The sequence below is a fragment of the Homalodisca vitripennis genome, chromosome 1 (genome assembly GCF_021130785.1).
Source record: "Homalodisca vitripennis isolate AUS2020 chromosome 1, UT_GWSS_2.1, whole genome shotgun sequence".
In the NCBI taxonomy this organism is placed as follows: Eukaryota; Metazoa; Arthropoda; class Insecta; order Hemiptera; family Cicadellidae; genus Homalodisca; species Homalodisca vitripennis.
Genome location: NC_060207.1, coordinates 141,185,384 through 141,312,660, shown reverse-complemented (window position 1 = coordinate 141,312,660; position 127,277 = coordinate 141,185,384). Strand labels below are relative to the sequence as shown.

Here is a 127,277-nt window from a genome sequence, read left to right as displayed (position 1 = left end):
GCCTTAAGGCCCTAAATTCGCCCTTTTGTATATGTGATACAAATAAAGTCATTTGAATTGAAGTGAATATCGAATCTTTTTGATGGTAAGGTCTTCTTATACAACATGTATACCGCCACATCCTGTAGATACATTCCTCTACAGTAACCGGTAGTGAAGTTACTTATAAAATATATTTTAAAACATCACCTAAAGTTTAATAAATATATTACATATAAATGAACAAATTAATTAATAATAACTGCAACAATATTTTTATTAGTTGTGCTTATTAACTTTACAATAATCATATATTTAAAAATGATTATTATAATAATAACTATTCATGTATTTTGGATTGACTTGACTTGGATCCTTTTTTACTCAGCGTATGAATATGGTCATGGTGTAGAATTAGCATCACCTTACTTGAAGTTAAAATAACTTCACGAGCGAGAGAGTATGCTTTATCCAGGCGCACCGCAGCATATATTTTCCGTACATTTATATATCTATTATTATACTGTATATGTATTTTATACCTAGTAAATATAATAAATAATAAAGTAATTAAATTGTTCTTAAATAAAACACTACACACATTATTGACTCTATACTAAGCACTAGGGGTATTTTTTTTTAATATATAAAAACACTTTTCTAACTTTATTTTAGTTTTACAACATTGTTTTTCGATTTTTGGGCATTGTGCATCCGGTTGTGTGTGATAAAATATATTATGATTGGAGATACAAACACATACATATTCTACTATTTCATTTTCTACTATTCGTTCTATGATGAATTCTCTGCAGGCTGAAATTATAGCCGTGGCTTTTCTTATCTTGTATGTGTATATTCGTATTAATCTTGAATGCGTCTAAATGCAATTTAAGTTGCTGTTAAGAATTTTTGTAGCTGTGGAGAACTAAGTGGATGTTTTCAAATATATCCAGTGCATATATACCATACTCTGTGTTTTGAAAACACACGAGGGTGGTGTTTGAATGTAGCTTTTAACTATGTTTGACACACTACAAATGTTTTCAACAAAAACCTTATTTTACCGAATTTACAAGTCGATTTGGTACTTGAACTGACGAAAACTATAGTAATCAATTACTATTTAATCAAACGTTGTAATAACATTCATATTGAACAAGTATGCACATTTTCCATTATATTTGAAAATAATTTTAATATTTCTCATTCATTTTAGCTAGCGCTTTTTTAAAGAACGGTGCTTGGTGGATTCTTTTTAACAAATACTCCTTGATCATCAAAAATGACTTTGGCATTCCTCCTTTACTTTACGAATGCTGGATAACAATACGCTCTTTCTTGCCACGGAGAAAGAAATATTATATCTCTTTGTCCGTATCTCACCGAATATTCTAGACTCATGACTGTTTTTAACATACATTTTCATTACTTGTCTTACTCATGGGATTATAACCCCATGTTTATATATATATATATATATATATATATATATATATATATATATATATATATAATTTCAATAAACATTAACGAATTATTATGTATATATATATATATATATATATATATATATATATATATATATATATATATATATATATACATAAAACATAACTACATAGGAAACATAAGTTTTTATGTGTTTAGTACATATATGTTTGTTTATTTATTGAACAACATCCATTTGTTTTGTATTCATAGTTTAAAATCTTGACGATACAAAATACAATATTATTTGCTGTACGGAATTATTCATTATCGTATAAATCAAATATTCCAATTCATTTATTTGCTAAATAATAATCGTTTTAATATTATTACTTCTTCAAGATGATGCTTCTGTGATGAAATAATATTGTTTAATTCGTGATTTAAAAATTCCAATACTCCACATTATAGGTTACTTTACCGCATCAATCTAATAATTTTTACTAGAGAGTTCTTCAACGTGTTAAGAACATAATAAGGACTAAATGTTTAGGATTTCAACTGTCTTTGTAGCTTGAATGAGTTTAACAAGAGCGTTGTAGACAAGCTTGAAACCTTTCAAGTCGCAATATCCATAAAAGCCAATGTTAGGAGTGCACTTGGTGACCCTAGGGAGGTTTAGCAATAACGGTCTCGTGGTAGAAGTTATTTTTATTTATGAAGTTCTATTTTGTGACAGTGTTTACGTTTCTTGACAGTCAAGTTGGTGTCCTGCAACTGGTCAGTCGTGTTCACTAATCTAGAACCCAACTATTGTTCCTTTAGATTATTTTACCAATTATTCGAATAGTTATTCGAATATCTGCACATGAGATGAGCTATTGCATCTTTAGTATAAACCGACATCGCACGAACATATAGGTCCACTCAGTAAGAGAATATACTTACTTACTATGGTACAACCATGTACGAGTAGTATACTCGTATCTTGGTGGATAATTTTATTGACAAAGGAACTAAATATCACTTTAACACATTTCGAGCTAACACTGCCGTCTCCTAGTAATCCAATGAAGAATATGTGTAAAATATATATTACAGTGAAAAATATAAAGTTTTAGTGACTTATTACAGAATTTAAATTATTTTTTCTGTTTCGAATTGCACAAGGGAACCAAATCTACTATGAAAATGCAATTTTTGTGCTTATTAGATATCGGCGGATTTATGTGCTTGATCGGCTGATTAACATAAAATTAATCAAAAGCCAACAACCTATTTATAATTTAGTTAAAACTGTACAAGAAAAATACAATCTGAACACAATACTTGTTTTTTACAAGAACAATTTACACTTGCACAACAAATTAACAACAATTTAAACATTATTTTATAATGTAGTTTATAAAGACATATTATGTAATATACTTTTACGTAACGAGAGCAATCACAATTTGATTACATGTTTACAACTCATATTTCATTAGGTACATCATAACATGATGCAATTTTTCTAAAGTTAATCGTAATAAGTATAAAAAATTAATTTTCTTTGGGAAAATTCTATTGATTCAATTTCAAAGGCTATACAGACACCATTGACGGACGAAAATAGACAAGGCCTAATTTATAATTTACCTTCTCGTTGAATATTTCAATATCTTTAATTTTTCAGAGTTGTTCTATCAATTATTATTTTTACCTACAAACTGTTTTGGGCGCCTGTCCTTAAAGAGACAAATTAGATGACGTGATTATTACAGATAAAGTTAGATGCATTGAAAAGTTTCGTGACTCCTTCAAGTAACTGTGGAAACACAAAATGCACAACTCACAACAACACATTAGGGAACTTGTATTGAAACTAATTGAAGGCGTAAAAAGTACAAGGGTTAAAAAATCTAACTTTTCTGCGAAATACAGGGTTTACGAAAAATTTTTAATCAGTAAATTACAATTTTTAAATTACTCTTGAATAGAACAAGAAGTTATCTTCAATGCTTTATTGCGTTAATAGGGCCTACCTCTTATGTACAGCTCGTGCAGTAGTTGTTTTGCCCGTTAAGGGCACTCAAACATTGTTAGGCGGTAAACAGAAAGGTCCACAATCGCATAAGGTTATAATCAAAACTAGTTGATATTTTTAAAATAACGATGTTTTAAAATGTTAATTGTAAACAATCGACTTTTTATCTATAGTCAATGCCCATCCCTAGCACGAATTATATACGAGAAGAACATTGACTATAAAATATCAGTTGCAACTGCCACTGCGACTTTGAAATATCGGTAACCAAATAACAGCCACTGAGCGACTTGTCGCTCATCCTTAAATACGAAGCCAATACACATGCTAATCAGAGAATTTTTGTACTAAAATGGGAATTTATACTTGCACTGCAGCTTTGTATGTTGATCCGATTTGCTCCTCACTGTAGTACTGTAGTGAACTGCGGTCACTCAACCATGTTGAAAAACTTTTGACTGTCCTTAATTAGAATTGCAAGTTTTTTAACACTGTTAATATTTTGTGTGAATATATAAATTAATACCAACCAAAGTAATACTTAAAATTATGTTTTACATGGGCCTAAACTTTAGATGAGCCCATTCCACAAGCGTAGTTTGTTATAAAATCTTATCAAGCAATAATATTCAACTGCATCTCTTAAAATGTCGTTTTGAAAGCAAACATTCAATTTCAGTAAAGAAATACTCACAGTACTTTTGGGAGACTAAAAGTAGGAAAGTTGCAATTAACCAATTTCGTAGTACACCACAAAATGAAATAGCTCTGAAAGCTTAGTATAACATTAGCAACTTGTTTGCCAAGTCTGGAAAAACCATTGGTGAAAGCCCAAGATCACCCAACTGTTTAAAAAAAAATAGTTTCTTGCTTATTTGGTGAAAAAGAATAACAAATTACTTAAATTATTCCACTATGTAAAACGACACTGTAGTAATATCAGTGACACGGCAAGTTATACAAAAGAACATCTCGATCAAGCAGCTCGAGAGAATCCGTGCTTTAGAACAGGGGTGCCCAACCTTTTTTACCCAAGGGCCACATTGTAAAGCCTTTATGGCCAGGCGGGCCAACATCCCAGGGGATTTGGAACCCCAAACAAAACGTATTGCCCGGGGTTTGTTCCAGAAATCTTGTGCAAAATATGAGTTTTAAGGTTATTTGGCCCTTGTTTCCTGATTATTGTAATTTCTTATTATTTATTAGTTGTTAGGTAAAGGTTTATAATATATTATGTTTTTAGGTTCTTTTTGTAGAAATAAATATAAAACCCAGACTTTTGGATGTTTGCTCTAATTCTGAGGGAACAATAAAAAAGTCACCAATAAATTGAATACATTGATTTTAATTAATCCTACTAGCATACTAGGACATATAAATTACGTGGCGAGTGGGGACCTTGAGTTGGGTAGGGGTTACGTCGCCGCACCGCGCGCTGTGCCGTGCTTTACGCGCGCTCTATTCGCCAGCCGGCAGCCACCACCGTAGTCAGTGAAATCTGTCTGCAACTCATGCTCCACCAAATTAATACGGCTCGTTCTACGTGAAATCGGCTGGACTGCTTGGTTCTCAAAATTAGTATTTATTTAATATTTCAAATGCTTGTAAACAAATTTGGTTGTTTTGGCAACAAGGCGGGCCACATAAAACTGACTCGCGGGCCGGATTCGGCCCGCGGGCCGTAGGTTGGGCAGCCCTGCTTTAGAACATAACGGCGAAATGGCAAATGTCGCAAATGTCGCTTTCAAGAAGTAACCGAAAGAAACTATCCGAAGTTTATTCAAATGATATTGACAGGTCATTGTCGTTAGACGAGCTAAAACTATTTCGTGAAGTCATGAATATCCTAAAAGAAATCATTGTAAAAAGAAGGCCCACCGTAGGTGAAGGAAAGGACGTAAACGTGAATAACAATTTGTACAGGCAATTTGAATAAGCTTATAGTGACAAGCAACGGACTCAAAGAAACCCTTTTCAATGTAGAAACTATCATGAAAATCTTTCTTACAATTCCAATATCTAATACTTTGGATGAGAGATACTTTACTGCTTTAAAAAGGATAAAAATTATCTTCGCACGACTCTTTCAGAAGCTAACCTGAATAACTTTGCAATTCTATACATTGAAAGTAACTCTTTGAAACATAACTGACAAACTTATGCACCATTTTGTTGCTCAAAAGAAGAAAAAATTATTTAGTATTACAAAATGTAAAAACATTAAGAAAAAGCTACATTTGCATAAAATTTAATTATTTCTCTATCATTACTGTTATTATTTTAAATAGATCCTTAAAAGTTGTTATGAAATTGCTTTCTCTATGTCAATTAAGATTTAATTGACAGAAAGTCCCATTGTAAAGCTATAGTGCCAACTATTAATAAACGTATTTTAGACTATACAAGTTTTATTTATTGAAATACATTCATATCAGTAAATGATAAGATATTAGTATTTAACTGCAGACAAAGTGCCCCTAAAAGCTAAGGAGCGTTGGGATAAGTATATAAATCCTCAACTGATACTGTGTGGTCAAATACATGTTACATATATATATATATATATAAGTAAATAAAATTAACTTATATATCAAAGTAAGCATGCAAAATCTAAATTCCTATAGAATTCAAAGATAAACTATTATTTAAATACTAAAACAAGTTTTCAGATGTAGTAACAAAATGTTATCGTCTTGACTAAATAGCACAACAAGTTTTAACAGTGATTAATTAACTCGTGTTTCCTTAACAGAAAATAATAAACGCAATCACTACTACAAAATTGTAGAAAAGCATCGATTTCTTTTTCTGTGCTTACTTTCAAACGAAATGCAGCCAAACATAATGCTGCACAGATAAGGTGATATGCATTATCTTCAATGCCGTTCTCGGCTCCTGCTGTTGAAGGCGAAGCCTTATTTGCACGATAATACTCGATGTGGTTTCCATCTTATCCTATATTATTCCAGCGCCTTTTGTCATTATAACTCTATATCCACCAAAAAATCAGTCGCCCTATTTTACGTTTGTTGATATTTACCTTGGATATTGTCAACCGTTAAACAGGTTCAAACAAATTTGAATAAAGTACTTAAATATAAAAATGAATACACACATGAACACATTTAAATAAAATTATTAGTGTAAATTCAGAACCTTATTATAAACAGCTTAAGTTTAATGATCTTGGGGTATATTTGACGTTACTTTGGATTTATTGTCGCGGCGTAGTAAATAACATTTCCATAGGCATCAACTGAGCTGAAGTATTTCCTTTTCATCAAAATCAACCGTCAGATTTGTATTGCGCATTCAATTACTTCTAATGTCCTAATTTCAAGATCACTCAAATATATACTGTGAAAACTATTTTACACTACAATAAATAATATGCCAAAACCCCATTTATAATCATTTGAAAAAGCTACTTCGTAAATGGTTTCACGTGATTCTGATAAATTATTTATTTTCATAAAAAAGGTAAAATTATAAAAACTGATAACACTTACATTTTAAGACATTTTGAGGAATCTAGAACTCCAACTGAAGAACAACCGCATTTCTTGTCAGCTTTGATTAATATTTTTGAGAGACATTTATTTTAAATGTACTATAACGTAAATTTTTAAATTGTAAAGTAATTTACGAGACCATGTTTTTGTGATTATAAACTGTTTCGATAAATTTTAATTCCGTCGCTATTTTGTTTTAGGCGAGGTTGTTTTAAATTGAAGTTTGAGTCCAAGTCACGAATAGACTTTATTGTTTCTTCTCTTTTCGACTTCCATTATTTTGGGCTCTTACGTATAAAATCAATGTTGAGCATTGTATACTGACTTCGTAGTTTTCAGTCCACAAGTGAATCCTGGTTAAGTTTCGTATCCAATATTCTAAAGAACATTAGAACATTTGTGTTCATCCCTATTCTATAGGTTATAGGTAAACAATAAATAATGCATAAAAAAAGGTTGACAAAATCATTGTAAACGTCCACAATAGAGAGAAATACAGGGATCTATAAGGGGGGGGGGGTCACTGAGTGTTCTTGTACTTCTGATTAAGACGTAATTTGGTTTTTAAAAGGGATGTTGCCAATGTTTAATTAGGGATAGGAACCACTCCCCGACATTGTTACATCTGTTTCAGGATGTTCTTGTCAGATTGATAGAGAATTTCCTGAACGTATAAAAAATTCCAGTAATAAAGCTATGTTTAACTCAAAGCCTTTCTGTGTCTAAAACGTTTTATTTGGTTGATGCGTTTATGATGTACCGCTGAGGAATCTAAAAATACCAGGATTTGGAGTGAGTGTGACTTTTGCTGGAACTAATGTATAATATGTATGTTTGACTGTGTTTAAGTTTAAATTTGTTTATTTTAAACATTATAAAGCAATTCAAAAAATGTTTAAATGAGATCAAAATGAATAACTGCTATGTTTATGTAGCTGAGGTAATTAATTAACCTTATTTCCGATTACAGGTGAGAACATACATTGGTCAGAAAATTTGCCGTCACCTCTGCCTCACGTATGTAACCTGCGAGCCTGTCGTTATTATTTAATCGTGCGTAATTATCAATCTGCTAGGCCGAAAACCACTTGTGAATAATAAATTTAAAATAGGATCAATGATGATTGTTAGTTTTTGCTCTTCTAGATTTGTTCATAAGTTGTACTCGTTGTGCAATGTAACTTTCACCTGTTACATCCTTAATCCTCCAAGTTAAGCAGCCTTTCATTTGATTAAAAATTACGAATGTGTCTAAAGTTAAGGCTTAAGGCTTGGGGTCTGTTGCAGTTCAGTAATGGTGCAGTATTCGTATTTCACGAAGAGTACGGATATTTGATTATTCTTAATTTATTCGCTTAATTTATAGCGGTTAAAATTCTTGGAATTGTTCAGTAAATGCTAGTTACACTCAGTTTATGAAACTGAAGGTAAATAATTATTATTAAATTATCGGGATGATTGCGTTCTGTTAGTCCATGGTGGCTTTATAGTGATAATCACTTGACAAGGAAATGTGTCATTACTAAGTAACAGTATGGTGCATATAAAACATTTGTTAAGTTCTGAAATGGCTAAAATGTATTCAACTAGTTATAAGTTTCCTCAGAAATACGTGGTTGGTTGTTTTCTACGATTAGTAGAAATTCTAAAATTCCTTACACCACAAAGCAAATTTTTTTAGAAAAGGAACATTGTTTTATAAAGTAGTCTAAATTTGGTTTGCTTAAATTTCTTTGGTTTAGTCAAGGCCTATAAATCGAGTTGAGAGAGAGAGAGAGAGCGAGAGAGAGAGAGAGAGAGAGAGAGAGAGAGAGAGAGAGAGAGAGAGAGAGAGAGAGAGAGAGAGAATGTAAGTATGAGAATGGTAAGTATGACAGCAGTTGGTCTTGGAGGAGTATATTTGTGTTAAATTTTTGCCCCAATCCCATATGAAAACTGTTGACATTTAGGACGAACGTCGTTCGTCGTTCTTCACAATAAGTCGTTTAGGACAGTGGTGGCGACACAGCGGTCGTCGTTTTATGCTAGGGCGTCCGTGAATTGTTAGATCAATTAACTTTGAGTTTTCGACGCAACTAAAGAAATAGTTAAAGTATTTAGCGAACGGTAAGACACCACGTTATGTGTTATCTATAAATTCTATGACATACTAGCGAATATTTCATGTTTGGCTTCACGTATCCAGAGTCTAAAGATGACTGCAAATGTAAGTTTTAATTAAAATCCAAATAATTTGATTTATAATGAAACCTCTAAATTTATGAGTTGCTACGGAAAAGAGTGGGAAATGTCACAAATTACTGAAGAGACTACCAGCTGCTGTGCCTGTATACTCGTAATATATACGATTCGTACCGACAGCTGTGATATTTTCGCTTTGCAATTTAGTTGGGAGCGCAGACATTAGAAAAAGAATCAATGATGCTTTATAATAATAATATTATTATATTTATAATAATAATTATAATATTATAATAATAATAAATACAATAACGTTTTATCAGAGAAAAGCAGTTATATAAGAACTTTACAAATTACATTTTAATTACTTTGCATAACTGCCCCCAAATCTGATCTGCAATGTGCTTTATGGAAAACGAGACGTGTAGAAACCGACTCGACTTCATAGCAGATTTCGTGTCAAAGTAGCAAGCTATGAAATAAACTTATCAGAATGGTAACTACAAGATAAAGTAAATCTGTCCCATTAGTATAAACTAAAACTTGCCAGTAACAATTATTGTAAGAATTATAAGACAATTTTTAAACACAATTACACTTTACTAAATTGAAGACGTAATAATTTTTGTACTCCTTTTTATTTTTGCAACTAATTTCCCCCCACATTTTATAGCTGGGCAATTAGTTTGGAATGCTAATATACGTAACGTGATAAATAGAATAATTTAAATATCAATCCTAATAGTAAATATCTTAATAAAACTTTTTAACAGTAATGATTGATTTCAGTTTCTTTAATGTAGGCTAATTTTAAACAATTGCTACAATTTAACCAATGGCTTATTTTTTGATCAATCAAGCAAAATAAGTTAACTATTAGATTATTTCTTAATGACACAGTTATATTTCCTGTGTTTGTTGTTTTGTTTGTACTAACCATATTTACTTGTAAAGCAAAGAAACTGTGAACAAAACATAAATTGCACATTGTGTAATAATTGCATTATTGACAAACGATTATATAAAATTGATCGTACTTATAATATACAGCCAAATTATGATATAAAAAGTTTATTTCATAATGTAAAGTATTGTACTGAGAATTCATATGCAACCAAAATTAACATACTTGATTGTTTTTTTTTTTTTTTTTTTTTTTTTTTTTTTTTTTTTTTTTTTTTTCAAATCTATGTCTAATGTCGTTACAAAGAGAGGTCAACTAAATATGACTCCAGGTTTTAGATGCCCTTCAAAATTATAGTTACGAAACACTGGTTTAGGCCAAATACAATCTGAATTTACATTCTTTGATGATACTACTTAGAGCTAGATGACGGAATTTGCTATTGTCCATGGTAGTACTAGACTTGGCCGTTTAATAGCGCTGTCCAGTGACACTTTCGTTTTATCTATTCTGTAGTTTTTAGTGTAGAACTAAAATGCGAACTATAACACTGCGCTGAATTTCGTCAATGATGTCATGATAAGGATGAAATAAAGTTTTGCAAAATAAACGCAGATATTCTGATATTTTAAATAATGTTTCATATTTATTTGAGAATAACAAAGACTGGAAAGTATGTAAGCTCACTTTCAGATCTGGAAGTAAAGTAAATCTTTTGCTTTTCATTTTCAACTGTCTTATACAATTGATAAAGTGATAAGTTTCATTAACTTCCTTCCATCCAAAATTCAAGACTAAATAACACTTCGGTCAGTTAATCAATGATAATGGACAGGGCGATAAAGGTTATAATACACAAGGTTAAAGTCACGCCAACCTTTGGGTTCATCCCACGGCACACAACATCCAGGCTCAGAGAGCGATTCCTAATAGATCGATTTGAACCATATTCGATTTTAATATAAAGGTATAAATTTCAACCCTCATTCTAAAGGTATTGTTAATAGAGACGTAGGCCTATATACACAAAAGCAGAAATCTCCTTTAGTCATCAACTAGTGGGAGAGACTGGACTAAAAAGTAAGAAAATTAAACCTCGTGGTTGATAATTTTAAATATATTACGAAGAGTAAAGGACATAATTTTAAACGGTGTATTTAGTAAATTTATAGCAAACAATTGTATAATTACACTTAACTGTTTACTATGTATAGCAGTAAATTCCTCACTATCACACTTTTATCCAGTTCTGAGCTGTGTCTCAGTTTAACTACTCGTACAAGACTTCGTTAGTTGAAAATCAATAATATAGCCTATTTGTATTAGACAGACGAGAAAGTGAATTTAAAAAGCTGTTAAACTACCATACATAAGATCCATATTCCGTTCATCCCATTTTTAATCAGTCATCGCAATCAGCGATGACTGATTAAAACACATTGAAAAGGGTCCTTTACCGTTTAGCAAATGCATTGCAGGTTAAGCTAATATGTTCAATCTTTGTATGAAACCGACCATCTTCATTGATGATAAGTTACTGGGATTGATCTAATGAATAATCAGTCCAATCCTGTATGGTAATTTGGCTACTCTGGGTAGTTCTCTCTTCAACATGGAAGTATAAGACTAATGTAAATTAAGGGACTTTTTAACTAACATAACTCCCTATGAACAGATGTTTACCATTTTCAAAAGCGGTGTAGATATAGTATATGCAGTTTCACACCAAATTTCAACTCTCTAGTTCAGGTCGTTTGACACTTTAACCTGTGTACAGACAGACATAAATAAGATTTCATTTATCACAAACATGCGAGAGAGGCTTCACTAAACGCTCAGCTAATAACCTGATGTCTGGTGAGATTATATTTTTACATACACTTAATGAACAAAGCAATAACTCGCAACGTCCTAGTGTTACCATATAGACACAGTTATGTGTGCACAGTACTTACACAGAACATGGTCACAGTCAGTATTAATCTGGGCTGCGACAGGTCAAACTAGCTAGTGTACCAAATTATTTAACCGTAACAGCCTAGTGTGTAGTCATATAGACATAGTTATGTGTGCAGTACTTATACACATAGTCACAGTCAGTATTAATCTGGGCTGCGACAGGTCAGACTAGCTAGTGTACCAATTATTTAACCGTAATAGCCTAGTGTGTAGTCATATAGACACAGTTATGTGTGCAGTACTTATACACATAGTCACAGTCAGTATTAATCTGGGCTGCGACAGGTCAAAATAGCTAGTGTACCAATTATTTAACCGTAACAGCCTAGTGTAGTCATATAGACACAGTTATGTGTGCAGTACTTATACACATAGTCACAGTCAGTATTAATCTGGGCTGCGACAGGTCAAACTAGCTAGTGTACCAATTATTTAACCGTAATAGCCTAGTGTAGTCATATAGACACAGTTATGTGTGCAGTACTTATACCTCATAGTCACAGTCGGTATTAATCGGGGCTGCCACAGGTCAAACTAGCTAGTGTACCAATTATTTAACCATAACAGCCTAGTTGTGTAGTCATATCAACTTCCGCACCGGGTACCACGTAAGGAAGCTACCGCCACTGGATATATGTTCTATATAACACATGATTCATAAACGTGATTTATAATGAGAATGATTATTGCAAATAGGTATTTCCGTAATGCAAATTTTTCACTTCTTTTAGAAACATACATCAGTACGTAACTTATTATGAAAAATACAGAAAGGTATTCAAGCACGTAAATATAAACCGACGTGAAATATCATTGCACGTACTATTATTAAAAATAGATTACTTATTGAATCACTATTCATATACGCAGGGCCTGAATGGTAAAGTTACATTAGATTATGGGAGAGCTCGAGTGAGACTAGAGACCAGTTGGCGAGGCGATGATACAACGCGTGTTATGTAAATAAGTCTATAAATGTACACGAATGAACGGTAAGGTCAGCTTGAGGCAGTCCTCTGGAAGGACTCGTGGATGACCTCGGTGACCTTGAGGACACGTGCCGGGTACCTGCCCCACGCGGCCCTAGAGTGGCGCAACAGAGACCAAAGACAACGGTACCACTCGTTGCAACCTTGATTATACGACAGGAGCATTTTATCATGATGCATCAACATAACCTGCTTTGAATTCCAAATGATGATGCTTTCCTATACTATTATTGAGGAAGAAACATTCCTTCCAGTTCAGTGGCTTAGTGGAAGGTTCGGAGACGGAAAGCCAGATGTCCACCCCAACCTTCTTACAAGGATTTAAGGATTTACATTTGCTAATTAGTTTACTACAAAATCAAATTGTTCATTAATGCATTCCATTTTTTACTCAAATTTAACACAAATATTTCTAAATAACTAGCATTTATCGATGGCTTTACAATTACAATTACAATTTCCTGGCGAATAATAGGGACGACATAGACATATACTTGTAATGACAAAACACTACAGACTCTTATCTGGAGACTTACTTAAATGCGACTGAAAAATATTCCAGCCTCCTGATCCAGTTTGGAGAGCACTGTTTTGGAGCCCTGAGTTCAGAGACTGAAACAATTTTTTTTTTTTATCCGCTACATACTACATCAAATTTCTCTACATTTCATGTATTTAGTTGAAGTAATCATATTTTCGACACCAAATGTCAGCTTGCCATTTGCTCTGATAAACAATATAGGCAATGTATATTTAACAGTGAGATTAAATTCAATACGTAATAAAAAAAATCACGGAACACGTTTCAAGTCTCTACAACAAACTTTACATCTACTTTTATGTGTAATATTTTACGTTTTGACAAAGAAATACAATTTAAAAAGGAGGAATTTATCTTATATTTCACGGGTTACGCCTACTAATAATAAGTACTATTACTTTAAAATCCTAAAAGTAAATGTATGTCTACTTTGCGGGCCACCCAGGTCACTGCATTAATTGTTTGTATCTTTAGTAATCGTTTTTAGAATATATAAAAATCTGTAAACATGATACAGTACAGTATATGGTGTCACTTGAAAATGCCTGTTCGCTATAACATCCTATTTCCCTGCTTTAGTTTAGAAATTTTGACAATGTTTATATAGGTACCTAATCAGTATCTTATGCGTTATCAGTGATAAACGAACGCGATGTCTCCTCTACCATACAGATTTTTGTATAGAGTTTTTCTGTGGTTCCATTTGCTATGGTCATGAACTCACTGCGCTAATTTGTTTCTTAAATTTGTAGTTACGGAGCGAATGGTACGTGTAATCATATTAGAGCACGATTCCTGCATTTTGTTCCTTCAGATTTCCCGTCCCATAATGGCAAACGAAACCAATTTCAAGTCCTTACATGTATAAATTCTCATTTTTGTACATTAAATACAGTCCAGAATAAACCAATTGGTTTGAAGTCGTCACTGCTGCCATCTATAATAAAAATTATATATATATATATATATATATATATATATATATATATATATATATATATATATATATATATATATATTGGGTAAACTGGAAGAAATTTTAATAAAAGGTTTAAAGAACACATACAAGCTTTGAAAATAAATAACATGTCTACAATAAAATCAAATTTTGCTGAACCCTAATTAGAGACTGACCTTAACTACACAAATATTGAAAAGAACATGGAAATTTTAGATATCGAAAGGGAAGGAGAGAAATTAAACACTAAAGAAGAATTACATATCTATCTAAATTATAATAAAGATCCTCATAACATTTTAAATAGTAATCTGAAAAATAAGACAAATCCAATTTTTCAAAAAATTAAAATATTAAATACAGATTACTAATAAAAAAATTACAACTGTGTCCGTTACATTTAACATACGTATGTTTAAAAGGTCCACATGTGTACTATATATAATTGTTTATTATTTATTTAGAGGTTAATGTACATTGATGATGGCTAAAAACCGAAACACGAGTATGTAATAAAAATATTTTTAAAAGGATTTTAGTTACTTTCATTACATTAATAAAAATTATATAATATTACTTGGCATTACTATATGTATTACGCAGCGACAGTATTTGTGGGTTGTATTTCTTAATAAACCCGCTACCTGTTACTCGTGCAGATGCTCGTTATGTACTCTTGAGATCCATATGGCACAAACTCCGCTACAACACTGTCAACATGGCTAATGAGATTACACTAACAAGCAGTGTTAAGAAGGTGCAATATTTCACTCATGCTTCCAATCATAGGCGCACCCAGAATCAAAGGTAGTGGCGGCAAGCCAAGCAATGGGACTGTTTTTACATTCGAAGACCGATCTTCATCAAAACGAAAATTGGTGCAAATCAATTATGTCTGTTTCCCAAAGAGGGCTGAGTGAACATTGTAGACAGATGATTGATAACCCTACAAATTTTAAGGAGATGATATGATGCTCATGGGTCCAAAGTTGACTGGCTAAACATAGACTCACTATTTAGAGGTTTAAATCGCCGTACAAACCAAAAGAGTGTCAAGGAAAGTCTATAAAGTAATGAACGAGGGCTCTAGTAGATGCTGAAACCGCATTTCCACTTTCTTAAGGTTCATGCTGTCAAGTCTAACTTCATATGACGTAGGGCTCTTGGTGGCAAGAACCTCGTCACAGGTTCCACAAAAAGAGCAATACATTGGCAAACACGTTCGGACAGGAAGCTATAATATCCACCAACGTCCTACCATCATAGTTACATAAAACCTTTCTCGCTCTTCTGTGAAGATTAGAAAATGTCTTTCAAACGTAAATAAAAAAGTCAACGTTGCTAATTTAGAGGATAAAGCAACCATCTACACGCCACACCATTGAATGCTGAAATAGAGGATGACACTGTAAAAAGTAGTTTATATCATGGAATAAATTTATAGATAACATCCCTTACGATGTTCAAGCAATTTTGGTAGTTCCATTACATATGAATGTAAAATGTTTCAGCATCTGAAATTTCAATCTTTTTTAAGCTAAACAACGTCTTACCATTTTTATTTCACATTTTTATCTCATTCAAAACAATCACAGAAAACAAATCAACCATAAAGCCAAAGAAATACTCTTAAATTAGTCAACGGTTTTCTACGCCAGATTAAGATATTATAAAAGGGGTTTATTAAGAATTGATTAATGAACCCTACTAAGTAATGAATCGATATTCCAAAAAACAGCAATTGTTAACACCTTATTTGCCCGTTAAGGTTTGTAAAGTTCTGATTTATTGTTTCACTGAACGATGGCAAATGTCCGGAAAATCCTGTTTCCTTCACAATCCTTCCAGCGTCAAAAATAACCTTCAAACAAGGTATGTAAAGTTATGTTAAAAATAGAAAATTAATTTCAAAAATACAGTTTTATTATTTAAACGCCTAAATCGAAGTGAAAGTGAGTTTAGCTCCAGTTCACCTTCCTCTTAGTACAGCGCTGCAGCGTCTGAAATCTGCCACAGACTTGACTCCTGGAATCTTGAGTCATGTTCTTCTGAAACGATCCAAAAAAACGTCAGCGAAATAGAATCTTAAAATTAACTCTTTATATCGTTTCGACATGTGAGACACCTAGATTGCAACATATAGTGTAATGTAGGTGAAGAGGTATTCTCATTATCTCATCAGGTGCACAATCGAGTGCAACACGTCTTTTATACACGATCCCGAAGCACGGTGGAGCAACCAATTTTTCTACACAAAACATGGTCATGGTGGAAATAGTAGGTTCAATGTGAATGGTGAGTTTAGCACTAGTTCATATTACTTTAGATCGGTTCTTGTTTTCTGCCTCTCAAAAAGAAGCAATGTCGGCGAGGAGGCCACTATGTTCTTATCTACGATTGTTATTACGCGATATACTCGTAAGTAGATTTATATTAGGTTAGGTACCATAAAATATGGTACTAATAGTACCAAAGTTGATGATAAGCTTTACTGTCGTTCGCGTGATCTGACCTTGAAGTTGGGTACTATATCAAGGGATTTTTCTTTTTTCGCCAGAAGAGCGGGATACTTTTTCAAACTCAGATCACGTCCTAGATCGTCCAATTATTCGACGTTACTTAACGTTACTCGCACTCCTAGCGAAGAAAGAAAAACATCCCTCAAGACAGTACCTAAATTTAAGCCCAGATCACACATGAGCTTTTGTTAACTTTTTTATATTTATAATACTTACGTACGTATTTAGTAACTTGTATAGCTTAATAACAAATAGTAGATAGAAGCAGAGTGGTCTTTTAGCCGACATCGATTCCTTTCGAGAGGCAGAAAGTAAGAACCGATCGTCATAATGACACGTAATTTTCACAGTCAGTCAAATAAAGTCTGTTATTTTTAATTATTTTTAATTGTTTAGTTTTTTTGGTCCACGGTAAGGACTTGTGAATTAACCATTGATGGAATAAATTTATTTAATTGTAAACTGTTTCCTATTACTTCTCCAAGACTGTATACACATGATGTAATTCTGATGGTTCAAAAGGAAGCCTGTGTTACTAGTGGGTACATTTCAGAACATCCAGGTTCAAAACGTAAAGTTTCTATTTTATTTCAGTTTGTTAGATTTTTCATTCCAGATTATACAGTTTCATAACGTCCATTATAATCTGAACCAGCCTTCTATCCAGCTCTACACAATTATTGCAATAAACGAAAGTCTTTGAAAATAGTTTATAGTAATCACTACAAAATAAAAGTTCAAAACTGTTACATTAGGTTATAACTGTTATCTTTTATATATAAAATAAATAAATTTAAAATATATATTCAGGTTTTGGTTACAATGGCAATATTTTGATTAAAATACTTATACATCAAATGCAATATTGGAGCTATGAAAAACCACTTAATCTACACAAAAGATTCTTATTGCATATTTCTCTTCCGCCATATTTTAAGTATAAAGTTCAGACCTCAGCAGAAGAATTGAGATGATAGACACTCCACTTATCCTTACCATCAACATTTTCTCTTTCTCTCTCATCAAAGGTCCAGTATTTGTGTAAAGCAGCATGCTCTCTCTCCACACTCGACCCTAGACATTGAATATTCTAGAGTCTTTTGTTGATTCACAATATATACACCCTGATGAGTGCTGAAGATTAAATCACTGATAACTATATTTTTATGCATGTTTTCTAATTTAATTTTAAATCTAACTCATTTTTAAATTAAACCCATCCTTGGATCTCCTAATTGAAAAAGGAATAAATCAGATTTCTTCTCCTAAAAATGAAATAGGAAGGAAACAGGAAGGTAACATGCATGTAAAGCTATTACATCATTCTATTTACAAGAAAATAAATTTACTTTATTTTTCAAATAGAATATTTATTTAAATGTTGTACAGGAACAGTACTTAAAAATAAATATAAATTAAGAGTTAAGTGAATTAAGATCATAAAATGGCTTGAGCAATCCAATCAAGGTAGTCATTGACTCTTGTGTAGATGCCAGGTTTATCCTTCTCACCACAACGGATACCCCAAGATACAACACCAACGATTGCCCATCGTTCATCTCTCCGCTGAATCACCAGAGGACCTCCCGAATCTCCCTGCACAGAAGAGTAAGTGACTTGAGCAATAATACCAAAATAGTTATAGACTCTTGCGTAGATGTCAGAGTTAGCCTTTTCTCCACTACAGATAACACAACACTGTTTGCCAATGTTTATATCTCTGCTGCACCACCAGTGTTAGCAGGTCTCTTGAATCTTCCTGCACACAACAGTACATCAATTTAGCAATGTAACCAAGATTATGAAACCAGGCCTAGTCTAATTTAGAGATAGAGTTGAGCATATTAGAGAGGTTATAGTAAAAGATGAGATTACTTGTGGCATTTTTGAAAATTATGTAACCGCAGAGTGTTGGATTTGTAGTTAATTCAGTTCTGTTGAACATATGCATGTAAGGCATATAGCTCTCTAGTTTAAAAATGTAATGAGGAATTCAAAAGGATAACCATGTGCATATCAGGGTGTAAATAAAGTCCTTATACACCTGGATATATTCTAAACTGATTTAGAGATTGATGTATAATGTTCACCATACGTATTAAAATACTTTTTTGGACTTTTTGAAGTATAAAGACAGGAGTTTTCTTTGATATATTATAACTAGCAGTTACCTGCAGGTTCGCATGCAATTTCACAAGTTTTGCACCTGTATGAGCATTTCTGGTTCGAGTTGATTATATTTTCAGTACCAATGTTGAGTTTGAAAACCCGTTGGACACAATAGAAGTAACAGCTTATGATTTTACCACAACATTTGGACTGTTAGAATCTCAGGAGTAAGCTGAAATTTAACAACAGGTGAATTTACGTACTGTTTTTTATATCAAACTAATGGATCTGTGTTGCTCCGCACCGTTACTCAATATTGCAATTAGTAAGGAGGGGGAGGCGTATTAGTAATTGTTTACATTATCAAAGAAAATAGTATATGAGGAGTAACATACTTAGTCAAGAAATCAGTTCTCATATTTTTAATGTTGCATGAAAAATTACATATCATAAAAAAATTGTAATTAGTTGACATGTCATTCCAATTCACAAAAAAGACTATTTAATTTCACAATACTTCCTTCCAAAACACATTGGATGTGAGCCAAGGTAAACTTGAGGTTTAATTACTACCTTAACATTTTGGAACCATTTCCCGTGTGATAGAGCCACATACAACTGACCATGACGGAACACTGACGGAACACTGGTACAGGTAAGTATACTCCGACTCGGTCGATTCTTTGTCTCTGCGCCTTGTTAATTGTCGTGCAGAATGCCACTTTGATAGGGAGTTGTCTTCGCTTTAGTGAAAATGGAACAGTAGTGTCAGAAGGTGATAAGTCAATGCGAGATGATACTACCCATTGTTCAATCTCTCTACCAGTAATAATTTTCAAATCCAAACAGTTTTCAAACATTTTTTGACAATTAGTTTTGTGCCATTTAGTAATCCTTTCATTGAATTAAGGTTCCTCAACAGCATTACAACAGCACCTTCCTTCACTGTCAACTCATGGGATGATAAGCCAGTCATTTCAAGGCTGTTTAAGAATTCAGTAGGAAATTGTAGCAGTTTACTATCATCTTCAGTTGTTAAACTATTTACACTAATGTAAGTTCTGGATGAACCTGGAAGGAGATCTAAAACCCTTTTATTGATCTCATCGCAGTGCTCATTCTTAGGTGCCGGTATGAAGCATCAAGAGAGAATAATGAATTTTGATTGACAATATCTCAGTCTGAAATTAAGGACAAAAGTAACTCCACTAAACGGTCATCATTGGCAGGTTATTGCCATTACCAATTTCGAGCAAGTAGTTTGCAAATTTACATTCATCGGCGTTAGCCCTCATATGTTTGTTGAGTTTCAAAATTTTCAAAAGAGACCATAGAGTTGAACATTTAATTGAATTCTATAATGTAGCAGCTCTAGATGCTTGAGGTACAACTGGCAATACTTGACAGAAATCTTCTCCTAAGATGATGATTTTTCCCACCAAATGTTACATCGCTATACATTATATCTTACAATAGTCGATTAATACACATTAAGGAATGTTTGTTGGCCATAGGTGCCTCATATCAGATGATTAAATTTGTAGAACGAATTATGGTGGCTTCTTTACTACTAACTTCTAAACTGGATACAGAATGTTCATGTAAATTTTGTGGTATTTGAATCAGCTGTGAACTGTATGGCCATGTAGAAGTAACATAACTGCAATTCCAATCCATGCTACATATATAACTTGCATGCCTAAATTGATACAGTTCTGGATTAAACATCTATACAAAAATGTTTTTTCCAGTCACACCTGGCTCGTCTATAAAATATGCTCTATTGACACATGTAGAATTTTCTGTGTTGTGGATTAAGTTGAGAACTTCATCTATAACAAATCATTGTTCGTAATTTGCTAAAGCCATAATTTGCAGTAGTTCATAAACTAGATTATCCTCTGTAGTTTCCTCCATAGTTTGAGGTAAATTTTCATTAGTAAGTAAATCAAAGATGACAGTCATTAGTCATTCTTTATCTGCACATTACGTATTATATGGGTAGAGGGTACACAATACAGGTGCATCGTCAAAGACATAAAAAATAAACCATCCTAACTAAATCTAAAATACATGTTGTATATCAAACTGCACTTATAACATCCTATAATATCATACATATTTTCAGCGTTTCTGAAATGTTTTCCAAATCTAACTGATAGGCTACCTCGGCCATGTAAGAGATAAGGAAATCTTAAAACATTGCCTCTCTAAAGAGTTCCATAAATTGAAGGCATTGTATGATATCTGAAATATACATATGTAGGCATATAACTGTCTAAGCTGATATAGCATTTGAAAGGAAGGAGCCTCTTCTTCTAAAGCGCATTGCCATTCTACATCATTCAATATCAATCCTCGGGCATTGGCAACTGCTTTAAAAGTAGGATGTGTCATTTTTAAAGGTCCACAAATCTTTTAGCCCCTACTACATGAAATAATAGACGTAGATGGTACCGCTCTGAATCAGAAGGTGAGACAATGTATGTTCTACCTATTGTTTTGTGTATAAAGTTTACGTTTATACCATTTTTACGCCATACATAGTGGACTGGTGGTTCAGGATAAATGTAAGGATATCTTGTAATAGGATTGCTGTTCAACTTAAACCATACCATTAACTGCATATTACGTAACTCTGCTTGGATTAATGCTTCCTCAGGAGCATCATTTTTTAAATAAACAAGCTTCACTTGGTCCAACATATCGAGCGTATAAGAATACATTAATTTCATCATGATTAAGCATATCATTTTCAGCAGCTACTTCTATATTATAGCAATCATGACCTTTATAGACACACTTGTGGATATACTTGACAGAGTGAACCCTCAAACAGATCTCCAAATTGTCATGAGCGGGGAAATATAGCAAGAGGAATGGATTATGGTACAATGAACTGATTAGTAACATCAACAAACTCTCCATTAGTGCATTTATTTATGGTCGTGCTATTATCTCTTTGCCTTTAAAGTTAAAAGCAATTTAAATTTTCTTTTCTTTCCTCAGTGAAGATTTTACAAAATATTTCTTAAATTTTCCTTCTTGCATGCAAACACGGAAATGATTGTGAAAATGATTGCGATGAGCAATGTACCATATGAATTTTTAGTAATTCATAGAGTTCTTTATTTAAAGGGTTGGGAATTTCAGCAGATACAACTTTGTCAATGTCCTCTGGATTGCTAAACTTAAAATGATCTTCCAATGTTAAAAGCAGGTGATTTTGGGGCAAGCCACGCTTTGGAATTCCACAGTATATAAAAACACATTAATTTTCTAAAGATCTCATACCGTTAACTTTAAAAATTAGTGATATCAATTCTTCCACTTTAGCATGAAAAACTCATACTACGATGTATGGCCTATTATTTGGTGTCTCCCAAGAATGAATACTTTTAGTTACTTCAGACCATGTAGGATTGCAAGTAAATGTTATGAAGATGTCTGGCTTTCCAAACTTTCTCACTATGTCATATCATCTACCTCACATCTTGGACTCCCAATAGAATATACAACCAAGTTGGATTGTAGAACTACAATCCAACTTACTCTCAACCTTTCATGATCAGCCTTCACAGGTAAAGCATCTGTTAAGCCTATGTATCTAATTCAATACCACAGTAATAGTTGACAAAAAGTTTTGTTTTCCAGCATTTATTACTGGATTAAAGTCACCTGCAGAACTATTTTCTTGGACTGCAATTCTATATAAAACGTATTCTTGCATAGTAACAGTCATTCGTATTTTAGTTTGACGCACACCTTGAATTGGCATATCTATGTGCCAACCAGTTTCACCACATGGCCAAATCAAAGCAAAGCACATAGGATCACATTGCATACTATCAAAATCTATCTTATGTAAAGCACTTGCTCTTTTAAAAAGAGTTATATGTCTATAAGAAGGAGGTGCTCCATCAGCTGTTTCAAACACTGCAGCAATTTCAGAACTAATAGGATCATTATAACACCGCTGATCTGCAGATGGTTAATGGTAGAATCGCATAAAAAAAATTATTGTTAAACAATTTTTTTAAGTGTAAGTTTTTCCTCTTCAAGTTTCTGATGCTTGGTTTTGTATGAACTGATATAAGGATTGAATTTACTAAGCAGATCACTCAAGTTGGTAAGTGTCTGTTTGGCCAAACCTTTGTTAGCATCATGTGACATTCTCATTTTATTGGCTTTGGCAGAATCAAGAATATATAACTGACCATATGAAGTACTTTGAGAATCATCAGGATATAATGGAGAAGTTCGGTGATAAAACATGCCTTGGATTCTAAAGGAATAAGGACCACAGTTAGGTGGTAAATCAACTTTTGCACCATATGAAGCAAATGTCATTGTATTATTATATTGGTTAATATTGTTTTTAACAATTTTTAGATTTTTCATTATTACCAGAGAACAATTCTTTCATTTCTTCAAGTGTAGTAGGAAGTTAAAGGAAGTTTTATTTTACCATCATAGCAACAGAGAGTGAACTTTCCAGCTGTATACTTCTCAGGTTTGAAATACAATACTGAGCAATACTGACAAACTCCCTCAAGACCACCTACAGAGTAAAGACATCTGGAGTAGTATTAGAAACTGCACACCTAGAAGTAAATTTAAAACTCTTACTACTACTAAATACTCTGCTCTCTTTTTGGGTTTTGGCCTTTACCTCACGGCGGCCAGACAGAGTGGCCTTGCCTTTAGTAATCTTAACGTCTGGATCAAAAACTACAGAACTTATAACAAGTGTTTCCCTTTTAGGTATTCTAAACTATCCTTCAGGACACTAAAATGCCCATTATCTCAGTTTCCACAGAATAGCAAAGTTATGAAGAGTCACTCCAGAACCATAATTAGCAATTATGTCACCATATTCCTGATAAACTCTGAACAAATAATTTGGAAATCGCTCACTCACACTCTGAAGTTCAACATGACCTGCATACTGGTCATTGGCACACATTATATGTTTATAACCAGCATCGTTTTTAATACTTTACCCATACATTTTACCAAAAAAAAACATTTTAAATGCACGCCACTTCTTAGCAATGTGGTCAATAGCAGTCAAACGGACCTCATGGTGTCTATCTTCAGTTCCAAATAAAAAATTAGATGTTCCTCAAAATATACAATTATTATCACCTATAGTGGGAATCACTTCATAATTGTTAATGGTAGAAGAACCACACGTCATTAAATTAGGATTAGTTGGTGGAGGTATCAGTCATCTTTTTTTAGAGGAAGAAGGATTAGATGTCACCAAATCGGCATCATCACGGACTTGTCTTTTTCTAGTGGTTAAATGACCACTGTCATTAAATTAGTTTCCTTCACTCTGCAATTTCCGTTTTTTACTATTCCTGCGAGCTTCTTTTGTTTGCCTTCCAAGACCCATAATTCAAAGTAAAAATACTCACAAAACTTATAAAGGAACTAAAGAAATGTAAAAAGTGGTGAGACTAACAGCTATATTAAGCTTAAATGAACTGATTAAAATAATCTGAATGTAAACAAACCTATAGCTGACACTGAATGTAAACACACATCTCTTAAGATGACTAATGTACAGCTGACAATGGCTTCACAACATAAAAAACCCTTCAAGAAAACTAAAATTTAGATTGAATGTCGATACCTAAGGTGTATGTCTCCTCAATTTCAACCAATTTGAGTGATCAGTAGCTCAAAATAAAGTGTACATTTCACTAAGTGTTCTTAAATAAAAACAAAGTATTTAGGCTCAATAACACCAGAAAAATTTAAAAAGAAATGGTAACGGTATGTTCAAGGTCTCCATAAGAAATGTATATGAGGAAAACATTGTTGAGTAAAACATGAAAAATACCAAATCTAAGTGACTTTTAATACTTGATTGCTGATTTATAAACATATCTTTCATTTAAAACCAATCTGGAGGAAATCGGTTTGATAAAACTGCTGTACTGGCTGCCATTAAGTTTTCATAAATTCTTTTAATATATAGATAAATTAAATGTAGAAGTTTTTTAAAACACGGTAGCCATTTAAAAAGTGTTATAATGCTGTGTAGATTTTAACATTCCTTCTGTGGATTTCTCTTTATTCTATAAAGAACCAGAGAAAAAGCACAAACCTTTGTGGTAAAAAATGAATGCATCTGTTTAAATGTTATCTATTACAGACGGAGCAACTCACCTGGCAGGAATCCTTGCCTCCCTCATATGCTCCAGCGCAGAGGTTTGTGTCAAAGATAGTCTGGGCAAAGTTGGGCGAGCAGCGCTTCTGCTCCCAGATGGGAATGGGCACCTCCATCAACACATTGGGGCTGCGCCCTCCAAACTCCAGCTTTCCCCATCCTATCAGAGCATTTATATTCGTAAATTTCAGTAAAACAATCATGTGCTTTCCATCAAAGGCAATTTTAACAAAGTTTTCAATTATATAGAGCTGTCATTAGTATTATTACTTAAACATGGTAAACAACTCTCACGATTTCTCATCGTTTATACTTAAAATCTGTTGTATAGTGCATTAAGTCAAAGTAAGATCAATAAGAGATCAATTTCATTCTAACGTATTACTATACATTCAATGGTTTTTATAATCAGTTAAAGATTTATACTGTATAAAAATTGTTTCTCATATGATTTTTTCGTATAAGTTAGGTTGCAGCAAACAACACACCAGTAACAACTGCTGTAGAGTTGGCAAATCTAGGTCCAGGGGGTGGTAGGCAGCAGGGCTGGATAAAGGAATTATAGATGGTTGTAGTGTTCAGCACCATGATTGTGATGTCGTTCTCAAATGTTGTAACATCGAAGTCTTCGTGGATGATCAACTGAACTACAGAGAACGCTCGGGACTTGCTCTCATCAGGACGCCTCAGATCATAGTCTCCCAAGAGTACAATCACCTCATTTGGATCAGCCCTGATGACAAGGAGATACAAAAATTGTTAGCTTTTCTATATAATTTAGTTTAAGAAAAACCACACTAACTGAATTAATTATTATGTGTTTTTAGGTAAAAATATTAATTATGTAATAATAAAAAATAACAAACTACAAATAATTTGAGTATTCCTAAATGTTATTAAATCCAGTTACTGACAACCACCAAATCAAGCAACTCTGTAGTAAGAGATCAACAAAATTCTAGACACTTTTCTATTGTCTATTATTAATAACATTAATGGATTTTTTTAAATTTGTCTTTTAATTAAAATGTCGTACGATAACACCCCATTACTCAAATCATCCGTTCTCTCAAATTACTCAATTTGTTCCTAAGATTAAGTGTGACTTTATCAGCCTTATTACTAATAACCAAAACAAAACATAAACTAAAAATAAATCAATTAGACAGACATCAAAACACAATGACAGCAGTAACAAATAAGACAGTCGGCCCGGTCAGCTGGTCACAGTCAAAACAGTTGCTCACACAAGACGTTTCTTCTAACCATACAAAGAGGAAAAATATTTGACTTATTGAGTAATAATATACCTCAATCAATAGCCTGATTATTCTGCCAGCGACTGATATTCCGTTTTAAACCAAAACATCTAAAATACGTAAATAATAACCAATTTCTGAACCTTCTGCATACTGCCCAATATAGGGCAGTTGCCAGTTAGAGGGTTAAGGTTGGTTTTATGACAGTGTTTATAAGTAGTTGGTATAAATAGTACTTACAAGCCTTAGATGACAATCTGGAGTAAAAGTTAGATATTTGTCTTTGCTGTCTGCATAACTACTGATCAAGCACTATTCTAATATTTAAATGTAAACAAATGTTTCAGCCTCTTTAACAAACTGAAAGTTTCAATAGTTGTTTAGTGTCAGTTAAATTTGGATAATGAAACATAACACTAACTTATTTCCTAATTATAAAACATTTCAGGCAATTCTTCGGATATTTTTCATCATAAAAATCTTTTTCGTATTTCCACAACTATTTTACAAAAAGAATAAGCCCCATATCGGTCCATCATTCTTGAGATTAGCACTTAGCAACACATTTAGTGATCCATTTTTATTTATAAGATGTAACAGGTTGCTTTCTTTATGTAATGTTGGTGAGGTCAATGGAGAAATGGTAAATCAACTTTCTGCCACCCTCTTACAGAGACTAAATAATACAAGATGTAACTCCTGGCCCACTGGTTCTTTGTTTGCTAATACTATAGTTACTACTTAATTAATATATTAAGTTTACTCAAGAGACAAATATCCTCTCACTTAGGGAAGCAGTGAGCTGCCGTGAGTACATGTCGCCGAGTTATTACAGTGCCTCCACAGAACTGCTTCATAGTGGACCTGTAGACCAGTGCAGCCATCCAGGGCCAATCCTTGACAGAGGTAGGTGCTCCTGAGGTGATGCGAGAGATCTTCTTACCATTGCGGCCACAGACTGTACTCCAGACAACAGTTACATGCATTTGTAGGAGATCGCTTTTGTGTCTTAAAGTGTAATCATCAAAAAGAAAATAGAGTTTTAATATATGTATACATATATTTTAATCAAGATAAGCTAAATTATTTATTTAGTAGTAGTTTTGTTATGTACTTATTTCTTTGAAAGTTTTGTTCAACCTTTCATGTTCACATTTGTCAGTATTTTTCTACTTATTCATAACAATGGACATATTTATTGACCAAGCATTTAAAAATATTATGAAGCAAGAAATCAAAAACATTACTGATCTCAGAGAAAAATTCATTGTATAGTAAAATGAGTTGGTTATTAATTTTTAAATGTGTGCAAAAATTGTTCTTGATTTGCTTTTATGTAAACATTGTTCATAAAACTTAACAACAGGAAACACACATTAACTGGATCGTGTCTTTGAAGCAGGTTGAACAATGCCCAATTCTTTTGTATACACTTTGTGTATTAAATATAAAATTCATGCACTTTTATAAAGGATAATTAATTTTCAAGGTTTTCAAATAGATCAATCAAGTTCCATTCTCCTCCATAAGACTATGATGACAGAATTTTCAAACACCTATAACAACTTAAAAGTATGGGGAAAATTGCATGAAATTTTGTATGCATGCTATAATGGTGTATAGTTTGCATTAAAAATATTACTTCCAAAATTTATGCTAAGGGGATTTTCTGGAATAGAACACATATATTTTTAAACAGAGACAAAGCTCAAATTTTTATAAATATCTCGAACACAGTAAAGAAATTGTAAAAGTGGATTATGATTTTGATGATAAAATTATATGAAATTTTGTAATTGGCTGACAATTAACGAAGTCTAGCATTAGAGGGACTCGAAAATTTAACTTTTGTATGTCGGTCTGTCCATCTGCATGATATCTTGAGAATGAAATTACCTATAGACTAAATTCATTTCCATACAGGCAATATCGAGTTCAATGATGGTGCATGTCACTCCCTGGGTACAATGTAGAGTAAATGTGATATCATATCTATATAGCTCTTAATATACACAACCTTTAAATCAACAGTTTATTTTATTGTTTTATAAAAGCATTTTAAATTTAATGTTCAATGATGTTCATGATAAAAAAATAATATCACCTCTAAAATCTGCAAGAGGAAATACATCTTGAGGAAGATTGTTAGAAGGTGAAGGAGGCGTTGGTATCCGATTTGGAATTTCCGCACTAGGAGCTGCAGTAGTTGTTTGTTGTAGTGGTAGAGATGATACTGACTCAGTAATCACCTGGTTGAACATCCCCTCCTGGTACTGTACTGGGCTGTTCACTGAGTCAGGACAACACACTCCAATACCTGTTACTGTAGTGCTTCCCAGGAACCTGAGGGAACAATGGTCAGGAATATCAGGAACAAAATTTAATGTTAGGCTTATACTTTCATATCAGGTCAAGTTTGTAAGATACCAACAATAATATTACCGTACTGTATTGTGTACTTTTTTGTTCACTTAGGACAAAAAGCTGAGATACATCTCATTACACTTAGTTCTAAAAGAACCCTTGTGCTTTCTTCAGGAGGGGTAGAATATACAGGATGGGTAAGGTTAGAGGAAGGGGCTATATGCTGTTGAGATACCATGAGGAGGGATTGTGGGTTATATCTTTCACCTTAGTTTGTCAACTCTAGTTTAACCTCTTCAATAAAAGCACTCCCTCATGTTTCATGTTCAGCTTACAACTTTTACACTAGCCTGGTTTACATTAGTCGAGTAGAAAGGCGAGTTAGTACTCGACCGTAAACTTGGCCAGTGTGAACAACTGGACGAGTCGAGTGACGGGCGAGTCGAGTGTCAGACCCAGTTGGCAGGCGAGTCGAGTACTTTCGGCGGGGAGACAGCCACTCTACCACTTTATTAGACTCGCCCGACCCCCACCACCAACAATTTTTACTCTACCAACAACTCTTCTGTTTACTCACCCAATGTAGACAGTCAGCAGATCAAGATCTATGTCGTGTTGCATTGTTCGTGTCAATTCACGCACACGTGTTTGAGTAGTGTTATTTGTGTAGTTTAATACTTCAAGCAAATATGAAGTGGACGGAAGAGGAAACATTAAAGTTTGTTGAGCTGTACTGTGATGCAGAATGTTTATGGAATTTAGCTAGCCCTACGTACAAAAACAAACAAATGAGACAAGCAGCAATTGACAACCTTGTCAAAGATATGGGAAAGGAAGGGTTCGGTATACAAGAAGCCAAGCAGAAAATAAAAAACATGAGGTCTACGTATAATCAAGAACTGACGAAAATTAAAAAATCAACCAAGTCTGGAGCAGGATCAGCTGATATTTATGTACCTGCTATCAAATGGTTTGCTATTTTGGACCCAGTTATGAAAATAGGAAGAGGACAAACTGAAGCAACAAGTAATTTGGTAAGTAGACATTTTATTAAGAGAATTACATTTACATATAAAGAAATGAATTGCTATTTCACTGCCAAAAATATATAATTAATCACAGATTTTACACATTTTTCATGTTTCCGGAGTTGAATTAGAGTTGAATGTAATAATAATAGTCTTTCTGATTTTATTTGTTTAAACATACTTGTTTTGCCAAGGTACAGCACCTTCGTTGTTGGAGTAAGTTTTCAAACCATCGCGGATCTTTTTTGCAAGTTTGATTGTTCTTCTTCCTCCAAACCTTTCTAAGTTTCTGAGTTCTCCAATGTTTTCCATCCATCGACCAGGTACTATATTACCTGTGTCTAAGGTTTCCTCATCTACAGATCCTGGTGCAAAGTAAGTTGTAGAAGAGGTTTTTCGTAGCCAGTTATGTAGAGAGCATGCAGCTTTAACAAGTTTAGGTACTGTTGAGATGTGACATACTACCTTTCTCTGGAAAACTCTAAATCGACTTACCAAGATACCAAAGGCGTTTTCAACAATCCGCCTTGCTCGACTTAAACGATAGTTAAAAATCATTTCCTCGAGAGTCAGTCGTCGTTTACATGATGTGTACGGTTTCGTGAGGTAAGGCTTCAGCAGGAAAGCATCATCTCCGACAAGGAATAAACCATCAGGAATAAGTCCATTCTCCAACGGTAACCATATTGAACCGTTAAGGAAGACACCGGCATCATTTTCAGAACCTTTATGTCCCACTTCGACATAAGTAAATAAATAGTTGTAGTCTACTACTGCCATAAGAATGACACTGTGAGTTCCTTTGTAGTTGTAGTATAGACTACCACTGTTTGGAGGGGCTTGAATCAATATATGTTTCCCATCTATGGCTCCACAGCAGTTAGGGAAATTCCATTCACGAGCGAAGCCTTCTGAAACAGCTTTCCACTCTTCATGGCTGTTTGGAAGCTGAAAATAAAAACTGTTATTAACATTAGTCACAGCTATTTCAAGAGTTTTTTTTTATTTTCAGGAATCAAATACTATGGATGATGAAGTCGAAAGCCAGGGTATCTTCGAAGATGAGTTATCAGACACGAGTGGAGTACCAGCATGTGAGCAGGAATAATACGTCTAATTCTCCACAAACTTCCACTGCATTGTTTAATGAACCCTCGGGATTACTCTCTTTCGCTAATATCGTTGCAGACTCAGTAAACTTGCAGTAATGAAATTGTATTGTTCTTTTAAATAATTGATCTTTTAAATACATTCCATGTTAAAATGTGACTCACTTATTCGTATAGCTTTCTTTAGTCCATGTGTAATTACGAATAATGTAAAACTATTACTTATTTTGTATATTTTGACTACCTAAATAAATTGTTTCATAAATATAAGCTAACTATTTGTTGTACCCTTTCCAAAATAAGTAGAATTAGATAATTAATTATGAATATTTCAATCAGAAATTCCGATATAAGTGACCAATGACAAACTTCACCTAATAATTTGGTAGATAAAATTTATAAAAAAACATTCCCTTAAGCGTGGACCAATTTTGCTTGTCTTGCTTATTATGTTTACCTAAAAATGTGTATGTTTAATAAATGTTTCGACTTACCTTCATGAACTCTGTTAGGCTCTCAGATATAGCATCACAAACTTCTGGGATGAACTTTGACATAGCTCGCCGAGACACTCCAAACATATGCTGCAGAGATCTGTACGTGTTTCCAGTAGCTTGAATTGTTTCATAAATATAAGCTAACTATTTGTTGTACCCTTTCCAAAATAAGTAGAATTAGATAATTAATTATGAATGTTTCAATCAGAAATTCGGATATTATAAGTGACCAATGACAAACTTCACCTAATAATTTGGTAGATAAAATTTATAAAAAAACATTCCCTTAAGCGTGGACTAATTTTGCTTCTCTTGCTTATTATGTTTACCTAAAAATGTGTATGTTTAATAAATGTTTCGACTTACCTTCATGAACTCTGTTAGGCTCTCAGATATAGCATCACAAACTTCTGGGATGAACTTTGACATAGCTCCCCGAGACACTCCAAACATATGCTGCAGAGATCTGTACGTGTTTCCAGTAGCAAGATAAGCTAACGTAATCTCTAACTTCAATTTAGCAGGTAGTGCGTCTCTCAATTGAGTGTCCTGTTTGGTGATTTTTGGTGAAATTAGATCCAGTAGAGTGTTAAAATTATCTGGAGTTAATCTGAGAAATGACCTGTACTCCTGAATATCCTCCAACGCCAGTTCAGTTAATAACATAGCAGATGCACCGTGAGTGTCTCTTCTCTTAATCCAGCCTCTTACCCAAACGCGTGTTTCCCTGTTTATTTCTTCCTCCACCACTTCGTTTATCTCCTCTACCAACAAATCATGCACCCTCTTTCAGCAATTTCTAACGATTTCACGGGACATTTTCAGAATAAGTTACAACATGCATCTAACAATAATTTTCTTGTTGTACTGTCTCCGTATCCAATTCGGACGAGCATACTCGACTAATGAAAATGCATTTTTCTAAACTATTGTGAGTAAAGTAGGCCGAGTAACTCGGCCTAGCACACTCGGCCAAGCTTACTCGACTAATGTAAACCAGGCTTAAGAGAGTTCCACCAACTCCTATACTTATCCTTTGCAGTAGAATAGGCCTATCCATCCAATGTTCTACCCCGATATCTCATCACTTGCGGTTAGTGATGTGCCACCCTGGACATCTATAGGAATGCCCAGTGACACATCAGTCAACTGAAAGATATACACCATGCAGAATTTAAATCTCCTAGGATAGTGTATTTTAATATGATACTCAATCCAACCAAATTAAAATATCCCTACCGGTTCAAGGTCATGGAGACTTAGGTTAAATTTGCAACATAGATGCCATTGCTACTTGAGTCAGTGACCTCCTGTATAATATTCACTTAAAATATATCAATATATTTATGGATAACATTTCTGTAATTTTTAATATGTTTATCATATTTATATATATGAGTACAGGTCATTTAATTATAAGCTATGACTTGAACAATACTTACACTTTAGTTATGATGTACGGAATATTTACTATAAGATAAGATAAGATAAGATAAGAATCTCTTTATTCATATTTGTATACATTTTATACATGAATAGTGTCAGCATTGTATATATACAATATAATTGACTAATCTTTACATTAACAAATTAGAATTCTGGGTATATTTTCCAATTTAAAATAGCCATACATAATTATATAATGGTTAATCTATAAACATTATATTTCTGCAAGTTCATATTACAAATTAAAGAGAACTTTAAATTATTAAAATATAAGCTTCAAAATTAATGAACTAACTAATGGGCCCTCTGATTCATAAAATTCCTCTATTGAGTAAAGTGCCTTTGCTGTCAGGTAACTTGTTAATTTTTTCTTAAATTTTGGCAAGGTTTGTTCCGATCTAATGTGGCAAGGTAATCTTTGAAGAAATTTTAGTCCCACGTAGGTTGGGCTTTTTTATAGAACTCAAGATTATGATGCCCAATTATTCTATATCTGGAATTCCTGGTATTGTATTTTTGAGTAGGATAATCTGATATTTTCAATACATTCTTTTGCAGTTAAGATTGTGGCAGTAATATATAAGGCAAATACTGTTGGAATTTGTAGCTGAGCAAAATAAATTTTAACTGAGTCTTTTCCATCTAAGATTTAACATGATCCTGACAGCCTGTTTTTGTAATTTCAGAATTCTATTGAGATTTGCTTTTGACTGTCCCCCCGTATAGGCTAATTCCAAAGTTTATGTGAGAATGAATGAGTGAATAATAAATTGTTTTGAGATGCTCAGCTTTGACATTCTTCTCAGAGCAAATAATCCAGATGATATTTTGGATGAAATTCTATTTATCGTGGTTTGTCCAGTCTAAATTTTTGTCAATCGTCAACCCTAGAAATTTTGTGCTGTCTGTTTGATCCAGTTCATGATTCTCTATTAGGATTTTAAGGTTGGTCTCTTTATTTGAATTTTGTTTTGTGGAAAAATTGCATAAGGTGTGTTTTTTTCATAATTGACTAATAAATTTTTTTTTGGGCCATATTTTGAATAAGATTGGAAATATTAAGAAAAGATTGATAATTCAAGCTGTTTTATATTGTCCTCTGTTACAAGAAGATTAGTGTCATCTGCATATAAAACAAATTTGCCCGTTTCCCATGACCACACTGGGCAATCCCTTCAGATAGCAAACAAACAGCAAAGGGCCTAAAAATGGAACCTTGGGGGACGCCATATTTTTATGAACTGTTGTCTTGATTTGGATTTTGTTGATTTGTTTTTCCATTTTGCTTTGTTATCTCAACATATTGCTTGCGGTTTGTTAAATAAGATTTGAACCAAGCAGCTGTTTTTTTATCAATATTGAGGTTTTCCAAAATCTGTAGTAATTTAGGATGTGAGACACTGTCAAATGCTCGGCTCAGGTCAAGGAAAAATGGCAGCCACTTTTTTCTTTTATCAATATTTTCAAATTATTGAACTGCACAAAATCAGTTGCCAGCTGTAATCACAGACTTGCCAGATCGGAAACCATGCTGTTCCTTGTCAAATAAACTATTAGATTCTAGATAAGAGGCAAATTGGTTGTACACTTACTACTCGCTCATAGACTTTGAAAAACATGATAACTGAGAAATAGGAACGGTAGCAAGATGATACATCATGAGGGTCACCCTTCTTGAAAACTGGGACAACTTTGGCAATTTTCATTTGATCAGGAAAATATACCTGTGACAAAAGAGGAGTTAATGAGATGAGGCCAGTGGGCCACTGATAACTCTGCCACATTGTTTTAAGAGACAGCCACAGACACATCATCATGGCCTGATGAGAATTTATTATTGAGAGAGGCAATTATGGTGCTAACTACATCTGAATTTACTGGTTGAAAGTAAAAGGACTTATTCATTTGAACATTTATAGTTTGGGAATTCTCATTTAGAACAAGGTTATTAGGCAAGTTTGGTAAAATTAAATTTTCTACAGTTGATGAGAAAAAACTATTAAAACTTTCGGCTATACATAAAGGATCAGAAATTTGTCTACCATCTACATTCAGAAGTAATTCTGAGTTACAACCAGTTAACTTTCTACCCAATTCATTATTAATTATTTGCCAGGTTGATTTTATCAAGTTAGTAGAGCATTCAATCTTTCTGTCAAAAAACTTTTTCTTTTCTAAAATGACATTTCTGTTTTAGTTCTTTCCTTATGTGTTTTTAACATTTCTTTGGTAGATCACTATCTTTAGTACTCCTAGCCTGTGCACTTAAATTAACTAATGTAGCCTTTTTATTCCTAATACTGTCAGTTATATCCAAGATTTACAATTTGCATTAATTTTGACTTTGGTTAAAGGAAAATGTACATTAAAATTATACATAAATGTGGTATAAAAAACATTGAATTTTTCTTCAACAGGAGCACAATACATATCCAACCAGTTTTCTCTCTCCAAAACTTTCACAAATCCATTTACATTGCTTTCAGAAATGTTTCTACTAAATTTATAAAAGCTATTGGATGTACTTTTTGTTTTTTACATTGTGTAATTCCAACAATTGTCCATCATGGTCAGAAAATTTCAGTTACTATGCCAGTTACACAAGTAATGTTTTTTTATCTATATTTGTTACAAAATTGTCAATGGCAGTTCTGGAGTGATCAGTAACTCGAGTAGGAAAGTCAACTAAATAATAAAGGTTAAAAGCTTTCAGAATATTTACAAATTCTATATATGTGTTGCTATGCTCTAATACATTTATATTGAAATCGCCTCCCACTACAATATTACTTTTACCATGTATTTTTTGCTACTGTGCCTAAGAGAGAATCAAACTTAGTTAGGAAGGAATCATCATACTTTTTGCATGGAGATCTATAAATACACATACTAGTAAGTAGGAGTTATCACCAAAAAAGAGTTGAGAAAGACAACATTCAAATTCTCTGTCTTTAAGCAGAGACTTAATTTGAGGGTACATTATTGGTTTTACTTTAATATTACTGTTACTACGAGTTAGTATCATTGTTCCCCCACCAACTGTGGTTTTTCTACAGTAATAACTGTTATTTTCATAATTTTGGAATTTTTAGGTAAGCAAAATCACTTTCAGAGCATTTTATGCTCAGTTAAGAATAAAATTTCAGGCTTTGGCTGGAATTCAGACAGTGTTATGTCAAGCAGATCGATTCGAGATGGTAGGTGCTGAATATTTTGATGAAATTATTAATAAATTTACTAAGCTTATATTTTGAAAAGGGTTTTTGAAACTTTGACTTTCCCTTTAAACTAGGCCTAGTTTTTAAGTACTTTTTCTCTAACATTATTGTAATTTACATTTGGTCTTAATCAAAAAAAATACTGCTTGTTATCATTGGACAAACTCTTATTATCTGTACCAAAACTATCAACATGGTTGAGGGTTATTTTCAACTCCAGACACCTTACATTCACTAACTCCCTCCACATGTAAAGCAGGACCCAACACTCACTAACACTTTGCCCATTGAACTGAACACCCCCCTCATCACACTGCACTGAAGACGCTAGAGGTGGTACAGGTCGTGTCGTGCAGCTAATGGCCTCATGTACGGGAACCTGAGAGCCGAAAATGCTTGAAGAAAGGCAATGATATCCACGTGGTCTTGATGTTTTTATTGTCTGCGTTGCCTGGAAACTGCGATTGTTTAAATTCCGCTACATGACGATCAATGTTTGAAGGATTTGAACTTGTATCCAAATTTGATAAGGAAGTCTTTGTAGCAATTATTTGCTGGAGATGTTTAACAAAAGCAGTATGAGGCAGTCCACTACGAAGTATTCCGTCTGAGTTTTTCGTTGTATGTAACAATGAGAACAGATGGCACCTGTTTTGTTTCTGAAGTTTTGAAGATTAGCTATAATGTTCAGGTAAAACTCGATCTCGTACACACCCCATCGGTGAACAGATAAGTGTCTTTAAGTTTCTTGTTTTAAAAATCTTCTGCCAACTGTGCAAAGGCTGAATCATAAGCACTTGTATAGTTTGTGGAGTTGATAGCATTCATAAAATATTTAGGTTTCGTCCACTAAACTGTAAACATTTGTTCCATAGGCACTTTTCTGATAGGTTAAATTGCTACCAACAAATAATCTGAAACATGGGGTTTTCCAAATTTTTCCTTGAAGGCTACAGCGACACCTTTGCTCATCTGCTTGTGATGATAAAAATTCACCTGAGACGCAATGGGCAAAAGGCTACACAAACATCAGTACAGAATCTGTCCAATTGATATGCCTCATGTCTGCTTCCATTATTATGGTAGTCATATAAGTAAAGTGAACCAAATTTTGAGTTTATTTTTGTGTTAATATCATTAAATGCTTCATGGGAAATGAAATGTTTTAAATGTCAGCAACTGAATCTTTCTATTAATAAAGAATGATAGTTCTTCAAATTTATAATTCAGTCCAAATTTTTTATTTTAAGCATTACAATTAGGTGTTCCAGGTTAAGTGTTAGAATTAAGTGTTCCAGGTTAAGTGTTAAGAGCTTATTAGCTCTAAATCCACTTGTTTAAATAAGATATAAGGTATATTATAACTTTTTCTTCATTTTATAATTAATTTTACAAACAACATTGTGTTTTGCCATTATTGTATAATATAATGGTTAATTCTGTCTAGTAAATCTATTGTAAATGTTATTTTTGTATTTATAAATTCCTGTAATAACGAGAGAAATATTGCTTAAATATTACTGTTCCCCTTTGAGTATTGAACTCTGTAGATTCCATACAGTGGTACTTCTTGAATGCTTAACAACATAATGCACTCACAGACTGCCTAGAATCAAGAATCAAGAATCAAGAATCTTTATTTTGTCGTTGACATAATACATATGTATTGACAAAGTCATATTACAGCTTGAATTAGCTACAGTCAATTCTTAATAATTTATGACATAAAAAATTATAAATATTTGAATATATCATTAGCTAACAGACATGGGTTTTAAGTTTTACTAGGCTATAATAAATAAATAAATAAATAAATATTGCACATAAAAATAGATATTGCACATAAAAGTAACATACATAAGAATAAATTATCACAGACAAAATAATTATTATGAAAGACAAAAATAGCATAAAAACACTGAAGTCAAATAACAAATAAAACTGCACATAAAAGTTTAAATATAACATATACAACAATATTGCATCAGCTCATAAATTTAAATGTATCACAAGTTTCAGTTATAGGCATATAGTTATCTAAAAAATATCTATTTGTTCCAAAAGCAAAAATTCTTGAACTGAATAGACTGGATTATTCAACAGCCATTCATAAAATTTTGTTAATAAGAACTTTTGATTGTTAAAGTAATTGCTAATTTTAATATATTTATTAATTTTATTATAGATTTTAAAAGACATTTCTACGTGACTATTGAGTGTTTTCTCTAAGCCTGGAATGCGTCCTTGAAATATTACAACTATTTCTGGTGTGATAAGAATGCACATCATTTTGAAAAGTTAAAAGTGGGCATTGTTTCAGTGCATAAGATAAAAGTTCATAAAATATACAAATTAATTATTGTTGGAATTTTTTAATAATTGAAAACAGCGGCCTGCAGTGGGCATCATCTACTGCATTTGCGAGAATACGAATAACCTTTTTTTGAATAATTAAAATCTCTTTTGTTCTACTGCAACCACCCCCAGAAAATTAAGCCATATCTATAGATACTCTGAAAGAATGCAAAATAAACCATTTTAAATAGCTCATATCAACAAGGGCTTTAAGACGTCTAATCAGATAGACAACTCTAGACAGCCTAATTGACACATGATCTACATGGGAATTCCATTGAAGTTTGCTATCTAAATGCATCCCAAGAAAACTTGACACACTCATCCTTGGGTTGTAAATTTTGGTCAAAAGGCCTCAAACTAAAGACTAAATGTTGGGTTTTATCAGAATTCAACTTGAAATGATTGCTTTTAAACCAGATTTCCCCCTCATTTACCGCACTGTTTATTAGATGGGAAAGTTCACCCATCATGCCAGCGGCTGCAAAAAAAGGTGGTGTCATCCGCATATAAAATTGATTTAACTGGATATGAAATATTTGATGGTAAGTCATTTATTGAAATCAAAAAAAGTAAGGGTCCAAGCACAGAACCTTGAGGTACTCCATGCTCCACCCTCACCCTGTTTGACCAATTTCCATTAATACAAACAAGCTGTTCTCTATTGGTTAAATATGATTCAAAAAATTGTAGGGCAGATCCTTTAATACCGTAAAATTCTAATTTTAACAACAATTCTGGTGATCGACACAGTCAAAAGCCCTGCTCAGGTCGCAAAAGGCGGCCCGAGCAAAAGCCTTATTTTCAAAAGCCTCAATCACATTTCGCACCAAGTCATCTATGGCATTTAGGGTTGACTTGCCACTACGGAAACCATACTGTGATGTGCAAAGCAGATTATTATGTTCTAAGAGAATTCATTAACTTGATCAAAGACAAGAAGTTCAAGCAACTTAGATATAGCAGGTACAATTGAGACTGGCCTATAGCTTTCCGGCTGGTTTTTTGGACCCTTTTTGTAGATTGGGCAGACCCGAGAAATTTTTCAGTTCAGCAGGGAAAAACACCATTGGCCAAACATATGTTGAATACAAAAGTCAATTGAAGTACTATGGATGGAACTATTTGTTTTAATAAATTATTTGACATATTGTAAAAATCACAACTATTTGAATTTTTTAATCTTTTAACTGCTTTTAAAACATCTTCTTGAGTAATTAATTTCCAAGAGAACTGAGCAGGAGTAACATTTAATTTTGACATATAACACTGGGGTGTTATATTAGGATTAGTGGCACTTTGCCTTAGTTTTTTAACTGAGTTTATGCAGAAGTCATTAAATTCTTGGGGTGAGATTCCAACTCTACTATTGCTAGTATGACCTTGAGTGTCTTTTTTTATTAAATCCCAAGCTGCCTTGCACTTATTTCTACTACATTCTATTTTTTCTCTGTAATAAGCCTGCTTGGCTTCACAAATAGATTTTCTGTACTTTAGTTTAGAATTGGCAAGCTGTTGTTTCAAATTGGACGAAGGTGTCTCTTTCAGAATTTGACTCAAAGCAATCAAATTATTTTTCATACATGTTAATTCTTTTGTATACCAGGGCTGTTTTTGAAAACCAACTGTTTTTTGATTTTACTGGGCCAGAATCTAATTTAATAAGATTGCAATAAAAATGTATAGCTGAAGTAATTTTGAGGAAAAATTTTGAAAATAAATCAGTGGTGTTGAAATTATTGCTGAATACTAGGTCCCAATCAGTACAGAGAAGCATCACTGCCACACAACCAAATTTCCTCACAGGTAATACCATTTTAAAGAAGCCAATAGACCTGTTCTGTATGTTGTTTCTTTCAGATACAATAAAACTTAATAGGCAAATTAAATAGTAGGGCATCATGATCAGAAAAAGGGAAGGAGATAACTTCACAGATCGCCCTTTCAGTAGCTGGAAGTCTATTACAAAAAATATTATCCAGACAATTTTGATTTCTGGTTGGTAAATAATTCATACAGTGATAATTATGTTGTCTTAAATAAATTCAAAAATGTTTTAACACTATTTTTTGTACATTTGGTAATGTCAAATTCTCCGTTAAGGTCTCCTCCCACCACAACCGTGGAGTTGTGCCACTTGGAAAGAAATAATAGTAAACGCTCTAACTGTTCTAAAAAAAACCGTGGGGTTGCCATCGGGTGACCTATATACGGAGACAACAATTAAGTTAAATTTATCTATGAATATCCCGGAAACTTCAAAATGCATTTCGTCACATAGGAAACCTAAATCTAGCTCTTTGGCGTTAGAAGTTAGATCATTCCTCACAAATATTAGAGAAACCACCTCTTTTAAATTTTGAACGACAAAAAGGAACTTATCAGAGAGTAGCCTATAGGATTTGAAAAACTAACCTCGTCATATTGTAGCCAATGCTCCGAGATGCAAACAACAGACACTCTTAGGCCAAGTAAAAAACCCTCCAATATAACAGATTTATCCTTGAGGCCTTGGACATTTAAAAACACTAAGTTCATACTGTTGTCATCTTCTTGAGTCCTTGGAACGTCATCCGGAGACTGCGGTCTTAGCCTTCGGTTTGGGTTGAGCTCTGCGAGTTGTCTTCCATGGGTAAAAAATGTTCGTTTGATGAAGTCCTATAGATTAATTAATAAAGTCTATAGATAGTTTGATCATCCTATATGTAAAACCCTTCATCTCAACTAAATAGCAACTTACCCTTGACTCGTCATTATGCAGAAGTAGTCTCTATTCTTTACATAATCCTGGTGAAGATCTCCCAGGACACAACTCTCCATCTGGACACAGCGTCCCCTCTGTCCCCGGGCTCCCACACAAGGCTGGATCTGTCTCCCTGGCCTCTGTACATCAACAACTCACTGTTCCAGCAATCAAAGCAGCAATATTAAATATAGGATAATTTCCTTACATCTTCAACATTTCACATTGCTAAACAATCATGTGTTCATTTATAGGACTAGAAATTACTATTTCAAAAGAACAGAACATGTAAACTCAAAACTGATTAAATTAAATGTAATTTTTTATGCTGTGTTCTGCTGTTAGTTTTACTTTTTGATGCATCTTCAATCATTTTGAAGAAGAGGAATAATCTGAAACCTTTTAAAAAGCTGAATTAGACAGACAGTGAATACGTCATTTTGTAGCAGTGCCTAATTTAAAAACCGTATTCCGAATTTCTTGGTGCGAACACTTCTTCTACAGATGCTTAGTAAATATTCATTTTCCACTGCCTAAGTAAAGGCATTTTGAAACTAAGTATTGGAGATGGTTGACATGTCAATTTGATAACTGATAATAGATTATAAAATTGTTAAGAACTTACCTGCCACAGCAGCCGTGCCTCATCTTCTGTCTGCCTGACCCAGACTTGGTGTGTATATGGGTTTGTCTCAGCTTCTGAACAAAATCAGTTCATTTAAAATAAAATATATGCTTTCTTTAAAATTTTAACAGAATGTTTTAATGTTACTAGTAAAATTGTTATATAACTTATTTCTCAAACATTTCATTACAAGTAATTCTCTTATAAAGATAAAATTTTGATACATCTAAGAAATGATATTTCTTGATTATTCATAACTATTATTCTTTAGAATATTATTTATTAGAGCATAACCGGCCCTTGAAATGATCATTTAGAGAAATGATCTTGAAATGTATCCAACATAACAATTTTAACCCTCAAGCACACTAAAGTCTTTATTGTTGGTTATAGAGCAAGGCAAGTCATGCCCGAGTCACGTAACAGACTTCGCTAAGGTTGCATGCAAAATTTCAAACCTATTTAGCTCATTTCATTTTCTTGAAGTCCTGCAGACAGATATAAGAGATAAGAATAATTCAAAATACCAGTGTTGTTTTGATAGTTAGATAATGATTTATGGCCATGAAATGAATAGAAAATTAGTTTTTGATAATAAAAATAGATTATTAAGACACTAGTAAATTAATACTATTTTGTACGTTTAGATTACCCCTTTTTTGTTATAAATTGCCTTTTAACCGTTTTTCTGCACTCCGTGTTTTGGAGATTTCAAAACACTAAAACGAAAATATGCAGATCTAAACCTCAATAGTGTAGTGTATGGCTGGAAAGCTTATAAAATGGCGCAGTTTTTAAAATATTTAGCTACCTTCTTGTATACAGGGTGTAGAAAAATACAATAGACCAATGTTTTTTTTTATTTTTAACAGATATTTAAATTTTAAACTTTGGAATTATTAACAATGGAGTTTTTATTATTGATCCTTTAAAATTTTCACTTATTCCTATTCAAAATTTAATGTAGAATACGAAAATTACGTCATTTACTCAAATCCGTTTACAGGTAGTTGAGAAATTGCTGTAATATGTTTTAAAACATGGTTATTTAAGAAAAAATTAAAATAATTCTTTTTGAAGCCAATTTTTTTGACTTGGAACCTCTTACATGCATCATTCACTTCATTTACTTTGTAATTTCACCCAAAAATTTTTGTAACACTGATGACCAGCCACCCTGTATAAAGTATATCTGTATACTGTTTCAGTAATATCATATTTAAAATATCATTGGTAGATAAAAATGTTATAAATAAAAGTGAATCACTAAATGTGTTGATAACCGCACATTTCAAGAATGCTGGCCCAATTTGGCCAGTTCTTATTTTTATAATATTCGTTGAAGTCCGAGGATGGTTTTGATGAAGAGAAAAATAAGGAAAGTTTCCAGGAATATTAAGAAATTGGGAAAATAATTATGATATTTACTAAACGTGTTTTAAATTCAGTTGACACTAAACAGCTACTGACACTTTCAGTTGAATTTCAGCGAAAAGGCAGAGATTTGTATATTGATTTGACATATCTAATTTTACTTCATACTGAACCACTGACGAAATGCATCGAAAATATATTTAAACGCTGTTATAAATTCCACCTTAATAAACAAAACTGTAAATATTTGCATGCAGGTTACTTGTATAATACGTTTACTGTAGCTTAAGGGAAAACAAAGTTATGGCACACTCTTCCCCTTTTACCTGAAGGATAACACAAGCAACGGAAGTACCTATATGATTTTTGACCGAAGTAGTCTTTTACATATGCATATATTTTCTTGGCCGGGGCAAAAAACCAATCATAGCAATAGAAATGTTGTAAACCGGAAGTAAACGCTTTTTAATTTAAGTTGGTTTCTGAAACCAGAGACGCAGCCATGAAGGTTCAAAGGGGTTCGTTTGCCCAGGGCGGCAAACTTATGGAAGGTCAAGTCGTTACGTCATAACTATTTCTTGTAGTTTAATCAATTTCCGCGCGAATCGCTTCAGTCTATTATTTTAACCTATTAGCAGATATGTCGTCATTTGCATGTTGCCGTGTTTATCGCTGTTAAATTACTGTACAATAACTGTCTAGCTATAATAGATGTTATTAAGACCTTCACTGCTGCCTATACCTTTGTTTTGTTATATACAAAGTCTATACTGAGTGATGATAAGTCTTCTCACAAGACAGCAAGCGCTCAAGGGCGTCTGCCGCAGTCAATGTATTGCGTTATGATATTCAATTGTGTTACGTGTTTAAAAAAAAGAACGTTGTTGTGGCTTGTGATCTGTGTTATTATTTATTAAAGGAATGCCTGTAAATAATAAAATATTCGCCCAGTACATTAAATGGCATAAGAAAGGATAGTTGCTAAGCTGTTTCTCATCAGAAAATCATAATGTATATCCTAAAATATTCATCAAACAAAATTATTAATAATACTAAATGTTAAAAAGCAAAATATTTCTCCTAGATGTTTCTAGCCTGTACCCTAGACTCGCAGTCGCAATGAGCATACTCCGACATGGAAAACTGAATATAAATTGCCCTAAAGTTGTGGAGAGTTTTATGGTTACTTCTCGCTTCTGTCAAAACTTGGGAAGTTATTTCCCATAAATTCATGAAAAAGGAGGATAAGGATGTTACAACTTGAATTTGAGGTTATGCTGAGGACAATCATGAGATAGGCTAATATTGATGGAAAGTACCAAGGAGTGCAAGGTAGAGTACCGTATTGAAAGAGAATAATTTCTCTTATTTTGGATTTTTGCCATGGTCAGCTCCTTCACTAAACTTACAGATCTCGCTGCTTATATTTTTGTCTTACAGCTTAAAATTATTTTGGCATCACATTCCTTTTATAACTATTTTAAAACGTCTACTTCGAAATGGGAATTGCTTAAAAATATAAATCCTCTTAATTCTAAGGACAGAAAGTAAAAAAGGTGGTGACCACAATTTGAGTATTTTCAAGTTATCTTCAAAGATATTGATAAAATATTTCTAGCAGTTGAAGATTTACATATTAATATACCCCTATAAGAGGCTGAGGCTAGATCTCTGTTAAATTAAATTAAAGATTTTAAGCTAGTTGTTTTGGCTTGCTTTTAGTGCAATGTACTAAAGCCAAGTGATACAGTCAATAAGTTATAGATGATGTGGTTCAATAAATCTGTTGTCTTCATAGAAAGAAAGCTTAAGGCCGGAAGCTACCGCAGAAGCCAAAATCATGCCTCGAGATAATGGATTTAAAACTCACTGAAAAGAAAAGAAATTGAAAGGAAAAAAGAGCCTGGTGAAATCTGTGAAGATAAAATTTTTTTAACGAGAAGAGGATTTAGAAATTCTCAAATGGAAATACTCCATAGAATTTTGGGCGATATGAACAAGGTATTTGATTCATTGAAAATTTTAAATTATAAATTTAAATATTTGAGTAGCTCTCTAAAAAGCGAAATCGACTTAAGGAGAGTCGAAACGCAAAATAGATAAAATATCAAATCTTGTTTTTTGCTGTTATTATTTTTTTACAGATATTTATAATTAATTTAAAACAAATTTGAATTAAATCGGGTGGTTATAACAAATCCTGCATCGGTTTTTGTGAAGTAATGTCATACAGTTTTCAGCTTAAATAACTGCAATGACAAAGTTGACCAATACACCTTTTGTTTTATCACTTTGCTGATCAAGAGTATTTTTCCTCTTATGTTGGTAATGGCCATCTGTTAATACTGAGCAGATCTCAGATCTGTTAGTTGTTTTGATTGTTTGTTTTGAAGTGAAATATAGTTATTGTTTGTCATTTATTCAACAATGTGCTATGGACTCGCATTTTCAAAAATGTGTTCGTTGCCTTGGAAACCCTGAAGTTTGATGCATTTGACACTGTTGCTACATTTAATACAGGCAATCTTGCTAAGTGCTTGATTTTGAGAAAACTAGACATAAATTGCAAAAATTGTGCTCAGGAGTTGAAAGAGATTGACATAGGCCTAATTAGAATACGCAAAGCCGAGAAACAAATTTTTGGTACAAAAAAAGGGTAGTACGACAATCAGGAACAGCTTAGAAAATAAAAATATTACTTTCTTAATTCTTTTTTAAGTTTTTTTTTATCACAAATTCAAACTTAAAATAATTTTGCTATCAAATGCTACAAATTTGTACAGCAAAAGTGTCTATGAAAGTTGGTAAAATTTTCAAATGCCTAAATGTTTTCTTTTCAGAGAAAACGGTACATCAAAATTGAACATTTAACAGATAGGGCGTTCCGACTCCCCTGCAGGACTTACAAATGAAAAAAAATATTAACAAAATCAAATTGTGTAATTATTTCTAAGCATTACTTAGAAGAAGGCTACAAAAACATCACAACGGCTCTCCAAATATTGCTTTCTCTTCCAGTCTTTGTTGCTTCAGGGAGAAGAGCTTTAGCAAGCTACAATTAATATAAAATTAAGAAGCACAATGTAGCAACAAATTCATGTCAATTGAACATTAAAGAGCATATTCTACGAAATAATCAATATATTTCCAGACCAAAATATAGAAGACACACACACACACACACACTCCAGACCAAAATATAGAAGACACACACACACACACACACACACACATAATACAAAATTTGCAATAATGGTCGTGAACAAATTGAACATAGTAAGTAGTTAGTAACATTAATATTCTAATACATGTGATAATAGCAAAATTAACGTTTTTATTTCTTAATTTGCGTGCATTTTACAACATTGTGACAAAATGTTACATACATAATAGTTTTGTTTTGGCCTGATTTTCACACGTAAGTTACAAACTTCAGTTTTGTCTTTGGTATATGCTATATAAAATAATTGTTATTAAGGTCTTCTGAATTATATAAAAATATTATTTAAAAGCGGGACTAAAAGTAGCTGTTAATTTGTCGGAGTTGAGTGATGTGAAGAGGACGCAAATTTAGAGCTTGTTCCCTCTGGAAAACATATATGTAGCTACGGCTCTGTCCGAAACACAGCTATTTATTTATTTTCTTAGACTGATCAACAACATAAACTCGAATGTAGAACCAAACATAAATTAGACTGCAAGTGACTTTAAACGGCCGGACCTGACACTTTTTGAACCAGTACCATTTTAGTCGTACGTAAGTACGAGTATATACGTTCTGAAATATCTTGCACATATATTTTCTTCATCGAAACAAAGAAGGCAAACTATAACTAACTATGGCACTTGAAATATCTCAGACAAGAAGTAAATTCAACGATCCGAAAGTTGATCGATGGTTTTAGCCGGTATATATTTTCTTGGTCTATGTCATAAGGTAATCTCAACTGTGGCACTGGAAATACCTTAGGCAGAAAGTGAATTTAAACAGACGGAAGTTATCAATTCTTTGCCAAATAAGACCAAATTTCCAAGACCTGTCAAAATTGTATGTAAATATTGAATGTATTAACCATGGATACCGAAATAATATGTATCTGAATATGTCTACTTCTATTTTAAAAATATCACAGAGCTCCAGAATATTACATTATAAATGATTTTACTGAGCAGGCTACGCCCTTCGATTTTAAGAATTACATGTGAAGCTGCGAGTGATTGCTAGTAATTAAATATTTACGATCCAACATTATTTTCATTTTTTCTGTAACAAGATAACCTGTTGTTAAATATTTTAACTCCTTTGAAAAGAGAATACGCATCTCCTTTCATTTGTGTAGGAAGTATATTGCGTTTTGTTATTGTAGGTAAGTTATACCTCGAACGTCCAAAACGAAAAAGAAAAAATAATTTTTTTAATGATTAATTTGCTGTGTTTATAAATTGGGTGAGATACAAAGAGAAAATATGCTAGAAAATATCATATTTCTCACAAAAAAACACAAAATTTTAAATAAATGCTGACTATTTGTATTCCTATAATTTATAACAAATTGAGAAAAAAAGCATAAAAAGCAAAGCACACTATACAATCTCTTTAAAGATTACTATTCAATAATTTTAAAATATAATTTTAATAAATGTATAGTAAAAGTTAAAATGAATTATATTTGTAAAATACAATGTTATCTTAGAATGAGGGAATTATAGTCTAATTTCGATTATATTTGCTACTATACTATAATTTATAAGTACAATAATAGTACAATTATTAATATATATATATATATATATATATATATATATATATAATTAAAAAATGACGGATTTCCAAAGGGTATTTTCTCCGCCAGAGCTTAAACCCTGATTTTTCACTTGCCGGATGAATACGCTATCAGTACACTTCAGAGCCTTCACTTTTTATCCATTAATTATTTTGTATATGGCCGTTTCCTTCGCACGTGTCTATAAAATAAGTAAATACTGTAGTACGCTATCAAGACCTGTTACAACACGATTTTTTTATTTTCATTAGCTGTTAACTCTGTGCTAGCGAGTTTAACTCTATACTGGTACTATTATAATGCGTGTGACACACCTCTGTGATTAAACACAGTCAGGATAACAATCAGTAGCGTTGCCAGAAATTTCGTTCTGGGGGGGGGGGTCCGAAACCGGGGGATCCGGGGGGACGTTTTCTGTGTTATTTGCCAATGAGTTCACTGGTAAAAGGTAAATACCAAAAATATGGAGCTTTAGTAACTACGCCTTATAGAAAGTGGAAAGATGTAATAGGCAAATTTAACTCTCACAGCAACTCTAGTACCACAAATTTTCTTGTAATAGCTACAGAAACTTTACGAAGTTCAATTCTGGCCGAGTAGAAGGCACCAAAGTGATGTTAGATTCACTGGATAAGAAAGAAAAAGAACAAAACAGAGCTTCATTCAAGCGTATAATTGACACAACTGACTATATTCTGTGGAGAAAATGAAATACCCCTTCGGGGACATTGGGCCACTGACGGCCGAAAACCCTTCAGAAAAGGAGGGTAATTTTCGAGTGTTGCTCGGGTACAGATCAAACTAACGGTCGGAAAATGCACAGGAAAAACTCTACTGATTAGAAGTTCAGCTACTTTGGATTTCACTGATTGAGGTATTTATGAATGAGTTATAATGACGACGATTTTTTGTATCATTACACTGTAGACGAGTATATAATTATCGGCAAACAAATCACTTTCGGTCGGGAATAAAATACACTTAAAAACTCTAATGATTAGAACTGCACTACTTCGGACTTCAGTTATTGAGGTAAACGTGGTATTTTTGATTGAGTTAGGACGACGATTTTTGTTATCATTAAACTGTACTCGACTACCTATATAATTATCGAGAAAAAAAATCACTTTCGGTCGGTAAATACCGAAGAAAAGCTCTCTACAGATTCAAGTTTTGGCGATTTTGGATATTACTGGTTGAGGTAAAGTGGTACTTATAATTATGTTAGGACGTTTATAGGTATTAATTCAACGTCGACTAATACATAGTATATAATTATCGAGAAACAAAACAATAAAATCACATCCGGTCGGAAAATACCGAGGAAAAGCTCTAGTGATTCAGATTTTGACGATTTTGGATTCCACTGGTTGTGTCTTTGAGATAAAAGTGTTACTTATAATTATGTTAGGACATTGATTTTAGGTATTAATTCAACGCCGACTAATAAACATATAATTATCGAGGAAAAAAAAACAAAAATAATCACTTCCGATCGGAATATACTAAGGAAAATGAAATAATACCTCAGTTAGTGAAATCCAAAATAGTCGGAACTTCTTATCAGTAGAGTTGTTCCGATGTATTATCCGACCGGAAGTGATTTTTTTTCAATTTTTCTTCGATAATTATATAGGTATTAGTCGGCGTTCAATTGATACCTAAAATAAATGTTCTAACATAATTCTAAGTACCACTTTTATCTCAAAGACTCAACCAGTGGAATCCAAAATCGTCAAAATCTGAATCAGTAGAGCTTTTCCTCAGTATTTTCCGACCGGATGTGATTTTATTGTATTGTTTCTCGATAGTTATATATTTTGTATTAGTCGACGTTGAATTAATACCTAAAATAAACGTCCTAACATCATTTATACCTGTAAGTACCACTTTTACCTCAACCACTCAACCAGTGAAATCCATAATCGTCAAAACTTGAATCTGTAGAGAGCTTTTCTTCGGTATTTACTGACCGGAAGTGATTTTTTTCTCGATAATTATATAGGTACATAGTATAGTTTAATGATAACAAAAATCGTCGTCCTAACTCAGTCGAAAACAAAACATTTACCTCAACCATTGAAGTCCAAATTAGTTGAAGTTCTAATCAGTAGAGTTTTTCAAGTGTATTTTCCGACCGAAAGTGATTTTTTTTGTTTTTTTTCGATAATTATATGCACGTCTACAGTTTAATGACACCTGAAATCAACGTCGTAACTTAATTCTAAGCAGTCAATTTACGTCCTCAAGACGAATTTGAACGAAGTGGTCGCTAATTTAAACTGTTCGCCGTGTTACGGTTCAGGTTACTTTGCGACGTCACGTGACCGCGCCCTATAGAAATACCGTGATTACACTACACTGTCCGAAAGGCTGAGCCCAAAAGTATCGTTTGATACTTTATGATTTAAACGAAAGAACAATTATATTTTTAACAACGGTCACTTTAATCAATTAAATCAATCAATTTAATGTTTGTGGACAAGAGTAATGACAACTCTCCTTTTTTCTCTTGCTCCATGCTTTATTTTTTAATATGTCTTAAAATTTCGGGGGGGGGGTCCGGACCCCCTGGACCTCCCCCCTTCGCTACGCCACTGATAACAATATAGTTACACAACTGGTAATTTGTATAACGCCAATAGCGAACCTACCCGCACCGCCGCACCGCACCGGCCGAGTCTCGGACACGATATCACACTGTGTATGTGTATGTCATTGCTTTAGTCATGTAACAGTTTATTGGAAGATATTTTATTCAATAATAAAAGCTGTTGCCACTTAAAACGTGGCTGAGCGTTATCTTGCGATAAACTAGGGAAATATATAGCCTATAATAGGTTAAAATATGCGAGAGAAAACAATCAAACTTTTATAACGAGTAAACTATAACTATTATACAAAAAATACATATGACTTTCAATTGATTGCATAATAATTAGTTGATTAGTATATGATTCAAATGGATTATTACTATAAACAAAATATACCTGTATTGTATGACAGCTCTATTTACAAATCAGTGTACACAACAAGCTTTATCTAACAACATTTCGGCATTACAGTCCTCATATAGATGCAATGTCTATTCTCTTTTAAAGTCCAAGATCGTCTCACAAGAGTTCACGGAGATTTGGAGAGTTGCCGGTAAGCAGCGATGTATTCAGGGCAGGGCAAACTACCTTATGACACGACATTTCTCAAATTACGATCTAATTTAATTTTTTGTATTTTCCTTTTATTGTATTTTGTTTTATTATAAGCAGGTCATTATTATTAATATAATTGATATAAAATACGGTTTGTTTGAATCCATTGCTTTAGATGATATATCCTGGATTTATTGACTTTAGAAATGTTTTTGCATATAGACTTATCAAATGTAGATTACATTTCCATAAACAACTACATTCCCTCTCTCTATTAGAGGAGGACCTGCAGCTCGATCAGGGATTTTGACGAAAAAGTGAGCACATGGCTTGCGACTCACGAGGAAGCCATGAAAAATACTTTAGTGTGTCCAATGCGCTATCGGCACATTACTTATTCTCGTCGCGCAGAACGGCAAGAAGTGGCCCAGATAACAATTTTGTGTCTTTGACAAGCTTGAATTTATTATCCAATTTCCCTGACCAACAATTCCCATGCTACAATTCCTAACAATATCAGTTTTACGGGATTTACGTTGGAAGATATTTCCGTGTAGTACTCAGACCGAGTCCCTCGATATTGTTTACGTAGTTCCCTCTTGACACAAGGCTATGAACTCGTGTGTCACGCACAAAGCCGGTTTTGTATTCCCTTCTCGATGGCAGAAGTATGCAATCAACGGGACAGTTGGAATTTAAGGCACTGACTCTCACAGGAAGGTAGAGAGAGTCTAACTGTTCAACAAAAACCGCCTCTTTCCCAAATTTATCTTTGTAATTCTTAAAAAGTTTAAGCAAGAATATTTCAATGCTAGACCAGGATACGTTCCAGGGAAAGAAATCGTAGTCATTAGGATAGTGGACCACAGTAGATCTTAGCTCAGTAAATGAATGGTGTGTGTTTCTAGAAGAGATTGTATTTAGGTTTTAACGATAAATTTCCCGTAATTGACTACCAAAAGGTTGTGTGGTTCAGCTTTGAAACTGAACCATCACACATAGCACTTGAAGTATCGCACATAAGATGCATCCTTTATCGCTCGTTACTTTCCATCGACAAACTGAACACGGACTGGAGCGGAAACGATCGGTGGCCTGCCTATGAGTAGAAGGGTGGGTAGAATTCACGTTCTGCTGTGTACTGTGTGGAGAGCATGGGCAAATGTGATCGTTATAGTAAAAGAAACAAGCAAGTGCTGTCCGCACACCAATTGGTTCCACTTAAAACTTTCAACACGTTCAAACGTTGCAGGGACCATATTATTCTATACCATCCTCCACTCTTTACAGACCTTAAAAATTATTTTAATCGACTAACATTATTTGGATCACGATAATTATTATACAATTAAATTGACAAAGTAACCAAATATGTAGTTGTTGTATTTTTATTTATCTTAAGAAACTTGTATTTAAACTTTAATATATTTTTATTTTATTTATCCAACTCCAATAATATATTTTTGTTCATTTAAACACTTTGTAAACTTTAAATTTCTTAATACTACGTAAATACTATTTGTAGTTTTACTATTTTATTCTAGGAATTATAAACCAGACACTGTATAATCAAGTTTCTGGCTGAAACGTAATAAATTTGACACTAAACACTAGTTTATAATTATTTATTTATAATTAATATTAATTAACACAACATAATGCAATACTACGTACCATAATAACGTATATTAGCATACTCAGCCACTTTCTAATACTAAACAAATATGTTAGATATTGACTCAACCTTCCTGGTCGACTCATCCACTCGAACCGTATGTCAAGGTCAAACTCATTAGTAATGTTGGTTACCATCCCTTTCCCTAAGTTGGACACGCTAGCTAAGGGGCACACCTATCAGGCCATGACGCATGCGACCAATTCACCATACTCGAGCACCATCAGAACCTCAGCAAATGTGGCCAAATAGCGGCCAACGCCCAACTGCACACGGGACGCCGCTGCAGTGGCCACGGTCTTTTATATCCGGCCACAACGGGCAGCATTCGATGTCTATCTTGTTCCCACGGCCACGAACAAGAATGGCGTACGCCTGTCACAATGTTGGTCGCACGAAGTACCATAGCTATAGCCGTTGACAGGGTACTAGAGCTCGTATTAAAATTGTATTTTCAATGTAACTGTTTCTTTCAATTAACGCTATATAACAAGTAACCACAATGTTCCAAATGACTACAGATTTCAGCATTGGATGAAATATATTCCCATAACTGTCACATATTGAGATATACAGGTTCAAGACCTACGGCTGAGCAGATATTGAATTATCTACCGTTTCCGCTATTTGCTGTTAGACAACGAGCAACCAGAACGTTTCAGGCGAAACAGACTTTAGCAATAAATGACATCTTATTAAAGGTTTTAAATCTGTGTGTGTGTGTGTGTGTGTGTGTGTGTGTGTGTGTGTGTGTGTGTGTGTGTGTGTGTGTGTGTGTGTGTGCGTGTGTGTGTGTGTGCGTGTGTGCGTGTGTGTGTGTGTGTGTGTGTGTGTGTGTGTGTGTGTGTGTGTGTGTGTGTGTGTGTGTGTGTGTGTGTGTGTGTGTGTGTGTGTGTGTGTGTGTGTGTGTGTGTGTGTGTGTGTGTGTGTGTGTGTGTGTGTGTGTGTGTGTGTGTGTGTGTGTGTGTGTGTGTGTGTGTGTGTGTGTGTGTGTGTGTGTGTGTGTGTGTGTGTGTGTGTGTGTGTGTGTGTGTGTGTGTGTGTGTGTGTGTGTGTGTGTTCTATATTTTGGTATGGAAATACATTGATTATTTCGTAGAGAATATCATGATCCATGATTAGAGTTTTGGAGGTCCTAACCAATGATGTTATATTTCTTGGGAACGAGGATAGATCGGTATCTTCTATTTTTTGTTTCACGTGTAAATGTACCGTAAACATGGGCTACTTTGGCCCACTTTTGCATAATTTCATACGATTTACCTTATAAGAAAATAATATTTTACTTAATTTAAGTCCTGGTAACCTTTTAATACAACTATAACATGTTATATTTTAGATGCTGCACACTTTTTGACCTAAAAATTTGTTTTGTATTTTTAATTTATTTTTAAGATTTGGCCCAATGTTACCCTAAGGGTAGGGTAACTTTGGCCCAAGGTAGTTTTTCAATAGAAATATAGTGGTATAAAGGCATGGGACAAAGAAGGACCTGGGTATTTAAAAACACATGTTATTTAATGATAATAGTAATATTTAACACCAAATTAAAAATACATAAATGAGTAAAAAATGTAAAAAACCGTTTAAAAAAGTTAAATTTCTTTCAAAAAAGGAATGTCTTATGTTTAAATGAAATCAACCTTAAAAAGGCCTCTTTTTACAAGCTTTGGTGGCTGAATAACTTTTAAAATGTCACACCATTTGTAAAATAACGTATCCTTTTCTTGGGGCCACTTCCAAAATTTCTTAGTCGGCGCCATACACTCCACTGTCGCTTCCTCCTCCGCCACAGAGAGCACCAATCCTGGGAATCGGAGTCCATTCCAATGAACAACAACATATTTGTCCTTTACTACAAGTTCCTTCATGTCTTCATTGCTTCCTTTTAGGTCTTTAACATTTGTAGTTGGGACCTCGATTTCTTTTGATGTTAGACGAAAACTTGACTGAGGGTGTCTCTTTAAAAATGACAACCCAGTCACGGTCCGGAACATTGTTACAAAAACATTGTACAGTCTTTCATTTTCTAGTTAGGTAGGACTTTACGACGTACCTCAAATCAAGTTCATCCAGTGGAAAACCATATTAACACATTTTGGCGATATGACTAGCAAAAGCTAATTCTTCTTCTTGAGAAAATACTTTAGGATGGCCTGGGGAACTTGAAAATGAGTTCTTTAATTTGTTTTTAATAGTGCTTCTGGGTATCCTGAAATTTTCTGCAGCTTGCCTCTGTCATTTCACCAGATCTGATGGTTTCTAGACAAGTTTGAAGATGTTCGTTGCTGTAGTCAGCATATTTTCGGCTCCTGGGGAGACGTTTGTAGTTGTAGGGCATCTTGAAAAAGCTGAAACCAAACACATGCAATAGAAATATATTCACTACCTAACCATTTTGCAAGCTATTTATAGAAATTTACTGCTAAAAAAACAGGTTTATAACAGTACGACCTACTTTGGCCCAAAAAAGCTGGGCCAAAGTAGGTCGTACTTTGTAGGTTACCAGACCTGATTTAAAAATACATGAAAATGGGAAGTCACTTTGTGTTTCACGAAGGTCTAACTACAGCACAATATTAGTAACTTAAAAAGTGTTCTAAAAAACATACTTACATTAGTAGTTCCTGAAGAAATGCGTCTTCTGCAGGAAGAAGTTTTGAAGGTTAAAATTACACTTGCTTACACGAGACACACAACTTGTGGTGTTGCTGCCCAGCAACAAACTGGGGAATCAGTTAAACTATCAGGCAGTTTGATTGATACTACCACCTAACGGAACCAACCGAAACTAATTCAGATACTGCCACAAATCGCTCAAAAAAAGTGTTTCGTTTTATTTTGCTTTTGGGCCAAAGAAGAACCCTAGGGCCAAAGTAGCCCTTGTTTACGGTACTGAATGTTTAAAAAATGTGAATCACAAATTCATATAACAGTTTAGTGGATTTGGTCAAATAAAACAATTTCTCCTGCCAGTAAATATCCTCCTCGTCATTTATTCAATGGCTCATCATCTAACACTCTCTCTAGGAATAGCGATATTTATATTTGCTATGTTATGATTAATTAATTCGCATCTGTGCTGCCCCTAATCTGACATTAATCGTGATAATCTTTGGGACTGCAATTGGTTCAACCAATAATCCTAAACTTCCTAAACTAAAACGCATCCAAGATGACGAAAAGCTGACAAATGGATAAAGCCAATTTAAATTAACAATTTCTTTGATATTTGTAATGACATGTACATTTTAAGAATATATGGACCTTCTACTAAATAATCATATGAACTATTCTTAATATATACTGTTCTGTGACTGCTTCAATGTATTCCTATAGTTGATGCGCGTCCCTTCTGCCTTTTGGATAGGGTACAATCTATCACTCTTAATAAATATTTCTTATTTTATTTGAGTTTTCAATCTGAAAAAGTATAAAGTACCTAAAGTACCTACTCTATATTATTTACTTAATACTGCAGTCATTGTAGTACACTACATACATCTCTGTAAGACGGCTTGTTACACGAGTTCCTAAACGGTTTAGGCGCGCTTCTATTATGCCGCTTTATAATGTAATGGTAGTACTATACATCATCTTGTAATGAAGTAAATATATTTCCAGTATAATTTGGCAGTGTAAAACTATATTGATAAGTTTATTTTCAGTAAGTTTTTCTTGTTGCACATCAAACGTGTGTTGTCGAGGACCTTTGACACTGACATATACGATTCATGACCCTGGGTATCCTTGAACTGATGTTACCAGGTTCGCAGAATAACGACTTTCAGAGATGTGCCGTCTACGTTATAATGAATCTCAAATCTGTGATCATCATGATGAAACTGGAACGAACGTAATATTTCCGCCTTTGACTTTTTGTTAGTACTGTAATGGTTTGTTGAGCTAGCTCACTAGTAGTTTATAATATGCTACTATACTGTTCGTTCCTGAATAAATTCTGGTAAAGCAAGCTAGTTGAAGTAAAAGTCTTTGTTTTAGGTCTGCCATCAAAAAAAAAAAAAATTATTCCAACTCTGCATGCACGTCTAATTGCCCAAGGCACTGTCATATACATATTATAGATATTGATAGTAGTCTGCAGTAGAATAAGAGACAGAATACCTGAATGAATGAATACCTTTTAAAATGCACCAATAACGGTACACACCATTTCACTACTATACTTCGTTGTCTGGCAATAAAATACATAAGGAAACTCTTTTGACGTATAAGCATCCATAATAATATTTTTAAAGTAAGCGGATATAGAACCTTTGCATCGTTAAATATTTTAAAAAATGGATTGAATGGAAATATAAAGAACGGATGTTTATATTATTCGCCAATCACAACATTTAAAACATGTTTTATGGACACATTAGTTAGCATACAATTTTATTTATTTATCTATTATCAATATAACGGGTGTACTTAGTGTATTTTACAAAAAGCACAAATGAGCCTCAAGCATTCTACTGCAGGCCTGTATGTAAGTAAACAAAAGAAGTATTATAAAAAAACTACAAATTAGATACATCCGTCTATTACTCTCAAAGTGGAAAAGTTCTCATGAATGGCTTTCCTTTTGAGAATTCGGAGAAGGACGTTTAAAATTACTTACGTATTATTTAGTTGTCTTCGTAGTTAGTGTTGCTCACAGTAGGCTATAGGTAAATTCCCGTGAGGATTAATCAGTCGAATCACGCATCCCACCTGATCTCACTGTCTCCAGTGTTACGTCACTGCAGCGTCGATTCGGTTATTCCAAACAAACCAGTTCCTCTAAAAATCTGTTCCGGATGTGACTCAACTTCAATTCTTCGAGGGGTAGCTACGTTTACCTACGGTAGCAAAACAATCCTTGTGCGTTCTCAATCCACTTCCTAGCACAAGAGCCTTGACATAACAATGGCTGGCACTCGGCAGTTTGTAGGTTAGATTACATTAGTTCCCGCCGCGCCCCCGCTGGCGACTTTGACGAGACGCGACAATACATTTGTAGGTTATACCTGTATGTCAACTCGACAGCTGATTTAATGGCCGTTGTTCCAAAGGGGAATTAATCTCAATCGGATCATGGTCGCAGATGCCGTTAAAGTTCATGTCAATGGCATTAGTGTTTATAATTAATTCCGCCTTCCTGTTGTGTTACTGTGTAACTGGTGAGTCATTTCGTGAATTTCTTACTATAATCCCCACAGGTTCCGTTAGCGATTATAAATTCTAAAAACAATACATTTTCTTAAGGATATTTTTAGGAATGTTGAAGAATTCGGAGAATTTGGCTCTCATACTAATTATTCGCGAGACTGTGAACAAAAACCATTAGAAAAAGGGCATGTGTAACGCTAGGGTCATTTTTATTATCCTATACCAAGCACCTCAAGTTTTTCTATAAAAAAAACTGAGACGTTTTAAAACTCGGCTTATATTTACAATATCCACTTGTGTATTCTTCATAAAGAATTGCCTTTTTAAGTTCCAGAAAACAAGATACATTCAATATTATGAAATGTTTGAAAGAAAGTATCCTAAAATCAATTTTCTTATTTGAATAACAATATACGGAAGACCTAACAAATGACGTCTGAGATGATGGTGGCTTAAATCTGTCCAAGATAAGAAAGAATTTAACTTCTTTTATTTGAAGAAACATAAGTGAAATGTGGTAATTAGAGACAAGTTATACAATTTTCAAAATTATTTACAAATAAATTTGTTAACGTAGAATTGATTACTTATAATGGTAGGCGATTTTCATTATCATTTACATTTTTCAGTAAATTTATTTATATACTTCTGAGTAAGTTTTAAATTCTTTGTTTATTGTTTATTATTTATGTTGGATAATTTGAAAGGGTAACAGGATTTTTTTACATTTACTATAGATATTTGTTACAATAATAGAACACTTCGTTTCAAGAATTGGATTCTATCCTTTTATTTAGGTTTCAACAAACTTACGACATACTGCTAGCCACGCATAAAAAGATTCCAAGACACAAATCAATAATTTAGCGATATAATGCTCAATTTCAAACTATCATTATTTATAGTCTCCAGAGCAGTTTCCTACAGAAAGACTCGTGGATCCTACACTTCAACTTTCTATCTGAAACGGTTCACGAAAGTCCTCGAGGGCGGCGTCAGAACTTCTGTGACCACCTAGGTTTGTGTGTCAACATACAGTCAATTACAACTGTCCAGTTTTCATATGTCCATGTACATATAACATGTCCATGTAACATTAAAATAGATGACTAAATTAACATAATTACTATACTAAATTAGTATTAGTATTGAATTTTATACTCCGATACCAAAATTATTGATACCACTTAAAATTGGTCGGGATTTTTGACATTGGTAACATTGGACATAGCCATGGAAAGCCAATAATAATTGCACTCTCGCTCAACGCTGCAAGTGAATTACAATGGCCCGTTTCGAACACTTCCAATGAGGGCAATATAAATCAATTATCACATATGAGGCAATCAAAATTTGAAGTAGAAATAGTGACGAAATCAATCTACATAGAAAATATGTATCTGGGAGATCGGTTTTTACAAAGATCCATTCAGACAAACAATTCTTGGAAATATGATTTTTGCCATATCCGGGCTGAGTGGGTGAAAAGTCGTTTGCCAACTTGTCAGTCTTGTCTATCTCTTCATCTGGACAGCCTTGCTCGAGTCCGTGAATCAACCTAAGCGGCATGTCAGTGTCAGCTAACAGACCAGAGCCGTAACTAGAGCCTCCATGCCTTCGATTTTGGACCCTACCCGAACATTTCTTTCATAGGTTGCACAGTATCTACAAAAATCGCACATTCTCTTTTGAGAGTAGTTCCTGTACAAAAATAATCCGTTACTGATTATATCATTAACAGTATATTTCAATTAAAGGTAATTCTCCCTATCTAAATATTACATTGTTAGGTTCTACACCTACTAACATTTTTCATCGACTGTTATACTTTTTAACAACAAGCTATTTCTCATGTGATCACTTCTACCAATATTTCTCACTGGGAGTTAATGTCTCTAACATATCTAATTTTAACCTACAAAAATTCCAACTTGATGATAGGTTACCTACCTTTTAGTCTATGACATTTTAAAATAACACTTTTCAATAAATCTGATTTGAGGTCAGAGTTTCCTATAAAATCTCTCATCGAGGGATATTATCCTTAAAGTTTCTCATATAAAGCCACAATTCCGTCTATCAACTCTCGTATAGAGACCATTCTTATAAAAATCTCTCTTTTGGCATCCACTCTTCATTGCCTCCAAAATACCCCATTTTCCCGGTAACAGGTACACGGCACTGCCTCTATCCTGGACCTCGACCTGAGACAAGCTAGAGCCTTTTGAAGTCATGAACAGAATATTGATAAGACCTTCCATGTCCGGAACCATACTCAGCATCTCGAGAAATCACAGAAAATAAGTCGACACATAATACACGAAGCAAAGAGCCTTAAAACGCCATTAACTACTTTTTCGCCGTATTCATGATATGTTGCCTTGTGAAATGTGTTGCCTATATACACACACAACAACACACACACACAGGAACAAGTTAATTGTGGAACAATAACAACCACATGAAAATGCGGTTACGTTGTCTTGCGCTCCTGCCGCCTCTTAGGAAACGCGTGGTTTGGATGGTACTTAAATTCACTGTCGATCCGAAATAGGTATTTGTTTTTAATTTATACTTTTGGATTTTGAGGAATGTCACAAAATATCTCATTTATAGTTATAAAAGAAGATTATAATTTCCATTGAAATTCCTGATATCATAGATCGCTAAAATTTAATTTGTGCAGGCCTATACTTTACATTTTAATAGGAAAGCTAAAGCATTAACACGATGACTAAGTAGACGCCTTACTGTACCAGTTAGCATGAGTTCAGTCTAACCCAAAATAGTCCCGAATGGTTTGAATAATCTACACTAAATGGGTACAAATAGCTATTTAGTCTGTATTTCCCCCTTAAAATAGAAACATGTCATAATTAATATATTTCAACATTCTATAAGTTTTCGTAGAACAGACAGAATTGCATAAAATGATAAACAAATCCATTTTTTATGTGAGGGAAAATTAAAATTTAAAAAGTAAAAGATTTTCTTATTAGTTAGTTCAAAGACGGCGAGGAAATCGGCAAACAATTAATGGTTTAATCAATATTTAAACATCATAATAACATTGATATATTTACATATTTGATGTGCGAAGATGGGACTTCCCCGATTCCCATATTTGTACTCAAGGATTGATGTAAGCTTTAAAGTGATTGAAACAAATTTAAAGATAGCTAAACATTGCCATATACGGGATATCAGTATGGGTAGGTGTGCGAAAATATTTTAGGAAGGGCGGATGGTAAATATTATATGGCATTTTTAATATTATATATTTTATATACAGATTGTTACAAACTTTTGGAATTAAACTACGAAAGTGGTTAAATGATTCTGATTGAAAAACTGTTAATTATAACCTTGTACAGTACAATCTTCTCGTAATTTATTTCTCCCATGATGCCGAATTATACCTGATGGTATCGTGTTGCTGTTGTTGTCTTGCCGATCATGTGATTTTATAAACCAGAACTAGAAATATCAATAGTGTGTATGTCACCACCTGAATTTGTCAAACACATATTCTGTAACTGTAGGCGGTATCAGCCGCTCTATACAATTTTAAAGCTTGGATCAACATTAAATCTTTGATTCTTAATCAACGTACTTAAAGCGTTCTGTCCTTTATCTCTAATATAATATTTACTTTAAATAAACTGGTATATAGTAAAATTACTGAATTCAATGTACAGTACAACAATGGTGGCAGCGGTTTGTACGAGGCGTGTTCAGAAAGTAAGTACCGTTTCATTCTACTGCCGCCGTAGCGCTATGGTGTTCCGCGCATGCGCACTAATCGTCCTTGTTCACTTACTATCGACTCACACCATTTAGTTGTTCTACGTTGTGTTTTCAGTTTTCTCTGAACGTTTAAAATGTTTAAGGCAATTAGTGATCCCGCCGATTGTGAAATTCGTTCTGTAATAAGATTTTTTAACGCAAGGAATGTGATACCGGCTGAAATTTATCGTCAACTTCGAGATGTTTATGGGGAAGACGTGAATGAGCGAAGGAATGGTGAGAAAGTGGGTTAGAATGTTCAATGGTGGTCGAGCAAATGTGCATGATGAGAATCGGAGCGGTCGGCCTTCTCTCGTCACCGATAATCTGGTAAGGGCAATTGACGAAAGATACAAGAAATCAGACGATTCACTATGACAACGCTATCTGACGACTTTACGGACTCTTTTGTACGAAATTGTTTCGGATTACTTAGGTTATCGCAAGCTGTGTTCCCGATGGGTTCCAAAAATGCTCACTGACGTGCACAAAACCGAGAGACTCGAAAGTGCTTTGACTTTTCTCACACAATACAGTGATAATGGTGAGGATTTTTTAAACAAAATTGTGACAGGTGATGAAACTTGGGTCCGTCATGTCATACAGAAATCCAAACAGCAGTCACTGTAGTAGCGACAGACGCAATCCCCGAAGAAACAAAAATTCAAGACGACAATTTCTGCACTAAAAATCATGTACACTGTCTTTTGGAATCGGAAAGGTGTTTTGCTGATTGATTTTCTCCCAAGAGGTGAAAGCGGCAATATATTGCGAAACCTTAAGAAAACTAAGGTGGGCAAGCGCGTAAGTCAGCTTATCGGCTGATGGTAGCTGGCTTGTGGAGGAATGGCGCGTCTAACACGAGCCATGGCGCCATCACTGAAGCTGTAAACCCAAGCGCTATTCTCGAAATGGTCTCCGACATAATGAGAACGGAGTTCGTATTCAATAAGCCATTCTCTGTTGACTTCTACTCCAGAGATGAGTGGAAATCGCAAGATAACATCCCAACAATAAGAAAGAGCTTTGTCTGGTACACGGATGGCTCGCTTATTAAGGGTAGAACTGGATATGGAGTGTTTCGTCAATCCCCTAGAACTGCCCTTTGCGGCAGTTTGGGTCGGAACTGCTCCATATTTCAAGCCGAAATCTATGGTATCCTAGCCTGTGCCAACCTAGGCCTCACCAGAGGGTACCAGGGAATGAACATCTATATAATGTCAGACAGTCAGGCAGCTCTTAAAGCTCTTGACTCCAACAGCATTGGATCCAGGCTTGTGTGGGAGTGCTTTAACACTCTCTGCAAGCTTGGATCACGCAACTGTGTGCGTCTTGGTTGGGTACCGGGCCACACAGGCATAGGTGGCAACGAATGCGCCGACAGGCTTGCCAAAAGCGGAGCAAGCATGCCATACACCGGTCCAGAACCGAGTTGTGGTATAAGCAAGTCAGCCGCTTACCAAAATATAAACAAATGGTCCAGGAAGACACACCGCTTGCGGTGGCAGAGTCACCAAGAACAAGCACTCGGCAAAAGACTGCTTGCCGATTCTAGCTCCGGCTTCACCAGATGGCTGATGGGGCTGGGCAGGGATCGGGTTAAGCAAGTGATTGCCTTGATCACTGGACACGGCCACTTCAGGAAACACCTAAACACTCTAGGTTTACGAAATGAGGACTCGGAGTGTAGACTCTGCAATAAGTCTGAAGAGACTGAAAAACACATAATACTGGACTGTGAGAGACTGGGAGCAAGGAGAAGGGCTCTTTTCGTTGATAAACAACCAGGCGACGAACCAGATGCTAGTATCGGGGAAAAGCTTCTTAGCCTAATTAAGGGCACAAAGATAGGCTTACCCCTCTAACATCAAAGGGGCACACAATAAGCTCAGGTTGACGTGTGAGGATCTATGAATCCACCCCAATATCCCAAAGCAAAAAAAAAAAAAAAAAAAAAAAAAAAAAAAAAAAAAAAAAAAAAAAAAAAAAGGTGGGCAATTCAAAACAAACTGAGAGGAATGCTTAATGCTTAGTAACGGAACTGTGTTGTTCCATGACAATGCTCGGCCCCATACCGCTGGTGACACTCAAACATTAGTTCGACAATTTAGTTGGGAGCAGTTCGATCACCCGCCTCACAGCCTGGACTTGGCACCGTCTGACTACCACTTTTCCCCGCACATGAAGCGCGAGCTAGGCGGCCAACGCTTTGAAATCGACGATGAAGTGAAAACGTGGACTCGTGGCTACATTCGTGTCGAGAACCTTCTACGAAGAGGGTATAGGAAAATTGATTACCCGCTACGACAAGTGTTTGAACATCAATGGAAACTTTGTCGAAAAAAAGTTAAAGGTTTGGGATTTCTTGTAGAAATAAAATTGTGTTGTAAAGACTTGTTTTACTTGTATTTTTCTTAAACTGTACTTACTTTCTGTACAACACGGTTCGTACATTAGACTTGCCACTACGCCTGTTTCCTTCATTTCCAGTTCTCATTTTGCATTGACTAGTGCAAGTTGGTTGTTACAAGTAGTCACATTCAAATGCCATGCACAAAATAACATTTGCCTTTTCAACTTTCCATTTTTGTACTACGCCATGGCATACGGCAAGTTGACATAAATAAGTACAAGCGTGTTCTCTGAACTGTTCCTTTATTCTGTCCCGGTTTTACATTGGTGACGGCACACTCGAGATACCCTAATAGCTCTGACCTTTCTTTGGATGCCTGTGCTTACAAACACATTAAAACAACTAATTCTGGGCCTACTACATGGCATCGACATTAAAACATAATTAATTATAATACAGCCGACGACCGATAAGAATTAAAATAAAGATATTTGTCCCAATATAATATTGTACATGAAATTAATTCATATCATTACTAACTAGCGTATTTACTGTCCCCAATATTATTCCTGTTCTCTTGCGGAATGCTAATAAACTGGTTCTATACGAAATAATTCCGCCAGGATAGTAACAATAATTTAGGATGTAGGCCTACTCTAATAATAATAATTATTATACTGCAATACCGAAGTACCAGTTAATGTATCAGAGTAAGAATGTTATAGGTTAATCTAATTAGCTAGTGGAGGCTGTGATAGGCATATGGAAGTCTCTTTTGAACGTTCAGCAATCCTTACTGAGAACACTCACTTCAAACTCTTTTTGTGATAAAGATATAAAAAAAATACTGTGTTTCAGTGAATTTATATATTTTCAACTAGCTCTAACTATAAATGAAATTTGGTGGGTAGGCTATATGAGGAGTAACATTAAAGTTAGTTTGAAAGGGTCAGGTTTTGTTCTGGATGATACTGGTGGTAATGGGAATTGACGATGTCAACAAAACGAGAATGAATATTGATTAAATATGTATGAAAGTTCTTATTAAGTGGGGGATTTTAATTTATAGTTCAAACTTTAGTTTGATCTGTAGTTAGTTATAATAGGATGACATAACTTCCCGAAAATTGAGATTATCCCGGTTTTTACCGTCCCGAAAAATTGTCCCGGGATCCAGTTTTTAAAAAGGTGTTTTAAAACTATTTATAGATTTCTCTCCATTTTGCTTGCGAAATAGGAAATAATTATATTTGAGTTGTTTCTAATATATAAACGTATATAATTTTTGTTTCATTTCAGTTACTCTGTGCTGTTGTTGCGCTCTATCTATCAGCAATGAAGTAAACTAGGTACGCTTGTCACGCCTCTATTTTTACCACCACTATTCACTACACATTACTGTTAAAACAACGTGACTTTAGTTCTGTTGTAGAAAAGAGAAAAGGTTATGTCAGTCACTTAGTTACTTATTCATATACGAAATGTATTAACAGTATTATATTGAGCTACACAATTCTGATACTGACTGCAAATTCAGTGAACTTATTGTAAAGAGCAAAATTGCACAAGAGAGTGTTGATAACGAGGATAGTGCTCTCTTGTAATAGTTCATTACCAGTAATTAATTATACTCTTCGCCAAGATCAATCAACTCTATCTACGAGAAGGGTTTTACTATAGGTAAATCTAGTTAGTAACTTAGTTATAGGAATGTCAATTCCATAATAACTTCTAGCCTTAAAACCTAAAACAATATGTAATACCAATTATATTCTATTTAGGTTTCAGGCCCTAATATAATGAAGTATCTCGAGTTGGAGTATCTAATAAAAATTGTTATAAACTGGTTTGTGTTAAATTTATAAAATATCATTAACAAAACATACTGTAACTGTATGAATAGGCTAGTTGTTCTGTAGAATAAGGTATAAATTGATGTGTTCTTGTTTATTCAGGGAATGAGTAATTGTGAAAGTAACGGCCGCACCGGCAAAATACGAGTTTTGCGTTATTAAATTATTGGATTCGTCCTACTGAACAAAACAATGTAAGGTTTCATGGGGCGGAAATGAGAAATAACGAAGTTGTAGAACATAAAAAATGGAACTACTTTTCACGCGCGGAGCAATATTTTCACATTGTATTGTGATCAAATAAAAGCCAATACCATAGCAGACTTCAACCAGAAAAGGTAATGGATTCAGTGAGGTTAATGGCTGGAGTAACCAATAACAATTTCGATGTTAGTAACAATTGTGCTCGTCCTTCTTAACAAAAATATATATGGTTCAAAGTTGCGGTATCAATTTACATTAACGTGACCATGGAAAGGTATGTTAATTTTTTTTCTGAAAACAATATTGAAGAAAAAATTCGTCGGCAACGAAAATCAAAGGAGCTACGATTTTTTTAATCCTCTGAAAACTCCGTTTTTAACAGTTTCCTATAACTCCCGCGTCTGCTCAAACTCAGTATAGCCAGATTTTAAAAACCTATTATCATACCAACACCGAGAAATTATCGTACTTTCATATAAAATAATCGTACCAAACAAATTTAATGAAAATGTATGTTATGTTCGTATAATAAATTATGTTATAATTAACTTTTGGTTTGTTACTTGTATTAATTTGTCAAAAATCTTTCATTGTACGATAATAACTACCCATCGTGTATATTACCGGTGCATAAAATCAATGAAATTATCGTACCTCTAGCAACACTATCCATATTTGACAGTTTGGTATTACTCCGCGCCTTCTCAAATAAAGAAGGGACGCCATTTTGAACTACCGTTGTTCCTCCACGTCTATTCTTAACCTCCTAGTTCAGTAGTGGTAATGGCACACCTTTGTGTTGGATGTTCGGTATCTCACGTGGAAGCAATTCGTAAAGACAAGTCTGACTAATACGTTAATCCTGTCAACGATGCCTGCCCGCTGCGCAGTGCTGAGCACTGCTTGCTCTTTTAGAAAAAAAATTAACTCGAGCTTGCAAAAGTCTAATCCCAGATCACGTGATGCCCCTGCTCCTTAACGCAATAATGTCCGAAAGGCATAAATATAATACAATAATATACTTTCCCCCAGTTCATATGCACCTGTGATAATAATACTTGGCTACAAATGCCCAACCCATGAAAAAAGTCCATTTTCCATGGTCACGCTAATGTAAATAAATACCAAAGTTGCAATCTCAAATAACTATGTTTTTTAATAATTGAAATATAAATTTTAATGTGTTGTTATATTATTTTGTGTATTTTGATTCTTGTTATATATGACTTTTAGGTTAATTTACAACATTTGTTTGTTTCATCAAGTTGTGTTTACTACCTATCAATTATGGCGGGAGACATTCGTGATCAGAACATCTAGAATTTGATCTTTTAGTGATAAGTACTATCTCGAGGGATGTTTTTCGTATGTTGTCATCAGCGCGGGCTACGGCAGCACTGAATGCACGTGTCAGGCTGATATGAACTTTTATTCTCAGAAGGTCTAAATCATCAAAATCTTTTATTTTAGTACAATTTCCCCTGATTTCAGCATTATTGTTATTTTACGTATCCAAAGATAACATAAAGATGTCATCAGCAGTAACCAATACGAGGTTGACCACAATCATAACAAGACCACGTGACGCCCGTAGAACAATAAAGTATTACTCCGCTCGAGAAAAATAGTTCCACCTTTAATGTTATGTAACTTTGTTATTTGTCATTATCACTCCATGATACCTTATATTGTTTTGCTCGGGAGGACGAAAGCAATAGGGTAATAACGCGAAACTCGTTTTTTTCCACTCCGACAATTAAGTTTACAATTACCAAGTTAATCTTTATTTTGATTATTACATACCATTAGAAACACTTATCTACTCTATATTGTAAGAAAAAAAAACCAGTGCAAGATATAGTTTAATTGTAAATTATAATACATACTCTCGTCTGCTGTAGATATGGCATTGAGAAATTAAATCAAAGGTTAATAAAACCCAAACATTAACACTAATGGCCGGAGGCAATCGTGATTAAAACTGAACGTTTCTAATAACATTTGAGACAGTTACAGGTGTCGAAAATGCTGAATAAAGTAAAATTACGGAATAAATATATCGATTTGTAATTGTTTTTTTGTTTTTTTTTTTTTTTTTTAACTTGTTTCTTTATTTCAGCTAGAAGCGCTGGCCACAGAAGCCTGCATTGATGGCTAGGGGCATTTCTAATCGATACTTTCTTGTGCCAGATCGTCCAACGTGATCTGAAGTCGGGAAGTACCGACCGTAAACTTTCGTGGCCAACAATGCGGCCTTCGTCGCTACCCCTCATTTCTGGCGCATCTCTGGAAATGCTACCTGAATTCAAACACATATCACTTCAGTGCTCGTAAAAGTAAAATTTAACTTTCCTCTATCTATAATATGTAAGTACTTAACTACTTATACCAGGAAATAACAAATAGTATAAACAGAAGATTGCATTGGTAGCTTCATTCGATTTTTTTTAATTATTATTTTTAGTTCGTTTTTATAGCTACGATTGTCGTAAATATTATTTCAAACTCTTCACTATGTAATATATTTCAATTTTGAAAAATTATTTAACTATCTAGGAGGATGTTTTTCTTTTGTCGCCATATTGTGTGGTTATCGAAGCCCCTGAATTGTTTTGGGCATATCCGATCGCTATTTTTTACTTCAAATCGCGTTGGGCGAGCTGGCACGTAATCCGAGGTCGGAAAAGTACCGATCGGACATAGGTTAGAACCATCGATGTGTTCATACGTTGATGGTTATAACATAACTTTATAAACATTGCAATAATTATAACAGCCATGTGTAATATTACAATATATTGGATTTCTTATAACCATCAATTATGTTGTTCACGTGACGTGTTTCGTTTAGTAAAAAGAATTATGAGACCTTAAGTCTATCAGTTACCTAGGACGTACGATTCGATCTTCGTAAGGTAACAACGTCTCGACCTTTTATTTTGGATTGGCCAACTGTTACTGACGTTGGTATATAGTCATGGCCGTTTAACTACGTGAGAAACTATGAATTCCTTCTGTATATTACCCCCATCAGGTGTAGATATTATGTAAGAACGTAGTTCCAGTTCAATTTGATTGTGGTTTTTGCCAGTTTCTAGGTTTTCTTCTATATATAACATCTCGTAGGATGAATGTGGGTAAATGCTGTTTTATCCATTTTAGAAACAGAACAGTAACGGTCGAGATGTATTAGTGAAAACGTCAACCTAACTGGGCCAATCAGTTTAACTTCGGGATTTTCGTCAGTAGGAACGACCTTAACTCATCTCTGACTCCAGGTCTTTGATCGATCACCTGATGAGAAGTGTCCGACTTACCGCAGGGTGAATACTTTTTCTGGAAGGTCGGGCAGGCCATCTTGGCATGACGCTACCCACGTCTCCAACAGTTTACTCGAGCGTCAAGTCTACATCAGTAAAAAGTAGAAGACGAACCTGTCCGTCGTTGTCCCATACACTAATCTATCGCGAGTCAAATTGTCCTTTATTGTCCCGTATGAACATGTTAGCCTGTAGTAACACCTTTGTTTAAAGAATCCTTATTAAAAGGTTCCCCTTCTGATGATTTCAGTTTAGTAAAGAGAAATTGCTCATATGTTATGTTGGATTTCTTATAAAGTATTTGTGAAACTTAGATATTAGTACCTACATCTAACGTTCTATCTTTATAATATTTGCGTTGGATTTACCTATTTACATAGCCTAATAACAAATAGTAGTTAGGGACAGAGTGACCTCGCCGACATCAGTTCCTTTTGGGAGGCAGGAAACAAGAACCGTCCTTACGTCAGTATGATTTAATTTTCGCAGTAAGTCAAATAAAGCTTGTTATTTCTAAAAATATTGTTTTTTAAATCACCTGTATGAAAAAATCTTCCAAAAATAGTAGCCTCCGGATAGTACCAAAGTACCCAAATGTTCATCTGACAAGTAGAATCTGTCATAAATATTCATGAATCCTCCCCTTTGGTGGTCATGAACAGCTACTGGTTTTTCATCACTTTTGTAATATTAATTAGTAGCTACAGCAACCCACTGAAACTGCTTGATCCAACTCATGGTTGGTCACTTCGCTTTACATTCTAAGCAGCTGCCAATAAACTTAAGTATCTTAAAAAAATAATGTAAGAGATACTGTCTGTTCTTATTTATATATTTACATGAAGTTTAGGCTTCTGATGTTTCTTTCCAGTATTTTAAGTTAGCAGCATTCTTAATAAATTTATCGGTACATTACCAATTACCACGTTGTATACTTCGATTAGATTTTTTAAACGTAATACTTCGAAAATGTTTTGTAAGGAGTGGTGGAAACATGCAGAGAATATAATTTGCTACTATATTTCTAGATTTATTCAATGTTATAATGACGTAAATAGTGCCCTGGCAAGGTCCGGGAAACAATTTAAAATAGTAAAATTTGTATCGTTTTGGTATTTGTTATTACTAATACGTAACTTATATAAAGTAAACAAAGAGACGAGTGTAAAGTACGTTACTTTTATATGAGTCCGAAATTGAAAACAATGGACCTGCATTTGATGCGTGAAAACATTAATCTGAAAGTATGAGCATTAAGGATGTAAAACCTACTTGCTGGTAGACACGTAACGTGCAACTGTCAGCAAATCCTGCCATGTGTAGCGTCTATCAGACTTATATACATGTACGCAATTATTAGTTTATCAGCTGTCCAAAGATACCAAACGTTATGTTGTAGGTTAAATTTAAAATTATTGTTTTTGGGCACATTTTAGTAGTAAATGCTCATGTGTGCGACGGCTCGTCAAAACTTCCATATCATTACAACTCTAAATTCCTATAGGCTACCACATATTGCAGGTTTCAACCTAAAAAGTAGTAGCATACATTTCTAAGAGGACTTTATTTACAAAGTAAGAAAATATGGAGCAATTTCGTTGATACCATAAAGTACTGTATTCGCAAATGTATCACTGAATATACTGGTTTCGTGGATTTCCTGCTGTCGCATATGATACAAGTTAATCACAATATAGGATACTATGTTAGTATTTTTGGTACTGTTAATCGAGCATTGTCAACATTGCTCAGTTTCAACTAATTTTGCATGTTTCATAATATTTTATTAATGATAGAATAGTAAAAATCAAAAAATTGTATACAAACTATGTTTGTGAAAAAAAAACAAAAAAATCAGAACAATTGTATTGGTTCAGTTTCATTTCGTATTGGTGTAGTAGAGTAATATTAACGTTCCCGTCCACCAAAGTGAAAGTTGAAACTATCATTACCGCATTGTTTGTTGCGATCAGTTCAAAGCACATTATTAGAAGGAATAACTCTTAATTTAAATTATAACATTTTGCCCGCTGTCACTTGTATCTGGGGTTATACTATGCTAGACGAGATCACTTATTACTCACTGAAAGATTGGTAGTTTCAGCTGTGCTATAATTAGATTGCCGATGCAGTTTGAGATAAACATAACAGAGAAAGTCTAAAATCCATTAAGATAAAATTAACTTAAAATACGTGTGACAATGTATTAAGTTATTTTAAAATTGATATAAAACACTAATATAAGTATTAAGGTGGTCCTAACGTTGCACGGGCCAATTAATGTCAATTGCAAGGCATTTTAACTATAGGAAACTCCTTTAAAAACTTCCAAATAGTTTTATGTTATATTTTGTGGAGGCGGAAGTTAGTTACATAACATTTCGGCGACAATAGTGCAAATTTTGCAATATAGCTCAAAAGCGGTAAACAAAATCTTCTATAGCGGAAGGTAATATGAAATTTGGCAGCAAAGCGTATAAGTGAAATGTGCTCTCAAAACTTAACCCTTTAAATGAATATCAAAATAAATCAATGCGCGCTGAATACAGTACCCTCGTTTCTCTACTTTTGAAATAGGTCTGCATTTCCAAATCTACAAGACAATAAAGAAGTGATTTTGAAAAATTCACGTAGATTAAGAGAACCCCTATAAACGGACAGCTAACTCTTCGGTTTAGGCAATGGTGACAAAAGGTTGGATCAAAAATAAACATTTAAAACATAGTAATTTTAAATATTGAACTAGTATAGTCAAATAGGGCACCAAATTATTAATTAAGTATTATCTTAGAGCTTGGGAATACATTTTTAGTTTTCAGATAGACTCTCGTTGTCCAAAATGTATTGATTATTTTTATAGTAATAAATCATAGAACTAACTTGTGTAGTGTGTAAAATCAGAGTGATTTTTATACATCTGCTTTAACTTAGATTTTTTTTAATGTGATACAGTATCCTAAATGTATACAGACATGTTCATATGGAGTATGAAATTCATTGATTATTGTATTGTATCCGAATGTAAGCTACTATTAGGTTTTCCTATAGCCTACTCAAAGTAAGTGTCCAATGTCATGGAGAATAAAATTATACACCTTAGAATTATATACATACAAAGTTCTTATAACTTTGAAAGAATAAACTGAATGCAATCTTATTTTCTCATCAAAAGGTGAGGAAACAACACTTCTAACTGAAAATCTCTAATCATAATATCTTAGAACCTACTTACTGAGCGTTGAGGAAATGATCATTCCATAACGTCCTATAAGCTCGAATTTCATTATGATCTGAATTAAAATAGTAGTGAACATCACATTCTCCCTCGCTAGCCGGGCAGTGGATAGTAAGAATTATTTCCTATTTGCCATAAGTATTCGATATGAATTTGTTTCAATCCATCACGAGACAACGGATTTTATTAAATTCTTCAGCCTCAAACGAGTAAACACCAAAAAGATGAGCTTGGCCCTGAGGCATGTTTATGCTCTGAGCCTAAATTAAATTAGAAAGTTCTTGGGCTATATTCCCTCAACCAGTCACTGCTAGTCGAAGCCAATCAAGTCCTTAACTTATTTACCGTGATCTTGCTGTCTCATTCAAATCAAAATGTACTCGTAGAATCCGAATACGAGGAGAGAGTATAAAGATTTTCTAGTTTTATACTTATCGACATGTTAGAAGAAATAATGTAACTTTAACTTTTTTATTAATTAAAATTTGTTTTCCACATATTACCTTTTTGACAATGGCGCAGTGTTGTTAATACATCTGTTATCCCGAGATAACCGAATCAAGCAATATCGAGCGTGGCTGCTGCTTGGATGAGTGACCACTGAGCGATCCTGTCCTTGCAAGAAGCCCGTGTGCCCGCCAATTTGTAGTGGTTCGGAATACAACTTTAAGCCGTTGGTTCCCAGGTTAAGTGTTAGAGAGGGCTTAAGAGCCCATATCGTAAAATAAGACATCCTTTACTTTACTTTTTCTTTTGAATTCAGAGAGTTTATATTTTTCCAATAGAATTAATTCAGTTCTATCACAAATTAAGAAACTTGTAAGTGGCGATCTTTTAAGAATTTTGTAATTGATCTGTCCAGCAATGTCGATGTTGGTTTTATAAGGGTTAAAACCAATGAAACTGCAGTAGTGAAGATTTAATAATTGAGAGTAAAAGATCACTGATTGACCATGTAAATTTTATGATAAAGCAATGATAAAAGTTGTTTTAGTATTGCGCTTTTAAAATATTTCGAAAGTAATTTGTAAGATAGCGATTTTATGATAGTTTCTAAATTAATGTAAAAGGTAATAAACCACCGTCAATTCTACATGCGTGAAATAATGATGGTTTTATAATGGTTTTGACACAAGTGTGTAACAAATACAATATTTAAAAATCCATTGGTTTATTCAAATTAAGCCACATTTAAAATCTATGTATCGATAGGCTTAACTCTTTTCATCAACCTACTTCATTGAACAGCATTCCATAAATATTTATCAGGCTTTCCCATATGGTACGGTAAATTACTCTGCAAGAGGTAAATTTGTACTAATCTGAAATGGTATAGGTGATTTATAAAATATCATACAGATAATATTATCCTTGTGATTTATTCGGGATGGTTGTTTTAAAAGTTAATAAGCTCAAACAGTCAATATATCTTTCTTTCATAAAATATAATAGTTTTAAATGTAGATACATTTTTAGATACTTTGTACATTATGTTCAAACATCTCATTTGACAACTTTTATTGTAAAATTGTTTTTAATATATAATTATTATTGATAATTTGTTACAGTAACAGCTTTGGTGTTGAAGATTTCAAATATCTGTAAGAATGGCAGGACACATAATTCGCCAACTCGAAGAAAGACATTTGGCCGTCACAGTTGATTTGATGGTGTGGTCGAACAAAATGGATCTTCTAGCTCTTTCCAACAGTAAAGGAGAAGTATCCCTGCATCGACTGACATGGGAGAGAGTATGGCTGCTATCTCCACCTACAGCGGATATGGTTGTACGTAAACTGGCTTGGAGACTAGATGGCCGTGTTATTGCAGTGGCATACGTGCCCAAAGTGATCGCGGTTGGACAAGAAGTGAAAGGAGAGGTGAAACTGATCGACGTTGAGAACAAGGATATCTTACATTCAGTCATATTATCAGACGACGTGTCTTGCTTAGTCTGGTTGCAAGGGAAACAGTTTCAAAACCAACATTTTAGTGGTTGCTTCAATCACAGACAGGATGAAAGTGATTTCTTGCCAAAACTTCCTCCCTTTTCAAGAACTGAAAGTGATTTCTTGCCAGAACTTCCTCCCTTTTCAAGAACTTTGGACTCACTGCTATTCAATATCAAAGAGAATATAGACGATACTAAAAGAACTAAGAATCAAATGCAACTGAATTTTTTATTGATTGGAACCTTTAATGGCAATTTACATTTGAGTGTATTTGGAATGTTCTCCTGTGGTTTGATTAATATAAACAAGTATATGGCTGATACTGAAAAGGGAAAATATGCCTCTGTCTTAAATGCAGAAATAAGTCCTGATATGAAATCATTGCTCTTATTAGTGGCAGTCGATGAAAGAAAAGTTTACGCGGAAACTGTGAAAGCGAATAGTGGGGACTCCAAAACCGATAATACTGAAGTAGAAAAAGATGATGAAAATGAAAATGCCGACAAAAAATCTGCTGATGAATTTGAACTGGTCATTGGCAGAGAATACAAAGTAGTTAAACTAGATACAAGAGTTTTATCATCCATGTCTGGTGAGCTTCATGCCCTTTCTTTAAAGCATGGATATATCATATCTCTTTTAGATTACTTATCCAAAACAATGCGTTCAATAATTGAAGCATGGGAAAACATGTATATCCTTGAGATTGAATCAAAACTTTCAAAATATACAGCATCTCTACCAGAAGGTACTGTGTCGGCTGATTTCTTAGAATTGTTATTATTTGGCAAGCCTTCAGAATCTCTTGAATGTTTTTTAATGGAAGACTTGCATGACAAGGGCATAGATACATCGCTTGGCCAATCTATTAAGCTAATCCATTCTAATATACAATTAATATTGAATCATCTCTTATCTGCAGGACAAAATCTTGCATATCACTTAGCAGAGATGAAAGGAATGGCCAAACTTACAGATCGTTTCAAAGTTTTGGGATTGGAAGAAGACATTTTAGATGAAGCATTTAGTGCAGCTGGAGCTTTCCTCATCAAAGGAATGGAAGTTCAACTCGTCATAGAAGAGAGTAAGAAGAGGTACGGTGCATTTTTTAAGTGGCTGTATGCTATAATCTTAAGAATGACAGATGATCGTAATACAGACCACACAATGTCAGATTTAACCACAGAAGATTTAGAGTTAATTGCAGATTACTTACATAAGCTTGATATTAGAACTGCTAAGGATGGAGTAACAAAACGGCACGGTTATTTGGATCATATAGGTCAATCCTTGGTGACCATAGATTTAACTGTTCCTAACAATATAGAACACGACAATTTATGGCAGCAGTTGTTGCAAAAGAATCCGCGTCTTCAAGATAACGTTTGTATTATTAAAAAGTGTAAAAATACACCCCTGCTTCAACAACATGGCAGGTTGAATGAGGTCGTCAGTAATGTTTTCAAAACTCCGGAATATACAATAGGAAACATGTTTCAGTTGGATAAAATTGTTGAAATAGGTAAAATTGCGATCAAGAGGTTATCTATGTGTTTACTTGACAATAATATGATTCTGTTGAGTCTTGTTGAATCAAACTCACCAGACAGATTGCAGTTGATTCAGATCGCAGCTAATGGAAATAAATCTGACATTAAAGTAAAAACCGTGTTATTTAAGGATAAAGATGAAGTTGTAATGAAGTGTTTGGATGTTCAGTTTTATCTTCCTGATGTATTATCGGTTCTTCTAGAAGAAACGGATGAAGATAGAAATGCTGTCATTGTTCAACTGAAAAGCAAAACCATTTACGACAGTACACTAGACGTAATCGATGGCAATTCATTAACAGGTTCTGTAGTAACGTGTCAAATCCCAGATATGGTAGCTTCAATTTTTGCTGTTAGTGGAACTCGGAAAGTAGCAATTGTTTTATCTAAAGACCGAAGGAAAGTGAAGCTGTTTGAAATGGAAGGTGAAGATGAAGATAATGATGATATTGTTTTAATGGAAACTCCAACGAATTTTGTAGAAGCCCCAACAGTTGATTGTAGATTAGAAAACGCAGAAACAGTTGTTGATGAGGATGAGATCGATTTTAATGATTTACACAAATTAATTATAGATGCCAGTAAAATCTCTTTAGAACCTAATTTAAGTATTGCGTCTCATATAGAAGAAGGAGGAGGCGACAACTGATGTGTTTATCTTCCTAATACTGATTCTCTGGTACTTGGTTGTTGTGTAATGGAGTACAAATGGAGAAAATATATTGCGATATAATTCGTTGTAAGATACTGTTTGTCAATTGTGACATGCGGTTTAAAAATATTATAAAAATAATACTAATATGGATCTTATATTAATTTGTGGTTTCTTGTAATCGTTATATTAAAAATCCTCAACGATCAATATTTTAAACGTTTTTAGTGAGTGTAGTCTTTCGATAGCAAGGCTACCTTATTCAGACACCCCATAAAAGTCAATACAAAAAGTATAAGTGAAACTTTTTAAATGTTGGTTGTTGTGAATTTGTAATATAGTGATAAATAATACTACTATAAATGGACATGTATTTTGTTAGTATCTATACAAGATTGAGACATTTCTGAACGCCACAGGATTGTCAGATGTCCAAAATGGTTTCTCAACGAGCACCTAAGGTAAAGCCAACCTGTGTATACTATTTATATAATTAATTAATATCAATAATAATAATTAACCGATTAATATAATAAATTGGTTCAGCAATTCCAAATTTTAAAAACTTTGCCATTAGTACTATAGTTATAATTTAAATCTAACAGGTAGTTGGAAATCAATGTCGAAAATACCGTACAACAAAACGTATGAGTGGGTATACACGCGTAAAAGTTATTTATTTTCTTGTTTTGTTTTGAGTTACCCTAACTACATTTAATCAGTATAAATAGTAAACAGTATAGTAGAATTTATATAATATTTCCCAGTCGTAAACTTCAGCTTTTTCCTCCAAGATTAACAATTACTATTCCGACCTATACATAGCACTGCTATTTCAACATACTTCGTGAAACCCATAACTTGGTACAACAACAGTAGAATGTAACCCGGATGTAACAAATCACGATCAAGGGCCAATTCGGTTGAATCTTAATCTTTCATTTGTTCCTATACTAAGAATTAAACCTGTGATATCGAGGGCACATTTGATAGGCTCTGAAATATGGGCTAATTTTAAATCAGAAGCGGTCACTGATAAGGAATAAGAACTCTGCCCTCTTTTTGATAAATAATAGAGCTAAATAAGTCTTATCAGCACTCATTTCATAGTTATTTTCTTGTCCCAGTTGAACCAATTAGCTATCTTCATTGTTAAAAATCCTAAACCCAATTTGCCTGACCAAACTTTTGACTCTTCATCAGCATTTACTACAACGTATTTTGTAAAAATTAGTATACTAATAGTTAATGGACTATAACAGTGTTTATTCTAACGTTTATGTTGTAAATAGAAGTTAAGCGCGACATGATCAAACGTTTTTCACAAACGTTCAGTTACTTTTGATTCGAACAATTAATTAATTGGAACAAAGTTTTAACAAAGGTACTTGTAACACAATAACCACTAATCCTCAAAACCAAGGACGAAGTGATAATTTCATAACTTCATTAGAATACCGCAGACTGTGACGTTATGCGTTTTTTTTTTTTTTCATGAAACGCAATTAATGCCACGATTGCACGCACAATTATAGGGTTTCCCATCTTTTGTAATAGCGAAATATAAAATATGCAGTTGCTATATAATGTTAATGCCGTACAAACTATTTGTTTTTGGCATACGTCTGATTCTTCGTAGGCTACTTATGGGTGCCATCTATATCTGACTTTTCGCAGGTTTACGAATGTAGGACGTTAGGTTGGATGAAAGTGTTAGATGCGAGACTCTTATTCAGTTTCTTTTACAGAAACGTATATTTAATGTCAAAATTCAATTTTGTATAATAGCTAACGAATCTTAGCCGAAAACATCGAAGACTAAATTCAAATTGTCTGTTAAGCATCTATAACTATACAAAAGAGTTATAAAAAATGTGTTTAATTATAGTTTAAGTCTAATACCTATAGATTGATAATTTACTAACACTGAAAATATTATCAGGGTATATTTTAAAATTAGTTACAATATTGAATACTCAAATATGTTTTATTAGTTTAGGTGTCTAAAAATATTATACTCGTATAAAATTATTTGCAAACAAAGTGCATTTTTTAAATTCAGATTTATTGTCAATTCTAACATTGCGCGTTTGTTACAGATTTATGTCATAAGCTTCTTAAATATAAAAACTCGATAATGTATATAAAATCCTTTGCTTTTTACAAACTACTGGAACTGGATAATATTTTTTCAACTTACCTTGATAAAGCGCTTGGTCGGAGAAATAGGAAAATACCGGTGGGATGAAATAAACACACAGCCACAAACAACAACTGAGCATTTTGAGAAGTGGCTGTCTTCCTAAACTCAACCACCGCAACTGCCTCCAGAATTGTCAACAATTACCTCGCCACAGCCACCGACCCACCACTTAGTTGCGGGTTTCCCCGATAGATGGCAGTGTTGCCAAGGTCAAGATCTGGGGTCGCGGCCGTCGTCGCTTGGGACGTGTCGTATTTATTCTGAAGGAAATTAGTAGCGACAAAATTCCTGGATTCGAGTTATTCACGGCGAGTATTACAAGCCCATTGTAGCATGAGAGTTAGAACCAGTTCTCTTCCTCACCTATTTATAGGAAGATGGCGTGACCTGGGTTTTACGTGGATACAGATTTATTCAGAATCCACGTTATATTCAAATTCTGTTTCCCTTACTTCTATAACTTTGGTACAGATTAGTTTATCCTGCCAGCATGCTCTTAGAAAACCCTTGTAGTTTGTTGCTCGCACCATGGAAAATTAAATTAAATTACTGTATTGTAAAAACTTCTACTACAATGAATTAAATCTAGCGATTTTTATGACAACTAATAAAGAAATTATTTATCAATCACGTACGTGTTTAACAACCTTCAAAAAGTGTTTCCAATAGTTGGATGTTTAAATAAAGTATAAATTTTCTTTTTCGAAAAGCTAGAGCTAAGAGAAAACACTGTTCAGTACGTTAGATACTTATTCTAGTAAAGTAATCGCTTTAAAAATAGGGAAAACCTATTCAATTTTATAGAAAATATTGATTTGTAATGTTTTCTCTTATCCTTACAGGAAATAATGATTAGAACTAAAGGTGTATGATGCACGTTTCAAAGTTTTTTGAGAGATTTTTTCACTAAATAAACCAAAAGTGCAATCTTTCACAAGTGAAGTGGAAAGCTTTAATCAGACACGTCTGTTTAATATTAGTAACACAACCAGATTACTAAATTACTTATTTTAGTAGCTACAATCTAAAAATCCAAAATATGTTAGCTCTTGTGTTTAAAAACAACATACTATCTAGCGTTTTATTACTTGTGACATGAAATTAGTAGATCATCATTGGTGTTAGTAACAATAGATTTTTATTGCTAGTAACAAAAACATATTACTAGAATGTAGTTACTAGTAACTACATATTACCTTAATGTTATTAGTAACAAGAAGAGATTACTAGATAGTTGTTTCTGGTAAAGAGGTTATACTTTATTAAACCCTCATTACACACTTTTCATTTATATTCAGTTTAACACATGTACTGAGGTATGTCAAGTCAATTTGGTAACAGGTTGTTAAAGCAGACTTTAGCTTTTATTTCCATGAATCCAAGAAACTTTGTGATGTTAACAGATAATAGAGTGTATAATCCTTCCCCACCACTCTCTCTCTCTCTCTCTCTCAGTCCCATCTCCATACAGTAACGATCCTGCAATCTTAATGATAGTCTTTATTTCAAGTTCCAGTTTTAGTGTGGAAGACAACCGTAATTAATGATTACTACAGTGTAATAGCATTAAAATATTTCACAACTCAAATCCCATGTGTATTGAGAGAGAACAGGAGACTGCAGACTTCAAAAAACTAAGGGAGTACTTTGGTACATATCACTCGAAATAATGTCATGAACTAAATAACTGTACAAACTATTGAAGTTAGCAGCTGAATGTTTAACATTTTCAATAAGATCAGTCAATTAACACTTTATATGTAATTTTAAGGCAAAAGATAAAAGATGTCATGTACAATCTTTGTGCATTATTGCCCATATCCCAAAACAAATTAATCCAAAAAATTGTATTGCATAAGCTTACATAACATAAATGAAGGCTTGGGAACATAATAACTGCCTGATTCAAACCAAATTTGGTACAGAATAAACACTAACATGCTTTGAATAATTTCATTAGCCAGCCTTATACAGTAAACAGTTTCAAGATGAGGGTCAAAATATTTAAAAATTTGTGTTAACCGTTTCTTTTTTGACCTGGAATGAACCAGAAACCTAAGATGTTAGGTATAATTTCAGAGTAAAAATAACCTGTGGTTTAAATTTTAAATTTGTGTTGTTATATAAATTATGTGTGTAATTAAGTGTTAAAGTGTGTAATAAATTGAAGTCTGTCATTTGGCCAGTGTAAATGTTTTAACGACTGTTTGTTTATTAAGCTGTTGTTTATTGCCATTTAAGTTACAGAACCATTGTTTAAGAAAATGGTCATTCTGCACATAAACCTTTTATCTTACCAAAAAAGAACCATTTGGAATGTATTAAGAGTATTTTGTACAATTTATTGCAAACCATTGTTGTTTTTAATTGCCTTATTCACAAAAAAAACTGGGACAGAGACTGCTATCTAGATCACTCTTTTTTGTGTTTATTTAAATGAGCACTCAATACTAGGAACAAAAATAAGTATGTTAATTAAATGCAGCAATCAGTATCATAAGTATTTTAACTACCACAGGGAAGTGTCATGTTTGTGTCAAAAACATGTTTTCATGCCATGAATATCAAAGTGGTATGTATATAAGTAGTATAAGAAAAGTAACATTGTAAGTCTATATAATGTTTCTGAGTTTTATTACGTATCATTTTATTGTTCTCAATATTGTTTTATCTACTTTTAGTTATGTAATCTATGTGTAGACTATGTATGACACATTTGTATTTTAGATATATATTATATTATATATTGTATGCTAAAAAATTCTTGATTTTTGAAGTAAAAGTTATAAGAAAACCACAATTATATTGGTTTAAGAGTGATACATTTGCATTTTTTATTTCCATCCAACCCTAATAACGTACTGAGACTGATAAGTCCAGTAAAGTAGTGCTGCTGATTTGGTGAAACAAATAGTCTCGCACGTGTGATCATGATTAAGGTAGTAGTAATTTAGGCTCATATATTTCATTATTCAATTAGAACTATTCCGTTGTATTATATAAACATTTTTATCAATATTACAGAAATATTTTGAAATAAATTCAAATCTATATTGTTTATTGCCAGTTTGGTTGACATATTTTACATGTGTTAAGTATAGGAATATTATAGCTAGAACCTGATTCGGTGGTATTCCCGGAGATAACCATTACTTCTATACAATTAAGGAAAGTAAATATGTTCATTAGTTCACATTAACCATTGCAACATAGTATAGCTCATACCACTTATCAAGGACATACAATGATAGAAGGTGCTATTTTGTTTGGTATTTTCTGGCCAATTAGATCGATTCACTATTTCTTGAGATTTTGGTCCACATTTTTCAGTGCCTTGTATATTTATGCATCATGTCAGAAAAGGAATTTGCCTAAATCTTTCAAGAAAAGCAACAAATTTCAACTTGAAATAATTTACCTCTCCTTATTATCCCACTACACGTACAGTGAAGGCTCCAGCAGCAATGTGTTCATGTGTCATATACTCTTTCCATACATGACTATAAATCAAACCACACGTTACTAAAAATGTGTCAGAACCTCTTGTTTTTTTTACATAACGACTAATTCTAATAAGAATCGTTACTCATTACATTCTGAGAAATAACAGATTTACTAATAAATATTTAACTAGTTAATTACAGCTAGAGTGGAGCTCAAAACTGTTCATTGAAAAATTAAGTAATTATGAAGAGGGTATAATAAGTAGTATAAAGATTTTATGTTAACACTGTGGCAAATTTCTAGCCGTATTCTAGAGGTAAAAGACCTTTTTGTTTTACAATATTTTTTTTAAAATCGCATCCCTTGCTAGGATTTTCCAAAGTTTGAAAATACTAATTTTTTTAGAGCAACACTATTTGGAGAAATGGTGTATGCATCCAGGTTTCTAGATTGTCGACATACAAAATTTATTTTACATTTTGACTTTCATATAGCACATAGGTAAGGAAAGCTACAGCTCTTTACCCAAAAGAGGTCACAGGTTGATTCATTGTTGAGTTAATAAAATTTTACAATTGGATTTGAACTATTTTCTCCAATGAAATTTCAGTGTAATTAATAAAAATACTGTGGATTAGAAAGAAGTCCATTAGATAAAGAAGCCCTAAGATAATTTAGGATATCTTGAATATTTAAGGATTATGACTTGAAACAAACAATGTGCTGCTGATTAAGTTGAATTATGAAATTTGGCTGTACAAAAAAAAACGTAACACCTTAAATAGTTTTATTACAATAATCCATTCTTTAGAAAATTAACCTTAAAGGTGGGAGCCACCATGTGTCATTCCTCCAACTGGGAATTGCTGGCGTAAACTACCCACAGATTGGAAAATAAGCACAGAGCTGTACAGTTTCCCTTCCAACCATGGAGTGAAAACAAATAAAAGTTTTTCTATACACTTTGATCAACATCAGCAGACAAAGAGAGTAGTGTAATACCATGGCTTATGCTGCTAATATCTCAGTGACCACATTTTCAGTACTAGAGCATGTAACTGGACACACAGTTACAGCTCATTTTGAGGATTGGTACTGATTCAAAATACACAATTGTTCCATATTTAACTTTTCCTTGTGCACAAGGATACCCCACACCGAACTAAACCTTTCTTTTGTAATGAAATACTTTTTTATTAATTTTTCAATACAGAGTGTTCAACTTTTTTTACAAAGTAATATTTATACAGGGTGGCTGGTCATAAGTGTTACAAAAATTTTTGGGTGAAATTACAAAGTAAATGAAGTGTAATGATGCATGTAAGAGGTTCCAAGTCAAAAGATTGGCTTCAAAAAGAATTACTTTAATTTTTTCTAAAATAACCATGTTTTTAAACATATTATAGCAATTTTTCAACTACCTGTAAACGGATTTGAGTAAATGACGTAAATTTCATATTCTACATTAAATTTTGAATAGGAATTAGTGAAAACTTTAAAGGATCAATAATAAAAACTCCATTGTTAATAATTCCAAAGTTTAAAATTTAAATATCTGTTAAAAATATAAAAAAAAACATTGGTCTATTGTATTTTTCTACACCCTGTATACAAGAAGGTAGCTAAATATTTTAAAAAACTGCGCCATTTTATAAGCTTTCCAGCCATACACTACACTATTGAGGTTTAGATCTGCATATTTTCGTTTTAGTGTTTTGAAATCTCCAAAACACGGAGTGCAGAAAAATGGTTAAAAGGCAATTTATAACAAGAAAGGGGTAATCTAAATGTACAAAATAGTATTAATTTACTAGTGTCTTAATAATCTATTTTTATTATCAAAAACTAATTTTCTATTCATTTCATGGCCATAAATCATTATCTAACTATCAAAACAACACTGGTATTTTGAATTATTCTTATCTCTTATATCTGTCTGCAGGACTTCAAGAAAATGAAATGAGCTAAATAGGTTTGAAATTTTGCATGCAACCTTAGCGAAGTCTGTTACGTGACTCGGGCATGACTTGCCTTGCTCTATAACCAACAATAAAGACTTTAGTGTGCTTGAGGGTTAAAATTGTTATGTTGGATACATTTCAAGATCATTTCTCTAAATGATCATTTCAAGGCCGGTTATGCTAATAAATAATATTCTAAAGAATAATAGTTATGCCGGTATCAAAATTTTATCTTTATAAGAGAATTACTTGTAATGAAATGTTTGAGAAATAAGTTATATAACAATTTTACTAGTAACATTAAAACATTCTGTTAAAATTTTAAAGAAAGCATATATTTTATTTTAAATGAACTGATTTTGTTCAGAAGCTGAGACAAACCCATATACACACCAAGTATCTGTTAAAAATAAAAAAACATTGGTCTATTGTATTTTTCTACACCCTGTAAACAAGAAGGTAGCTAAATATTTTAAAAACTACGCCATTTTATAAGCTTTCCAACCATACACTACACTATTGAAGTTTGAATCTGAATATGTTTGTTTCAGTAGTTTGAATACAAGAAAACACAGGGAACTTAAAAACTGTTCAAACTATAACACTAAAACAAAATTTTCGCTGAATACATGCTTACTATTTGTTTAAAATCTTCACAAAATTTTTGTTGAAATTCTTTAACATGTTAAGACCAAGAAAAAAAAACAAAAAAACAGTAGCAGTCGTGGGACTGCCGATAGAAGTGAAAACGGAACTATTAAGTTGAGAGTAATTAACAATACATTATAGTAGCAGTACATCTGTAATTGTAAATGTGACGCGTTTTTAATTTTCCAATTTTAAAATCCACGAAAAAATATTATCAAATAACTAGAAATCTATTTTACCACGCTAGTAAGATAAATCTTATACCGTAATAATACTCATTTCATGATGAAGAGGTTAAATATTAAAAACATAATTAAAATGAATAATGCTAAATTTTAAATACAAATATTCGTACAAATATTAAAAATGTTTAAAAATATATTCGTTGTTTTCATTATTCATTTATCTGTATAAAAATATTAATATGTTTCATACTCACTTTTGAACTTCCCACGTGGTCAATTTAACTTTACTTACGGATAAAGTATATAATTGCAATAACAATTAAACCCACAATATTTTTAAAACTAATAAATTAGTTAAATTAACTTGGTTCTTTCGTAAAGGTATTTTTATTGCACAATAAACTAATTTATTGAGTTAATACGGTATCAGTGAGCCAATGCGCCAACTACAGTTCCGGCAGAAACGTTCACTCATCATCACTTCATACGCTACTACAGGCTAAACTAAACTTCCAATAAAAAAATGATAAATTACAAAAAAAATATTCATCTATTTTCACACAACTTTCTTGCTGACAAATTTTGTCTGACCAAAAAATAAAAAAATCCTCGCTTACTACTTTTTTCTTGTCATTGTAAACGCTATGTAAAATGTAAACAATAATCAAAATTATTTCGAAATTTTTTAATATTTAAAAATGTAACCAATAGATTGCCAATATTAAGAGCTTTAATTTGACGCATCTTACAGAATTGTACGAAATTGGCTTCACTTTTAAATCGCGAGAGGAAGCCGTAAAGGTCACTGATTTTCGCAGTCTGTTTTCATACTCCGCCTGGACAGTTTTAACACAGCGAGACTGACTTTTTCATGCAGGTTAGTAGTCCGCGGCCAAGTCTACGGTTAAAAAACACAGCGAGACTGACTTTTTCATGCAGGTTAGTATCATTAGCATGTCGGTGACGCGAACCGAGGATTTTACCCTCTACCAAAACGCTCAACGCGCCTAAAGAAGTTTTCACTTCAAAAATTTTAAGCATTAATTATTTTGTACGTATTTATACAATTGTTATTATAATTGCACATGATTCAAAAAATCTAATAGTTCGCTTTTAATTGGATTGGGCTAAATATTTTTCAAAAAATACTTGATTATGCATGAACATTTACCAAATGGGCTTATATTTAAAAAAATTTCATAACTGATTAAAAAACTAAGTATACACAAATTGTATTTATTCATTATAAAAGACAAGCAAGCAGTGAAAATACAGTATGATTACAATCATATCGATTTGAGAACACTCTCTACTTTATTTTATGTTCAAATTACCCTCCATTTTCCCGAACACAGGCTCTTGCTCTTTTCCGAATGTCACGCACAATAACCTTGTGAGACAACTCATCCCTCACTTTTGTTTGCAGCGTCAAATATACAGTCGTGCAGATCCACTTCGTTGGGAACGACTGTCTTGTACACCAGGCTCTTCATGTACCCCCAAACATAGAAGTCCATGGGGTTGAGATCCGGAGATCTGGGTGGCCAAGCAACAGTCCCTCCTCGCCCAATCCAAGTTGGATAGTTTTCATTCAACCACTGCCTTACATTGTTGGAAAAGTGAGGAGGTGCGCCGTCGTGTTGAAAAATTAACTCTTCCCTTTGTTGTTGAGTGAGTTGACCTAGAAGTTGAGGCAAGTTATGTTGTAAAAAGTCAAGATACTTTTCTCCTGTTAAGCTTCCATCAATGACATAGGGTCCCAAGAAAATATTACCAACTACTCCTGCCCACACGTTTATTGTGAACCGATGCTGAAAAGATGATTCTCTCATAGCTCTAGGATTTTCTGTAGCCCAAACATGCATGTTATGGGAGTTGAAAACACCCTCTCTTGTAAAACTGGCTTCATCTGTCCACAATATTTTTTTGAAAAAGTGATACTCTTCAATGTCTTAGTTTAGGAGCCATCGACAGAACAATCTTCTCGATTCAAAGTACTTTGGTTCAAGTGATTGAACCAGGGTGAAATGGTACGGGTGAAACGTATTAGACTTCGAAACATTAGAAACTTTCCAACAAGAAAGGCCAGTAGCTGTAGCTAGGTGTCTAGTACTTAGTTCAGGATCATCCTCAACCCTCGCTAAAATATCTTCATCTGCATAAACATCAATATTAGGACCTACCTCTCTTTTCAACTTATGGAAAGATCCTGTTTCTGTTAAGTGCTGGTGGAGTCTGGAGAACACCTGTGAACTAAGAGTAACACGGTCAGGATAGCGAGCCCTGTACTCCCTCTGTGCCGCTCGCACATTACCGTCGCACAGCCCGTAGATGAAGTGCATGTCAGCGTATTCGCGATTTGAGAAAGACATGGTTCTAGCATCACTGACAAAGAAGAACTGACTGACCACAATGTTTTATCTAAGCAGGTATTTGCTTGATCAGAAGATAAAAAAATAACATGAGGAAGAAAAGAATAATCCATTTTATCTTATCATTATCTAATAGATAAGAATAATTCAAAATACCAGTGTTGTTTTGATAGTTAGATACCGATTTATGGCCATGAAATGAATAGAAAATTAGTTTTTGATAATCAAAATAGATTATTATGACACTAGTAAATTAATACTACTTTGTACATTTAGATTACCCCTTTCTTGTTATAAATTGCCTTTTAAACCGTTTTTCTGCACCCCGTGTTTTGGAGATTTCAAAACACTAAAACGAACATATACAGATCTAAACCTCAATAGTGTAGTGTATGGTTGGAAAACTTATAAAATGGCGCAGTTTTTTAAATATTTAGCTACCTTCTTGTATACAGGGTGTAGAAAAATACAATAGACCAATGTTTTTTTTTATTTTTAACAGATACTTAAATTTTAAACTTTGGAACTAGTAACAATGGAGTTTTTATAATTGATCCTTTAAAATTGTCACTTATTCCTATTCAAAATTTAATGTAGAATACGAAAATTACGTCATTTACTCAAATCCATTTACAGGTAGTTGAGAAATTGCTGTAATATGTTTAAAAACAAGGTTATTTTAGAAAAAAATAAAATAATTCTTTTTGAAGCCAATTTTTGACTTGGAACCTCTTACGTGCATCATTACACTTCATTTACTTTGTAATTTAACCCAAAAATATTTGTAACACTGATGACCAGCCACCCTGTATAAATAAGTACATATATACAGGGTGTAAATTAAGTCCTCACCTGGATATATTCCAAACGGATTGCGATATCAATGTAAAACCTTCACCATACCTATTAAAATACTTTTATGAACAAAATAATTTTTGAATGCATATAAACTATATCTTTGAAATGAGATATATCTCCCATAATTCTACAACTAAAAATAAGGACAGAGTGGTTAGTAGCATTGTTCTTATTAGACTAAAATCAAGATGGTGACCAGTACAGCTGGATGGGTTGTTCAACTCTAAAAAAGGTGAACCTGATGTCAGTTCTCTCACATTCTCCCAACATTGTCTATCAACTGATTGTAATGTACTCACTAACTAGTGAGCTTGTTAATTATCATTATAGTATACTTTTCTCAATAATAATAGTAAATCTATGGTTGTAAGATTTCTCTAGGTGTTATTTAATCTAATTCCATTGGAAATTAGGTTTATCTAGCTCAGGCTTATTTTGATATTTGTTTTAGCTATCAAATTATGTGCAGTATACTTGTGATTCTATCTCTAAAATATGTCTTACCTCTACTCCTTTCTTAAATTTTCATAAGTTTTTCAAATATTTTTCCTGTTTCATGTGAAATATTTAGTGCAAAACACAACTATTAAATCTTCGAAAATATCTAATCTATTCAGTAGTAGATAATTCTCTTAAAACCACTTTTCTACAATCTATGTAGAATCTTTAAGATGGGTATTTAGTAAATCACCACAATTATAAAATGATATGGTTTACTTATGAAAACTTATAAACTTATTTTTTATAGACATAGTCATAGTCAAAAAATCTTTATTCACATACTCATTAAGTACAGAAATGAGTTAGCTTAACCTAAGGGTCCTTTGTCTAGTTATGAGGTAATACAATGTTGAAAATATGTCATTATTTTACTACTTTATAAATAAATCAGATAAGTTCAACGTCTTCAGGAGTTGCATTTCTTGTATTGTTTTTTCCCCCAGTTTGTTTAACTGTGGTCTTGTTTCCAAACATTCCTTCTTGATAAACAACAGGCTTTTTGATAGAATTAGGACAGCAAACACCTACAGGCCTGTCAACACAGTAATTTAAAACATTAGTAAAATGTAAACTTTATTACCTATTTATTATTAGTTTTAAAGTGCCAAATTGAGAATCATGGTTACATTATAGTACTTGTTTCTAATGTTTTTGTATTTGTATCTTGTAGATTAGTGTGAAGTTAGTGCTATCATTTAGCTTATCATTTGAAAAGATTACTGCTAACCAATGTTTAACAATAATAGGAATTTCGAGAAATTTGTATAATTAAGCCACTCTCAATTATCTTTATCTGTAACTCTCTTTTTAATTCTAATTTTTAAAAGTAACTTTCATTCCTGTCAAAAAAACAAATAATTGTTGTGTATTTTCTATGAAAAATTATATTCTTTTAATTTTAATAATGTAACTATGAATGTACACCAACTTGTGGTTGCTTTGTGTCTTCTGTATAAAAGTGTTATGTTCAAATAAATCATTTTAATTTGAATTTTAAATTTAAAATAAAAATTAGTATTAGATGTTCACTAGTAACTATACTGCTTTTATAAACTTTTCTGAAGTTTTTTGTCAGTTTTTATGTTTTAAAAATGTCTTTAAAAACTAAAATTTTTGAATTTTGGGTCAACACATACTAGTTAATTTTGAAATTCTTTCAATCCAACAATATGTTGCATCAGGGGCCAAAATTTGTGAAGTAGTAACATATTCAACACCACCAGTACATACAATCAGAGCATTAATAGCAATCAAGATTTCAGGCATAATTTTTATATACTTACTATTCCTTTAGTTTAGTAAAAATAAATATTTACAACTGGCAAAAAAGTAAAGATGATAAGTAATTTAAACCTCACTTGATTATCTAGGTTCAAAACTGAACAGAGGATGAGGGCGATTAGGCCAATCTCAGACTGGTTTTTTCAAACAATTTTGCCGGAGTCTGTGCCGGGTCTCACCTCAAATTTATTTAAGAGACCGTATCGACAGACAAGATAGTTCAATCTAATAACTGTAACTTACTACTGAGTCTTCTATTACGAACAAAATTATAAAATGTCAATGGGATAACAGTGTTGGCCCTGAGAATGAGATAAATGTAAAAGATTTTGGAATATTTAATGAGAGAAGAAACAAGAAGGTAAACATAAACATCGGCGATTACCAAAACGTAAACTAAACAACTAATACATAATTAACTATTTCAGCAATAATAATTCTATCTTGAAGCCATGACTCAATGCAGGTGATAAATGACATGATATTGAATATAAATTATATAAAATACTACAAGTATTTTCTATCCTTATGCCTGTTTTTCTATATCACAACAATATAAAATGTCCATCAACTCTTAAACCTACATATTTAATTGTGGTATCATATTAAAAAGATATTTTAGTATACTTTGGGTTTTTTAAACACCCAATCAGGGTTACTAGCGATACCTTTGTATGACACACAAAATTGGGGTGGTATTAATTATTTATTGTGTTTTTATTGACTTACCCTTCTGGTCTGAGTGCGCACAAATATCCCTTGTTTTTAACATAATCATCATTGAGCTCTTTTAACACACATTGGTCAATTGGCACACATCTTCCTCCCTGTCTGCCAGGCCCTTGGCAAGATGGGCCTCTGCTATTTTGCTATAACAGAAAAAGTAAAGACTAACTTTAATAGAATACGCAAAAAGGGTACATAAGAGAATTTGTAAGTCAAAATGTGATATACACCTGACGTAAACATAACTTTTATACAATTGTATAGTAAACATTGCAACTTTATAGGCTATAAGTTTTATTGGTTAGAGCATCTTTGAGTTTATAGTTGAGCAATAATGGCTGGCACTCACATACTGCGAACAAATGAAAAAAGAACTAAAAACAAGATACTTGGAATGTATCAACAGACACAGTGTGAACAAGTTGTTTGTTGCTGTTCTACCCTAACACATTAAACTGTCCTAGCTAAAAGTTTGGTTTTCGTATTTAATTAATATAATGCAGTAATTAGTTACATACTCTAAAGGGTTTTTAATGATTTTTTTTTAGATATTTTTGTAATTATTTGGCAATTAATGCTGTTTTATATCATAATTATAAATTCTAACAGACCCGAGATCAATTCACATATTACCTTAAAATCCTTCATTTATAAAACTAGTCTCTCAAAAATATATCTCAGAATACTTTTAATAATATTTATTGAATTAATATATCATATTATGTAACTGAGGGGTTTGCAAGAACTAAACATTCAAATTATATTTGCTCCATATTTATCAAAACAGAACCATAATGAAATAAAAGGCTGAAAACCCCAACCAAAGATTGTGACTGAGCTGAAGAAAGATTTTCTATGTCAGATGACAGTGTCCTCAAGCATTTATAAAAGGCTGAAAACCCAACCAAAGATTGTGACTGAGCTGAAGAAAGATTTTCTATGTCAGATGACAGTGTCCTCAAGCATTTATAGTATTGGGGGTGGAGTCAGCGCAGTTTATTTTTATATAAAACAAATATCTGTAATACATTGACACTTACAATACATGTACATTATGTTCCAAAAAAGAACTAATACTATTTCTACTCGCTGGTCTCTTATCAACTTGGCCTCCCAACTACCTCTTGTATCTTGCAGCTATTGCTCTTTCCAGTCCTCCATAGTGCACAATCAGGTTCAGGCAGGGTTACTGTCCTACTTCTCTTATAAACCAATTCATTCTTAAAAGTGAAATAGATAGGAACAGATCTGGTAACCATAAGAATAAGTAACTGGTTTGGATACTATGCAGTTAAAACTCGTGTGATAGATGTGAGCAGTCACTGTTTATTCACCGTAGGCTTGTGGTTTTTATCAGATGCCTTAAAGATTGAAAGTCTCACAATTTTGAGCACTAACACATTTATCAAAAATATGCTTCCATAACATAATCTTAGTAAATCAAGCGTCACATCAAGGTACTACACATCACTATTTGTCTCAATATCTTTCTGGTCTGAGGATCTGTCAAATGAGAAGGATGATTTTGGTCTTCTTCACTATATTCAGACTTCAATTATATACCCATGTCAGCTCTCTCTCTTCCTAATGAAATCAACCAACAATAGCAAATTTAAAATATATTTACACTTACCTGATTTACAGGCTGGTTGAATAATCCACCAAGGTTCAGTTGTCGTACTTCTCTGTGCAGGCCATCTAAAAAATTCAAAATAGTTGATAACTTAAGAAAATAATTTTTACAAAAGAGTTCAAGTTATTATAAATTTAAAGTGTTCCCATTTATTATAAAATATTTCGATCGTACCTCAAAAGGGTTGACATAATAAGATGACTCATACATATGCACTGTTGACCCATTTTAGTTTTTAAGTTTTTTTGGACTGTGGAACAAGATCAGCAGTTTTACAATAGTAGGTTTTGCCTTAGAATTGAAGACTTATACACATACTCGTAAACCCACATTAGGAGACCACAATTCCCTTTTATCAGTTTAAAATTCAATTTAAGTTTTCTCAAGAACTATTTAGCATAAGCAAATCCTGAATGTTTTATAAGGCTCACTAAAATTTTTCAAAAATAAAAGAAAAGTTATAGAAATAATTTTTTATCCTTAAACATTTCCAATTTTCAGGTTTAAAATATTAATTTTAACATATTTAACAAATTACTTTACAGTCAAACTGTCAAAATTATCAAGCAAACTCTTAAACTATTGGTATTGCATTGCATCATTATCTGTAATGATTATACTTGTACTGTAGTTAGGTTCAAATTGCTAAAGATTTGTTATTTATGTTTATGCAAATATGATACAGTCTTATAATTCTAAAGTATTACTATAAAAATATTGTAACAAGGACTAATGTAGATTCGATAAACTTTATTCTATAGTAACAGAAAAAGTGGGTTTTATAGAATTTAAAATGTACTTGAAATTAAAATGTAATAATAACAATTATTTATTAGTAATTGTGTTAATTATTTGCTAGTTAGAGTTATCCCATTTATTTTTACAGACAAACAAACATATGGAAGTGTGACCACTTTAACAAATTTTAATTTTAATTTCTTAACAATGTTTTTCTTTGTTGTTGATGATGCTTCAACAAGTTTTAAAAACATTTTTTTAAGAAATTGATTTAGAGACATGTTTTTGCTGCTTGAATCACTTTTTCGTAGGGTTTTTTAAACTGTTTGAAAAAACATTTGAGTTTTTCTCTCAGAACCAGTATGCTCTTAGTGATCCACTTATTTGTCCTCTTAGAACAACCACTGGTGGTTTTTGTAGGACAACATGTATTTAGGTGAAAAAATAGGACATTATTAAACATTTTAAATTGCTTTTCTACGGCTTGAGTTAAATTTATAAAACTCCATTTTTCTTTGAAGTGTTTTTGAGAAGAGCAGTGTTTTCAGGCCTTATGTCTTTTGCTGTTATTTGTAATTTTGGGGTCCCTTTTTATTCTCTTTCCACTAATTATTACCTCTTGGCCATAGTGGTCCAAAATGGTTGTAGTAACCAAGGACACTGCAATGTTTGGAAGATTGGAAATGATGTTGTCTATAACTGTCTAAATTGCCTGACTCGATTCGGAGTTGTGATCAACAATTTAAGGCCAAAAACTTAAACAAATTCACAAATTTTTTAATGGTTGGATGTCTGTTGTCCATCGCGTTGATGTTGAAGTCGCCCATCAAGACGAATTTTTGTTGTTGGTAGATTAGATATGTAAGTAACATTTACGCTCTGAAAGCCACTTGACCATTTCAGCCTTTCTACTTGATCTTATTGGTGTAGGATCATCTTGTTTATTATGATAACAGGCGTTATGTATCACAACACAATTATCTTTTTCTTTTTGGGAATAATTTAGTGTTCACTATTTTTCGTAATTGTCATAGTTCATTTCATTGTGGTAGTTTCCTGACTTCTTGATTTGAACGTAAGTAGAACATTATCCATCTTCTCCACCAACATGGATAGTTATAAGGCATTGTCCTTTATTTAAAAGTGACTTCAGCCCCAAAGTACTACCATAAATCCAAGCATTTGTTTGGTGTGTGTATAGTGAACATATGTTCCATCCGTGTACACTATCTGCCTTGTATCATTTCTGCATTGAGCTAAACTTTTTAAACATTTTATATGTGATTCACGGATATCAAACGATTAGTTAAAATGTTTCTGTTGTTGGAAGATTTCTTCCAGTTAAGTCCTAACTTCAGTAAAATGGTTATCTATGTCCACTTGCTTCGCTTTAAATCACATCTCTTAACTAATTAAATAAGAATTTCAATGTAGCCCGTTCTCCATGCTGTCGATGGAAATCATTTATTGTGCTCCGAACTACACCCAAGTCAAAATTGTCCAGATCACTTTTATTATGTTTATGTTTCCCTACTTTGTTGGCATGCTAAAAGAAGTGCCCACTAGACTTATTTGTTTTCCTCCTTTAGAATACGTCTTAGTGTGTTTTCTGAAATTCCAGTTGCTTGAAGAACACAACATGCTTTTGAACCTTTTTTCAAATTTATAGGTGTTAGTTTCCGCTTCAATTTTCATAAAAATTTTGCAATTACTTCACGTGTTTGAACGTGTATAACCATTCAACCTCCTATTTTCCTCTTTAAATTAATTTCCAAACAACATTTCCATAAAAACGTTATGAGCACAAAACAACAAAAATAATGAACACATAAACACACGTGGATTTGCACAAGTTTGTAGGGTGGCAGGTATACAGGATTGCAGAGCAAAGTACACCAGCAACTGACTGAGGCGCTCCATTCCTCCACCACTTTATTCGACCCCTTGCCTTCTGCGCATCTCGAGGCCACCAGTCATGCTATACCTGACGCACAGTTGATACTTCACTCTGACTGCGAATACTCACAGTAATGTTACATGCTCACTATACTATAAAGAGTTAATTTCAAAAATAGTTATATGCAAAAATGCAAAGTTTTAATATACAGGGTGCAAATTATGTCCTGATACGCCTGGATATATTCCAAATGGTTTGAGATATCAATGTAAAATCTTCACCATACCTATTAAAATCATTTTTTGGACTTTTTAGAGGATCAAAATATTTCCCCACCCTCCTTTTTTAAGGGGGTAGAGAGGGTCACTTTAAATTTTCAAATTGCAACTCCTAACTTGTGACATGTCATTTGAAAGATAAATTCAAAAGAAACATAAAACATGATCAAAATATCTCTACGTCGTTTCTAGCAAAATTTATGGGCAAATAACACAAAAAAATAATGATCACTGACAATGCCAATATCAACACAATGCATGCGTGATATAGTTTAGTAAGACTTTGAGGGGCCCAGCTTATGTTACGTAGTACCTAATGTTTCTGGTGTATATAGTTTTGGTAAGAGGTGTCTTTTTCTAGATGGCATTATAATATAAAGGATTATTTGCCCATAAGTTCTGCTAGGATCATCTTAGAAAAATGTTTTGTTCATGTCATTGTGTTTCCATGAAAAGGGGGGTGAAATTCTTTTTACCCTCAAAAAATCCAAAATGTAATTTAATAAGTATGGTGAATGTTGTACATTGATATCTCAATCCGTTTGGAATATATGCAGGCGTATCAGGACTTAATTTACACTCTCAGATATAAGGGTTTGTTTCCCAGAACTTTTGCTAGGATCGTCATAAATATGTTTTGTTCATGTTATTGTGTTTCTTTTGAATTTACCTTTCAAATGACATGTCACAAGATGAGGTTGCAATTTGAAATTTTTAAGTGAAATATTGTTACCCTCTAAAAAGTCCAAAAAAGTATTTTAATAGGCATGGTGAAGATTGTACATCAACATCTCAATCCGTTTGCCATATATCCAGGTGTACCAGGACTTAATTTATACCCTGTATATTATATATTATATTATATTAAGTTTTAAATATATAATATATAGCATCTTCACAATGCAATAAATATTCTACGTTTTGTTAAAGACTGTGATATGATGGTGAAGAGTAAATTACTTAAAACAGTATGATTAAACACTTCAATCAAAATTATATTAAAAGTTCGAGCATTTTTAGTTATTATTTTGCTCTATCTCAACTATTAGATACTATATTACTACACAAACAGAACAAGTTTTTTTTTTTTTTAATGAATAGTGTTATTTGATAAACTCTGTTAAAAATTTACATTTTAAGATAAAGTTGTAATTATTAAAACTGATTTTGGTCAGGCTTGTGAAGAATTTAATAACATTTTTATTGTAAAAATTCATTCATTCAACAAATAGTTTTCTGTAAAATATTTCAGTAGTTTCAAAGTTGAATATAACTTTAAACTCATTTTTGTATAAAATAAATTTGAAAATAACAAAGAGAATTTTCATTTTGAATCATAAGGTAATGTTGTTAAACATATATTACCCACACTTAAATGGGTAATCTATAATTTTAAAGGTATAAAGTAAAAGCAGTTGCAGCATTAAAGCAAAAAACGTAGTAGGATTATTTTTAAAAAAGTTAGGGACATTTTGTGATACACCTTTTCCACTTTTAAGCTAGAAACCAAAATGACCTATATCATTACTAAATTATTTCATCCATTGGTAGTGAAGGTTGTATGAATCTTGTGGTTGTAAGATCGTATTATATTTCATGTAGAGCATAATAAAAAAAATAGGATTGTAGAGAGCTAATCACCTCTACAAATTAATCAATTTTCATGTAATTTTATTTAATATTTAATACAAAACAGACCAAATCTACTAAAATTGTTCACAATGAATTACTTACCATTCTGGAACTGATAACAGGAGCTTTGAAGTACTACAGCTGAGAGAATTAGGCAGGTGTAAAGCATGTTGATGAACTGATGAAGTTTCCATGTTCCTCTGTTAGTTTCCCAAACCGGTTTTCCCACCGCTCATCTGCGCTCTTCAAGGCTGCAAGACTCAATTTAGCATCATTACAGGATTCACCTTTCCTTGGCATTGGCAGTATCAACAGCTGTTATTTCCTCAGTATTTCTCAGTTTCTTATTACAACTCTAATGTTATTACATGAGTAATCATCAACAGGTTTGGGTGCAAGACTGAATTCCATATATGATTATATTATTTATCATGAATCAATAACAATATTCAATATAGAAAGAAGAAAACAAACATTTTTTTTCTATACAATTGATATATTTTTGTCACTAATCGATTCAGTAAATAAAGTTATACATACCTCCTTATACTTATACTTTTAATTTCATAAAAATTAATCACTGCTAGAGAGAAGTATTTTTTTCCACAGAGGTGAACTCTTGTGACCCTGCATTCCAAGAGCTTGTAAATTATAAGATAAGGATGAAGAAAATACTTATAATTAATTTGGGAATCTTCTAAATGAGTGGGCTATATTATGAGTATAATATTGTTGAAGAAATAATTTGTATACTGATACATATGATTAGGACAATTATTAAATTAATTATAGTCTAGGAGAGGAGAGCAAATTTGGATTGAGAATATGAATGTTTTAATCTGTTGTTCAAACTTAAGACTAATTATTGCTTAAAAGATCTGAACCATCTTCCATTTATCTTAACAAACTTTTAATGATAGAAACAATACCACTTATATCTATATACACATAGTAAAACATTAATTTAATTACTAATAAAATCCTTCAGATACTTACAATTATTTTTGTAATTTGTATTATGAATTATTACGTAAATGTAAAGAACAATTTAACTATCAAATTGAAACATTATTTGTTTGTTGTTACTGTATTTTTTTATATATGTAAATATACAATAATAAAAAGCTGATTGAGAGAATGATATAAATCTCTGTTGTTATCGGAACATAGGATGTTGAACAGATTACTTTTTTACATGTAGGTAATTACACTAATTAATGTGTTAAACATAATTTTTAGTCTATAAAGTTATAATAGTTAAATTTAAAAATAACATGTATGTTGTTGGTTTTGGATACAAAAGGAAATCCTACTAAATCCACTAATATTATAAATGCGAAAGTTTGAATATTTGGATGTTTGGAGGTTTGTCCTCGAATCACGCTGAAACTGCTATACGGATTGTGCTGAAATTTGGAACAGGTATAGCTTTGGTCTGAATTAACATTTAGACCGCTTACCACCCATAACACATTCATTTCCCCAAATAAAGTCGCATTCAAATTGAAAAATTAGTTTGTTTACATTCAAATGTTATGATAAGAACGAAACGTATTTTGACAGCTATAGTTCGACAAATTTTCTGAAACATCTGTTTACATTTCAATTTTATCAACAATAAGTAAACAGTGCTTGATCAGTAGTGTAATGCAGATAGTAAATAAAACATTAATATATAAATTTTACTCCAGATTGCGCCAGTGACAAATTTAAATCATCTAATGCATTAAATACTGTTATAAAACTAACATTAATGAACAGTTATGAATGTTTTCACATAAGTTACTTTAAACTGGTGGGCTTCCTTGACATTATAGTATTAGATTTTAACAATGGCTTACGGAAAAACAGAGAAATGAACACTAACATACCTTAACGATTCATTCTTTCCCTGGCTACAGTCCAAAAAAAAGTGTAACACAAAACTTTAATAACGATTATTTTGGAATGTTGCATAACCTTAATGAGGATTTCCCCCTTATACCGGAAGTACATAAGAAGTGGGTAGGACTTCCCCCTAGGTCGTAATAGGCTTTTCAGTCCTAGCAAACTCAACTATGTCAACACGATTTTGACCAAAGTAGATTTCCGAGAACTAGGTAATCGAACGTATATCAAATTTGATCAAGGCAATATGGCAAGCTAAACTGTGACATAGAGGTAAGTGAATTTAAATGGTTTTAAGTAGGCAATATTTAACCGAAGTAGGCATCTCGGTCCTACGTAAGTATATATATATATTTTTTTTTTTTTTCTTCGTCAGAACAACAAGACAAACTCTACTATAGTACTGGAAATATCTTAGACCTGAAATATATGACAAGGACTGGAAATATACGCTAATTGACCGAAGTAAGTTTCTGAGACCTGTGTGATCTGAGATTTGTGTTTTCTTGATCGGGATGACAAGACAGATTCAGCTGTGACGTTATGTATATAATTAATTAGAACCAGAAATACTCCTACACGTGCCAAACATGATATAATAATTAAGTTACACTCTGATACTATTTACCACAAACTTAAATAATATCTACCTGATGTATGCCTACTTACGTTTTAAAATTTTTATAAGACTCCCATCATATTACATCATAATTGCTTTTACTAAGTAATATGAGGACTTTGGTTCTAAGATTGCGTGTGAAGCCGCGGGTAACAGCTAGTATGAAATAAATCCTTGAAGTATCAGGCAGAATGTTTAAGAGATCATTATAACAATAAATTTAAGTAGCTGTTTGTTACCCCATTTTTTAAATAACACACGCCTTTACATACAAATTTTTTTTAAATATAATACAAGATATCAGCTTACAAGGGGATAGGGGACGAATTCATTTAAATAAAAATATTTTTGTATTAAATTCTGTGATTCTTTTTACATGATAAATTAGCTTATTTCAATTTAAATAATTACCTGAATAGTACTAGGACAATAGGATATCTTAATTATTTTTTATATTACCTTTGTGAGTTTCATGAGTCAGCCGACAGTTACAATTTTATAATGGTAAAAACCTGAAGAATAATTCAGTACAGTAGCTCAACTAAATTATGTTTGATTTTAAAACAATTTTAGAAAGGATTCAGGCAAGATATGACTCATCCAAAGAGTAAAAATGGTTGTTTAGCAACCACTTCTAAAATATTCATTTGAACATCTTATGAGTATTTACTAACAGGATAATAATCCTCATTATACCTTCATAGACAAAACAACCGAATATTATGATTTGCTTAATCTATGATGGATACTCAATTACTGCCCCTTTCCTTTTTACAACTATTGTATAATCATAAACTTAGGTTAAAATTACAAAATTATAATTTTTACTAATAAAACTTGTTAACTTGACACACGCTGAAACTAATCATCAATCCAAAAACAATAGTCATATCAGTAACAGCCAGCAAGATAAAAAGTTTGAAAGGCTTAGAAAATAATGAGTTTTAATATTTTAATAATTTTGCTATCATTCCATTTCGACACTCACCAAAACTAGGATGACTGACTGATAATTGATCAATTCCTTTCTCGGGGAAATTCCTCTATGGATTTAATTAAAATAAAGTTGTATCCTCATAAAATGGATATTGGCTCACACTTCTGAGTCTATCATTGTTTTGCTATTATTCAAAATTCACATAATTAAACTTTGATAGAGAGCTTAATGCAGATCAAATTTTCTATATTCTTTCTCTTCTACTTTCGCATACATAGTATATGAAAAAGTACTAAAATAATCCAAAATATTAAACTTTTAAGAAATGGAAATACTATTTGTTTTTTTTTTTTTAAACCTGAGTAAAAACATTGTGTTTCTTGAAAGTGTACGTTTGTATGTGTGCATTAATTTGGCAATTGCTAATTTTAAAAACACCAAAATTGGCATGTAAGTTTGTATTGAGATATTAATTTATTTTAAATTTTATGATTGTAATGTAAAAACATTTTTAATAAAATATTAAACAAAATATTATACAAAACTTGTTTAATTACTTTCATTACATTTGTACCACTATGGCCCATTAAATAACTAATTAGATGGCAATAAACTTATCTTCCAACGAACAATATTTATCTTTTTTTACTGTTACAGCAAATCGGTTGAAAACAGAAAAAATAAAAGATTAAATTATAATTTTTGGTCATATTTAATTGAAGCTATAATAGAGATTACACTTAGGACTAATTTTAATGGAATTCAAGAGAACGTATGAGATCTTCATATAAAATTGTGCAGCTACTTCACAAACAATTTTCAAATCAAAGTCTGTAGCCTATTTAATAAAAGCTCATATAATGTAAATTACGGAGCCCTATGGTAGTTTTCAAACAGAAGTAGTCACTTATCAGATACACATTATTTCAGTGTTCATGGTTAAGAAGATCAGAGGTTCAGCAAAATTATGACTAATATCATGTTTGGCATATGTAGAAGCATTTATGTTTTGAATGAATTACATTTCTAAGTTTGTGTGTTAGTCCCAATTAAAAAAATATATATGTATATAGATCTGTTTTATGTGTATTAATGCAGCAGTATGAATGAAATGATTGATTTTCCAGTTCCATGCATGAAATTACACAATTGCAGGACTTAGCAGGGAAAAAACAGAATAATAATGATAAAGCTAACTGACTATGAAATATAATACTGAGATATATAGTTAATTCAACACTATATTATCAAATATCAGTCTAGAGCCCATAGAGTTGCGTTCGAATAGCAAAGCCTATCTTGTTTTTCAGCATGTCACTGTAGTACTAGCTGTTGATTGTTCTTGTTTATTCAAGAAAAGCATAATAAATTGGCTTCTGAAAATCCCAGAATATTGTAAACTTGACTTTACCGGCAAACGACTGAATTTTTTGCGAGTGGCAGAAGTCATATGTTTCCACTCAAGGCTCTGTCATTTTCACTCTAGCTCATAGTGGTGGATCCATGTTTCATCACACATTACAATTCTTTTTGAAAACCTCCTTCAGTCAAATATCGATTTTTCACATGTTGACTGATTTGAAGCAGGGTTTCTTTGTGAGCGTCCGTAGTTCTGGATACCCATCTCGCACAGGTTTTCTTACACTGCAGCTTGCTGTGAATAATTTTATGGATAGTTCCAACATGTGTTTATTTTTACACTTATCAGTTCAACAGTTATATGCCTATTGTCCCCAATTTAACGCATCAATCCAAGATTCGAGAATGGAAGTCCCAACTTTAACCAGTCGTACACTGCATTGCTCATCAGAAACTTTTGTTAGGCCACTTTGAAACTGTTCTACCCCGAATTGTAAACGATTGTAAATGATCAATTGATTCAAATCATTGTTTCCATACACTTTAAATACTCTTTCGTTGATTGTACAACCTTCTCACCTTCTGAAACTAAAATTCTGATCACAGCATTGTGCTCTACCACAGTGAAATTGGTAGAGCAAACTCACCCTTACTAACAGAGTAAATTTTAGGCTATGTGTACAAAGTATGATTGAACAGCTGATCAGATGTCATCACAATGTTGCCAACTGTTTCATATGGATCAATTCACCCATTTTTAGGAGTAGTAATTTGTCTCGTTACTTATTGAATGACCCTCATATATTGATTATTTATGCTCATTTAAATAAAAACTATCAATAATATTTATGATTATAATTTTTAAAATATGAAAATTCTGAAAACTATACATTTAACAAAAATAGGTTTCTGCATGTTACAACAAAAAAAAAAACAAATATCAACCTGTATTATACGTTCATCAACACTAGAATTACAGAGATAACTAATGGTTGTTAGTTTCACTCAGAACATATTGTGTAATGATTAATTTGCTGCAATAAATGAAACATGTCGCAAATTCTGTAATCTATATTACCTTTATCTATAAAACTTATCAATATTATCTGTCACATACGGTGAGCTCAATCCCACATTTTTTGCATTTCAATTTTAACTATTCATCTGTATGACAAAATATAACTCAACAGGTTGTTTAAAAAAAAGACTTATTGACTATTTTCACATTGTTCACTAACAGAACATGCACCCTAGTGATAACCAAGGCAGACCAAACTGTACAGTACCGGTCTATCCTCCAGGATACTTTCTCCATTCTAGATCAATCCCAAGTAGATTCAGATTTTCTTCTCTACTACTTGTGTTCTGTGTAGTCTTTGTTATTGCATCTTTCATTTCTTTCTGCATGTTAAAATCCATGAACAAGGAGGATGAAAAGTTTAGAGAAGTGCTTCTAACATCTCCACGAACCAGCAGAGAAATTGATTCAACTATACTGATAACCTCCAAACGAACATTCAAGACAACAAGATCGAAATCTACAAGTAAGTCAAGATCTACTATTACAACTAAAGCTATAAATATTTCTAGTAAATCACCTTTTGACGTATCTTCATCAAGCAGTTCGCTTTTAACAAATGAGAATCTTCACATCTCAAACTCAACTGGATCTTCGTCAAATTCTTCATTCAGAGTCCAATAAACCAAACATATTTGTAAAAATCCAAATATTATGTATTTATAAAGAGACTATGTTCATTTATTAAAAGTGTATTATAAATTAAATTGATATTTATAAAAATGGGTTTAAAGTTGTTGCAAATCCCCGTTTTATACTCATTGTAGAATTATACGAGTACATTCTACAATAAACAGGTGATTATTTAATTTCTGAATATAACTCTTTCATCATCAAGACTGAATAACTTTTAGACAACTTTTTTAATTCTGAAGACAGTGACAGTGGAACAAAAAACAAAACAAAAAGTGTGTATGTGTGTGGGGGGGGAAACAAAAATATTCCATATTTAAATATGCTAAAAACATTTAAATTTTACTCTCAAACTATTAATAGAAAACCAATAATATCTTACTGACATCTTAAGTAATATAATGGTTCTGTGTACAAATCTGTACTTTAGAAATTTAACCTTTTGCAAACTCCTCAGCTCTTACAGACTGGCCACTTAACAATCCAAACAATAAAGATATCTCTAAATACATCAAAACCATTTATTTTTGGATAAAATTCATGTTTGACTAACTTTTTTTCTCTATCACCACTGCCACTGGGTGGTTTCAGGAAATACATTTTATTACTTGTATATATTAACATACTAAACATATCTATACAAATACACTAAAAATACATCAGATGACAGAGAAGTATTGAGTGTGTTCGTTGTGACTCATAATTAAGCCTGTTATAATAACAAACTGAATTGTTCTCTACATCAATATTAGGAGACTTTTTACTAAAATACATTGTGGATACAGGTAGGTATTATCAAAGCATAATGTATACATAAGAGGCATTATTTAAGAACGCTGAGTATGCCAAAGGCTTTATTAAAATGTTTTTTATATACAGGAGACTTTTTTACAGGGTGTTATTCAGGCAGTTTTATTAAAGCATATAATTAACACCTCTAGATTGTTTAGTTAGGCTATCATATGAGTATATAAATTATATTATACATTCATTAGTTAAGTGTGGTAATTTATTATACCGCTTTTTATTCATACAAAACATATGTCAAGAAATCATAGAGGAAACTTTATTTTAAAACAATGACCCCAAATCGGGTGACAGAATGTAATGCATATAAAATATTCATATATGATTCTTTATTAAAAATTATTTGAATGAATGAAAACCAGTATAAAATGTCCACATTTATTGGCTAGTTAAGGTTAACACACTTTTTACACAGTGTGATGTGTACACAGGAGGATTAGAGTGAACACACTTGCATACAAAGTTTTATCTCCTGGTGACTTTCAACAACACAGTCATTCTTTGTTAATTGAAAATACCCTTTCTAAATCTGCAGTACCATGAGAATGAGACAGTGTTAATATTTTCTTTATCAGCTGTCTTGAAGTTTTCCATTCACATGACTCTCCCCAGCAGTTCAATCCAAAAATGGTTTAATCTTTTAGTTCTACTGTATTTCTTCATTTCAGCTCTCACAACACTTCTAGAGCAAAACTCTTATGTACTCTCTTTCTACTTGGATGGTTAAAAAACCAGAAATTTGGTTATTCTCTACAAGAATTTCAAGTAAAGATTTCAGAAGATCAATACCAGAAGAAATAACAGCCACAGCTGGATCTAAACAGCTTAGTGCTCTGGTCAGTTTGTATTTAATTGGAGACCTTTCCAATAGCTGATTGAGGATAGTCTGTAGACAATTCCTAGACTGCTGTCTAAATGTTAAAATTTAGGGATAAACATCTATATCCCTTGTTTTTTGTTTTTAAAAGCTTCTTCATTAACAAACCTTATCATAAAACTCGTAGTAAAAGTCATGATTTGATGATAAACAAAAGGTGTCATAGGATTAGAAGTTTTAAATTCTCTTAAAAATGGCTGAAATTCTTAGCAATAGATTTGAAAATTGGTTTTTTAACTACAAAAAGGTTGTCTCTAAGAGCATACTTAACAATAAAAAACTTTTGCAGGTTGGCTCTCTTTTTTCTTTGGCACCTTTTTTAACATAGGATTTTAAGTTCGGCAACATGAACAAAGTTCGTTCTGAAACATTTATGTTCTCTAACTAACGAACAGCACAAAATTTTAAAGGGAGTACATTTGAAAATATTTTGCGTGTAAGGTCTTCTTGACGAGCTGGAATGTCTTCGAAAAGATTGTACAATCCTCTTAGAAAATCAACTACTCCCTGAGGTTGCTTTCATGCTATTCTTGAATGAGCAATGTACGGTGTGCACCCCACATGAACCCAAATCAAGAAGCTGCAGTTCAACATTAATGCAACTTCTTTCCTTTCTTTACAATTTAAGAGCCTTAAAATTTACATTCCGTCCATCCATGCTGATCTGCAGCACTTCAGTCACATCGAAAGATTGTAATAACGCCATAATACAATTTTTTATATCTTTAGTTATGGTTAAAGGATAAAGATGTGAAGTAACGAGAAACAACTTCATTTTTATCACTGTCCCAAAATCTCAATGACATCCCTTTGCTGCTTTTAGGCAAATTTATTGAGGCTTTCGTCAAAACCAATAACAATATTTGGATTGTTGTAAATTTTTGTGTGTAAAATTGACTCAAAATAGTGTCCTAAACCATAAACCTAAGTGTAAGCAATCTTTGATTTATGAAGATTCATAACTTAACTATTTCACTATCAGGAAACATTATTTTTTTAATTTTGCAGCTGCTTGCTACATCCTTAAAGAATGGTAGTTAACAACAGATTGACTACACCACAGGATTTCGGCTTTAGTTACTGTCTCTTTGATTATGAATGCATTGGCTAAAGTTGTTGGTTTTGAAAGTGTACTACTATTGTCAAAGGAAGATATAGTTTCTGAAGATTTTCCCGAAGAAGAGCTGGCTGTTACTGATTCAGGTAAAATTGGAGTAGACTCAACAGTCACATTTGACAAAGTTCGGATGAACAGTCAAAAACTGAAAATAAAGGAGTAGTGCCTTGTGTGTTTCTTACATTTTTATGGCTCACCAAAGCAGTCCTTCCCATACCTGATACAGTAAATATATTATTGCACACAGTGCATTTAGCTGAATAAATTTTGTTTTCAGCTGGTTTTACCCAGTTTAATTCTGAAGTTCAAGAAAATCGAAATTATGATTTTTCTCATACTCTTACAGCCATCATCCCAAAAAATTAAAATCATTTAACTAAGGATTTTAGATTTTTTAACAATTAAATTTAACAAATTTTCAACCTAACAGTCTCTAAGTACAACTTGTTAGATGTAATTTCTTTCAGGATATAATCGTATAAAAGGGGGAAATAAAAAATAGTTATTTATTAATCGCAAAAAACACACAAATACATCTTGGCGATGACTTCTGACTAATGCTAACTAAGGTGGTGACTACTGACGAATGCGTAAGGCAACCTACATCCTCCTTAGGAAGTGTCTGTTTATTTAACAACTTCAAACGTATTTAAGACTGTATTTTGTACAGTAAAAATCTTTGCTTTGAGACCAATTAATTTGGTCCTCAAAAAAACACAATTTGGTTGTGGCTGTTTTGTGCCACAAACCTGTTAACTACGACAATTTAAATTTAATAGGCATAGGTTATATTTACTTTTTCTAAGCCATAACCATTATTAAACCTTTATACCATTAAATACTATATCATAACTCATTTAAAGTTTGACATGACTTAATAGTGCAAACAACACATTTTCATATAGGCCTATGTCTTCTTGAATTCTGCATTTAATTAGCAGAATAAATTAAAAGCAATGACAATAACAAATCGAAGGTTGATGAGCAAAATATACAAATGAGTGAAATTACCAATCAGCGGCAATGTGTAAAAATCCCCGATTTCGTAGTATTTTAAGCAGTGAGACTAGATTAAATAAAATTAATGAATTCGTTTTTCGTTCACAACTCTTTAAAATCCAATTAAAACTAGATAACTAAATAAAAGGAACATCATTATGAATAATAAATTTTACAAAAGTATTCTTTATAAATAGCTAGTCTATTTTCATACAAAGGGAAATGACTGGCTCTCTGCATGCTCTATTCTGATATTATGAAAACAAAACAACAACAGAAGATTTTACAACACAATTATTTAATTAAAAATACTTCATTCCAGACTGTACAATTTGTGTAAGCATCCACTCTGTTGTCTCCAAACCTTCATTAGAAAGAATAAGTATTTCATTTCATTACCGACTTGTTCATTTCAGCTAAGTACTATTTTAAGAGTCCTTTTATAAAGACGAACAAAAATAGAACAAATAAATACAGTCAACTTCCAATTATTGTATGGGGATTGAAAGAACCATGTTGCGGAACCAAAGTAAAAAATTGGCACGTAGCATTGTCAAACAATATTGTTTTCTGTAGCAAATTTTTGAATTTCAAAAACTTTTCAGTTTGTGGCACAAATTCTTTAAAAAAGTATTATTTAAAAATTTCTCACTTCATCCATGCATTTTTTAATTGTAATATTGTAACATTTTTGGAAACATTATTAAACATTCTCGGATTTTTTGACTTACCTGTCTGACCTAGTTTCATTCTATTTGCCGTGGCATTACTGCATGCAAGAATTGTCACTCTTTGCTACATTTGTAATCTGCCACTTCGACATTTGACGCTAGTGTTTTGGCCGGTAACAATTTGTAATTGAGACCAGTCTCATCAATCACAGTTGAATATTTGATAGGCTTTTATTGTCCAATAGCTTATAAAGATGGTCCCTAATTGAATTTTCACAGTTTGCTGAAAGCTTCTCGCCAAAGATATTAAGCTGCCTAATCCCATATCTTTTCTTCCATCTATCGATCCAACCTACACTAGCTGTGAAATCAGGTTCACCTTCGTTAAATTCACTTCGAAGCTTTAAGGCTTTTTGTTGTAAGATTAAGATTAATTCTGATATTGGTACACCTTTATCTCTATGTTGAGTAAACCACAGGTACAAAGCTTACTTTTTCATACTCACATTTTTTAATAGTCTCCCAATTTTCCAAAGCAGTTGCCATGACTCGCTGATAACACCATTTTTCAATTTCATTGTGATTTCTCTTCCAATATCCTACTGTTGTTTTTCCTATGTTATAATCTTGTGCCACTTTTAATAAAGTTTCACCATTGTCTTAATCTCTTTAATTAAGGTTTTCAGTTTTTCTTACATTGACACAACTACCTTTTTACGTTTTGAAGCCACAACTTCTACACACAACAAAATCAAAACAGAACTAACAGTCTAACAAAACGGTAGAAACGAAACAAGGAAACGATATCTCTCAGTGAAAAAGCTATGTTAGCTCTGAGGACTGCAACACACAAAAACTAAGAGAAAGTGAAGTCACCAACCTGTCACCTGCCACGGGAATATAATGCGTACAGTCGGGTGAAAGAAAGGAGCTAATTCACACAGGAATCTGCTGCATACAGTCAGGTGTGATGAAAGCCCTTTGTGCCTCACGTGACATATTGCGTAAAATCTTGTTACATGTCATATTACCCCCGAAGATCAAATAACTCGGAAGGTTGGAAAACCAAAGGTCAGATAGCCGAAAGGTTGGATATCCGACACTCTACTGTAACACAGACGAGCAGTACACAATAGTGGTATCCCTGTATCAACACGAGTGTGCAGTCAAGGGGTTAATAAACTTTAAATTGTAAAAATTGAAAAATCAAGTTTTGTTTTTATTAAAATAAGTCTTTATGTTATAAATAAAATTCTTCATGAGAAATTGCATTTCACTGATAGCTTAGGACATGTTTGGGTATTTATACATAATGATTCCATATTTACATTAACATTAAATGAAAGAAACATGTTAATTTTTTTATTTTTAAATGCAATTTATTAATATAAAATAAGGTAACATAGCAAACTCGTTTTAACACAGCTTTTCTGAGTATACAAAAGAATATATATATCAGGTTTATTGCAAAATATTTTGTACTCCAGATAAAACAGACAATCTATCACAGTTAACACAACTTACCCTTAAACAAACAACAATTTATTATATATTTTATGCAACACATATACACCTAAATCATATTTAATATATTATATAAAACTTAAAACACTTAAAAATATATGTATTTACACAAAACTGATGTTAAATGTGATGGTGAGTAACTGTTATTATTAAATTCACAAAGTAGGACAGTTATTTTGTTCTATAATGGTGGTGATTTATCAAGTTACAGTTAAGTAAACAGGATTCACAATATTTACAATATTTGTAAATCAAGTTTTAGTTATGGTTGCTTACTTAGATTTAGTTACATGTAATCACTGATTTTGTATCGTACATACAAAATTATTTAAAGCTAAACATTTCATTAAACATATTTTTTTCATCATAAGATGTAAATAATATAATAATTATACAATATTTGCACAACAAAAATTTAAAGTTTTTCCATTAAATATTTCAATAAAATTATTCTGGAAGCTCTAAATATTCATTACTTATCTTATATCAACATAAGGTTTTCTAAAACCCTGTAAATTGATTAAAAAACTAATATCACTTGGATTGGTTTACAAACGCTACAATTTTATATGAAATTTATTATTTGAAATCGCACAATCTTTGGTTCCCCAATTTAGACGTACCTAAATTATCAAAACAAACTCATGCAAGCGAAGTGGCTTATATCTGTGGAGGCCCTGGAACAGGATTGGTATGAGCTTTGCTACTCTCAGGAAATTGTCCACTGCCCTCGTTGATGAGGCGCTGACGTTCCCGGAACATCGACACTCGCATATTCTCCAGCTGGTGGTAACGGCAGAGTTTCAGCATTGCAAACACTGACAGGCCGACCCAACAGGCCATTGATGCCCAAGCACCAAACTGAGGCAAATAACACAAGCTTTAACACATTCACTATATTATTTGAATTTTATGAACATAATTCTGGCTCGTTATGAGTAACATATGTGTGGCACAAATAAGGGTTGATTCCACACAAAGCAGAAGGTTAGAGCCAAATTCAACATTTGCATTGAATCAACCCTTCCCACCATAGCTATGTTTTATATATATATATATATATATATATATATAGAAAACTTGGTTGCTCCTATGATTAGGGATGTCTAAAACATTGTAGTACACTCAATTGTGTTGTCTCAGTTGATGAGACAATGAGAATATCTCTTCATCTGGGTTACACTTTGCATTTGTTATTGTTGTATATATTTTATATTAAATCCGGTTTTGTTGAACTTCTATAGAACGTGGACCTCGGATTTGTTAAATTTGTACCACTCTCTGAATGTTGATTTATCACATTATTAATAATTGTTATTTATCTTCTAAATGAATTTTACTATTAAATTTCTACTGCCAAGTTAAATAACTTAATAAATTTGTTACAGTTTAATTCATTTTTTTATTTAACTGAAATATATTTTAAATCTTCCTAAGTAGTCCATAAACTTTTTAAGCATTTTATTATTAATCAGTTTGGTTTTATTTATGTAATGATTTATTTATTTATATCTAAAAATGTTGAAACATGTTACTTATTAAAATTTAAGTTCATCCCCTGCCAAAAGATGACTGGATAGGCTTTGAATATACTTGACCAACTGTAGTATAATATAATGACAATATATTAACCCTTTAAGCGTCATGAAAAATTAGACCTGATCTTTGATAAAGTTACAATTTTTAAAAATTTCCAATGTGTAAAGTTAAATTTATTTTTGTTTCTCTATGTCAAAATAGAGTTATTTAACGGTAAATAAAATTTGTTTAGCCCTTTTTGGATTTCCTAGGCTAATTTTTAACTTTTGAGAATATCGTAGAATAGCAGTGTAGTTGTCACTAATATTGTTATCATTTATTCAGTAAGTATGGGAATGAAACACAGTTTTAGAGATAAACATATACTATATTACAAACCAATAATATTTGAAAAATACTAAAGTAGACAAAGAGTGTTTATTTGGTGGCGGGCTGTCACAACTGACATTCCGCGCGTCTCCCGCAAGCCACTCTGTTATCGCGTGGACTTTGAACCTTCTTATCGCTCGGCAACCTGTATGACGGCCTTGCGGGGCTTGAATTATGTTTCTTGCTTTCTGATAACATCCTTATGACCGTAGTAAAATATTAAAAAGTTTAGGATTGACCAAGTAATTGCTCAGAATTACCAAATCTTCAAATTCCGAATCGTCTGGATTCGCCATTCACACGAATAATGATAAAAAACACTAAATAAATACTGGAAACTGCTGTACCATATAATATGAATAATTTACTTTAAAAAGAATAGGACACAACAGAAAATTAGCGATAACCGAAATACATATGCGTGTACCGGATGATTCTCACTAACCGGCTAGATGCCTTGACGGGAGCTCCCGTCAATGACTTTGTGAAAGGCGCGGGGCCACGCTCGCTAGACAGTGTTTGGCCAATTAGAAGCAACTGCCACTCCCATTGTAACAGAATTCGAGGCAGGGCAACCCGTCTGTATGTCGCATGACTACTAGTACCATCTAGCAGCAAAATATTCAACTAGCATAGCAGTAAGAAAATAAAGAATGCAAAAACGCGGATCCACGGCAATAACGTTTTGAGCTTGTAGTGGCCCTCCGCGGATCCGCGTCAATAACGCTGGAAAGGTTAAAAATGGAATTGTTTTTCTCTTCCACACGTGTAATTTGTATAGCACATGGAATTGTATTTTTTGTAAACTATTTGGAAAATAAAGTTTTTTGTAAACTGTGAACTGAGCCTGATGGCTGGGTAAACCAGACAAAGGGTCTTTTGTAGTCTAGATGCCTCTGATGTTAAAACATTTTGAATATCTTCATCACACTTTTTGGATCTTTTCAGACAGATATGAACTCTAGATTCCAGGAGTCAAGTCTGTGACAGTGTCAGATTTCAGACACTGCACCAGGCAGAAGGTGAAATGGAGCTAAACTAACATTTGAATAACTGTTTACTCAAACAAGGTTTAGACATTATAAGGTTCTCCTGTACACTTATGTAACTAAAAAATGTGAAAGTTTTTATAATACCACTATGTTTATAGATCCTATACTTGTCACAAGGTGCACAGATCTAGTTTTTAAATGTGATGAATGGAAATTTGCAAATTGTAGCAGAGTATAAACCTGATACTTGTTCATCTTTGTTAAATCTGCTCCCATTTCTGTAATGCACTTCTATGTGTAATAGGTTTTGTGAGGATACTTATATCATTTGACATTGATCAATAACCATTCTTGTAAAGCAAAATACAATTATTAACATTCTTTTCTTCATCACAACGGGAAGGTAATAACATTTCTCAAACAAGTGTTTGCTGCTTAAATCTCCCAGCATTATGCTCTATTATACTGAATTATAGGCATCCTTCAAAATCAGTGAATATTGTTGTATTGGTACTCTAAAAATAGAGTAGCCTATTTTTGAAAGGTATATTTTTGTTTTTATTGTAAAATCATTAAATATGATTAAAGCAAAACCAAACTATAAATATTAAAATTCAAATTTTACATTTTTTAGTAATTTGGTTTTTTGCTTCTTAATAAAACCATCTTATATTTGAGTACATGTAGATGTTAATTTACTGGTATATGTTGAAAAGTAAATAGATGATTACTGTCTTTTTGAAAATTAGTTTATGTATCATATATGTCAAAGGATTATGACCACAAATTTGAAGTATTAATTTGTAAAGATTGGCCCAATCTCGGGTCAAACCACATAATTTTCCAAACCAAATACCTAATTTGAAACTCCCTTGATGTAAATTTCAAAAGAAATTTAGTGACACATCACAGAAGAATCAGAAATATTTTCATGAACATTTCTAAAATATGTTTCAGATTAGCAAATTCACATTTACAGCATTGTTATTTATTCTTTCCTGATCAAACTACCACATTCCAATCTTTATGCTAATGGGATTAATTCATTTTTATGCTCTATCTTGAGATATTAACATTGCATAATCCATTTGAGCAAAACTGTCACATGTTATGTATTGTTATTATAGCTCTATTTTGGTGTAATATTAATAAAATTAATACGACAAAAACACTGAAATTGCAATATGCGACTTCCTGTAGGAATAGCCACGACTTTTATATGACACCATTAACACATTCAATCTCAGTGAGGCACATGTCACACGCCAGTAATACCGACACCACTAATACCGACGCCACAGTGAGATCAAGTATGGGGGTACTTTTAATAGTCTAAGAGCCCGCGACGCCCAGACATTCGTTATTTCATAAAAGCTGACAACTTGTCAGTATATGAGTACTATACAGGTATAAACATACCTCGAGTATGGAGCCTGGTTCGCGGTGTCTTCGGCAGGTAACAGGTAGTAAAGGTGAGTGAAATCACAGTTTAAATTCGTAATAGTGTAAAGCTCAGTTTTTATACATTTCAACATTAAACAACGATAGAAAGCTGCATGTGCGATGCTGGACACTTAGTATAGTTTCAACCCCCTGCCAGACACCCCTAAAGTACGATTAATAAAATTAGTACTTTTGTCATATTATAAAACCAGATATTTATATATATATATGTTATTAGGGGAACTATAAAAAGATGTTTTCTCAGTTCCCAGACACTTTCTATGGTTCCTTCATGCAGCCAGACACCTCAAAAGTTACTGTAGGTGCGAGCGCGAGAGATATACAATAATAGCGGTGCCACAGTGCGATTGAGATAGTACGTAATGTCTACGGCGATCTTTTACTGTGCATCAGCTGTCTTATATTCCGAACGTTTGTTTGAATACATAGTAGTGTGAACGGTTAAGACAGCTGATGCGCAGTAAAAGATCACCGTAGACATTACGTACTATTTCACTCGCACCCGCTTATATGTATATCTCTCGCGCTCGCACCTACAGTAACTTTTGAGGTGTCTGGCTGCATGAAGGAACCATAGAAAGTGTCTGGGAACTACGAAAACATCTTTTTATAGTTCCCCTAATAACATATATAAATTTCAGGTTTTATAATATGACGAAAGTACTAATTTTATTAATCGTACTTTAGGGGTGTCTGGCAGGGGGTTGGAACTATACTAAGTGTCCGGCATCGCACATGCAGCTTTCTATCGTTGTTTAATGTTGAAATGTATAAAAACTGAGCTTAACACTATTACGAATTTTAACTGTGATTTCACTCACCTTTACTACCTATTACCTGCCGAAGCCACCGCGAACCAGGCTCCATACTCGAGGTATGTTTATACCTGTATAGTACTCGTATACTGACAAGTTGTCAGCTTTTATGAAATAACGAATGTCTGGACGTCGCGGGCTCTTGCTCTATAAGATAACAAATATTTTACTATTTAATGATAACTTTTAATTAGCACTGTGTTAACCCTAGAGCTGGCAATGGTGTCACTCTGTACTTTCGGCTCTATTTTAACAGCCTCACAGATGTTTTTTATAATGTATCACATTTCGTAACTGTTAGTCCAGATATAAACTATTATATGTCAATGTATTCACAACTATGAGAGCATTATAATAACAATAACTTATTGTTTCCATGTAAAAATATTTTTGTTTTTTTTACAAAACGTAAGAAAATTGTTTTATGGAGATTATTTTTGTAAATATTCCGTTGTGTAACTGCTTAGCAATAAGCTTTACATCAAAACTGTAAATCTATAACTTATCTATAATTTTGTCTTGATTCCAAAAATATATAATTATTGTAACTTTTACCTCAAAACGTATGTGTTACAGGGCTTTGTATGAAAAGGCGTGCATATTTACTTATTTCAAAAAATGCTCTCCAAGATCACTTGATCGGTCTCTCAAGTTTTCACCCATACTGAACAACCAAAACTATAACCTAAGTAAGCTAAACAACAAAAATAACAACACTAAAACACTATAAAATACAATTTCCACAAATACTATTGGATTCGTAACCTCAAACACAAAATCCGGCACTTGTTTACAGTTTCACAACAACGTGGTTGACCTGTACTACGTTCACGTCAGGTGTCCATAGAGAACGATGGTTTACGGTAAACAAAGAACACAATAATCAAAGTAAGAACATTAAATCGGTACTTTAGTTAATGCTCTTCCAGAATATATCAAATCAAAACCATTTAAATGACCTTAATTGCCTAAAATTTCAATAACTGTACATGTCTACTTGGGCGACAAATATTCGTCCTTGCCAAATCGGACGGGTCTTTGGCGACAAAAATTCGTTTCATACCAGCTGGAGGGTTAAATGTTGATTTAGATGTCTAAGAATACCAAATCAACCTTGGTTTCCGCCGGAAAAACAGTCTTCAAAGTATTGATTATTTTTTAATGTTTACAATTTGAGTATCAGCTGATTTAAATACTTGAATATAATAGGCTAAAAAGCTAAGTTGGGATTTGGGGTGCTATACCCTGAAAAAGGGCTCGGCTTCAACATTTTAAAGAACAAATGGTGGTAAAACTATGAAAAATTGTGTATCTAAGTACATACCAGCAGATAGTGCAAATGTCACAGTAAATAGTGTTTGTTTAACTCTAGAATCATCTGTTCTATTACAGAATTATACATAAATATCTTTTTTTATAATCTTAAAAGACTTAGATAGTTTTCTTATTAGGATTAGTTTGATTATTTACTATTATTCATTCTGAAATGTAAGTTTGAATCTCTACAATTAAAACCAAGTAAGTACAGGAAAAGACTAGTAAAATAAATTAATTAGTAAAAATCATCATTTATTCACTAAGCATAATGTATTATATTAATTACCAATACTGTATGATTACACATACCTGAGCTGTCCCAAGTTCAATGTAAAAGTTGGCTGTATCAATGCCGTCTTGTTTGTCAAACGCATTTCCAGCAGCAATCTCACAACTGGAAATATTTCAACCAGTAAAAATATTAACCATGTAAATATTGAAACATTATTTATAACAATTTACAAACGTACTGCACAAAAGTTTAGAAGCAATAAGTGTCTTGATTTCAGTTTCATTGCCAGGAGTTAATCCTATTGTTGAGAAACTGAGCGTTCCATGCTAGTTTCAAGATCAGTATTGACTTTAATAGAAATAATTGAATAGGCTACATAGTTTAAGAGGACAAACTAAATGCCAAAAAGTTGCATTAAGTTGGAACTAAACAAACAGCTCAGTAACAGATTAGGTAGACCTAATGTTAAATTTTAACTTGTTTTCATTAATTTACCATGTTCTAGAACTAAGTATAGCTTAAGCCCAATTATTCTGTTTGAGTGAGTATTGGATGCTACTTGGAGAGAGAATTATATTGAAACTTAAGCTACTTAAAACTATGTGTAGGCTACAACAGATTTTATAGAAACGGAGATGGTTTGTTACTGTATATTGTTCACCAAGAGACGTTTTCCTTGAGATACTTTTGAAAGTTGTGTCACATTTGGCTAAATACGATGAACCAATATTGTTTGTTCAAGATTTTAATGTAATTCTTCATGTGGACAGTGACATTTCAAATGACTTTATGCTTAATTGGCTTTATTTTTATTTTAATAAATGACATCACCAATCCAGCTCTACTGGTCAATTCAACGTAGGCCTATATCGAAATATTACAAGTCCTGTAGTTACAACTTCCTTTTTCACAAGAATACTGGTTGCTTTATCTCTAGTTCAAATCACGAATCAATAAGTTTTTTGAAACTACTGTAAACAATTTGGGTAGTAATTTTAAATAATGTTTTTGATTTTACAATGATTCAACATGAACATGATTGGGTTACTTACGATGGAAATCTCTCGGTCATATCATGACACCAAACCATAAAGCCGAGTGTGATCATGAGGGCAGCAGCTACAGTCATGGTGCACAGAAACAGACTTCCCACCACGTCCACAAATGCTGAGAGGAAAGAGCTGAAAACAATTAAATTTTAATGTATATATTATTACAACTTCATATGTAATTATTTCTAATCAACCTACAAGACAGGGGAGGCTGATCATAAGAATCTATGGGCCAAGGAGAATAATGAAATTATTGAGACACTGACTGTTCTTAACCCCTTAAGAGTTTTTGTCGCGTCAAGAGCCAAGTGCAGAAAAAGTACCGCTGTCGCGTGTACGCACGGTTATAAGTGATTCATGTTTTCTCGTTGTTTGTTGCACTAGCTCGCCGTAGTTCCTAGAATTGCCACTAGAGTGAGTGTGATGTTCTATTTTTACATTGGTTCATTCTTTTGAATGACTTCCCTTCAGTTTAGAGAAAAACTTGTCGAACAAATTGTGAACCATCACCTAGATGGTCAGCGGAAAGTGAAAAATGGCAGGCCATCAAATGAAGCTGACCCTCTTCGGTTGATTGAACGCCACTTCCCTGATTAGGTACCATCAACTGAGAAAAGGCAAAATGCCATGAAAAGATGTGCTGTGTGCGCGAAACAAGTTCGCAAGGAATCCCGCTACCAGTGTACTGCTTGCGGGGGTGTCGGGTTGTGTGTGGTGCCGTGCTTCCGGGCTTACTACACTCAGAAGAACTTTTAGTTGGAGTGAGCCCATGTATATAGTGTATAAAGTGTAAATAGACATTGCAAATATATTATTAGTTTCCAAAAGGGTTACTACAAAATCACTCAGCCGTACTCTGGGCCAAGACACTGGAACTCTTCAAAAAATCAACACACGTATGTAAAACTCTATTTATTTTGTTTAAAATAAATTTTTTTGTGGTTTTGAGACTTTTAGAGATATTTAAGAACCTAAGCCCAACAATATTATACATTAAAAAAAATATGCATTTTTGGATCGGTTAGGTTGAAAAAAAGAAACCCTTAAGGAGTTAATATTCCTGATCAATGTATAAAAAGTTGTTTTCCTAATCCAAACAAGCTATATTATACTACACTGTTTTTTTCCCAACCAATCTGATCTGAAAGGGTATATATTTATTTCCAGTTTAACTTAGTGAAGAAGTAACTTCAATAGCTAATTACAAAATTGTCTTTGGCAGTTTTTATTTTTTGTATTTTATTGTAAACTAGCTGTTCCCGCTGCTTTGCACACATATTTTCTAGCAACATAACAATGGTTTATAACTAATTATTTTTACTGCATGCAAGAATTTCTGAATTTGTTATGGGTGATATGAATCTCTAGCCCGATGCGTTCATTAAATTGCATTAATCATAAATGTTAATTTCCTAACACAATATAGCTTTTTCATACACCACAATCATTTATGTGGCATACTCACTGGCCTATATGTTAAAACATCTTAAACGTAACTGAAGCAGCATGCTACCCTTTCTCACAGTTAAAGTACCGGTTGAAACAGAAATAGAAATGATAACTTCACTAATAGGGCTGTGACATGTCCAATACAATTACTATTAACTTTACAATGTCATTATTAAAACTCTTACCTGTCACTTTCTTTATACAGGTACATTGCCATCCTGTATATCTGTATAGCTGAGACCACTGATAAGAGAACACCAACAAATATGGTGTAGTTACAGTAGGCCTGAGATGCCCAATCGACAGCCAGCTGGCCTTCATCTGTCCATGTGCCATTGGAGAAGAGCAAACAGTGACCTCTGAAAAAACATCGCCTATCGTACTCATCAAACAATAAAAATTACTGAAATTCAGGAAAAGTCTGTAGAAACCTAATACTAAGAGACATTTTTGAAAAGAAAATGCTGTTTAGCTCTCCTACTACAGTAAGTGTGACACTCGCCACTTAACATACTCCTATTGAATTCCTTATCTCTCTGGCTTTCCACAATATGATCAGCAAATTCTATTATTTAATATTTATTGATTCGCCACTTGTCAAGTGTGATCAGTAATTAGATTTAAAAATAAGAAACAGAATTATAATATAATGTGGTGTGTAATTCAATCGTTTAAATTCGATTAAAATTAGATTAAATTCATGTGTTTCTATGGTGACATGTTTCGAAGGCTATCTTAATCTTGTAATTTTCTCACAAAGCTGTTATTACTGGGCTCTTTCCACTGTTGACTGCAATCAGAGTTTAACATTAGGGACATTTTTCATGTATCTTTGTTTGTTATAAGTAATTATTAGTTTACGTAGCATGCCCATAAATGAAGAAACAACAAAAATGTGTTGATAAACATGCTAAAACCATATTTGACAACAGGAAAGTTGTATTGTAAAAATAAAATATATACTGATAATCAGCACCAAAAAATTATGACGACTAAATACATTTTTTATTTACCTTGCTTTATTTTATTTATACTGCTTTTGTCTTTGAAGCCAATATACGTCTGTATATTTTTGTATTTAAAACTATTCTGTTGACATATGAGATAAATATTCTCCTAAGACAGCAAGCACACTAGACCATCTGTTGCAGTCAATGTGTGTGTTTTATCAGAGTGATTCCATCTTCAAATGCAAACTTAATTACACTGACAGATAAATGTGACAGAAAGATGTCTGACTAACAAAATAAGCAAGGGCCTTTCGGCTGGTGTTTGAGGAAGGAAAATGTTCTTCATGACATGAAGGAGGGCGTCTGCTGTCATCCACCCACTCTTTGTTACATCGTGTGGTTTGTAAGTAATTTTCAGACATCCATTCCTTATCTGTCAGAATACTGTAAAGCTTTGTAGTTTATGTGGAACTGGAACACCTGTCCACTGGCAGAAACACAACATAACTGTAAGTGTGGGTGTGATCCTTGATCTCTATCACAGTTTAGATGTGTAGTCTAAACTGGGGACCACATCTAGAAAGGGTTATTGCCAGAGGGAAATTGTCTTTAATTCAATGCAGACACGTGATAAGTGGGTCTTGAAGCCAAGACTTTTGTATTGGCTTTATGTCTCCATAGTCAGACTGCAGTAATGTATAGAGCTGTTGTCTGGTGGCCAAAAATGGAGGCCAAGATGGCGGTAGCTTGTCTGGCTGGCATCCAAAGGATGGCTTGCCTTGCTATCACTGGGGCTTTTCCTAGTGTTATGGCCAGGAGGAGTGCCTACTGTCTTCATTAAGCGGGTGTCTGGTTGGGCTGTAGCGGTGGGCACTGTAGAATTAGCATCCTGATTCAGGAGGATGCTCTGCACATGATCTCTGATCAGAGGCCACAAAAATTTTCTTTTGACAAACCCTTTAGGATTTGAAGCACGTGAAGCTGCTTGACAAACTTGAATCCCATGGCATCAGAGGCGTGCCTCTTCAGTGGCTTAGCTCATTTCTAAGCCGCAGAAAACAGCTTGTTCAAATCTCAAACAAATTTTTCCGAGCCGTTGCAGCTGAGATATGGAGTCCCTCAAGGATCAATTCTCAGTCCAATTCTTTTTTTCTCATCTATGTCAATGACATAGACTCATCACTACTGCACGGGAAACTTGTGCAGTATGCTGATGACACAACACTTTGTTTTACCAGCAAATCCAAAATGATTCTGGAACAACAAAGCTTCCTCGACGTCAACAGTTGTGTCCAGCACTTCAATAGCCTCAACCTCAAAGCAAATTCTTCAAAGTCAAACGTCCTGACTTTCGCACTGCGATCAGGAAATCTCAATGACGGTGCAGCCGTATTATTGGAAGACACAGTGCTGGATGAAGTCGAATGTTCAAAGTTTCTGGGAATATTCCTTGATCGAAGATTGACTTGGAATGCTCACATTGACCACGTTTGTTCCAGACTGTCCTCAGGCATTTATGTCTTGAGGTCTTTAGCCAAGTACTGCCCGACTCAGGTACTGATGACGGCGTATTATGGCTTGATCTACCCCCACCTCACTTACGGTCTGGTGTTATGGGGAGCCAGCGCAAACAACCATTTCTTCCGAGCATTCAAAATTCAGAAGCAAGCGATTCGCATAATCGCAAAAATGAAATTCCGAGAATCGTGCAAAGAAGCCTTCAAAACGTTGCAACTGTTGACTCTGCCTTGTCTCTACATTCTTGAGACAAGCTCATTTTGTTTGTCCAAATGTGCATTAACCCGGGGCCGTGACATACACGAGTATGAGACAAGAGACAGAGATGCCTACCGAACTGGAAGACACAGGACGGGGGTTTACGAACACTTGCCCTCCCAGGCAGGTATTCGGTTCATCAACAAGTTGCCAGATCAGTTAAGAAATGCCCCAACGCCTAAGGTGTTAAAAACTCGTTTAAGACGCTTTTTAGTGTCGCAAGCATTTTATAGTGCTGATGAGTTTATGGCATTCGACTGGGTGACCGCACAATTAGCAAACTGACTACCGGCACTGGAAATGGGAATATTGGCTGGATGAATGTGGAGTTGGCTGAAAATTTGTACGTTTGAATGTGGTTTGAGGCGATGTGAAAGTTTTAAATTTTAGATATTAATTTTAGAATATCTTGACTATTGCTATACATGTGATTATGTCCTGGCAATAAAAAAATTGATTTGATTTGATTTTGATTTGAGGATTGTGATACCTCCTAGGGCCGATTGGTCAGAGGGAAGGAAACCTCTTCCACCAGTGGAGCATGAATGGTTTACAGACGGCTCTAAAACAAAAAGTGGCACAGGCGCTAGAATTGTGGGGGTAAGGCCATGCAGGGAGCTGGTGGTCCCTATGGGTTCTTATCCTACAGTTTTTTTAGGCGGAGGTCACAGTCATTATGGAGTGTGCTCATGAGAATCTTCATTTGCGGTATAGGAGTAAGACAATCAATATTACACAGATAGACAGGCAGCACTGATGGTGCTGGACTCTTGTGAGTTCAATTCCAACTTGTCTGGGATTGCTATCAAGTCGTTTCTTCCCTTGCCAGAATCAACGATGAGACTGTTTGTTGGGTTCCTGGTCTTGAGGGGAATGAAATGGTTTCATCCCTGGGAATGAGAGAGAGATCCCTGATACCCTGACCAACCAGGGCTCAATTACGATGGGTCCTCAACCGTTCTGTGGTATTTCTAGGTGTGAATCTTTTGGGACTGTCTCGAAATGGGTTCACACTGAACATGAGAAGGTGGAGGTTGTATCCGGGTACGAGAATGAGCAAAATGGTACTACAGTCGCCTTCCTCCAGGTTGGCATCTGACCTTCTCTCACTAAATAGATCAATGACTTCTCGGGTTATAGGGCTGATTACAGGGCATGGTCACCTGAGGAAGCATCTTCACAGAGTCGGTATCCTTCGGGAGGGTCCGCTATGTAGAATGTGTGATGAACAGGAGGAAACTGCTGAATACCTGCTCTTCGATTGTCCTGCAATAGCAAGGAAGCGGTATGCCATTTTGGTAGTTTGGACAAGGGTGGTGAATTTCCCCAGGAGGACATGACAGGTTGTTTTCAGCTTTTTTGTAGCTGAAATCGTAGACTGGTAGACTTCGTAGTGTGCTTCCGGGGTGCCCTTGAGGCTTAAGTGCATGGCAATAGGCCACCCCATGAAAGAAGAAGAAGAAGAAGAAACTTTGAGAGCTAAAATTATTAAAATAACATAGCCATATTATTCTACGATATGTAGAATAAGTAAAATAAGTAACATAAAACAATACAATGTCTTTTCTGTCCATTTTGACACAATAATAAATAGTACATGTTAAAGTTCATAACATAAGTTTATTCATAACACTAACTTTTACATTTAACATACAGAAAATCAACAATTAATAACACCAAAAAAGCAATAAACAATTAGAACAGTTATTAATGTCGAGATGCCCATAGAAATTGCACAATATATAACATAAACAAAATAAAAAAGGAAAAGTTATTAATAATCTTCACAATGGAGGTAGAATTGAAGAAAAAATTTCTCCATGGAGGTAGAAACTGTTGCCAAAATGATGAAAAATAGGAAAACGTACTATGAAACTCTAAAATTATATTCAGATGCAGTAGGTAGACCTAATCTTTCTACTCAAATTCTCGTATGAATGTTCACAAACCTGTTATCCCATTCTTATAGCTACCCCTCCTTAGTTTCTTATCCTCCCCCGCCCAGAAACTTCGATTCCTCCCAGTCCCTGTAATGAAAGTATACTATTTTAAAAAACTTTTTAAAAATAGTTTTGGGTAATGTGGCTAAAGAAAATATTATCCAAGCGTTTTATGGTATAACTATACAAGCTAGCTCAAGTTCGGTTGGAGGTTTTAAATGTTAGTTCAAGCCCATGGTTCTCTAGTTCTTTTTTAGGGCCATATTCTATGGCGTGACTGTATTACACACAAAAATATTGTTTATGTTTGTTCTACTAGCGTTCTTTGTTTATTTTATTTTTGTGTTTTTAATGAGTTTTTCTGTCATATGTTTAGGATAACCATTTACAAGTGCTATATTTTTTATTATGTCTAACTATTTTTAGTAGTCTTCTTTACTTAACGGGACTGTTTACAAAAGGTGTATCATTGAATTGTTATAGGTTTTCTATATATTCTAAAGTCAAGACTATTGTTCACTTTCTTCACGGTTAAATCAAGGAAGTTTATTCTGTTTGGCTGTTCTGTTTCTAATGTGAATTAAGTTTTGGTGCAATGTCATTTAAGTAATTGAAGAGTAAATTCAATTCTGTTATTAACCTTAAATAAAACTATGTTGTCATCCACATATCTCTTGTAAAGAAGTATTTTGTTCCTATCTGATAATATATATTCTGGTTCAAAATGATTTAAATAAATATCAGATAAAAACCCGGATAATAGTGAATCTATGACAAGATAATGGTGACCATCCATTTTGTTAATGGTAATAACAGACAATTCAATTTACTCTTAATTTTTTTTTTTAACTTTTCCTGCAACTTTTACCCTGATGTCCCTTTCTAAATTTGTTGGGTAGAAAACAAAAAGTGGACCCGATTTTTATATTGATTAGTACAATCATCGATACATAATATTCATATATCGAACACTAGTATATTCATAATATTCAATCATATGAACATACGAGGGGGTACCCAAAAAAAAACCGGAATTATTTTATAAAAATTATATATTATCAAATTTTTTACAATACGACCTCATCTCCTTCAAAATAATCTCCATTACAACTAATACACTTGTCCCAACGGTATTTCCATTGATCAAAACATTTTTTGTAGTCATCTTTAGAAATGGCTGCAAGCTCGAGCTTAGTTTTTTTTCTTAACCTCTTCAACGCTGTCGAATCGTTGACCTTTCAAGCCTCTTTTCATGTGTGGAAATAAAAAAAAGTCGCATGGAGCGAGGTCAGGCGAGTAAAGTGCGTGGGGCAGCGGAACCATGCCGTTTTTGGCTAAAAACTGCCTAACTGAGATGGCTGTGTGTGCCGATGCGTTGTCGTGGTGGAAGAACCAGTCTCCAGTCTGCCACAAATCGGGTCTTTTCTGGCGAACTTTTCGCTGAACCGAGCTCCAAGTTAACCCACTACTCTCTGATAGTTCCTCAATTGTCTGTCGACGGTCGGTGAGCACAAGTTCACGAATTTTCTCAACATTTTCATCCGTTCGAGAGGTTGATGGACGTCCAGAACGAGGTTTGTCTTCAATCGACATGTCGCCATTTTTAAATCGAGCGAACCACTCGTAGACCTGAGTTTTCCCCATAGCATCATCTTTGTAAGCTGTATTCAACATTAAAATAGTTTCTGCAGCATTTTTACCAAGTAAAAAACAAAATTTCACAGCTGCACGTTGTTCACTTAAACTTGCCATGACAAAAAACGAAACAAAAACAAAACAGGGTTAGCGAAAACAGTCACTACAAACGAACAGAATGCACTAGGACAACGGAACTGGGGTCACTGAGCTCGCAATGGGTTGCGCGACACACGCCTAGTGGCAGGAATGTGTACTACACGCTGCCGGCTGCCAGCGATACAGTTCCAGTTTTTTTTGGGTACCCCCTCGTATAGTCATAATAACAATCACACAAATAATAAAAGAGCTATAACAGCCAAAGAAATAAATAGAACTGAAAATAGGAAAAACTCATAAATAATAACAAACTGATATCACACATTTATAACAGAAAATACAAAATATTATGTTCTCTCCTCGGTATCAACGATTAACCACTTTCAAAAAGTTATTGAAGCATCCTCTCTAGAAATCCATACTTCTATTCTGTACAAATATCCACAAAAATGATCTGTAAGCAGGTGGGCTGCTATCCCGCTTTTTAAACTTCGTTTCACGGTCCTCCACGAGCTTTCGCCTATGCTTCGTCTATAAAAGACAATACATTTATTATATGAAAAAGTATTACAAGTTAATACAAGTTAGTTATTGTTCATAAATCAGTATCAGTTCATTATGTCTATAGTCGTAATTAAGTAATATCTTTGTCAATATCGATATAAAAAAGCGGGTCCGCTTATCGTACTCTACCCAATTTGTCTACAGGGAAACTCTCTGCTTGGGTTATAGTGGTTTATTCAAATAAAAACTTAGTACAGTATTACATTCTAGGGTTTCTGCAGTGCTCACTCATTCAGTAGGATTTTCTGCAAAAGAGAACAAGAAAGAAAAGAAAGAAACTTTACTTCTCACAAATAAAAAATTACATATACAATTTTTATAATATTGCACAGACTGACCAAAAAACATTACATGTATTTACACATAAACAATACATACATATGCAACTACAACTACATACAACTACTATTACACTATACATTTTTATTATACTATGAGAAATAAAGAAAAAACTCCAAGGCAAAGCCTGTTTGGAGTGATAAATATTATCAAATTAACAGAAAACTCGCAGCATTACAAACAATACAGTAATATTTTTATCAAAACTTAACTATTTTAAAATCTGAGTAAAGTTCGTGAAAACTACTAAATTAATACATAAATTTTAACTATAAAATAATCAACTAAGCCTACATGTAAAAAGTTAAACAAATAAATATGGAGAACATAATGATCATATAAGAGGCACTATTTAAATGATGCATTATTATAATTATTGGAAAACAGATTACATTTAACAATCTAATTTCAACTATTAATTTTAAAAAGGACTTTTTCAATATTTTTCATAGATAATAGCCACGTTTTAAGCTGTTTGAGAAAAATATTCATTGAACATTGACTCTTTATATGTAGCGGTAACAGGTTAAAAAGTGTTGGTGCTAAAAAAAATAAATGTTTTTGTGAAGAAATTATTTGAAGGTTTTGGTACTAATAAGTCTTCTGCATTTCTTAATTTAAGTTTAAATTTATTTGTTGACTTATGGTTCTTGAATCTCAAGAAAAATATTTTTAGAACTTTAAAAACAAACATATATCTTAAAGGAAGAATAATATTCAAACTCAAAAACAAAGGGTAGGATGATTCAGTCTTCTTTTTTTCATGATTATTTTTGTTAAGTGTTTTTGAACTGTAATTATTGGCTTCAAATTAGTTATGTACGTTTCTCCCCAGCACGATAGCATATTCCATCCTACTGTTCACCAGGGAGAAGTATATCATTCTCAACAGTTTAGTATCACGCA

General features: G+C 33.2%; 4 protein-coding genes across 4 annotated transcripts in view; 1 reads left to right on the top strand and 3 right to left on the bottom strand.

Moving 5' to 3' along the window:
* Positions 1 to 18,348: 18,348 nt before the first annotated feature.
* Positions 18,349 to 79,340, bottom strand: LOC124372474 (proclotting enzyme-like). Its single transcript, XM_046830880.1, has 8 exons — positions 79,175 to 79,340; positions 41,934 to 42,007; positions 41,306 to 41,448; positions 28,653 to 28,891; positions 27,335 to 27,506; positions 25,778 to 26,022; positions 25,289 to 25,449; positions 18,349 to 18,595 (listed from the first exon to the last, which is right to left on the bottom strand). Exons 1-8 carry the CDS (start codon positions 79,254 to 79,256, stop codon positions 18,437 to 18,439), a joined length of 1,275 nt encoding a protein of 424 aa, XP_046686836.1. The 5' UTR covers positions 79,257 to 79,340; the 3' UTR covers positions 18,349 to 18,436.
* On the top strand, positions 65,614 to 81,999 carry LOC124372464 (anaphase-promoting complex subunit 4-like). The gene is made up of 2 exons (XM_046830870.1): positions 65,614 to 65,888; positions 74,389 to 81,999. The coding sequence occupies exon 2, from the start codon at positions 74,428 to 74,430 to the stop codon at positions 76,969 to 76,971; it is 2,544 nt and encodes an 847-aa protein (XP_046686826.1). The 5' UTR covers positions 65,614 to 65,888; positions 74,389 to 74,427; the 3' UTR covers positions 76,972 to 81,999.
* A 7,400-nt stretch (positions 82,000 to 89,399) lies between these two features.
* On the bottom strand, positions 89,400 to 97,585 carry LOC124372483. Its single transcript, XM_046830888.1, has 4 exons — positions 97,434 to 97,585; positions 92,787 to 92,851; positions 91,157 to 91,296; positions 89,400 to 89,678 (listed from the first exon to the last, which is right to left on the bottom strand). Exons 1-4 carry the CDS (start codon positions 97,498 to 97,500, stop codon positions 89,534 to 89,536), a joined length of 417 nt encoding a protein of 138 aa, XP_046686844.1. The 5' UTR covers positions 97,501 to 97,585; the 3' UTR covers positions 89,400 to 89,533.
* Positions 97,586 to 109,509: 11,924 nt separating this feature from the next.
* LOC124372458 (transmembrane protein 179) overlaps positions 109,510 to 127,277 on the bottom strand; it is a 23,601-nt gene continuing 5,833 nt past the window's right edge. Inside the window, exons 2-5 of the mRNA XM_046830862.1 lie at positions 119,254 to 119,427; positions 117,620 to 117,748; positions 116,645 to 116,729; positions 109,510 to 110,700 (exon numbers count right to left, since the gene is read on the bottom strand). Coding sequence (XP_046686818.1) covers positions 110,500 to 110,700; positions 116,645 to 116,729; positions 117,620 to 117,748; positions 119,254 to 119,427 — 589 coding nt within the window. The 3' untranslated portion in view covers positions 109,510 to 110,499. The remainder of the gene's footprint in view (positions 110,701 to 116,644; positions 116,730 to 117,619; positions 117,749 to 119,253; positions 119,428 to 127,277) is intronic.

Excerpts from the sequence above, each read along its gene's own strand:
- LOC124372483 (XM_046830888.1), bottom strand. The coding sequence starts at position 97,500 with ATGCTTTACACCTGCCTAATTCTCTCAGCTGTAGTACTTCAAAGCTCC. Across the intron at positions 91,297-92,786 it reads TCAACCAGCCTGTAAATCAG|CAAAATAGCAGAGGCCCATC; the intron begins GTAAGTGTAAAT and ends TTTCTGTTATAG. Across the intron at positions 89,679-91,156 it reads TGCGCACTCAGACCAGAAGG|GCCTGTAGGTGTTTGCTGTC; the intron begins GTAAGTCAATAA and ends CTGTGTTGACAG.
- LOC124372464 (XM_046830870.1), top strand. The coding sequence starts at position 74,428 with ATGGCAGGACACATAATTCGCCAACTCGAAGAAAGACATTTGGCCGTC.
- LOC124372474 (XM_046830880.1), bottom strand. The coding sequence starts at position 79,256 with ATGCTCAGTTGTTGTTTGTGGCTGTGTGTTTATTTCATCCCACCGGTA. Across the intron at positions 41,449-41,933 it reads AGGCACGGCTGCTGTGGCAG|AGGCCAGGGAGACAGATCCA; the intron begins GTAAGTTCTTAA and ends GTTGATGTACAG. Across the intron at positions 28,892-41,305 it reads TGCATAATGACGAGTCAAGG|GTTCCTGGGAAGCACTACAG; the intron begins GTAAGTTGCTAT and ends TTGTTCCCTCAG.